Source organism: Hylobates moloch, unplaced genomic scaffold (assembly GCF_009828535.3).
Source record: "Hylobates moloch isolate HMO894 unplaced genomic scaffold, HMol_V3 SCAFFOLD_14, whole genome shotgun sequence".
NCBI classification, from domain to species: Eukaryota; Metazoa; Chordata; class Mammalia; order Primates; family Hylobatidae; genus Hylobates; species Hylobates moloch.
In genome coordinates this window covers 91921289-92065467 of record NW_026652289.1, presented here as the reverse complement: position 1 = coordinate 92065467, position 144179 = coordinate 91921289, and the positions used below count along the sequence as shown (strand labels likewise).

General features: G+C 41.0%; 1 protein-coding gene across 6 annotated transcripts; it reads right to left on the bottom strand.

Moving 5' to 3' along the window:
- Positions 1–80938: 80938 nt before the first annotated feature.
- Positions 80939–136200, bottom strand: SEMA6D (semaphorin 6D). Of its 6 annotated transcripts, none has more exons than XM_032174698.2 (19): positions 135429–136200; positions 95319–95481; positions 94806–94917; positions 94184–94244; positions 93999–94061; positions 93788–93889; positions 93473–93563; positions 92899–93018; positions 92107–92195; positions 91144–91361; positions 90906–91037; positions 90406–90561; positions 90143–90316; positions 89199–89339; positions 89026–89103; positions 88522–88583; positions 88104–88160; positions 86446–86613; positions 80939–84696 (listed from the first exon to the last, which is right to left on the bottom strand). In XM_032174698.2, the coding sequence occupies exons 2-19, from the start codon at positions 95425–95427 to the stop codon at positions 83408–83410; spliced, it is 3222 nt and encodes a 1073-aa protein (XP_032030589.1). In that variant the 5' UTR covers positions 95428–95481; positions 135429–136200; the 3' UTR covers positions 80939–83407. The 6 variants fall into 6 exon arrangements, with proteins under 6 accessions (XP_032030589.1, XP_032030587.1, XP_032030591.1 ...); XM_032174696.2 differs by having other exon boundaries at positions 88522–88622; positions 135429–136164; XM_032174700.2 differs by lacking the exon at positions 86446–86613.
- Between the last annotated feature and the right edge of the window lie 7979 nt (positions 136201–144179).

Here is a 144179-nt window from a genome sequence, read left to right as displayed (position 1 = left end):
TTAGGCCATGGCTTTAGACCCGTGGGACACCACTCCCACCTCCATTGAAGGCTGAACATGCAGTTTGTCTCACGGTTGCTACTGGGCCTGGGCACTAGGCACCCTAATACCACTGTCTTGGGGTCTACAGAAATTCATCACTCTGGCCACTGCCGCCAACCCTACCATCCAGACTTAACACTTAATGACGCCCACTTCTTTTTAGTTCTTAATTTAAAGTCTTGAGTAGTAAAATTTGATAGGCAAATTCTAGGTAACTTGTTCATGGCCTAGATGGAAAGGATATCAGGGAAGTAGACTGGGGCATTTTGAGCTTTCAATAGAGGAACTTGGGCTTTGACTCCAAAAGACACACCCTGTGGAAAATTCCCCTACATGGAGAGTTTAGGTTCTGAGTATAAAAATATTTACGAATGTCTTTGCAAGATAGCTTAGACATGTTTGGTGATATGTTCAAGGCAAAAGCACAGACTGAAATGAAAAAAAAATTAGAAACTGCAAGGAAAACAAAAGAAGGAAAGTAATGGTCCAACCGTGAAGCAAAGTCAAATGTAATTTGATTTTATAGAATTAATTGAGTATAATGGGAAAACACGCTTTTAGCTTTGATGCTAGAAAATTTTCCTACCAATGACTCAAGGATCCCAAGGTGAGACCTACAAAGAAGAGGTAATCCTGACATGCTGTTCAAATACAGGAATGAACAGCATTTGCATGATCATGATAATGTAAACAGGTTTTTATTTTTGTTTCCAATGTTTTCTTTTTTTCTTTTTTTGAGATGGAGTCTCGCTCTGTAGCCCAGGCTGGAGTGCAGTGGCGCGATTTCGGCTCACTGCAAGCTCCGCCTCCCGGGTTCACGCCATTCTCCTGCCTCAGCCTCCGGAGTAGCTGGGACTACAGGCGCCCGCTACCGCGCCCGGCTAATTTTTTGTATTTTTTTTTTTTTTTAGTAGAGACGGGGTTTCACAGTGTTAGCCAGGATGGTCTCGATCTCCTGACCTCGTGATCCATCCGCCTCGGCCTCCCAAAGTGCTGGGATTACAGGCATAAGCCACCGCGCCCGGCCCGTTTCCAATGTTTTCTATCAGTTTACACAAAGTACATTTGCTTGTGATTGCAGGACATAATGTAAACAACTTTCGTAATGCTAATGGATGGGTGACAGGGAGGCATGTAGAGGGTGGAAGGAGAAAAGGTAGAGGAAAACGTAGGATACAAATATATTCATCCTACATTTAAGCCTACATTTCCATAGAGTTGATTTTTTGTTTCGATTTGTTTTCTATTTTGGTGTTGGTACTGCCTGAATTTCAGTTTTAGAAGATATCAGCAAAGATCTGCAACAGAAAACTATATTTTCAAACTAAGCTCCTTATTTTGACAGAAGTTGTTGAGTTCGAAACTAATTATTGTCTGTAGATCAATGGATTGCATAAATGGCAAATCAACCTTGACAAGATGGAAGAAATACAATCATTAGTGAAGTCCTAACAATGCGGAAGAATTGACTGTGAATTTAGGTCAGTTTGTCTGCCTCGAAACACTTTTACTCTATACTATTTCATACTTGACGAGTCCTTACTGTGTGCTTGACATATTTTGTAATTGTTTTGTAGGCAATTTGGAATCGCCAGTATAAAAAAATGTATTTATTTAAGACATGTGAATGTGTAGAATATGGACAGCATAGTTAACTAGAAGTTTCAACATAGTACAGGAAACAAGGGCATAAGTATAGTAAGATTTTGGAATAGTACCAGTGGTTAGAATATGGGGGTTGAATGTGCAGGGAGGAGAAGAAGTCTGCTAAAGTATGAGAGTGCAGCAGCGCTGTGTTTCCAGAAGACAAGAAAATCTAGATCTGGAGTCAGTGTTTCACAGTTCCTTCACAGTAGGGACTTCAGATTTGGCAGGCAATGTAACGGGCCCAAGAAGGGGACCTCCTTATGCATACAGGGTGGTACCTGCCTTTTTTTTTTTTTTTTTTTTTTTTGAGATGGAGTCTCGCTCTGTCGCCCAGGCTAGAGTGCAGTGGCACGATCTCGGCTCACTGCAAGCTCCGCCTCCTGGGTTCAAGCCATTCTCCTGCCTCAGCCTCCCGAGTAGCTAGGACTACAGGTGCCTGCCACCACCCCCTGCCAATTTTTTATATTTTTAGTAGAGATGGGTTTTCACCGTGTTAGCCAGGGTGGTCTCGATCTCCTGACCTCATGATCCACCCGCCTCGGCCTCCCAAAGTGCTGGGATTACAGGCGTGAGCCACCGCGCCCGGCCGTACCTGCCTTTTTAATCATCAAAAACTCGACTTCCAACAGACTGGGTTTTGGGGTTGCTTCCTCATTTCCATGGATCATTCCTTGTGGCTGTAAGAAAGATACAGCAGCATAGGCATATTTTATTTCCTTGGAAGTTAGTAGATTTGTCCTCTTTTGTGGGGTGTCTTGTATATTCAACAGGGTGAGAGACTTAGGGAGAACTCTAGGTTTGCCTGGTAAGGAATTTACTCTTCTTGCCAACTACAAAGCACAAAAGAATCCAGTTTCTATAAGCTTCCCAGGAGACACATGCTATGAGTAAGATGCTTTCTAGTACTCCAAATTTTTCCTAATGCTTCCTCTTTACTTCAATGTTAGATTCATAATTCTTTTTTAAAATTATTATTATTATTATTATTTGAGACAGGGTCTTGCTCTGTTGTCCAGGCTGGAGCGCAGTGGCACAATCCCAGCTCACTGCAACCTCTGCCTCCTGGGTTCAAGTGACTGTCGTGCCTCAGCCTCCTGAGTAGTTGGGATTACAGGCGTGTGCCACCATGCCTGGCTAATTTTTATATTTTTAGTAGAGACAGGGTTTCTTCATGTTGGCCAGGCTAGTCTTGAACTCCTGGCCTCAAGTGATCTGCCTGCCTTGGCCTCCCAAAGTGCTGGGATTACAGGAGTGAGCCACTGTGCACGGCCATAGGTTCAGGATTCTTAACCATTTTTGTAAATATTTGAGAAGAAGCTCTGAAGACAAATACTAAGCTTGATGGATAGTTCCAGTGCCTCCAGCTTTAATCCTGTTGCATTCAGGTGAACACACATTCCCTTGGTCGTGAGTTAGGCAGCCATACCCAAAAACAGTCAGGCTAATTTCACACACTCACTCCTGGTCATAATTTTAGTCATCAAAAGACTGTCCTTTATGTTTTTCAAGATTCTTTCTGAAACCTTTGACGAATCATGCCTCTTAGTTTCTGTTGTTAATGTGGGATAGGTCAAAACATTTGCCCATTCTTATTTGTGAGAAAGGTCATGACTATTACTACTTCTCACCGTACCCTTGACCTCCACCCTATCTGGCCCTTTTTAATCATAGTGTTCATGACTTGCCAAGAACAGAGTTCTTGGGCTGTCTAAACGGAACTCTTGATCTTTCTCTTCACTGTTCCTTCATCTGTATTCTTCTGCTCATGAAGACATCTTCATCTTTCCAAATGCTGATGCTGGGAACTTGGAGCAATCCTTGATCTCTATTTTTTCATCACTCACTCTATACAATCTCTTCCAAGTTCTATAGATTTTATTTTGAGTCCATCCACTATCTAAGTTTATATTCCCTCGAGACTAAGCCACCTACATCTCTTTCCTAAACACCAAAAATAGCCTCACTAGTTTCTTGCTTTCTTTCTTGGACCTTGGAGTCTATTCTGCACATGATTGTTAGAGTAATCTTTTTTAGAAAAAACAAACAACAACCCACACAGTTGTCATCCTGTCACTGTTGAGCTTAAAATCTTTCAGTTGGCAGTCAGTATACTTAAAGTACAAATTTCTTGACATGGTTTGCAGTAGTTTTTGATATGGGCCTTGCCTCCATCTCCAACCTCATCTTGGCCTGTTCTCCTCCTGACCCCCAGCCCTTTGCTCATTATCAGCCTCCTTCCATTTAGTTGAATGTGGCCAAACTCTTTCTCACTTTGAGGCCACCACACACCTAAAAAGTTCTTTCTCTTGGTCTTCACCCGGATTACTCCTTCCTGCCTTTCAAATCTTCCTTTCATTACCACTTCCTTAAAAACGCTCCCTGTGATTTCCAAGGTATATAAGATCCTCTGGTCATACTACTTGCACCATAGAATTTATCACAATTTGAACTGACAAGTTATTGTATGTGCATGTATGTGTATTTGTCTAACATCTATCTTCCCAGTCAAGCATGTGTTCCATACAAGAGGGGACTTTATCTCATTCATTTTTCTATTCCCAACAGAATACCTAGCATGTGGCAACTGCAAAAAAAATCGTTGAGTGTTTGAGTGAATGGAGCTTAGCCCACTGAGGGCCAATTACTGTATCATTAGAGTCCTCAAACATGTGGTCCTGAGTTTTGAGTACTCAACTGAGGAGCCACATAAAAATTTGAGGTTCGATTTGACATTAGTGAGGATGAGGGCAAACCCTGCTACAAACATGCAGAAAAGAAGGGACATGGGCCAATGGGATTGGGGAAAGGCAGAAGTAAGAAAGGATAAAGCAGAGGCCAGGCTAGACTTGGATTTGTCACATCTGTGAACAGCTGCTTGCCTTTAGAGCTGTGTTCTTCTATAAAACTATAGCGTGAGTCACGTATATGACTTTATATTTTCTAACAGCCACATTATACAACAAAAAAACTAATGAAATTGATTTTAATAAATTATTTTAATTTATTCAATATTATAAACGATTACTATTTCAACATGTAATCAATGTAGAAAATTAACCAGATATTTTACATTCTTTTTTCATATAAGTCTTTGAGATCTGCTCTTACTTTATACCCACAGCCCATCTCAGTTTAGATCAGCCATATGTCAAGCACTCAATAATCACAATTGGCAGGCTGATGACTACCATAATGGACAGAGCAGGCTGATAGGTTCTTTCTTATATTAGTCTACTTGGTTGCTATGACAAAATACCATAGACTGGGTGGCTTAAGCAACAGACAATTGTTCTCACAGTTATGGAGGCTGGGTAGCACATGATGAGGGTACCAGTATGGGTGAATTCTTGGTAGGGGCCCGCCTCCTGACGTGCAGACTGCCCCGTCTAGTTGTGACCTGGCATGGCAGAAAGAGAGAGAGAACTCTGGTGCCTTCCTCTTCTTATAAGGACATTAATCCCATCATGGGGGCCCCATCCTTGTGACCTCATCTAAACCTAATTACTTCCAACTACCTTCACATTCAGGATTAGGGCTTCAACATAGGAATTTGGACATTTGGTCCATAACTTCTGAAAGGTTTATTGGCACTGACCATGAGTTTGCCCTGATTTTCTCCTAGTGGGATATTATCATTCAGGTAGGATATGATTCCTTGAGTGGCAAATTCCAAGCAACTTTAATTCTCCTCCAGGCTGAGGGTGGTGTGTAAAGCTGACATGTAAAAGAGGAAGCTTTTGTGTGGCTCCAGATCAAAGAACTACAATGGAATGTTCAGGAGGCAGATTGTACTTAGAAGTTTAAACAATCGGAACTTTCAGGAAACAAATGAGATACTCTCTTGCACTTCTTGTCATTAGAAGAGCCAAGTAGCAGCTGATGTCCACTTGGGCCAGGATTCGATAATTCAATGAAGATTTCTATCAGACAATCCCTGAAGTCCCTTTGAATCATGAGGTTCTATAATTTAATTAAACTTGAAACTTTCCTCCAACAAAACATACTATTTTTCTTCCTTTTCTTGACCTTCATTTAGAAAGCATTTTATTTCCAGAGCAAACAAGTTTTCATCTATAGCTACACATACATAGAGAACTGGAGAACCTAGGCAACTACTCTCATAATTTTCGAGAAAAAATAGTGAAAACATTTGAGGCAAGGGATATCCTTTAACCACATGTTTTCAGATTGCAGTTTGTTAGTATGAACTAAACCTACATGAGTTTTTTCCCTCCATAGCATGTTAGACTCACTTATAATCTGTATAATGTATGTTAGAGATGGCAGCTTATTATAATTTTTATTACTACTTTTTTTTTTTTTTAGAGACATGGTCTCACTCTGTTGCCCAGGCTGCAGTGCAGTGGCACAAACAGCTCACTGCAGCCTCAAACTCCTGGGCTCAAGCAATCCTCCCACCTCAGCCTCCTGAGTAGTTAGGACTGCAGGCCCTCGCCACCACACCCAGCTAAGCAGCTTGTTTTTAAAATGAAATTACAGTTACATAATTGTATATGAAATTATACAATATTCACAAATAGACCAATTTTCTATACTGCATAACGCAGTCAACCTGGTAAATACTGACTTACTATACCAACTTCTCATATTGCTAAATCTGTGCATTTTACTTCCTGTTTGTTGCTAGGAATGGCTTTGTGAGGTCTAAGCCTGTTTGATGCTAAGCTCTTGCCTTCCTAATTCTGAGAAGATAGAACTCAGTCTAGCTAGACAAATAGGAATTCTCCTGCTTTTAACCCGGGAGACAAAATATTAACTTTTTTTTGAAAATAGAAGAATACAAAGAAGTTGATGATATGAACAAGAGTGAATTTTGCAGTCGTAAGCACTCCATATTTTTAATTGCTTTTTTAAAGGACTAAGGGTCAAAGTTGTTTCTAGAAATCTGCAAATTTTCTTTTTTCTTTTTTTTTTTTTTGAGACAGAGTTTTGCTCTGTCGCCCAGGCTGGAGTGCAGTGGCCCAATCTCAGCTCACTGCAAGCTTCACTTCCCGTGTTCACGCCATTGTCCTGCCTCAGCCTCCCGAGTAGCTGGGACTATAGGCACCCGCCACCACTCCTTGCTAATTTTTTGTATTTTTTAGTAGAGACGGGGTTTCACTGTGTTAGCCAGGATGGTCTCGATCTCCTGACCTCGTGATCCACCTGCCTTGGCCTCCCAAAGTGCTGGGATTATAGGCCTGAGCCACCGCGCCCGGCCAAATTTTCTATATTTTTTTGTGATTATTTTCAGTGTGCAAGTGTTTCCTGTAATTGTATAGAGTCTGTTATTAACTCTATCAACTCAGATACATTCACCATGTGTTCCTCAATCCTTATGCCCTGACTCCTGCCCCATATACACACACTGCCCGCCCCCCCCCCCCACATACAGGTGTGTCCTCCCGTGTGCACACATATTCACATATACAAAAATATGCAGCAATAGGAGTGTACTCTGTTAATTCAGAAAATTTGCTCTCTCTGTTCTCAGGTGAGGTAACAGAATGCCTTTGGTTCTTTTTATATCTTCCTAGGTTCTTTGTATCATATCAGTTACCAGAGTCCTCTAAGACTAAGTTCAAAACCTTTAGCTCTATGCCCAAAGAGTAGTTTACAGCCGTGGAAGAATCTATCCTTGTCTTATTTAGAAAGGATTTCTCTCAGATGAAAATGGAAGGCTCTTTCTTTCTTTAACTTTATTGTTTAATACACTCACTCATGCATGCAAGCATTGATTCATCCAGTAAATGTTATTTCTGCATACCTACTTTATGCCAGCCTATGAGAGTAAACCCCATTCTGTGTCCTTACTTAGCTCACAAAGAAGCAAGGGATACATTCATCAAAACACTAACTTCACGACAACATGACCAATTAGGTAGTGGACAAGTGTGCGTGGTGTCAGGGGTGGGCGTGCTGAGGAGGGAGTGACGAGCTCTGCCTGACTCCCAGAAGAGATGGTATTTGAGCCAGGCCTTCAGGAATGCTGTGCACTTCTAGAACTTGGCAGAGGGTGAGGGGCTGCAGCCTAGGAGAGGGAACAAAGCAGGAAAGCACAGAGCATGTGTGGGGAGCGACAGGTGGCATGAAGTGACAGGAGTTGAACTCGAGGTTGCAAAAGCCAAGAGTGGGCAGGTTGTGAGGAGCATAAGGGCTGGGTCTGTCCTGAGAATTTGCCTACTTCTTTCTTGACCTTCAGAATATTTTTAAATTCTAAGTATAAATATGTAGATTAGAAAGTCTTCTGCAATGTTGGATTAGAAAATATGAGAAACAATCAGGATACATTTTGGTGGTGGTGGCCACAATAATGACGACCTCTTCCTCCTCCTCTTCCTCCTCCTCATCTTCCTCCTCCTCTTCCTCCTCTTCCTCCTTCTCTTTCCTCCTCTTCTTCTTCCCCTACTCCTTCTTCTTCTCCTCAATTATCTTCCTCCTCCTTGTCCTCCCTCTCCTGTTATAAAATAGTAGGAATGCATGATTTTGTAATAATTTTGCAAACAATAGTGCATAGAATGCTTGGACATGGGGAAATTTGGGTGCCACTCTGTACTAGTTTTCCATTCAGAAACAAGATGCAGTTATCTCATACACATAAAATGTTAATGAGCTGAGGCTCTGTGCCCACTGTGAACTACCCATGGCCTGGATCTGCTGTGGAGAACTCTGGAGATTGCTGGGTAGAATGTCAGAATTCAAGTGAACTCAAAGCCCTATTGTGACCAAATGACTCTTGGTATGAATAGGGATGTTCACACTCAGGCCTGTGACCACAGACAAAGTAGCCAGCCCACCATCCCTAGATGATTTTCCAGGCTTTGCACCCAGTGTGGCCATAGGCTTGTTTTCTCCTGGACTGAGCCTGAAGATCCTACGAGCAAGTAGGAAAACCTAATGTGAAAATATGTGCCTTGCATAGGTTGTGATGTTCAAAAAGTTACCACAATGGAAAATGACTAATTAACGTTGTTGATTCTGGAGAGCCATTACTTCGATCCTATGAGCCAAGACCATGTTAGTTTGCCAGGCAGGTTAGGCTAATCAGAGTTGGCCAGGATATTTTGTGCATGCAGACACAGCCTGGATCCCCACAATAAATAGTTTCTTGGCCTGATTTTTGATAAGCACTCCTTGTACATAGGGTTACTTCTGAACCTCCATTGTTGACCTAAGGAGCCCACTACTCTAGCCTCTAAAGGACCAGTGCAGCAGGCATCCAGCCTTGCAAGCTCACAGCCATAAACATTTTTCTGAGCTCACATAAGCCCATCCCAGAAACACCTTCATGCATTTCATAAAAGGACATAAAGAATCAATGAGTTGAATTTTGGCAAACCTAAGCTTCTTATACTTTAACTATTTTCTCTAAACTCTGTCTCAGCTTTCTTCATTCATCTATGACAATTCTTCATCTATCATCAGATTTCTCATTATTGATCCCCACTCCACCCCTACCACTCAGACAAGTTGGTTACTTTCTCTGTCTTTGCTCAGCCAACTTCTTTTTTCTTACCTAAATTTGTCTCCATTTAGCTCTTGTGGCTCTGGCTTATTTTTTGTATTCTCCATAACTCTTTCCCCAGTAACCTCTAGAAAACACAAATATCTTCCCTTTTTTAATTTGCATTTTAGTAAATATTTATTGAATGTATATTTTATGTCATTATTGTGTGCTGTGAAGAATATAAGGGCAAGTTAGGATATTTATCCTCAAAGAGCTTACATTTTAAAGAAAAAAACTAGTTAGATAGACAAGTATACCCTGAGGAAAAGGTGACTAACAGTGACTAGAGGGATGAGACCACAAAAGAAATTGCATTTGAACAGAGCTTTAGTGAATGTGAGTTATCTTTGATTTCTGGTTGTGTTTAGCACTTGCTGTATCTTGTACTATGGCATGTAATCACACCTAATGTGACCATCCTTTAAAACATACAATTTATTTCATGCCCAATTTTGTCAACTGTGGGTGGGATTGGTCTCCCTGGCAGAGAGTAAACTCCTTTAGTGCAAGCTCTGTCATCTTTTTTTCTTGTATTCCTCAGGCATACGTCCTGTGCTCCATTAGTCCTAGCTGGATCGTGGACATATTACCGTCATTACAAATATCAATAGTTTGTGATTACTTCAAACAATCTGAAGTTGAAGGACCCCAGATATCCTTTAAAACAGGATATGTTGTACAGAATTATAATAGTCAATGTGAATGCATTTCAAAATACTGCTGTCCTTCTTAAAGCTACTGTACCACTTGAGTCTGCCTAATGCCTGCAAAGGATCCTTTATAGAGGCCTCATTAGAAACATTGAGATCTTGGAACCTAAATTTAGAACTAAAGTAATCTGATGTTGATGGCCACATATCAACCTCTTCTAGAGCACAGTTAACTCTGCCATATGGTCTAGTGTAATCAAAGGGGAGGAGCCTTCACACCAAGCCAGTAGGGCCCACCTGGGAAATGTTGGCCTTTCATTTCTTTTTCCCCATGAACTTGGTATTTAAATAATACTTGTACTGTTACCTGGTGGAGGTTCATGGCCTCAGGAAACTTTGGCTCTTGAGTGATGATTTTCCCCAGGAGTTTTTACAGCCAATCTTCTTCCTTGTTGGAATTGCTGGGAAGTAGGGATCACCATTTGTGAGCAACCCAAAACATGAGGCAGTGACTTCACATTTGGGGTGTCAGAGTTGCCCATTAGTTTGCTGCTGGAAGCAGTATTCTTCTCAGGTGATTCCGTTCCTTTGTCACCTCCCTCAAACTTTAGAAGTCAGCAAAGCCAGAATATTGGTTTATCAGACATCAACATATGTTTATTCCTCCTGCCTCTCCCCCTTACCCAAGAAGACAGAATCGAGGGCTAGCCACTTGAATGTCTCTGTGTGGCATTGCTTTCAAGATTTCAGCTATCACTGTCATGCAGCAGTACCTTTTGGATCAGGAAAGCCTCGCTGTCTAAGGACCTGATTTTCTGGACTGCTAGCTTGTGTTCAAGGATGTTAGTTTCCCAAGCATGGCACTTAGCAGTTTTAGGAAACACTGATACAACTGTAGCAATTTTCCCCAATTTGTTCCTGACAAAGAAGTCTCTTCAAAATTGAGTTGGCTTCTTTTCTTTTATTCGAAAATGCTGGTAAACACAATTAGCTTCATTAACCTCAGTTTCTGTTTCATAACCGAAAATTAGCCTACAATCACTGGTTTGCTGGAAAGCACAGTTGTAATTAGTCTTTAACTGACTGATATGAAAAATCTGTCTCTTCTGTAATTTCTCTGACATCTCAGTGAATATGAAAACATGTCTGAACTCTCCCACATTGGCACTGGGGACAGGAGTAAAAATAAATCAGGGATTTAAATCAAGGATCTCAAGCTGAGACATGAAAACCGATATTCTTGTACGTAGAAATTGGAGACAAGGGGGCATTTGTTGGGGAGGTGATAAGCAGAAGGTAGAAACTATGAAGTCTATTCTCAGCACCATTTCTAACATGTCCAAAGGAGGTTACTGGGACACTGACATCTACAGGCAAAGTTAAATGATTGTCTGTAAAAATGGACTGGGAAAAAAGTACTTGCTCTCTTGGCACAGGTGAAAAATCACTATCTCAGCCCTTGAAATCAATTTTGTTGACGAGCTTTAACAACAATGCCTTTTTTGTGAGCAAGATAAGAAAGTCACATTTCCTGAGCAATCTTGACACTTGCGTTGTTCTCAGGCTAGCACTTAAAGATGGGACTTTTAGTTCTTGTGACCAGAAAAGCTGAGATCATGAGTTTAATCAAGAAACTCTGTGGTCATCGTTCCTCCAGTGGCTGGTACCCTGAGAGAAAATGTCCAGTGCAGGAAAGATGAGGATGTTCATTTTCTTTAGCTCAACTGATAATCTGCTAAGACAAAGGGAAGGTAATGTGAAGTAGTTCAACTAGGTGTTTGGGTCTGAGTTTAACAGAATGTGGCCTGGGGAACCAGGCTGTGACTGGCATCCATTTGGTGAAGTTCATAAATCTGGGTTAGTCACGAGTAGTCTTAGTCCATTCAGGCTGCTATAATAGAATATCATAGACTGGGGAGCTTATAAACAACATACATTCATTTCTCACAGTATTGGAGGCTGGGAAGTCTAAGATCAAGGCAGATTTGGTGTCTAGGGAGGGCCTGCTTCTTAGTTCCTGGATGGCAGTCTCCTTGCTCAGTCCTTGCTCTAATGTGGTGGAAGGGGTGAGGGAGCTCTCCGGGATCCCTTTTATAAGAGCGCTAACCCCAGTCATGAGGGCCCTGCCTTCTTGCTCCAACCACCTTTACAAAGGCCCCACCTCCTACTACTGTCACCTTGGGCTTAGGATTTCAACCCGTGAATTTTGAGGAGATGCAAGCATTCAACCTATAGCACTGAGGTGGCTAATTAAGCATATACACTGAAGTGTGCCCTTTCATACCGTTTGCTCTTAGAATGGCATAATAGAGATGAATATCTCAAGTATTAGAGTCCTTAACACAGACATAATTCCTTTCTTTGCCACTTCACCCCCCCACACACACACTGCTTTGTTCTAACTCTCACTAAAAGATTTTAATTTCCAAGTTGTTTATCTATAGACTTGGATGGTGCCCCCCGGCATGCACCCCCTCAAGTCCTCTGAACTGCCTCCCTGTCAGTGTGGACTCTGGTTCGAGGGCTGTGAAATTGAGTCAAGTTGTTCTGTCTCGGTGCCCAAACTGCAAATGAGAAATCTTATAATTCAAATTGAAGTTCTCCTGTGTCACTCCCTGCACCTCTTATCAAGCCTCATAATAGTGAAATAAAATAGTCACTAAATCGGAAAATAATCCACGGCAGTAAAGTAGCTTTTATTAGGCACCGAAGGCATTGCGTACAAATAAAATAATGAGAGAAGAAATTAATATTATTTCCTCTGTGCTTGTTGGAGAGAGTGGTGTGTGACACTTGACTGACTATCACATCTTTCTTATTCTCTTCAGCATTGTTTATATCAGAGGCTCTGTCTATGCAATAGCTAGGTTGGGAATAGCCATGCAGTGGGGCAAGATAACTGGATCTTATTATTTAGAGTCCCCTGATAGAAGTGTCTGATTTCTATTTTAAGAGAATTCTGTTTTAAGAATTCCCAGGAATATGCCATTTAGGAACAACTGTATTCCAAAGAATGACACTGAGCCTCTTACTTGGAGAAACATGTTTGTGCTTAGTTGTCCCCACTGTACTCCACTTTCTCTGGCCTTACAGCCATAGGCTTTCTCCATTTTATTTTCTGTTCACTTCAAACAAGCATTGCCTATCCTACACGGAGAAGAAAGAGTTTGGGGGTGGTTATTCTGACAAGACATCCAGGGATAGAGAAGCTGTTTTCCCCTGGCATTCATTTCTTGTGTGTTTCTTTTGAGTAATTAAACACAGAAAGGTCACCTAGCATCCTGGCAATAACAGGAAATGGAAGGGGGGAACATAAAGCAAGCAATCAATATGAGGAAGTCAACACTGTGTTTTTGTTTTTCTTCCAGTTTCTTTTAAAAGGGATTAGCTGTTTATCGATTATTCATATGCCACCTACTTCCCCAAAGATTTTTGAGGCAGTCCAACTTGATAGCACCTCAGTAACACCTGCAAGTTCCTAGATTTAATTTCTTGGCAGAACAACAACAAGCTGATACAAAAATCTGATTTGAGTGCTTCTAAATTTCAGTGAAATAAAAAATTTGTCTCAGCTAAAAAACCTGTATTCACTGGTTCCAGTTCTCTGTTCCACCATCCAATCATGTTATTTTCATTTCAAGAAAGTATTTCCTTTCTTGCCGTGCTCGGATGCATGTGTTAAAGCAGCAGCAATTATAAGATTTGACTCTTTCAATTTCTTGCACCTTATTGGCCCAGCCCAGTGAGGAGTGCAATCTGTATCTCCATAGCCCTGGCATTTAGGGGGCCCAGTGTCAGAACGAACCCTCTTTCAATAGAGCAGCTTATCTAGAGAATGACCACTCTCTGGATCAGTTCTTCTCCTTGATATCATGATAGGAGTCATTTTGAAATTCTGAACTCTTTTCATTAAACTGGGTTGTTGCCATTCTGTGAAAATACCTTCAGCTTTCTCACTCCATGGTATTATTGATGCTATTCCTTTGGCCTGGACCTCTATTTAAACTCCCTGATACAATCCTCCTCATTCTTCATGGCTTTGCTGAAAGATGCTTGTCTCATCAAGCCTTGGGTATCGGTTATCAATTGTCACAATAAAGCTGCATAACAAATAACCGAGTTTTAGTAACATACAGCAATGAACTTTTTTTTTTTTTTTTTGCCTACAAGGTAACTGCGTGGTTCTTATGGTCTCAGTTGGTTTCACGCGTGGATCTGAAGACAGCTGTGTGATGGCAGGAAGGTCTCCTGATCTTGGCTTGGCTCTGTCACATGCAAGGGGTTGGTTGGCTGTGAGGTGGCCTAGGATGGCCTTAGCTGGGACCACTATGCTTTCTTTTACATGACCTCTCATCCTCTAGCAGGTTAACTTAGGATTGGTCTCATGGTGGAGACAGGTTTGTGAAAGAAGGGGGAAATGGCAAGGCCATTTCCTTGAGGCTTAGGCTGACAGCTGGCACACCACCACTTCTGCTGCATTCTGTGGCCCAGAGCAAGTCACAAGGCCCACTCAAGGCTTAGGGAACTTGACCCTATCCCCCTATGGGAGAAACTGTAAAGTTACGTCACAAAGGGTGTGGAGAAAAGAATAAAAACTTGGAAAAATTTTTGCAATCATTGTACCACAACTTTCATGATTACCTGTCTGGAGTAGTTTCCCATTGTGCTTTATTTTTACTTTTTTGAAAGAAATTTAAAAATAGGATATCATTTGGGCACTTGTTTTATCTCCATCTATGACTCCTTTAAAATCAGAGGCTGTGATTCATTTATTGTTTGGTCCTCAAGTTGCTTAATGCAGTAAAACAGGCATATGTCAGATTCGAAACATTCTAAAAATAAGGCAAAATAGAAAACATAAGCACATAGAATTTTAAATCTGGAGTAACTTCAAAAGTTTATCTAGTGCATTACCCTGTGTTGCAGTAAGTAAGCCACCCAAAATGAAAGGACAACAAAAAAAAATTACCTCAAAATGCAAAGAAGGTCCTTCCCTAATCAATGCTGATTGCAAAGCAAACACTATTCATGCACCCTAACACTCAAACTTTAATTTTTAAATTTCGTAGCAGACAGAGAAAAGCCATTTTCCTCCCTTCATCTTAGCCTTCACTGTCTGCCTTCCTCTTCTCACTGTGATTCAGCTACACACTTCATCGGTGACAATGACATCTGCTCAGCGTTCAAAGATTGGAACAGTGCCTGAGCACCAAGAATAGTGCTTTGCTCAGTAACTGCTTGTTGAGAACAGAGATACAGGAGGGAATTCCTTCCACCTTAGTGACTCGTGATCCTGTCTAATGAAGGATTTTCCTGGAGGGCCACCACGTGATCCTGCAGAGTATTTTGGCTTCTCTGATGTCTTTTCTTATCTCCCTTCCATCCATGGCTCCCCAAGGAGTCAGTGCACCTCAGAACTTCAGAGCAGGCTGAGGCCCCATCTGCTCAGCAGCTTCCATCCAGCCTTTTGGCCAGAGCTATATTTTAAGACAACAAAGCCAGTCCAGTCTAAGGAGCGAATTCTGCTCTGAAACAGGAAGGGAAGATTGGGTTCTGTATTGATTTATTCATGTTGAGAGCTCTCCACTTTACTGAATGAAATTCAATTAATATTTTAGGTTTTTTAATGAAACTTGTTCTCACAGTGGCTTTTCTTGTCACCATTTATTTGAGTCCTGCATTTCTAGAACTTTTGTAATCAGTATATGCCCACATGGTTCTCCAGATTTGGTTTAATTCCCCTGTCAAATCACCGAGAAAGAAGAAGCTGATTTTTTTTTTTTCACTTGGAAAACAGTTTTTAAGGAAAGACATATTTAGCCTATAATCCTGTGCCTTTTATTTTTAGTTATAGTCTAGTATGTTCTTAACCTCAGATTATAATACAATATGTCTTTCAGATTCATCCTGATTCATTTTCTTTGAACCATTCATTTATCATGCTACGACGATGGCTTTGTGACTTTAGGACAATCTGATCTCTAGTTCCTTGTAGTCATTTAACCTCAATTTCCACTGTTTCCCTATCAACAGAGGTAGTCTAACTGATAGCCCTGCCAGCCTTCTTGCTTCTCAGGATGGTCAACTCTTCTTTATGACTGTCAAGATTCTGTCTTTCCTGAATTTGAGCCTTCCTTGAAAGTCTTTTTTATCAGAAGGGCATAGCTTTCTATTTTGCCTTTACAAAAAGGAAAAAAAAATCTCTCTCTACAAAATCATTTATTTTCTACTCCGTAGTCAGAGTCTATTTGAAAATTCATGAAGTACTCTCTGAAGAGTGGCTAGAAATGGGTACAAGACCTGCAGATTTATAGCCTGCTTCAGCAAGACAGATTGGGTTTCACATAATCCTTTTGAATAAAAGAGATCAAACCCCAACTCTACTTCAGGCAAAACGGAGAGGGACAGTTGGATGCAGGGACCTGATCATCATCAGGTATCTGCCCCTCCCAGATAAATGTAAATACATAGAATAGGCTGAACTCAGTACAGATGAAGCAGGAAGAAGCTTTATTCTTCTTCATCACTCTCTTGCAAACCCACTCTGTTGACAGTTATCCCCTCTGGTCAAATCTTCTGCAGGATCCAGAGCTTTTGCAATTCCTTTCAGGTAATAAAATGTCCAGCTCAGCCTAATAACAAAACCCTAAACTTTCATCCAAATTAAAATGTTTCCCCATCTCCAGCTGAAACGTGTAGAAAAGCAGGGAGGGCATGCAGTTCTTTTTGTCTTCCTCTTCCCCCTCCTCCCCCTTGACAGGACTGAGCCCAAGGTGTAAAGAGTGTAACAGGAAAAAGTGCGCCATGCCCTTGGTACCTGGGGTTTGTATTTTCTGAGTGTGGCCAATGCGAACGTACTGGTTCTTTTGCTTGTAGGACATGTCTGTGGTTTCCTCAGGTACTTTTCCCATCAGGCCTCTGACTGCAACTCCCCGAAGTGCTGTCTCCCACTGGACATTGACAGCACCCCATCAACACAAGGCTTTCAGGAGTCCAGGCCGCACAGTCCACTCCTGAGCAGAGACAGGAAGTGGGGCAAGGAGTTGGTGGAGCCAGAGGCACATGGCATGTGGTCTAACCCTTTCCTCACTTTCAGACCATGCTCCTGGAACCCAACCTCCTGCCCAGTGTCCCCGAACCTGCTTCTAAGGCTTGAGCAAGCCTCTCCCTTTGTCCCTCCTCCCAAAGGCAGATTGCTTCTGGTGTTCATTCTCCTGATCCAGCAGGTGGCTGTTTGTGGGCATGGAATGGAGCTTGGACATGCAGTGGTGGTAGCTACAAGTGTGCCTACAAGGCTATCATAATGAGGGATGGAATCGGGTCAGGGAGGAGAGGAGAAGAACTACATGACCCTTCTTCATGGCCAAGAGACCAAAAATGAAGAGCTTGGGCTCTCTGCACATCACTTTCTAGTATAGGATTCAGTGATGACTGAAGATTCTAAATGCAAACCTAGACTTCAAGATACTGATGAAGGCATGTTTGTCAAGATAAGGGGATGGAACCCATTTTACTTATGTTAATTAGCTTGATGTATAAATGTTTTTTTTTTATTTTTTATTTTTATAGAGATGAGATCTCACCATATTGCCCAGGCTGGTCTTGAACTCCTGGGCTCAGGCAATCTTCCTGCCTTGGCCTCCCAAAGTGCTGGGATTACAGGCATGAGCCACTGTGTCAGGCCCAATTTTTAATGTTTAGAGTTATGTACTGTGGGCCTCAAGGCCTCAAAATTGTTAGGGGCACGTAGCATACAGAGCCTGTCTGTTGGGTTATGTCGCCCTACAGTATTTATCTGTATAGTTCCTGCAAGATGACCTAGTCTGGCTCCTTTCTCTAGAGTCCTTATCTGGCCCACAAGAAATATTCATTTGCCCACCTTTGGTGGAGACACATCCATCTCCTATGCAGGCCTCTTCTCTCTTTCTTCTGCCCCCTTAGGCTGATGGAGCCACAGTTTCTTGCATTCAGATTTTTTTTAGGTGTAGATTAGGTGCTATCCTCTTTGTCTCTCAAATTCCAGAGGACATATATCAAACTTTCTGAGTGGGTCCTTTCAAGTCCTTCTCTCTTGGCTGAAAAAGAGGGGGATGGACCTCTGTCCTCAGAGGGGAGGTTATGAAGGAATATATGGCACATAAACTGTCTCTCAAAATATCTGCACTAGCACTTTTATAGCTTCATTGAAGCATAATCGATGTAGAAAACAACTGCACATACTTAAGATGTATAATTTGATGGATTTATCTTATACAAACACGCATGACTGAAACTACAATCATGATAATGACATATCCATCACCCCAAAGGTCTTCTCATGCCACTCTGTGCTCCTTGCCTCCCTGACCCCCGTCCTCAGGCAACCACTGATCTGCTTCCTCACTTTATGTTTCCTAGATTTTTGTGTAAATGGAATCAGTCTGGTTTGGTTTTCTGTTTTCAGGGGGTGGGAGGGTTGGCTTGTCTTCTTTCATTTAAAATAATTATTTTGAGATTCATCCAGGTTATTGTGTGTTTGGAAAGTTTGTCCCTTTCTACTGCTGAGTAGTATTCCATTGCATGGGTGTACCATACTTACATTTAGGTTGCTTCCAGGATGGGGTTATTACATCAAAAGCTGCTATCAGAATTCACATACAAGTCTTTGTGTGAACATATGCTTTCATTTCTTCTGGATAAACACCTAGAGATGGAATGGTTGGGTTGTATGATGCCTATACAGTTAACATCTTAAGAAATTGCTGAACTGTTTTCCAAAGTGGTCGCGCTGTTTCATATCCCTTCCAGTGTTTAGGAGTCCCAGATGCTGCACATCCTCACCAGCACTTTAACTTGAGCTGCTCTAGTGGGTGTGTAGTCGTGGCTCATTGAGGCACTACAACTTTTGGAACCCTCAATGCATTATTCGCCTTCTTCCCTATACAACTTATATTTAGCAAAGCGTTTTTTAAATCTCCTGAGCTGAGGAGCTCAATAAAATGGGGTTGGAGGAGGGTCTCTGACATCTGTTTTATTAAAATTGAGCCTCGGGGTCTCCAGTGAAACTTAGAGAAATAGGGCAAGTAACCCCTCACATCCTACTGACCTTGCTGAGAATGTACAATGTAATACACTGGGGTGGGCATATGGATTCATTTACCCATACTAGCTGATAAGGTTTGGCTCTGTGTCTCCACCCAAACCTCATCTGGAATTGTAATCCCCATAATTCCCATGTGTCGAGGGAGGGACGTGATGGGAACTAATTGGATTATGGAGGTGGTTTCCCTCATGCTGTTCTTGTGATAGTGAGTTCTCACGAGATCTGATGGTTTTATGTGTTTGACAGTTCCTCCTTTACATGTTCTCTTTCTCTTGCTTGCTGCCATGTAAGACATGCCTGCTTCGCCTTCTGCCATGATTGTAAGCCTCCTGGGGCCTCCCCAGCCACATGGAACTCTAAGTCAATTAAACCTCGTTCCTTTTTAAATTACCCAGTCTCAGGTAGTTCCTTATAGCAGTGTGAAAATGAACTAATACATCAGCTTTCTCTGCCAACCTGGAACCCTGATTATCACCAGCAATTATTCTCATTTTCCCAGATTCTCCAACAAGAAGAGGCTTTATTCCCTTAGCTCTAATCTGAAAACATTCAAGGCAGGACTGTGATTGCCCTTGTTTAGGTCACATTCCCATCCTCAATGTCTTAGCTTGGTTCTCCCCCAAAGCAGATTACGATATAAGGGTATGAATGCAGGTCGTTAATTTGGGAGCATTGTCCCAGGAAGCACTGTGAAGCAGTGGAGCAGTGAGGCAGGAAGAGGATCAGTACAGAATTTGGTAACAACATTGGCATACACAGCTCAACCATGCTGAGGACCCTCTGAGTTTGTGAGAAGCACATCTCAGAATTGCCCCCAGTGGAGGGTGTGGACACTGGGCTATTAAGCCATCATCTTCCATTCTCGCTGGTTGGACGTTCCTTCCAGGGACGCTACCTCTCAAGCATTCTGCTGCCTGAGCACTCTGGCTGGACTTGTTCTCCAGCCAGACTCTTGCTTAGGCAGGGCTACAGTGGGCAGTCAGCGTGAAGGGCAACTCTCTGCAGGAGTCTTTGGGGTAGACTGAGCAGTTGCAGGTGGGCTACCATTAGCGCTGCTACATCTGGATATCCCAGTAATGTGACTTCCAACCTAAGCTAGGACCGGGAGGGGGAAAGAGACCAGGGAAATGCATTTCACAGAAGAATGTGTAGGAGTTGTTCTGGGTACATTCATTGGCATCTGCCAGGAGTTTTACAGGAACAACTTATGGTGGTAAATTGCTGACTAAAATCTTTGCAAGTTTGTTTCAAAATGTTTTAAAATGAAATCTTAAAAAGTAGCCTTAATGTAACTTTTTACTCCGTAATTATTTATTCCTGGTACTCTCCCAGAGATCTCACCGAATAATAGAGACTCTTCCATTTTTTCATTGTTTGCCTTTATCCTTTGGGGAAAACTTTCACCCTTCAGATAGTGAAAAAACTTATTGAGCAACTGCTGTGTGGCTGGCTCTTGTATCAGGTACTAAGAATGCTAAGACGAATGCCCTCAGGCTGTGGAGGTAACTTCTGTGTGTCTTCCCACCAGTAGGATCAGAAGACCGAGGTTCTGGAATAAGAATGTCAGATGAGGCTTTCCCTCTTTCTTCTTACTTCCTCTGATTCCAGAGTGTTTTGAGCACAGCATGTTCATCTCTTTACAGAGTAAGAACAGCTTCTTGTCTTTAGGGTGCAATTTTAAAGAGAAATGTCGCTACTTTTTCGCTGCCAATTTTGAACACCAGACTATGGTTTCTCCAAATTTGATGCTTTATCACATTCCAGGTAGTATAATCTTTATATTATCAACATGTGCACTCCCTTGCTTTTTCTAGCTGTGCCTTTTCTTTCTTCCTGGAATTTATATTTCTGTCCCCCATCTGCCAGCCTTTCCCATAAACTCTCAGGCACAGAATTTATTTCAATTTTCTGTAATCTCACTTTCTAACACCAATAAATAATCCGCCTATCTCTGTGAGGCCCTGCTGACCTTTTGCTTCTTATCAACTTGATATATTTTTACTTTTTGTCTTTCGTTTTTACATATTTTCGCTTTGGTTCTCTGATCTGGCCTCCTTTCCCCCAGTTTTGCATCCTGGCTATCTGATAGTGGCTTCTCAGCCCCTACCTTGTCCTTCTTTTCCTTTGCAGGGATCTCCAGCTGCAAGCTCTTTCACTACCCGCTGACGTGTCCTCTGTGCTCCTGCTTTTCTCATCAGGGCTGCTGTCTGCTTAGTGGCTTGGGTTGCAGCTTCTCTTGGACCCTGGTTCGTTGGCCTGCTGTGCCCTTCTCCTCTTGCTTCCCTGGCCTGTACTCACTGAATTCCCTTCTTTTATCTGACTGTTCCAAATGGGGAATTTGCAGAAATTGGAAAGCATCTTTATCCAGCCAGCACCACCATTAGTGCCCATCATCCACTTATTGCAATGGAACAGTGGAAGTTCACAAGAGAGTTGATTTTGTTGGGTGATACTGTGCTGATGATGCCTTAAGGCCTCTCTTCTGGCACAGCGTCCCCCTCTGCTCCAGTGGACCCTCCCTCCTCTAGTGGCTGCTGTGAACCTATTGTGCTGTGCTAATAGATTTGTTTAATATTTTATTTTGACAGTTCCAAATTACAGAGAAGTTGCAAGAAGAGTACAAAAACCTCCCATATGCTCTTCTTCCTTAGTCTTCCCTGGCCTCCATGACCCTGACATTTTTGAAGATTGTAGTCTAGTCATTTTGCTGAATGTTCTTCAATTTAAGTTTTCCAAAGTTTCCTCATGATTAGACATCAATGATATATTTTATGGAGGGAATACCATGAATGCTGTGTTCTTTGCAATGCATTCTCTCAAGTGGCACACAATGTCTGTCATGTTACTGATGGTGTTAACATTGATCACTTGTTTGAAATGGTGCCTGCCAGATTTCTTCACTGTGAAATTATTCTTTGTTATTAATAAATATAATATGGGTTGTACTTTGACACAATATAAAATTCCATTCCTCATTTAGCTTTTACCCATGATTCTTTGTTTTTTTTTCTATTTCCCAGCCAAGGTTTTCTATTGTTTTTTAAGTTCTGGGGTATGTGTGCAGGATGTGCGGGTTTGTTACATGCGTAAACATTTGCCACGGTGGCTTCTTGCACCTATCAACCCATCACCTAAGTATTAAGCCCAGCATGCATTAGCTATTTTTCCTGATGTTCTCCCTTTCCCCGCCCCTTCCCAACAGGCCCCAGTGTGTGTTGTTCCCCTCCCTATGTCCATGTGTTCTCATTGTTCAGGCCCCACTTATGAGTGAGAACATGAAGTGTTTGGTTTCCTTTCCTGCATTAGTTTGCTGAGGATAATGGCTTCCAGCTCCATCCATGTCCCTGAAAAGGACATGATATTGTTTCTTTTTATGGCTGCTTAATATTCCATGGTGTGTATGCACCACATTTTCTTTATCCAGTCTATCATTGATGGGCATTTGGGTTGATTCTATGTCTTTGCTATTGTGAAGAGTGCTGCAGTGAACATACATGCTCATGAATCTTTATAATAGAATAATTTATATTCCTTTGGGTATATGCCTAGTAATGTGATTGCTGGGTCAAATGGTATTTCTGCTCCTAGGTCTTTGAGGAATCACCAGACTGTCTTCCACAATGGTTGAACTAATTTATGTTCCCACCAATAGTGTAAAGGCATTTCTGTCTCTCCACAGCCTCGCCAGCATTTGTGATTTCTTGACTTTTTAATAATCACCATTCTGACTGGTGTGAGATGGTATCTCACTGTGGTTTTGATTTGCATTTCTCTAATTATCAGTGATGTTGAGCTTTTTTCATATGTTTGTGGGCTGTACAAATGTCTTCCTTGGAGAAGTGTCTGCTGATGTCCTTTGCCCACTTTTTAATGGGGTTGTTTGATTTTTTTCTTGTAAATTTTTTAAGTTCTTTGTAAACTCTAAATATTAGACCTTTGTCAGATGGATAAGTTGCAAAAATTTTCTCCCATTCTGTAGGTTGTCTGTTTGTTCTGATGATAGTTTCTTTTGCTCTGCAGAAGCTGTTTAGTTTAATTAGACCCCATTTGTCAATTTTTGCTTTTGTTGCCATTGTTTTTGATGCTGTTTTCATGGAATCTTTGCCTGTACCTATGTCCTGAACAGTATTGCCTAGATTTTCTTCTAAGGTTTTTATAGTTCTGAGTTTTACGTTTAAGTCTTTAATCCATCTTGAGTTAATGTTTCTATAAGGTATAAGGAATTGGTCCAGTTTCAATTTTCTGCATATTGTTAGACAGTTCTCTCAGCACCATTTGCTAAATAGGGAATGTTTTCCCCATTGCTTGTTTTTGTCAGGTTTGTCAAAGAGCAGATGGTTATAGATGTGAGGGCTTATTTCTGAGTTGTCCTGTTCCATTTGTCTATATGTCTGTTTCTGTACCAATACCATGCTGTTTTGGTTACTGTAGCCTTGTGGTGTAGTTTCAAGTCATTAACCACGTGTTTTTGCACCCATCAATATGTTTCCTGTCCAAATTAATGATTATTGTGATGGTTGCTAAATGGTTGTTTTCCAATACTGTCATTCCTTCTACATTTATTAGCTGGCTTCCCGTCATAAGGAAGAATTTTCCCTTTTCACTGATGAATTTATTCTTTCCTTTATTTATATCAGTCTAGACTCTTGGCTTTCTAGTTAATTCAATGGGTTATAAACAATTCTTATTATTTATTTTGATGCTCAAGTTGCCCAAGTTTGGCCAATAAAAGACCCTATGTATGTGAACTCTGGGCATTTCCTCATCATTCTTTGACCATTTCCTTACTTTCTGTCCCAAAAAGGTGTTCCAGAGTCACTTCCAGACACACCCTGTTCTTCCCCTGACACCAGAGGATCAGTCGTGTGTGTGTGTGTATGCATGTGTGTGTGTGTGTGTGTGTCTATGTAGATAATATTCATTCTATACTTTTCAACTACATTGAAAATTATGAATTTTCACTGCTACTTCCAATTCCAATCCAATACCACGGGGTCTATTTTAGCTTTTCTCCTTTTCATATTTGTACTTCTCTTCCTTGACAGTGAGAAAGCTGTAACCCAGTGCTCCCAATACCTCAGTCTCCCAGTATGTAATCAATCTCTTGACCCCACCCGGCTGCCCTCCTCCTTGCTTACAAGCCCAACCCCTACTTGAGCCTGCTTACTTCAGATCACCCACATACTTGGGTCTGCCTTAATGGCTTTTTGGTACAGGAAGGAAGGAAACCAATTTACATTTTTAAAGAAGAGAAGAGGAAGAGAAAGCAAAAAAGTAATGCTTAGGAGATTTTTTCCAAACCACATTTGTTATTTCCATCTCTTTTTGAGTTTACACAATTACTTCTGTATCATAAAGTTATTCTAGATAATTAAAATGTATATCTTTGACTATTCTGCTCTGATATTTTAATTTTTTGTACAGTATATGGACTGTTCATACAAGTAGTCACTACTCAATTATCTTTGGATGTGAATAGAAATATCAGATACACATTTTAGTGCTTTGAAGAAAATAAATTCTGTTTTGATCAAAACGGGTTAGGTTAGACTTTACAAACATCCCTGAAATCTCAGTGTCTTAACCCAGTGGAGCTTATTTTTTGTTCATGCTATATTATTGCCCAAAGCAGGTGAATAGATGGGGTTCTCAAAGGCCTGGGCTTATGGAGGCTTCATTCTAGATGTGTTCCCATGATGACTATAGTTGTAGAAAGAGACGGTCACTAATTGTATGCCAGCTTTTAAAGTTTCTACTAGGAAGTAAAAGACATTATTTGTGCTGATATTTCATTGGCCAAGGCAAGTCACATGACCACACTTCCCGGGAAGTGGAAAAGTATATTCCTACCATGTGTCTTGAAGAGGAAGCTCTGAAGTAGTTGGAGAAGAGTACTGACTCTCAGAGTGCTTTGGCAAGGGACACCAAGGCTCTGAATTTGGCTCTCACTTTTAGTACTAGTCTTATCTTGTAACATTTCTATTTCTTTCTCTGCAAGACAGGAAAAGCTAGCTCATGAGATTATAAAGAAAAAATAGTACAAGTGTTTCATATAATGCAAAATACTATAGGAAGATGAGAGCATCATGACTCATTTCTAATAGTCATGTCACCAAATGGCAGATAAACTTCCTGGGAGCTGTGTTCATTTCCCCAGTGGATTCCATATTCCAAGTGGTGATAAAGATAATCTTTTCCAGTTATAATAGTAATAGATGCTCAATGTTGATAATTTTCCCAATACAAAAGTATATATATAAATAAGAAAATACAAAGATCCATTATCCTAAAATAGAACAATATTTACCTTTTGATATACATACTTGGCAGTTGTTTTCTATGTATAATTTAAGTAGCTGAAATTATATGTAATATTTTTCTAAATTTTTACTTAACCTTCAACTTTTAATGTTTTCTCATATAATTGCAAATTCTTTTTAATATTATTTTTAAAGGCCACATAATATTTTATAACCAATTAATCATTTACCTGTCATTGGCCACTTAGGTTGTTTCCATATACATGATATTCATGATTGTTTTACTCTGCTTACAATGAGAGAAGAATGCCTTGCGTCTACACTGTACCAGTCCTGGACCTCAGATTCATTTCTTTCCTTCCTCCGCTCTTCTCTACATTATAGTACTCAGGGTCAGTTGGCTTCTGGCTGAATTCACCTAGTGGAAGACACTAACAGGAAAATTGCAGAATGGGGAAAGGAGGAAGTCCAAAAGTCCGTTTCTCCCCTCCCACTCTGCCGTGGATGGTTTCTTTGGCAGTAGCTATGCCTCCCTCTTGGTTACATCCCTCACCAGACAGGCCCTTCGTGGTTCTAGAACCCCACCTCCCAATAAAATCCAAACCTTTGGCTCCAGTAACACCCCCTGCTATTTTGTCCCTCTAGCCTAGGCATGATAGTGGCTTCCTGCTGTTGCTAATCTCTGGGTTTCTCATCATCTTCTGGTTGGTGCTCAGCTCCTTTATCACTTGGGTTATCACCTCCCTGCATTAAATTCTGTCTGTTGGAAATGCTTGAAGAAGTTGATGTTTTCCTGGCTAGACTCTTATTTATTCTCACATTGGTCCGCTGTAGCTTCTATCAGCATTTTCTTTCTCCTCAAGCCAACATGAGCTTGCCTTTATCAGAGAAACTTAGTTCAAGAAACAGAACCCCATTAAAACTTTTCAAATAGAAATGTAAAAAAGATGCAGTCATTAAAAAGATAAAAGAGCAGCACGCATTACCAATAGGCAAGAAGTACAACTAGGAATCATGAGAGAGTTAGACTAGAAAGTTCCTCCCCTTCATCTTTTCCCTCTGCAGAAGAGAGTAAATATGACAGAAAGCAGTACCCTCAGCCCCAGTCCTACGTAACTTCTCAAACCAAGTGGCCAAGATGAGCTACCTAGATCTCCATTTTCCTGTTATCAAGCTCTGCTTGTTTCAGGTGTCTAAGCTTCACGTAATCAGCTGTAAACAGGAGTGGGGTGTGGATGAGGTCCAGACTCTGCAGCTTGCTGAGCTGGAGAGGGTGGGGCAGCTTCTCTGAGAAAGAGCACGTGGGTGGGGGCACCTTGATGAGCAGGTCCCCTACAAGCCTATTATTTAGGGATCCTAAAAATATATGGACTCCTTGTTTCTAAAAATTTGACACACTAGTATGAAAGAAATGTCTTAATATAGGACACATAAAACTGTGGGATACATTATAAAACAACAACAACAACAACAGCTTTTTAGTTCATGGCTGATCAGATAGTAGACTTAGGAAAACCACTGGGGCCTGAAATGAAGAAAAGTTTCCTCTATGAACGGAGGGAAGTGGGGAAACGGGATCAAGGGATGAATATCAAGTATTGGCACTGGGGAAGTTTTATTATACAGTTGTTCCTTGGTATTCCATGAAGGATTCATTCCTTGTGGATACCAAAATGCCCCATACTCAAGTCCCTTATATAAAATGGCACAGTATTTGTGTAACCTATGCACATCCTCCCATACACTTTAAATCATCTCTAGATTACCTATAATACCTAATACAATGTAAATGCTATGAAACTAGTTCTTGTACTATTTTTAAATTTGCGTTATTTTATATTTTGTATCGTTAATTTTAATTGTTTTTTAAAATACTTGTAATCTGTGGATTGTAGAATCTGCAGGCAGATGCTGAACCCATGAATACAGAGGGACAACTATGTAAGCTCGTTAGTGAGTATAAGTGGATTCATTTTATTATGATGATTTAAACTAAGTTAAATATAAATATATGTGTATATATATATGCACATATAGTATATTTCATGAAATAACTTTAATATATTTAAACTGGAAATGCTTCTACATCTGTCTATAATTGGTCAAAGCTTAGTTTTGAAAGAATACACGTTTTTCAAAATGTGTTCCCTGCTCCCTATTTCTGTTATTGCTGCTACAGAGAACCATATGCAGCTGTAAATCTCCAGGCCTTCCCCACTCTAGCATGAAAATTCATTGCAGAATGATTGCTATGAAATGCCTCTTTTTCTTTACTACCATGGTAGGAGATTACTATAAATTATCTTTTTGATGAAAAGAAATTAATGTGTGAGACTCTTCCTTATTACTCAAAGGTGTTTAAGCCCATGGTCCGTCCTTGTGGCTTAACATCAGCATGTACATCGCCACAGCAGGGGTGGATGATACATATCCACTTACCTTCTCACTGGCGTTTGTGGTTTAATGTTCAATTCCCACTCCGGGGGAACTTACTAGTAGAAGATACATCCACGGGTCCCAAGGCTTCCCGAGTCGTTCCCTGTCGGTCCTTACTCTGCTCCCTTTGTCTATACTGTCAGTGTCTATCCTCTTGCCCCAGCCTATGAGGTCCTCCAGTTTCCCATACAGTTTCCTTTTAGCATTTTCAGGTGATAGTTGCCTCTTCATCATATCAATAATTGGAATATCAGCAGACCCTCTACTCTTAAACTCATTTACCAGGACAGTGGGTTCATCATTTTCAGCGTTGAATTTTTTGGCTTTCACATCACTCTGATCTGCACTTCTGTGTATATGAACCAGAGCTGGAAGTCAGATCTGGCTCTGAGGTCAGTCATGGTCACTGTTGCTCCAATTTGGGTGGCCAAGTGTCTCTCAAAACATGGCATCTTTCTAGTGTTCCTGGGAACAACCTTTCCCTAAGGGTTTATCTTTGGCCACATGTTTTCATGTGGCATTTGCAGTGGTGTTCTGGAGGGGCTCATAATAGCTAATGAGAGCCCATTGTCAAATATTCAGGAATTTTGTGACCCAATTTTTAAATTACAGTTTAAAATCAGTCATGGTGGGAGTATGCACACCATGGAAATTAACAAATACTATAAATCAGGGCTTCCCCTGCCCAGTCTGAAATCAGTTTACCAGCACACCACTGCATTTGGATAACTAAAATAAAAATAATACAAATAAAGAGATATTTTTGAAAACACAGGTAATCTGGCAATTTTTATTATTGAGAACACTTTTTAAATGTTTTTATTTTAAGATTCAGCCGAAAAACCACTCAAAGAGGTAAGTGAAGATTGCCTGGAGGAAATGAAAAAATGCTACATATAAAATAAAAAGGTTGATAAACTAGCCTTTGTCAAAACTAAAAACTTCTCATTAAAAAGTACTGTTAAGAAAATAAACAGGTAAGCCACAGACTGGAGAACATAGTAGTACTTTATCTAGAATGTGTAAAGATATCTATAAATAACCAAAGCATAAAAAGATAACAGCTCAATAATGAAATGGAAAAAATATTTGCATAGAGATTTCTCAAAACAAAATATGCAAATGGCCAATAATCACATGGAAATAGGATCAACATCATCATAAGGGAAATAAAATTAAGCCTGTCATTGTGTTAGTCCATTTTGTGTTGCTGTAAAAGAATATCTGAGGCTAGCCAGGTAATTCATAAAGAAAAGGGGTTTATTTTGGCTCACAGTTCTGCAGACTGTACAAGAAGCATGGTGCCGGCCTCTGCTTCGAGTGAGGTCTCAGGAAGCTTACAATCATGGTGGATGGTGAAGGTGGTGCAGGTGTATCACGTGGTGAGAGAGAGAGCAAGAGAGAGAGGGAGGAGGAGATGCCAAACTCTCTTAACCAGCCAGCTCTCACGTTAGCTAATAGAGTTAGAACTCATTCTTTACTGCAAGTAGGGCACCAAGCCATTCATGAGGGATCTGCCCCCATGACCAAGACACCTCCACTAAGCCTCACCTGCAACACCAGGGATCATATTTCAACATGAAATTTGGAGGGGACAAACATCCAAACTACATCAACAACAAAATGTCATTTCACATCTACTAGAATGGCTAACAACAAAGAAGGCATCAAGGATGTGGAACAACCAGAGCTCTCACATCGTGCTGGTAGAAATGAAAAACGTTGTGAGTACTTTGGAAAACTGTTTGGTAGTTCCTTTTAATGTCAAACATACATCTACTCTTTGATCTTGCAATTCTACTCCTACCCAAGGCAAATGAAAACATATCTACAAAAAGACTTGTGTAAAAATATTTATAGCAGCTTTTAATCACAATAGTTCCAAACTGGAAACTCCCCAAATGTCCATCAACAGTAGGATGAATATACACATTGTGTTACATGTATATAATGGACTAGGACTCAGCAATAAAAATGAACAAATCATTGAGGCATACACCAACATGAATGAATGTTAAAAACCTGTTAGGCAAAGGGATCAGACACCAAAGACTACATACAGCATGCTCCTGTTTATATGAAGTTCAGCAACAGACCGAACTAATCTTTGAAATGAGAACAGTGGTGAGTTTTCAGGGGATGGATTTGGTTAGGAGTAACTGGAAAGGACATAAGGCCACTTTCTGGGATGATGGAGATATTCTATGTCTTGATTAGGGTAACGGTTTCACGGGTGAATACATTTTTCTAAGCTCATTATCTATACGTAAATTTAATTCAGTAAGAATAAATTTTAAAAATAGAAATAAGTGCCGCCCCCGCCCCCCCCCGCCAAAAAATAGCAACTTAAAGAAGCAAAATGAAGTATTTAATCAAGTCTCAGGACAATGAGGAAGTAACATTTTATGTGGTTTAATGATAATATCATACAGAGTGTTAGACTGTAAGACAAAAAAACAGATAGCAGAAAGCAACAACCTTGTACTATTATACATTTAGCATGATATTATGTTCAAGCTCTCCACCAATCATTTTATTTTATATTAATGATTCCCCAGGAGAAGTAGTTTCACTTCTGGCTTTTTAAAAGTAGTTTGGCCTGTTTACTCATATTAGTAGAAACAATAAATTCAATAAATCATCACAGCCTCCCACGCTCCTTGGCTGGCATAAAGCTGCTGACTGACGGTGTAGCCGCCAGGCTCTGTAGGACCTGCACTGCCAGGCTTGCTAATTGCTACACAGCCAGGCAGATTTGAAGAGAAGATGATAGGAGAGGAGGCAGGGAGATGAGGAAGTGTGCCAGGAATTACGGAAGACGGTAGGGGCAGCCGAATCAGCATTTCTGAAACTAGGTGTGCTTTGTCTACCCGGGTGTGCACATGGGCACCACTGTACTCACAGAACAACCTGGTTTCTGTGTTTCTCGTCAATATGAGCAGTGTCCGTGGCCATTTGACACAGTTTTTCCAAGTCCCAGACTCCTGGGTTAGCTTTGGCTTAATTGTTAAAGTAAGATAGCTTCAGCTCATTCCTCATTTTGATGACCACACTTTAACTGTTTTGGGGGACATTTCTGAGAATTCCTAGATGGTGTCCAGGTGTCACCTGACAGCATTCTCCCAACCTGGCTCCCTCTCTCAGTCCTCTCTGGCCTCTGCGTCCCTGTGACCCGCAGTGTGAGCACAGTGTACCCAAAGCAGCCTTGTCACCAGGTGGATCCTAAACTTAATGGCTCTTCAAGGTCTTTTAAAGGCGTGAGGAAAGCTGGAGAGTGATTGTAGCATTTGTTGTCTTAGTCGGTTCTGGCTGCTGTAAGAAAAATACCATAAACTGAGGGGCTTATAAGCAACAGATGTTTACCTTTCACAATCCTGGAGGCCGGAACATTCAAGATCAAGGCGGATTTGGTGTCTGGGGAGGACCCACTTCCTAGTTCATAGACGGCCATCTTCTTGCTGAGACCTCACATGGTGGAAGGGGTAAGGGAGCTTTCTGGGGTCTGTTTTATGAGGGCACTAACTCTATTCATCAGGGCTCTGCCCCGTGATTTAATCACCTCCCCAAAGGTACCACCTCCCAATACCACCCCAGCAGGGTTGGGATTTCAACACGTGAATTTGGGGGAACACACATTCAAACCACAGCAGTTGTGCAACGTCACAGTTGCTGAGCTCTCAGTATTATTGGCAGATCCCCATCATCCTGTCCTGAGAGCTCCTTCCTTGGGCCCTGGCTTCCTCATCTTATTGCTGGGCCCTATGCTTTCCTTACTGAATCTCCTTTCCACTCTTCTCTTCCCCACCCTGTTACTGAGACTGGAACAGAGGAAATGAGAACCTCATTTCACATGACAGCAAGCTCTTGTCATTATTATTGCCTTACTGTGCACAGTAATTTAGATTCTCTTGTCTTGAGAACCCCATTCCTGGCCACGCCCTTGCCTCTCTAACGGGGAATCCTTTAAATAAAAGTGTCCTGCCCTCACTCTTAATCTTTGCACACATAGATACCCTACTCATTATACTCAAAAAGCCGCCTTCAGTTTCATAAAATAGTATTTTTGGCTTCCTTTAATTCATTTTTTATGAACTTTGACTTTGTTTTCCTGTTACAGGGGATAGTTAAGTTAGATGTTTGTGGAAGTTCAGCATTCTATAGAACATAGTTTAACCTACAATAAGAAAAAAAGGAGAGTACACAGTTCCGAGCCATCCTGTCTTCATTTCCTTCTTGCCTGGCTGTGTAGCCACTTTTTATTTTATTTTTTTTATTTTTCAGATGTTACTTTAATGTTTCTCTATTATGGGCATTGAGGTTGGGTAAGCATGGGTCTGCCTCTGTCACTGCTTCCTCCAGGCCAGCAAGGCCCATGCAGTCGAACTGAGCTAACAGACAGCAGTTCTGGCCACAAAGATGACCCCACTCAGCAGCCAGCCCATGATGAGCCCGCACATTCATATTCAACACTTTACCGCTGGCTGCTTGCTTTTACACCAGCTCTCCTATCTGATCCCACGTGAGAAGGCTGGTGGAGGAATCAAAGTTCTCCGTACCGCTAAGTTTAGCCTTATCCAGTGTTTCCTGACAACTGTTTTTTGAACCCTGGTCTCCCCCAAAAATAGGCTTTGCCAATTTTTTCATATCAAATAAGAAAACTCCAAGGCTCCTTGCTCTTAGCTCTGGCCTCCACTGCCTTGGTTTTATAATGTAGCAAACCCTTCTTCCACAAGACACCTGACCCCTGGGTGAAGCTGTTTTCAAGGAACAGGGTCACACATGGCTGCCCGGCCTGGCAGGCCTGCAGGCTTGCTGGCTAAGGCCAACTATAAACAAACCTGGATTAGCATTTTAAAACAGGTTTTACCAAAAGGATAACTATTTGTCATAGAAGAAAACACTACTGATGGGAGCACACTGAGACTGCCTTTACACATTCTCCCATGCCTGTCCTACTTTCCTGGGGCAGTATTACAATATTTACCATAAAGCTGAGCATGAGCGTGGGGCCTGTGAAGTTCTGAGTTTACTGGCCTACCGTCTTTCTTCCACTGCAAGGGATTAAGAAACTGGAGCTGAAAATGAAAATGTTCACTCACATTTTCTACACCAGCACACCAGAGGAGACAGCAATAGCTTCTTCCTTTTTTTTTTTTTTTTTTTTTTTTTAACAAATAGCACAAAGAATTGCAGCTAGCCAGCTCAGCTTGGGCCAACTTTAAAAGCCCACCACCAGATACCCACCAAGATAAGCAGCCCCCTCACGGAGGTGATCCACCATCATCTCTGAGAGATAACTAGGAAAAAAAGGAGAGATGCTTTTACAAAAATAACATAATTTGGCTCCTGGAGAAAAGGAAGGGCAAAATGCAGGTGGTGTTCCTTCTTCTCCCCTTGGTGGCTTCCCCAGGTAGAAGCGTTAATAGGCTTAGGGCTTATTAAGGTGAAATCAAAAGGAGAGACAGACAGAGAAACTGTATTAACAATGGTGCTAGAGACTCTGAGGGTTTCCAGCAGGCTCATTTGTTTCAAGGAAGAAGATTTAGGGAGGGGTGGATCCCCCTCTGTCTTCATTTAGCTTCAAATGGAAGAAGAAAAGCGGGAAGTATACAGCTAATGTAGAAGGTATGATCCAAAATGATGAAAACAATTCCACCTTTTCTTGCATAAACATTTATTGAATGCGTATTACGTGGCCAGCACTGTGATTGATATGGGTGATATTAATGAGATTCAATCATTAAGCTTATCTTTGTGAAAGAAGCCCTTCCACTTGCTGAACTGCTGAGACAGCCTCTGATGATTCGAATGGATCAGATGCTAGCCACAGTTCAAATGTCCTGTTGTGGACCATTTCTGAGCCTCTGTAATGGAGTTCTGCAGTGATTTCAGAATCAAGCTAACCCACTCTAATTTTGGAAGCATTTATCTTAGCCTTTTCCCCTCCCAGTTTCTACATCGAATTGTTTGCAACACACTGATATCACTTATGTGAAACGCTAACCAAATTTCTTTCCCACATTCGACCTCAGTTTCTCCATATGTGTTGTTATAAAATCATCTGGTTGTGAGTCATTCAGTCTCTTGGCAGATGCTCAGTGCACTTGAAGCTAGTACGTGCTTGTTTGAAGTCCTTATGGTTCAGTCCTCCCTGTCTGTCAGTCAAGTGTATCTGCTTAGTATTGCTCTATGTTATGTCTATAAACACGCCTGTTGAAAAAAGAATCTCCCGAAATACCAAGCTGATAGGATCTTTTCCAGCTATTGGGCATTGTTTTCTGTTTAATGAATAAAAAGTTTTCAGAAATGTGCATTTTAATTTAAGTCCAGGACAGACTGCTGTCAGAAAGATCTGCTGGAATGCTTTCCTTTGAAAAAGAAGCTGGCAATGTAATACAACAAGCAGCTGTAGGTGGCCACATTATCTGCATTGTCTTTTTCAAGTCTAGCCATGGGGTGTGTGTGTGTGTGTGTGTGTGTGTGTGTGTGTGTGTGTGTTTGGGTTGAAAAGTTGGAATGGAAATGAAATGAGGTATTTTTGCAGAAATTAAGCAATTACTATTTGCTGATGTAATGTCAATTCATAAGTGACCTCTGAACAACAACAAAGCACATCACTCGAAAATTTAAAAATAATCACTTCACTGAGCAAGCAGATGTATTTGTTTAGGTGAAGCATCCAAGAGTTACCTGACCCCTCCAGCTCACCCATACTGCAAAAGATGGGGCCCCTTGTACCCATCAGCCCGAGGAAGGACTCTGAAACCTCTATCGCCTATAGCCCGTGGGTTCTGACAGCAAAGTGAATCACTTCCGGGGAAGACAATGACTTGTTTACTTTTCACTGAATTGAGAAAATTGAAGATATTTCATAATAGGATCTGGGAAAATTTACCAGATGTTTCATTGCACTATGTTCTTCTGTCAGGTCCACAAGATATAATGCTGAGAAAGGCTAATAAATCAAGGTGGGTATGAAAAGCTTAGGGATAAAAATTCATAAAAACTTGAACTGCGGGAGGACACTTTTTCTCTAGCTGCTAAAATATGAAATTTCTTGACTTTTTTGGTGCTTCACAGACAAACTAATATAAACTATACTTCTCATTTTTACTCATTTCTCCCTGCTTTCCTTCTCTTCCTTTCTGCTCCAATTTAGCCAATAAAACGTCCAAATACAGAATAGAAAAATATGTCTTCTAATTTACTTTAAAATGATGACTAGATGAATACGTAACCACTGCTTTGAATGGAAGACTTCAACTGGAAGACTTTTTCATATGACCCAGGAAAAGGCACAAAGAAACAAACCTCGTGATGCTCTAAAATAACAAATTCATTTGGCCAATACCATGCACAGAATGGAAAGCTTTTGCCTCATTTTTCTTCTCCCCACCTTCAGATTTTCAAAGTGTTTTATAAAAGCAAGTGCTAATAAACCGTGGCATTAACTAGAGATCACTGATGCAGACTTTATTCTGGTCATCTGTTACTTACTTCGGGCCACTGTCTGTGCCATAGGAACTACAATCCCAGTTGTCTTAGTTATCTGTTGTTGCATAACAAATCATCCCAAAACAAGAAATACATATGATCTTACACTTGCTTTCTGTGGGTCAGGAATTTGGAAGCAGCATAACTGGAAGGTCTGGCTCAGGATCTCTTGTGAGGCTGCAGTCAGATGCTGACAAGGGCCATAGCAAATGACGCTTGACTGGGGCTGGAGGATCTGACTCCAAGATGGTGCACTCACATGGCTGTTGGCAGGAGGCCTCAATTCCTTACAGAGTGGTCCATAGGCTGCCCAAGAGTCCTCATGCCATGGCAGCTGGCTTCTCCCAAAATGAGTGCTTCAAGTGAGAGAGTGAAAGAGAACTAGCAGGAATCCACAATGAGCTTTATTACCTAGTCTTTAAAGTCATACACTGTCATGTCTGCTTTGTTCTGTTTGTTAGAAACACGTCATGAGGTCAGCCCACATTCAAGCAGAGGAGAATTAGTCTCCAACTCTTAAAGGGAAGAATATCAAAGAATTTGTGGACATATCTTAAAATTATTCCACGGGTTGAATAGAATTTTTAGTTGGTGCAGTTGACAGTGAGATCTCAATCAATACCAGACATTGAAGAAAAAGAAGAAGAAGAAAAGAAAGAAAAAGAAAAAGGAAAGCACAGCTTTGTTCAGACCACTCCTTATCCTGCCTCATGAACTTCCATCTCGAGTCCCATCCGCAGACCTTACTTCATTCTGACAGTGCTCATGGCTTTCACTAACTTCTCCCTAACTCCAGCTGTTGATCTGTCATGAGTAAATCTCAACAACATTCCAACCTGTTAGGAAAAAAAAAAAAAAAAAAACAATAAGGCAGAGGCTCAGGTACCCCAGAAGTCTGGAGTCATAAGAAAACTAAAAATCTGTGAGTTCAGAGGACAGGGGCAAAGTGTACATGGAAAGAGGAGGGAAATTCTCCACAGGTGGGACTCTTCCATCTGATGCATCCCGGAGTTCTGAGAGGTGTTGCTAAGGCCTCCCAGAGGTTTCTCTTGGCTCCTCCTAATGCCAGGGTAGGCAGCTCAGCTCTCCTATGTGTGTCCAGCCTAGCGGATTTCTCCCTGGTCACTCCCCCGCAGCTCCACTGGGCTTCCTGGGCCCAATGCTTGCAGCCTCTATTCAGAAGTAATCATGGTACTAAATCACTCTCTGCCCATTATCATCCAGAGTCTGTCCATAGACAGCTTTATCTCCCACCAGGAAGTCTGTTCTGATCAGCCTTTCACCGGCTTCCTTTCATGCTTACAAAGGGCAAGAAAAGTGGCTTCAGGGACTACCAGCTCACAGGGCACAGTCAGTGGTAATGGTCTTATCACTCGGCTACCTGCTCCTCCTTCCCAAAGGGAGCACCAGTTAGTGTATCTGAGTCAGAGAGTCTGGCTGAACCATCCTATTACTGTTTTATATAAAGCACTTACAGAATTCCTCGAGGGGAGAGGAGTCTCCAAGGGGAACTTGTCTCATTAAACTGCTGCCTGCTTTCCAAGCAGCCAGAGAGGCTCTGAGCAGGGAGATGAGACCTTTGGGGTCACGCTAATGCAGTAACCTCTGGGCACAGGGACAGCATAATGGGGGAATCATTTCAGAGGAGAAAATGGGAAATGAGCTTTTCTCCTTTGCCCCATTTAATGGGGTTAAAGAAGAAACAATGACATTTTTATAGTTGTAAAAATGTGTCCAGTATAGATGCTTCTAGGTTCCTGTACCTAAAAACTCTTTATGATTTGTTCTATTCTTTCTTTTTTTTCTCTGGAAAATTCTCCTCTATCTCTGCTGTATATTATTCTTTACTTAGCCCTAGATAGATTTTTAAAAAATGGCTTCTGAAGATGTGGTCTTTTAAAAGCTTGGAGAAGAAAGACCAAAAATTTCTTTAAAAGGCCTCTGGCCACAATGTCTTTCATCTTTGATTTATAGGAACCATTCAAAGGAACTCTCTGGAAAATAGCTTTTGGTTTTTGCTAAGAAAGCACCACAGAAAACAAGCCAGCTCCCAGGTTGACAGGATGCTCTCTGCAGAGGACTTGGGGATTGCATTTGCAAAGGCTTCCAGAGCAGGCTGGTGAATCTGGAGATGATGGATTCTGGATGCCAGATCATTAGGGAGTTCACTCTACTGGCAGGGTTCACTTTCAGAAACAGGAGATGTAAACCTTCAGCACAGTGGGTGGTATGTCGGGGTATGACTTCTGAATACCATCCTGCCCCACAATGGGGCTGGCAGTTTCTACTTCTCCCCTATCCAAGCTGCTTAGCCCAGAGAGGAAGAGCTCAGTTTGCCTCCTTCTTAGATGGGGATTTTAAACAAGTGTTTACACATTTACACTAGGTGGACTGAGTCAGGGGCAGAGCGAGCTGGTAAAGGTAGTGTGTGTCACGCACCTGTGGCACACCGCCTTCCCATATTAGAGAACATGTGGATATCTACAGTTAACCTCAGACAGGGCAAGCTGCACTTGGCAAAACTGCTCTACTGACCGTCCTTTCCCTGGATAGATTCTTCCTTTGGTGACAGTGCATGCAGCCCCGGTCATTAGAGCTGTAAGCAAATATTCTGATCCTCCTTCTTTAGGACTTTTGGTAGAACTATTTTTTTCCCCACCTTCTTTGAAATAAGGTGTGGCCATCTGACTATCTGACTTGCTTTGCTCACTAAAATGTGGGAAGAAATGATTATGTCACTTCTGTGTTGAAGCTTTAAGAGTTATTACATAATTCACACTTCTTTTACCTGCCAAGGTGACTGGCGATGGTTTTGGTGATTGCTGCTGCCAAAGGGAGGATGCCTTGGATTAGAGGCCCTGCCAACCTTTGATGGACATGTAGGAGAGTGAGAAATAAGCTCCTACTGTTATAAGCCACTAAAATAATTGGCTTGTTTGTTACTGCAGCACAGCTTGTTCTGTTTTTCCTGATTCCCACAATCCCCTTTGGGAAGACAGGGACTATTAGCTGCCAGTGGAAGTGCATTTCATGGAGATAATCTATGTTTGTAGGGACATCTCTCCAGATGAGGGTTTGAAAAGGTCTCATCTCCAGTCCAGGGAACTGTGGATTATCTAGGCCACAGGAAAGAACCAAGTTTTATACAAATTTAGCTTTATATTGATTGTGCCAGGGAGGGATAGGGAATTAACCACTTTTTTCAATTGCTTTATTAAAATATATGATTAGATGAATCTGTGTTTCTTCCTAGGTTTTTATGCAATATGTAACCTCTACAATATAGTATATATGCTATTCCCCCTCTTTATCTGAATACATTTTATCCCTTGAATCGGATTGGGGTAGAAAATCATGAGCTAGTCATACTTAAACAGTAAGAAATCTGGAAGCATTCTTGTCTAGAGCATAATTATTTTATTAATGAACACTTACATCTATCATCTGCAGAAAAGACTTTGAAATAGATCTACTTTAGGACCAATAAAAATAAACGATGTGTTATAGACAGTGGCTTATCACAATTTTGTTTTGATGGGCAGTGGGAAGTATTGTGTGTGAACAGTCTGTATAGTAAGGTTCGGTATACATGAACTATGATTATGATAACTTTACAAACAGAGAAAACTCTTGGATATGTATGGAACTGTTAGCCTGAGTTCCCCAGAACAGAGCTTAAGGAAGAGTTTGAATGCTAATGCTTCCTTGGGAGATACAAGTCCAGGGCATAAAGAGTTAGTCAAGGGAAGTTGACACAGTAAGTCAAAGTGGTAGTTTCTGAGCCAGCCATAGCTACACACACACACACACACACACACACACACACACACACACACACACAGAGCCACTTTTTTGGAGGGCTCTGGAGGTAGCAGGAGGAGCCACTGCACCTCAGAACTACCTGTCAGCAGGAGGATAGGAGCAGAGTTTTCCTGTTGGCTTCTTTCTGCCTCCTACCTCTTAGTGGTCAGGAGTCTCACTGAGGTAATTCCACCCTCCTCCCCTCTATTGGCAGCCTGTGTTACTCAGCCTGTCTGGGAGAAGGCTAATCCCCAGCTCCATGGCTGGTTTCATTTACTTCCCCAAAATAAAGAGGTCCCAGGCTTTCATGGATCGAGTAAGGTCTGTATAGGATGCTTGAGCTGCTGCCAGTGGTGATAGGAAATGGGAAGACAACAGCCACGGATCTCCACTGAGCAAAATCCAAGACCTAGGGACAAGTAGGGCACAGTGATCTGGGGAAGTATTAATACATAATCTGAATCCAACAAAGGTATTTGGTTTCGAATTGTGAGAGGTATATGTCTATGTGGAGGAGATAATTGCAGTCTTTGAAATTTTGTTGTATATGGGCAATTAAGTGCTTGTAATTATAGATGGATGTCAATCTGTTTTGGAGAGCTATAGAGCTTTTCAGAAAAAAAAGAGCTTGAATAAATCTTAAGTTTAAGACCAAGAGATTACAGGCTGTGTCAAAACTGCTATACCTTGAATATCTAGATTGTTGGAAGTCATGAGGCCCCGTTAGCCTGCTGAAAACTTTGAGAGGGTTTGAGATTTGCATTAATTCTACAAGAGAGTGATCAGTAAGTTCTTTATGGCAACCTTCTCAAAGCCAAAGTACTAGAGATGATACTCCTTACATTGCAACAAGTAGGGTTGTCAGCATTCATGCATACACAAACACGCAAACAAAACCAAGCTATTAGGTTACTGATCACTGAAATAGCTGCAATAGTAGACTATGCATACTTGGTCCCAGAAATCATCCAAATATCCAAGCTGTGGGTATCATATACACCAATAAGTCAGACTTATTGGAATGCTTTCCAAGATGTGAGATGATCTGGGAATAAAGGGAGGTATGGTCCAGTATGTTTGGCAATCCTACCTGCAATGCCTAATCTTGGAACACTTCAGCAGCATCCAAGGCTCCAAGGTGTATCACTGTAAAGAAGCCTGCTTACTGCAGCATTTCCCAAACTTAGGTCATGGGAAACCATTCCTTTTTCTATAACAATTATCCCCCTTCCTTTGAAAACTTCCTGTGCACAATTCTTAAGAAACACTGAGGCAAACTCCAGACCGTGTTGAAAGGCAGTGTGATGTGGTAGGAATTCAGGCAGCTGAGAGCCTAAACAGGGTACTCTGGGCCTGCTTTGATGTTAACTCTTGGTCACTTAAAAATCAAGTCATACAACCACACTCTGCCTCAGTTTCCTTCCAAATACAAATAGTATGTTATGACGCTGCCAGAAGGACCAGATGAAGAAGTAAATGTGAAAGCATTTCGAAAAGTTGAAAGGAAGAGCAAGTGAAGTCTCCACTCTTCAAATGAACAATGTGGTCTATGATTGATTCAGTGAGCACTTTCGTTTTTACAAATGAATCCTGCACTGATCTGAGCAGGTTTTATCTTTTTCAACAGACGCTGACATAGTTTTATGAATGCAAACAGCCAAGGAGAGCAGATGTTGAGTGGTTGCCAGAGTGAAATGAGGAAGCCCTGCTGCCAGCTTCCCACCAAAAAGCAGGTGCTTAGACCATTTTATTTAAAACCAGTTCTTTGAATGCACTATGTGCCGAATAAATATCACTAAAATATGTGTGTGGCTTTTCTGCTTTGGAGACAGGAAATGGATAATTGAGTTTAGGGTCCACTCTGTCCACATGTATCCTTCCTGCATATGCGCATCTTTTTCTGCATGTTCCCTCTGGGTAAAAATGGAGAGAACAATATGAATCTTACAGTCCTAGAACACCCAACAGAACATAAAGAGACTTTAGGGTTCATCTCTGCCCTCTCTCCACTTGACAGAGAAGTCAACTGTGACCTAAGAGCCACATCAACTGACCCCTGGTCAAAATGACCCTTGAGAGTGGAGCTGAACTCAGTTCCCTTCAGTGCCAAGGCACACTCTTTCTACTAGTCTATGCTGCCTCTGGTTCCTCCTCCCCAGTGATCTACAGATGCTACTACTAGAAACCCACTAGCCCTTTAAATACAAATTAACCACAGACAAATATTAATAGGATTACACAAAACCTCCAAAGGGCAGCTGTGGAGCAAAGCAGTCTGCTTGCCAGTTAAAACAGCTTTTCTACAAGGGGGTTCTGTGGAATCACAGACTGAAGAAAGACGAGCTAAATTAGGTTGGGTTCCTTAGAAGCAGAGCCTGACACAGCAGAGGGCAGTGGGAGAAGCATAGCAAAGATCTGGCCTTGGGTGAGGCCTTGTCTTAATTTGATCCATGGGAGGAAAGTTCTGGAGCCCACACCACACAGAACAGCTATCCCCTTATAGGAGATTGGCCTTTATAGCCCATGTCCCTTAGGCATTGGCTGTGGGCCTTGAGGGAATAATGCTGGGAAGATGTCTCCTGTCCTCTGAGGGCAGTCATCTGGAGAAGGGGGAAGCTGTGAGCCATTAGCACATACCCCTCACAGCAGGTAAAGTCAACTCACCAGCCAGTTAAAGGGATTTTAACAGACCCCAAGCACCCAAGTGTCTACCCCAGGCACAGAGTATGGGTGCAAAGGAAGAAAAAGCTTTAGCAGTAGAGACAGCAAATGTCAGGCCTCTTATTCTCTTAAAAATGGGTGTTTGCTCAGACCCATCAGGGCTGGACAGAATGGGCAACGACGTGAAACCATCAGAGGAACGTGTTTGCACTTATCACTTTCTGTGGTCATGGTCAGAGAGCTGTGTCCTTCTCAGCTTCACATTTCTTTTAGGGTTTCTCTTGCATTTCAACTGTAATGATAAGCAAAGACATCCAGGAGAAAGGCAGGTGTGATGACATCTGATGACTTGGCAGTCATCCTTGACCCCAAGCTGTTCAGAGAAGTCATCCAGAACTCTCCCATTCTGCAGAGGGGGAGGCTGATGTTGCCTAAAACTCATGGAGTGAAAATAGGAGTGGTGCTCTTACCTAGATAAATTGGAGAGTATTTCCCCCATCCCCCTTCTCAGTTCTCTTTGGTATGTGAACGTGCGTTCCAGACCATGTGAGTCAGTAGAGATGGGAATGTTAATTGATTTGTACAAACATGTGTAAACAGTACTCTTAAAAACAAACTCACTCTTCTTATACTGTGAAGAAAATATGAATTCCTCACATTGGAGAGACTGGGACATGAAGCCCAACCTCTCACATTGAGTTTTATCGTTTGGAAAGGGCTTAGGAATATCCTTGTCCAATTTCCTCATATTAAAATGGAGGACCCTGAGGCCCAGAGAAATGGGAATGATTTGACTAAATGCACAGAGCTAATTAGTGGCAGAAACTATAAGTATTGATTAAAAAAATAAAAACAAAGAAAAACACCTATGAGGCTTCTATTAGGTGCCTAGATGGAGTGCAATTTCTGAAGCAAAGTCATAAAACACAGTGTGGTTTCTAGCTTATGTGCTTGGATCACTGGCACTGGGGACAGTGTTAAAGCTCATACTGGGAGTCAAGTATACCAAGGTGAGCAGGAGCAACAGTGCATGGTGACCTCCCCCTCCCAAAGCATGTCTTCAGAGGGTATGGTGTGGGGGCAGGGGGTATTAGGAGGAGATACTGGGAGGCAGATGTCATGAGATTGGCCTGGGAGAATTTGGGGAAGTCTTTATAGACGAGGATGTTTATGTTGGAAGTTAGAAGATGGATCAAATTTTGAAATTCAGGGAAGGGAGGAAGAAAGATGAGGAGGGCACTGCTGGAATGAAGGTAGAGAGATAGGAAAGAGAGGCATTTCTCAGGGCAAGGCACAAATGGATGTGAGTAGCTGTCCAGGAGAGCTGGAACAGACTCTGGAAGAGAAATGGTGTGTGAGCCCTGGGTCTGGAAATCAAGCTGTGAATGAGGACATAGGAGACAAAGGGATGAAGATTAAGCTCCCAAAGCAAATTATATCAGTGGCCAGTGACTGGAAAAGCAATGATTATAGCCTTTTAACTACGAAATCTCTCTCTGGTCCCCCTTTCAGTCCCGATGCTTAAAATTCACTGTTTAGGATGTATTCCTTTGGGTATTGAAGATGATTTTGACTTAAATATGCCCTATTAAAATGTAATGCCTCTGAGTGAGTTAAGTATGTATAATCCATCAGGTAATGCCTTCAGGAAATTTGTTGACAACTAAATGACAACTAGGTGAAAACAAGATCTGTGGAAAAAGAAAACAGAAAAGGCAGCTGGGAGGGCAGGGAGTTGGGTGCTGAGGAGGCGGAAGGTGCTGAGAGGGGAGGCTTCCACAGGGGGCTTGTGGCTGGCCCTGCCTGTGGATGGTATGTGCAGGCCAGATATGGGGTCAAAAGGAACTTTATCTGGAAGCTGATAGGTGGTGTTCAAGCCCCCAGTTTCGAAGGGAAACACAACATGTTTTAGACAGGGAATTGTCCCTTCAGCCAGCAGTCTCCAGCAGCTAGGATCACACATTTGAATTTGGTTTGAAAGGGAGAAAGAGGGAGTGCTGGCTCAAGTGAGACTCTAGTTTCTCTTCTGCTTATGGGGAAATATAATGGATATGACTCCAAACTGGGATACTCTTAGTCGCTGCTAGGGACCTGCTTCTGCATGTGGCATGCCTACAGACTGGTGCAGGTTTAACATGAAACTTGTTTTAATCATCTCCAGGATATGCACTGCATTTATCTCCAAATTTTGATATATTGTCTGCCCATTCTATAATAACAAAAAGAGCTACTAAGTGACAGAGAAAAGCCTTGAAGCTGTTTCTGTTATTAAACCTTGAGGACTATCTGCCTGTCGTGGGCAGCCTCTGAGCTGACCCAGGATTCATACCCTTGTTAGCATCCTCTCCCACATGGAATAGGGCTGACTTCTGTAACCAAAAGGACACAGCAGAAAGGATGGAGTGCAATTTCTGAAGCAAAGTCATAAAAGACAGTGTGTTTCCTAGCTTGTGTGCTTGGATCACTGGCCCTGGGGACAGCCAGTTGCCATGGCATGAGGACTGAGGCAGCCTATGGGTAAGCCAGTGTGGCGAAGGCCTAAGATCTCCTACCAACAGCCTTGTGAGTGAATCGTATTGGAAGTGGATGATTCAGCTCCATCGGGCCTTCAAATGACAGCCCTCCCAGCAGGTATCTTGACACGAGATAAAGACCCTTTGCCACTTCCAAACTTCTGACTCCCCAGCACTATGCATAAGAAATATTTATTGTTTTTTGCCTCTAAGTTTTGGGGCATTGTTTTACATGGGACAGACACCTAGTACACTATACAATGAAGTCTGGGATAAAATGTGAGACAGCACTAAAAACCAATATACGGTACTCTAAACTATAGGAAGGATATGCATTTCTGTTTGTTTTTTTGAGACAGAGTCTCACTTGATTGTCCAGGCTGGAGTGCAGTGGTGCAATCACATCTCACTGCAACCTCTGCCTCCTGGGTTCAAGCAATTCTCATGCCTCAGCCTCCTGGGTCGCTGGGATTACAGGTGTGCACCACCACACCCAGCTAATTTTTGTGTTGTTTTGTAGAGACGGGTTTCATCATGTTGGCCAGGCTGGTCTTGAATTCCTGGCTCAAGTGATCTGCCCGCCTCGGCCTCCCAAAGCGCTGGGCTTACAGGTGTGAGCCATGACGCCTGGCTGGACATGCATTTCTCTAAACATGTCACGATCCTAAAAGGTTTGTTCAATAATCTAGGGGCCTGGATGGGCCATTAGAATAGTGAGGAAATGTATCAATATGGATTAATTCCTCATCAACATGATAGGTAGATACAAAGGAAAAAGCGCTCAGACCTACGCAAGGGTCTATTATGAAAGGGAGATTACAAGAAATATGCTCAGATGACAGAGAAAGGAAAGCAATAATCACACAGAGGGTCTTTGAGATTTGGGTGGCATTACTGTGAACTTCACTGACTTCTTGCATTCTCGGAAGGTGGAATTACTGAAAACAGGAGGATGACTTACTCCTGGGGAGGTGTAGCCAATTCAGTGAGAGAATCATCAAGATAGCACATTCCGACTAAAGCCATGAACTTGGCCAATTCACTCGTCCTCCCTTTCTAGGTGATATTCCAGCTGGCTTCAGTGGAGACAGCTTCATTCAAAGATTGTCATTAAACAGAAAAGAACCCATGTAGAACGTATGCATTGATTCTTGTGGTGGAAATTCAGGGAAGAAACATATGCAGAGGCACATAGTCAACATGTTCCTTCTCCTAAATGTACTGATAGCAGCCACTTTTTCAGCTGGGAACTAACCCCTCCCATTTCATGTGGCTCCAGTTGTGATTACCAATCTCTTTCTCCTACTTTTCCAGCCAGAAGTACATAAGCCAAATCCCACCAATCAAAACAACCATTTGCCTAGTCAGACGATACCTTCAGGAATGGGCATGTGACAAAATCTGGGCCAAGCAGAGTCTTCCTTGGCATTTCTCTATCAGTGCTCTGAGAAAAGATGCTTTTTTCTTAACTGCATTGCTAAGCAGTAGAATACGAGTCTTGGGTGAAGAGCAGCCATCATGGCTATCACTTGTAAAGAGCTTAAGAAACAGTGGAGATCTCAGATGTGTCTAAAGCTACATTGCCTTAGGACTTTTCAGTGCTATGAGCAAATGCATGCCCCTTTACACTTAGTTAGTTTGAGTAGGGTATCTAACATAGGTACAAATCAATTTATTATCATAGAAAGCAGAAGCGTTCACAAAATAGTGCCCTAGAGCCTTAGAAAAATGAAAGATGGCATGGGCTTTCTGAAGTTCAAAATCTCAAACAGAAAAGAAATACGAATATTAAAGAAAAGACGGGGTAAGACCACTTAAAAAGTTGAAAACTGAGCTGGAAGAGCATAGAAAAGAAATGGAAGAGAGAATAGAACTATTGCAAAGAGGAAGGCCACATAAACAGAAACTAGAAAAAAAATTGGATATAAGCATTGTCAGAGGTATTGCTTACACACTTGATGAAATTATCTTAAATAATAATAAAAATTTAATTTTAATTTTGAATTTAAAAAATAAACTAATAGCAACAAAATGATAAATATGGAAGGCAGACACATATATGTGATATATATGACTTATCTTATATATGCTACTCCTTATAAAAACCCTATGAAAGTAGGTCTCCATCTCATAGGTGAGGAAAACAAGGCACAAGGAGGTTCAGTAACTTATCCAAGATCACACTGAGGTAAAGCGGCAGAGCTGAGATTTGAAACCAATGGTCTGGCTTCGGGGTCCATATTCTAACCTTCTATGTTATACTGCCTCTCCTATGTGATACAAAACAAATGGAGTCTTAAAATATTCAAATATAGAGCCGGGCGCGGTGGCTCACGCCTGTAATTCCAGCACTTTGGGAGGCCGAGGAGGGCGGATCACGAGGTCAGGAGATTGAGACCATGCTGGCCAACATGGTGAAACCCCGTCTCTACTAAAAATACAAAAATTAGCTGGGTATGGTGGTGGGCACCTGTAATTCCAGCTACTCCAGAGGCTGAGGCAGGAGAATTGCTTGAACCTGGGAGGCAGATGTTGCAGTGAGCCAAGATTGCGCCACTGCACTCCAGCCTGGGCGACAGAGAGAGACTCCGTCTCAAAAAAAAAAAAAAAAAAAAAAAAAAAAAAAATTCAAATATACAATCAAAGAAATGCTTATGGAGATATTAGTAGTAATAATCAGATATTATGTGGCACTTATTGTCAGGCAATGCAAAACACTGTGTCAGCAAAAAACCGATATGACATTTTCTATATCCAAATAACTCACGCTATAAGGCAAGACTCTAATGGCATTTAAGCAAATCATAACTATAAGAAAAAAAAATCTAAGTGACAGCATTCAATGATAAACTACAACTGACAACTCAGGGGAAAATCCATATGAAAAATAATTTGGATTTTTAATTTCTATGTCTACTTTAATTTACACTTTGGCTTTAAACATATTCATGTATTATATGAAAATTACATTTTATTTTGAATGCTTTGGTTCATTACTGCCAGTAGAAAACAAATTATGTTAAAATCTCAATTATAAAAACATAATATGTGATTTTTCTAAAGTACAAAAAATAAATACATAATACTTGGTAAATTATGTATGTCTTCATTTTATTACTTAAACATTGAAATACATCAGTAGGATTAAAAATAATTATATTCGCTTCTCTACAATATTTCTCAACTTTTAACCATATTAAAAAAACTATCATTTTACACATACACGTGTTTTTCAATTTTGTAATTATAAAGGTATATTTGTCAAGGTAGGAGGATAAAGTGTATTTCATTTAACAGTTAGCATTTATAACATTTAAATGTTTAGGCAGAGGGAAAGTGAGTTTTCATTTTACGGTTGCTACAACCTCACAAATATTAAAGCCAGACCGCATAGCATAGAACCAATAATAATCATGAGATGGAGAGAGAGCTGTGTGTTAATTCCCTTATAATTTATTGCAAGGATCAATAGTCACTGTCTAAAGTCAAAATAGGGATTTAGTTTATTTTATTTATTTATTTTTTTTTTTGGCAAGACATAGTCTTTCTGTGTCATCTGAGATCAAGTGATTCTCCTGCCTCAGCCCTGCAGGTAGCTGGGATTACAGGCATGTGCCACCATGCACAGCTAATTTTTGTATTTTTAGTAGAGACAGGTTTCATCATGTTGTTCAGGCTGGTCTTGAACTCCTGACCTCAGGTGATCCGCCCACCTCCGCCTCCCAAAGTGCTGGGATTACAGGCATGAGCCACAGCACTCAGCCAGAATAGAGAACTTAAAAAAAAATTATTCTCAGTCTCTTAATGCTGTCCATAATCTTCTCTTTCAAACTGTAGGCATCTTTTAGAAACTTAAAACTCTTTTATGTGAAGACCAATGTACTTTATCTTACTTTATTTGCTTATAAATTATTAACATTTAGATAAATGAAGCTGAATATATTTTAATAAAAGTAGTTTGCACGGTAACTTCATTTTTTGTGAAATTTGCTTCCCGACCTCCTTCCTTCTATCTGTGTATAGATAGCCAGAATCATGGTCCCTAAAGTTTCCTAAAGCCTCTGTGAGAGGCTCCTTAGCTGGGGTGCCTCCCCATGATTTCCTTACTTTGCTCTTTGTACTCTTTATTGCGTGATTTTTTTTTCCATCAGCAGCTATCATTTTTACAAATATATAAAAATGAGTGTGTCTATCTGAGAAAACAAAGAAAATCATATTAGCTTCACTTACCAGGGGCGAGTGATTATTTGGCAGTTTGTTTAATTGAGGTTTCTTGGCTTGATGGTTATCAGCCAATGTCATCCCGTTTAGGTTCCACTTGAGGTGATTTGCAGCGTCCTTACTCATTTGCATAGCACCATATGCTGCCCTGACGGAATCTTTGCACAGTAAGAAATAATTCCTCTTGACAGGATAACCACTATTACAGCAGGTAGGCCAAACTGGGGGAAGATAGTAATCAAATTAAGGAAACAGTAAGTAGGCAATTACGTGTACCCACCACCAAATGCTGGCACTAATCTGTTCAGGATGTCTGTAGAGCATTTGGCTGGGAACGGCTGGAGGGCCACTTAGAATGTTACTGCAGTGTGAATGTGGGACCTCCTGAATGAACTGATTCAAAAACTGTTTAGGACTTACTGATGGCATGAAGTCCTGGGTTTTGCCATATTTTGAAAAATGCACATTTCAGTCCATGCCTCAAAACCCGAAGGTATAGCCCCAGGATCAAGAATGCAACTACAAATAGGCTTTCCTATTTAGCCTGATGGCCTCATGCATTAGTTTAATAGCCAAATTTTTAAATTGTAGTGTCAAAAGTTAATGTTTAATTATCTGACGGAAAATACAGCTGCAGAGTCTGGAATGTAGTGCTCAGATGACCCTCCCTACCCTCTGACCTGCCACCTCCTCTGTCTCCCTTCTTTGCTGTCAATGAGCAACCCATTTCAATAAGTTGCAAAGGAAGGATGTGATTTTACAAAGTGTCTCATAGAGAGATCTGCTGAAGTGAGCTGGCCACCAGGCACCAAGAATCTCTTCACATTCTGAAACCTCACCCTTTCCTTGATCGGCAGGAAGCAGTTGACTTCTAGATGCCCTAGAAAATTGCTGCTTTTTTTCTCCTCCCTAATGTGTGATCTTGAACAGAGCAAAGATACCCGGCTCTTACCCTCCTCAAGTCAAGCTGAAATGTCTGAGATGAAAAAGTCACTCTGGAAATGACGGGATGTGAGAGGGCAGAGTTCTATTGGACAGCTCCTCTGGGAATGAGCACAGCTTTGTTCTTAAGGAGGTCGAAGGATCCCAAAGGATGCCACTGAGGCAGGAATGCTTTTTAACATCTCCTAAAGTCCAAAGAAAAAACACTCAAAGTGTAATTGTGGAGTCTGATAGCTTTTTTATAACCTGGGTCTTTAGGAACAGTCAAAGTTTACCTGCTGGAGCATTTTGCAAAACAAATCAATTATCTCATTTATTAAAAATTAAGAACCCATAAGCTTCTAATACAGGACTGAAAAAGCAGGGAAACAGTGTGGCAGGGAAGGCTTGCAAGATTGGGGGAAAAAAACACAACATACATTTCTGATTTTAAATCTACCACAAAGTTTAGGTGTTGTCACGCTGTTCTGCATGGCGTTAGCATAATCAAGTTTGCTTACTTTTAGTTTATGAGCTGAAGACTGCAATTAAGCTGGATTTGCACTCTGTTTCTTCTAAACCACAGGCTCCAGCCCTGAACGCAGGAGAGTTGCTAAAGAAGTTGCTCACAAAGGCTAGAGAGAGCAGGCTACTGATTTCCTTCAAAATGGAATAGGAAACAGAAAACGTGGTGAAGTAGAGCTTTTTCTTACTGAACTTCCCATTCCTAGATTCTGAGTGGGTTTCTCCACCCAAGAAGCCTCCCCAGATAGAACAGTCTTGCTCCTCCTCCCTGTACTATAACTTCAAGAACAACCATCTATCAATATTTCACAGACGTTCAGCTAAATCCACTGATGGGATCATCATGGCCATACATCAGTCACAGGCTTTCAAACTTGTCTGTGCATTGGAATCACCTGAGGAGTTTTTTTTGTTTCTTTTTAGAGATAGAGTCTCACTCTGTCACCCACACTGAAGTGTAGCGGTGCAGTCACAGCTCACTGTAACCTTGAACTCCTGGACTTAAGCAATTCTCTTGCCTCATCCTCCCAAGTAGCTAGGACTGCAGGCATGCACCATCATGCCTGATTAATTTTCTTTTCTTTTTTTTTTTTTGGTAGATAAGTGGTATCACTATGATGCCCAAGCTGGTTTTCAATTCCTGGCCTCAAGTGGTCCTCCTACCTGGGCCTCCCAAAGTGCTGGGATTATTTTTACAGGCATGAGCCACCACTCCTGGCTCACCTGAGGAGTTTTAGAAATCACTGATGTCTTGGTCCCACCCAAAAAAAATTCTGATGTAATTGATGTGGGGTGCATCGTAGACACTGACGTTTTTAAATTCCCAAAGTGATTCTCATGTACAGTCAAATTTGAAACCACTTCTAAAGCCGCTGGTTCTTAAAGTGTGGTCCTCGGACTACAGCACCAGCATCAACTGGGAGCTTGTTAGAAAGGCAGACTTTCTGGCCCCACCCCAAGCAGACTGATTCAGAAACCCTGGGGATGAGCCCAGTAATCTGTGTTGTAACAAGCCCTCCGGGTGATTCTGATGCATGCTAATATTTGAGAGCAATTGCCTTACATAAAGCTTTGAGAACCCACGTGTATTGACACCATTCGTGCAGCTGCTGTTGATGTCTCAAAATGGTGTCTTTCTCAGGAAGCAGCAAGATATGATGGAAAGACTATGGGCTTTGGAGTCAGGCCAGACCTGAGTTTGAATCCCAGCCCCATCATTTACGAGCTGTGTGAGCTTAAACAAACACATAATTTAACCTGGATGAGCTTCAGTCTCCTCAGTTCTGAAACCGTGGAAATTTTATCTAACCCATAATGTTGTTGTGAAAATTAAATGGGATAATAGCATCTAAAATGGACTTGTAAAGTACTGTAAATCAGATCTTACCTCCCTGTCCTTCCTCCCTTCTATTCCAAATTTTAACAAGCAATAGAAAGAAGTAATGGGATATTGACATGAGTTGGGCATATTCACTTTCTTGTCAGTTCCTAAATATTCTTTTCTATCCTCTTCTGATAGCATCGTTTCTTCGCACTTGAATCAGCAACATGACATAGGACTTTGGCATCAGGTGAGTCCCATGAGCCAGGCACAGGACCAGGCTCTGACTACTGGGCCACTGAAAGAGAGTCCAGTTGTGGTCTCATCACAAGGACAAAAAGTAAGGTCAGGATACTCAAACCTGGCAAATTCTTCTCCAGAGTCCACTGAGTGAATGTATTCTCAGAGGCATGTCAAACTTTTAGAAGTAGTTTTCTACTTAATTCAGACAAATTGCTTACTTTATTCCAATAATTCCCCTGCTCTGACCTGTTTATAGACTTTGTATTTTAACATCAAGGATTCAGTTTCTCTCCACTGCTTAAGGAAAAGACATCTCACAAGTCCTCTCCAGGACAAGTGTGTCAGTGTAGCATAATACCTAACCGCAGTACCAATAATTAGCATCTGACTAGATCATTACTGCTTAAACCCATAGCCTGTTTAACTCCAGTCTCACAGCAACTCAAGGACGGAGGCATAACTATCATCCCCATTTTACAGATGAGAAGGCTGGAGCTCAGAGAGGTTAAGTGACTTGCCCAAGGTCACACAACTAGTAACTAGTGGAGCTGTCTCCCTGACCCCTCCCCAAGTCTTATATCCTAACTGCCATAATAATGATAATGAACGGCCGGGCGTGGTGGCTCACGCTTGTAATCCCAGCACTTTGGGAGGCCGAGGTGGGCGGATCACGAGGTCAGGAGATCGAGACCACGGTGAAACCCCGTCTCTACTAAAAATACAAAAAATTAGCCGGGCGTGGTGGCGGGCGCCTGTAGTCGCAGCTACTCGGAGAGGCTGAGGCAGGAGAATGGCGTGAACCCGGGAGGCGGAGCTTGCAGTGAGCCGAGATTGCGCCACTGCACTCCAGCCTGGGTGACAGAGCGAGACTCTGTCTCAAAAAAAAAAAAAATAAATAAATAATAATAATAATAATAATGATAATGAACAACAGTAACAATATAAAAATACAGAGCACCTGAGAGATGGAAAGAATTGACTACTAGAAGACATGCACAAGTCTGATTCATGCATAAACAGCTGGATTCAGAACAACTATTATTATTAACAATTCTCCCCTCTCAACCTACTGCTCCCTCTACTATTACTCCCCTGCCCTCACGGACTTCAGCCTTGTTTGTCCCTGGAATAATGAGATGGATTTCCCGAGAATACCGAACCATGTTTTCCAATATTAAAAACATTTCCTTAAAAAGGGAGAGAGTAACCTGCAGTGAAATGACCAAGTGTCCATGCTTGTTGTAGAATGAGCAGCAGCAAAGTTATCAGGGAGAGATGCAGACTCTCAGGACTTGCTCCAGACCTCCTGAATCAGAGTCCAGCATTGAACAAGCCCCCTAGGTGACTGGTCCACACAGTCTGCAGTTCCTAACCAGCTCCCAGGTGAGCCCAACACTGTTGGTCTGTGGATTCTGCTTCAGCAGCAGGGTTCTAGAACGGGTATATCTTCCACTCCTCTGCCAACATACTAGGCTTCAGGTCTCAGTGCTGTGGCAGAGCCCATTAAGTTGATCATATCCTATAGTCTATGCTGACTCCTCCTGCCAGCACCTTCCACCTGAGGGAAGGTGGGAGAGCAGGAGAGGCTCTTTGAATCCCCCTAGGCACCTGCCCTGCAGAGGTACCTGTGATTTAGGGCTTCAGAAGGGGTGCACTAAGCTTCACAGTGGAAGTCTCTCAGCCTGCCTGCATGTGGCAGTGGGAAAAGATATCTATGAAGCTGGTTCTAGGTGTCTCTCTGTGAAACTGTCAGGGCAGGGAATAACTGGGATAAGCTATGTCTCCAGTAGATCTTATGTCCTTCCAGAGGGTGGCCCTAGAGCTGCATCAGGTAAATATGGCATATTTTATAGAAGGTTGCATAGGATATCTGTCTGGGCATAACTGGCCTCTCCATGTTGATTCTGACATGCCCATTTCCTCTTTGTACACATAAGCCATGCTGCAATTCCCTGTCAACCTGGCCTGTGTCCCAGGGATCTGCCCACGCTTGTCTGTTCCATGTCAGCTTCCCCCAGCAGCTCTGTTGTGTCTCCTGGTTCCTGGGCTCCTGGAATGGGATCCAGTGCCCTGTGTCTGAGTTTTGCTCTCCTGATCCTTTATCACCTAGATGTCAATCTAGGTGGCAAGCATCCTTTTTCTTGTTGCTTCCTTGACCCTGGAACCAAAAAGGCAATGCAGTTAGAGGCACTTGAAGGTCTTATGTCCTGAGAAGGATTTAATTCATTCAAACCAGAACTGTTAATCATTCTACTGGGACAGAATCTTTTTGTCCCTCATGGAGCTTTCCCAATTCAGGATAAAGCATCATCACCCATGTAGTTGCTCATGTTGAAATCCTAGGCAGAAGTCATTCCCGAATGCCGCCTTCCATCACAGCCACATCCAGTCCATCAGCAAAGCCTGTCAGCTCTTTTTCCAGAATATGTCTTACGTGTGCACACTGCACTTCCTGTTTATCAACACTGCTCTGATCCACCATCTCTAGGTTATAGCTGTCCCCAACTGGCCTCCCTACTACCAGTCTTGCCCTTCACAAAGAAGCCAGAGTGATCTTCTCAAAATCACTTCTCAGATTATCACTGTAATCTCTCCCCTTCCCCATTTAAAAACACTCAAAATCCAAACAGAACATCATGAAGTTTGACCTTTGTCTCCTTCTCTACCTCTATGTCTTCCTATTCATTCATTAAATGAATGAAAACTTCTCAACTCACTCACTCTACTCCAGCCCCACGGGCTCCTCCCATCCGTGGGCCTCCTTGTGGCCTCTTCTCTCCGTCTGAAACTCTCTTTCCAGGATCACGTGGCTAACTTTCTCTGCTGAAGCCTAATCTTTGAACAGACCTCAAAGATTTTGTCCAAAGAGAGGACCTCCTCTGACCACACTATCTGAAGCAAGTTGTCATACCAACCTCATATTATAATGTTCTCTAGGCCTATTGCTACTGGAATCATCTTGTTAATGTTTCTTTTTCTTTGCTCCTGTATATATCACCACCGGAATATGAGCTTTAGAGAGCAATTACCTTACCTTATCTATTTTGTTCATACATTATAGATCCCCCACAAATTGAAGAAAATGATGGCAGGAGATATGACGAGTGCCATCTTCATTTCTGTGTTAATTCCTTTATTTTTATTTATTTATTTTGAGAGGGAGTCTTGCTCTGTCATCCAGGCTGGAGTGCACCGGCGGGATCTCTGCACACTGCAACCTCTACCTCCTGGGTTCAAGCAATTCTCCTGCCCCAGCCTCCCGAGTAGCTGGGACTGCAGGCATGCATCACCATGCCTGGCTAATTTTTGTATTTTTAGTAGAGATGGGGTTTCACCATGTTGGTCAGGCTGGTTTCAAACTCCTGACCTCAGGTGATCCACCTACTTTAGCCTCCCAAAGTGCTGGGATTACAGGCATGAGCCACCATGCCCAGCCAATTCCTTTATTTTTATAATATTTATAATGCCAAAGAGAATTTTAAAAACTATGCAGCTGGGAGCAGTGGCTAGCACCTGTAATCCTAGCACTTTGGGAGGCTGAGGTGAGTGGATTACCTGAGGTCAGGAGTTTGAGACCAGCCTGGCCAACATGGAGAAACCCCATCTCTACTAAAAAAATACAAAAATTAGCTGGGCATGGTGGCACACGCCTGTAATCCCAGCTACTTGGGAGGCTGAGGCTGGAGGATCACTTGAACCTGGGAGGCAGAGGTTGCAGTGAGCTGAGATTGTGCCACTGCACTGCAGCCTGGGTGGCAGAGCGAGACTCCGTCTCAAACAAAACAAAACAAAACAAAAACCTAACTATGCTGGTTGGAAAATGCCATATAAACGGACTCATGCTTAGACCGTGCTTGGGTCAACCATAACTCCAGCATGCTGCGGCAGCAGGTGATGCTGTGGGGAGGAATCAGGGCTATCTGCTTCTACTCTTGCCATCGTAGTTCAAGGGGGAGAACCCAAACTGCCCACCTTACAGGTAATGAATGAGTCTGTGGTGTCATGTGAAAAAGAAATGAGGTTTAATCAATAAAATCACTGATTTGCCCAAGAAAAGGAAAAATTCTTCTCCTGGTTTCATTTTTTATTTGGGGATAGTTCACTCAAGATCAGAGCCAGTGTCCCATGTAGACAGAGTGACCCAGCTGGGAAGTCTACGTTCCTAACTTGAGAGCAAAAGCATTGGAGAATAGATTTCAAAACTATGCTATGGGTTGTCCAACTATGAAAGGATGACAAAAACAAACAAGACCACAACCTAAGAAATAAAGAGATGTTTCTTGCAGTGCCTTCCCTGCCTTCATCGTGAGTCCTCTTGCTCTGCCAGTCCCCTGTCGGCGTTCCCATAGGGTTCTGTTTTCCTTTCCCTCATCTACACTCATCTACATCCAAAGCTTTTAAGGACTATTCACGTATCGATTGCTGTCTTCAATTAAGATGGTTTTCCTGTGCTGCAAACTTTTATCTCCACTTGCCAGGTAGTTCTTTGTTTTGTTTTGTTTTAATTAGTAGCCTTATTGAGGCAACACTGACCTGAAATAAACATCATATATTTGAGGGATACTATTGGATACATGTGATATGTGTTTACAGCTGGAAAAGAATGACCATAATTGAGATAATGGACATAATCATTACGTCCGAGTTTCCTTGTGCTTCTTTGTCATTCCTTCTACTCCTCCTTCACTTCCCCAGGGAAACACTGATCTGTTTTCACTGTAGATTATTTTAATATTCTCAAATTATATAAAGGAAATGATTCAGTATGTACTCTTTGTTGTCTGGCTTCTTCCATTCAGCTTAATTATTTTGAGATTCATTCAATTTGTGGGTATCAATAACTCATTTTGTTTAATTTCTTAGTAGCATTTCACTTCGTGGATATACCACAGTGTGTTTATCCAGTCACCTGATGATGGACATTTAAGTCGTTCCCAGTTTATGGCTTTTACAAGCAAAGCTGCTATGAAGATTTGTGTACAAATATTTGATGATCCTATCCCTCTTAGATAAATACCTAGGTGTGAAATATTTAACTTTTAAATAAACTCTAAAATTGCCTTTCAAAATGGTTGCACCTAAATTACATTTCCACCAGTAGCATCTAAGAGTTACAGCTGCTTCCACATCCTTTCCAAAACTTGGTTAGACCAGTCTTCTTATTTTTAGCAATTCTAGTAGGCATACTTCCTTAATTCAGAGCATCATGACATCTTCCCTGAATCATTACAGCCTCTTGCCCTCTGCCCTCTTCCATACCTTGTCTGTATGCTATACTTTAAGATACTACTCAGGTCTGTGATATCTTTCCACATTTCTTGCTACCTAAAAAACTATCACCTTCCACAGAATTTGCCACTCTCTCTTCAGCACCACATCCATATTCCATAACAGACATACCTTGAAGGTGCTCCTATTCCTGTGCTTATCAGTTTAACTATCTCACTGCACAGTAATGGTTTTCTGCCTGTTTCCTACCGTAGATTGTTAGCTTGAGGTCAAGGGCTAGGTTTTATTCATCTTTTCACGCCCAATTCGTTTTACACTCAGCACAGAGCCTGACACAAAAAAAGTACTTATTGTTTCTGAAAGATGGAGTGAAAGAAACCCCTGAGTTTCCACTTCATGTGAACTTGATATTTGTAATTATTGCAAGACTCTTCAAGAAAATTGTAATGAGTTGAGGATATGCTGTATGTCCAATTTTATCTACACAACAAATAATTATCTTTTCCTGTTTTCATTTCCTTTTCAAAAGATGAATTAACTTTTCATCATGTTATCTGAGAAATTTACTTTCATAAAAGGGGTGGCTAAATTGGTTATTAATATTTTCTTATATATATGTGTATATATGTGTGTATACATACATACACACAAATACACACACACACATGCCCCACACACATTTACAGTTTTTCAATGTGTCCTCCTGTACATTGGAACATTTAGTCAATAAGACAGTCAATAAGATCTTTTATTTCTTTTACTAAAGAGACAGGGTCTCGCTCTGTCACTGAGACTCGAGTACAGTGGCACGATCAGAGCTCACTGCAGTCTTGACCACCTGGGCTCAAGCGATCCTCCCACCTGAATCCTCCCACCTCAACCTCTTCCCACCCACCTCAAGTAGCTAGGACTACAGACACACACCACCACACCTGTCTAATTTAATAAGATCGTTTTGACTTACTTTATTCTTTTCTCAGTGCTACAGTTGTTGTCTTTAAATAATACCTGTAAGTATTATAGATATTTTTTGTCTGAAAAATTCATCTTAAAAATGGGAAAGAAAAGAAAAAATTAAACACAGCATTGCCTTAAGTGCATTTTAATTCACAACAACCGTTATTAAAAGTTTTCACTTTATTAAGGGACAGTGAGTTATACCACAATTCAAAGTGAAGTTTAAAATAAGATGATCAAATAGCTTCTCTAATAATTTTTCCCCTTTATGAAACTACCATTTATAGTGAAATACGGTATTCGTATTTCTGAGAAATAAACCAGAAAAGGCCACTAGCAAGAGATGATTACACATGATGTTTCCATTAAGAATTTCCATTCCTTTCAAGTTTCAGATCTACAATTTAAGCACTTACAACCCAAGGGAAAAAAGAATTCTAGGTTTGCTCAGCCCTACTTTACAGCATGAAGCAGGACTCTTGTGTGGATGCCCCAGGGACCTCTACAAAAGCCTCGTAACTGGAGCTCACGAATACTTACTACCACTCCCTACTGGGACTGAAACACAAACTGTTTAAGTGAAGTAAGGTAGATGGAACAGAATAAAAGGGATTATTTTGCATCACTCTCTCTTAATGTTCATCTTTCCTTTTGGTAAGTCAAGTATCAATAGCTAGCTGATGTTTTACTTTAATGTTTTTTTCACTATGTGTCTGTGTGTGTGTGTGTGTGTGTGTGTGTGTGTGTGTGTGTATGTAGATACATATATATATCATGCCCATCTCAGGCTTTACCAGCCAGTAGGCACAAATTTTTAACACCTAAATCCATGAGCTTATATTTAACTGCATGCCCCATCCCACTCCAGGGTAATTGGACTTGTTATGCCTTATCTTTTTTTTTTTTTTTTTTAAACAGACAGGTTCTTGCTTTGTTGCCCAGACACGAGTGCAGTGGTACAATAATAGCTCACTGCAGCCTCAGCTCCTGGGCTCAAGTGATCTTCCCACTTTGGCCTTCCAAAGCTCTGGGATAATAGACAAGAGCCACTGTGACTGGCCTGCTTTTCAATTTTGGACTCAGTATTTCCTGGAGACTCTGAAGCCTTGCCCTGATGTTTCTAGAGAGAGACTGTTAGGATTCTAGAATATGGCTCCAGTCTCTACTACTGTTCCCTGAATCCTGCAGGAATTGAACATTAGCCGTTCTCCATGTCAATCAAACTGGAAGCCTACCTCAAGCCCTGATGCCAGAGATCCTAATCACCACTCTTGCAAAGTCAGAAGAAGAGGGAGGAAGGCAGGATTTCCTGCAGAAACTCAGCTTGAGCCTCAAAATGTCACAGCAATTAGCGATCCAGCTCTTTCTTTCTCTCTAGGTGGTGGATCTAAGCCTGTATCACTAGCCCATAGACAAGCAGTTTCTCAGAGTTCTGAGGGCGGAAATCTGCTTCCATCACTATAACAGTGACTTATCTGTTCACTACCTGAGGTTTAAAGCGGTGTGCCAGACATGCCTAGGGCAAAACTTTTGAAGTAAAAGGGGAAAAATGGCTTCACTTTTAGTTTGGAAAGGAAGGTAGGCTCCCAGAGCAAGGTTGCATGACTAGCTCTCAAGTATTTAGAGATATGTAATCCTTTCAAGGTATGTAAACATGCGTGCGCACATGCATACACACTGCCACTCTAGCTGGATGCAGCAGATTAGAGATGGTGGCAAGTTCTTTCACAGGCTTCTTATGGAGAGGTGGGGGCTATTTGCCCTCCCCATGAATCTGGGCTGGCCTGTGAGTGTTTCACCAATACAGTATAGTGCAAGTGAATCTATGTTAGACGTAAGCCTAGCCTTTAAGAGGACTGGTAGCCACTGCCTTGGCTTCTTTGAGCACTGTGCCTGACTAGTACCCTGTTTGAGAAACTTTGTGGAGAGGCTCTGAGCCTACATGGAGAGGAAGAGGACTGAGGCATGTGGAGTGAAGCCCGTAGACCCTCCAGCCCAGCCCAGTCACCACTTGAATACCAGGGACCCCAGTCAACTCCACATGATGCAAAGAAATCAGCCAATTCTTGACCCATATAAAATGATCCTTATTTTAACTTATCAAGTTTTGGAATACCCTATTATGCAACGTAGATTCCTGGAGCCCTAGTTAAGGACAAATATTATAGGGTCCTCCAGGCTGTGTTCAGAACTCCCATCCCCTTTTAAGAGCAGTTCCACTTCTCATCCCCCTGTCTAGACTATTTCCACTGGGCGCAGATCTCTGGGGACCTTGAGACCAACCAGCCTCATTAGATGAGTTTCAAGTTTTCCCCTACTAGATTCACTTACTACATGCAAGGGGGTACACTCAAAATAATGGAGCTCCATTCTCTGCCCAGGCAGGACACCCTGTTACATGTACTTTATTAGTTGCCATGATCGCTATTTTAAAGTTTTATAAAAGGTTAGGAGATGAGGTTTGATCAGGAGAAAAAAGTACATCTTTTCAAAGCTTTTCTTAGAATTTGAGAGGAAGGAATTATTCAAGGATGGGAAATGTATGAGTAATTATGTTACTTTAGTCTTCCTTATTTTTTCTTTGTAATCATGAAGTTTTCTCTTCCCCAAAGCTCACATCCTAAACCCTGTGCTGCACTTCAGAATAAATTCCAAAGTTCTCAATTATTAGTCTCTGTTAGAACTATTTTCTCCTCATTTTCTCTTTCTCTTTCCATGCTAAAATTAGCATTCCTACCAGAGCTCTGTAGTTAACTTAGTACACCGTTCCAGCTCTGAGTCAGATGCCAAGAACACCTTTTCTGTCTGGCTCCCAGCGTGCCTGCATTGATGTACTACGCTGAGGTGCTGAGGACATCAATATGATGTTCAGTGATGCATAGTTGTTTCTATTCTAAGGGATATATTTGACTGTTTATAGAGCAGCAAGAAACAGCCTAATGTTCACCTGCTGACAAAATGAATGTGGATAAGATGCTTCTAGATTTCTGGTATACATGCTTGTGAGCAGTGATCAGCTAAGTTTAGGTGTGGCTTATAGGAGGCAGGAACTCACTGAATCTCAGATTCTCAGATGACCTTTTCATCTGGGCAGAAAGGCAACTTTTCTTAGCTGGGCAAAAGTAAGAAGGCTTCAGGAGTTTGATGTGTCAAATTCACCATGACTCATTTATCAGAGTGGGGGGGGGATAATTTTTTTTTTTATCTTTTCATATCAAGTTGGAGGATATTAGCCAAAAGCCCAAAAAAGAAATCAAACTGGATGAAGAAGAATTGAATGCATTCATTAGGACTTGTTCCTAGTTACACAAAAACTAGGGTGGCTGTAGGATTTATTATACAGACGAGGACACTTTGAGAGTGCAAGGAAGCACTACTAACAATTACACCATGACAGCAGGTGTGTAGGCTTGGACGGCCCTAGGCAAACAGGTATGCATTTCCACCCTTGAAATAGCCCAACTCAAGTTGTCTTATGGCAATAAAGGAGATTCACCGGGCTGCTTTAGAAGAAATGCAGCGGTTAGGTGGGCTTTGAAACAACTCGACCAGTTTCTCTTAATGTCTCTATTCTGCCTTCTGGATGGTAGCTTTTTTATACATATAAATAAATATTTCCCTAGCAATCAGACTGAGAATATAGTAGTTTTATTTCAAGACTGGTTCTTCTTGTGGTCATAGGTGGATGCCAGTAACAGTTGGCATGTTTCCTTTTTCGCATTCAGCAACAGAAAGAACACCTCAATCCCAGCATTCTAAGCAAGAATTGCAAGGCTCAGACACCTCAATGCCCACTGCTATAACTGACAAGGAAGTGGAATGTCGTGTATGGCTTCAACCAACAAGGGTTGATTGGAGCTTTGAGTAAGTTCCGTTTCTTAACAAGTACTCAGGACAGTTTGGAGATGAGTGATTTTTTTTTTCCATGAAAATTCTGGGGAATGTTTTTTAAAAAAAGAGTGGGAATGAATACTGGATAGGTAAGCAGCAAACATCTGCTCTATTGGAAACAAACCTGAAATTTAATAAAGTAGCTTTCTTGGTGCCCTGAAAGTTAAAAGAGAGGGACTCTGATATCAGACTTTCTACATGTAAACCCAGGTTTTACCTTTAGTAACCACGTAAACTTTTACCAGTTTTTTACTCTAAGTCTCATTTCCTCAAACTGGAAAATGGGGATAATGCTAATAACTGCCTTACATGGTTGCTGTGAATTAAACGAGACAATGTATACAAAATGCTTATGACACTTATGACAGAGCCTGTCATATTGTGAGAGCTTAATACACGTTAGCCTCTATTACAATAGTCATTGAAGTGATTGTTTCGCAGGATGTTCATGAGAATGTGTAAGGAAATTCTAAGGTATCAGCAGTAAAGAAATTCATGTACTTAGTTGAGGGAGAAACAGTGAAGGCAGGAATAAGAGCTGAAGGAACTGGGGTGTGAGGGCGGCATCTGGGAGAGAAGAATGATCCCAAGTAAATAGATGAGTAGAGTCAGGGTTCAGCAAATTTAAAATATTCCCATCCAAGGCGAGTCTCTCACTTTAAAACATCACAGCAGACACTCTCAGGAGCCTTTTCTAATGTTTCATGGTCAAGAAATTCTCCCTTATATTCAAGATAAATCCCTGGTTGTCACATAAGCCCGTTTTATGTCTTCACCCAGGATAAAACATAGGTAAAGATTTTAGAGACATAGAGAGCTGAGATGGAGCTTTAGAGATGTTGCGGGGGAAAAGTGACAAGGCTTAGTGACATCCATTTCTTAGTGACAGGGAGAAAAGGGTAGAGTCAGATGCAGGCCCATGATAGTGGGCATGAAAGACGAGGGAGACAATGGTATCTGTGACAAAGAGGGAGAGGGGAGAGGTTGGTCTGCTAGATAAGGAGTTGGATTTATAAATATAAGGTGGTGGTATTACCAGGACTCTGGTAATAAAATCAAAATGGTGCCAGAATAGCAAAGAAGACATTTTCTCTTTTTCTCTTTCCTCTCCTAGATAAGCAGGAAGCTAAAAAAGAAAGGGCGGGGGGACAGAAAAAGATGTTGCAATGACAACTTTTAGCAACATGTACACATCAAAAATTGATTTAATCCAGTCCTACTTTCTGGTGTGAGTGTAGCAGTGGGCGTGGTAGTAACGGTTGGCTTTTCTTTGCCTTACAGGGGCTTTTATAACAAAAGTGGCCCTTTGCCCCAGTCATCTATCGAGTGAGTCTTCTGTCTTACAAATGCACAGTCTGAATCACTCACAACAACCACAGACGTGCAGCAATTTTTGCTTTCCTGTGTTTTCCTATAAATTTTCTGTGGGATTGCATTTGGGTAGACTCTTGAATTTAAAATGAAATTACATTTTCTCATGATTGGTTTCAATAAAAGATAAACTAGATTATCTACATTTTGGTTGTTTATTAATATAACTGAATTAAAGATAAGTTCTCCAACAACTAAATACATTTTAATTACAAAAAGTTATATGAGGTTTTATAAGTACTTAATTTAACTTGCTATATACACTTAGCACCAGGTAATCATTTTGCATTGAAAATAATGAGGAATAAGGATCCATTGTTGAAGTTTGTACTTTGATTTGGGAGGTGCAAATAGCTAGTTGTATCACTGATGGGAAATTGAAGTTCTAGAGAGAATAATGTCCCACTTAAAAGAGATAATATGAAAATAATTTGTTTGTTTCTTGTGATTTTGCTCTTCAAGTACACTTTGCTTGTGAGACCAATTATAGATTTTTCATACAGAACCATTATCTCCATCATCAAATTGATGGCAAATAACACGCTTTTTTTTTCAAATAGTAGTTTCTCAAAGGATAATTGCAACTGAATGAATGAATGAGTAAATAACTAAATGTACCTATTATACTGGAGAAAATCAATTCAGAGTCCTGAATTTGTTCATGAGAAGCATCAAAATAGTATGTGTATTGATGCAAAGTTATGGACATAGTAAAGTTGCATTTTGTGTTTTAAGCTATATCTGACCCTGATTTATTAATATGTTTAAGAATTTAATTCTTGCTTAACTACTTGACCTACTACTGTCCACTAGTCTCAATTATTTAACAGCTTAAACTGACACTTAATAAGTATGTAAATGGAAGGCACCCTAACATAATACAGGTATCTTCCTAAGTGCCAATTATATGCCTCAACATTCCCTTCAATTTGAATGTGTTAGTAAGAATCTAATTACACTGGTTTATAGCTGATGGAATTACAGAAGGAGAAGATTTCTCTCCTACATACTTATTAGACCTCAATAAGTGTTCCTTTGCAATCTGTTGCTATTCAATTACCAAGTAATAACTGTCTTAATGAATCTAATTGAAATGCTTATTTCAGACTCCTATCACACCAAAAAAAGAGGCTTCACTTGGAGTGCTGCCACTGGATGGGGCCTGACTTGTTTATCCAGAAAGAAGTGACTTCCCTGGGAAGAAGGTTGCATTTGTGAAAGCCTGTGCAGCATTTCAAGGACATTCATGTCCTCATCATTCAGGTTTCAGAAAACTGAAGCCCCTACTCAAAAATCTTACTAGTCAAGCCCATGCCTGTGTGCGCACTTATACAGTCATTCTGCCTGAATTTTTCCCTCACCATGAGAAGCTTTTGTTCAGCTTTCCTCAATGAAGACAAAATAATAATAATTAAAATATCAGTAGCTAATATCTGTAGGGTACTTACTAGTGCCAGTGCTGCCTAAACACTAGTTTAACCTTCACAAGTCCCCTAAGAGAGATACATATGTTTACTGACTCCATTTAACAGATTTGGAAACTGAGTATAGTTTAGTCTTTGGCAGAGGGCAAATTCATACACTGTATAGGTTAATAAGTGGCAGAGATCATGATACAACTGCAGGCCCACTGGCTTTGGAGCCTCCCACCCACCTGCAAAAACTATCACAAAAGCAAAGACATGAAATAAATGTTATTTTAGTTGATGCAACCTCTTGTTTCTTGGGAAACTGAAACTTTAAACTCACACGGCAAATATGAAACTAGCTCCAAGTCTCCTGAGCCCCAGTCCTGTGCACATCAACCTACACCATGCTGCCATGCTGCATTAAAAAAAAACAAACAAAAAAACAAAAAACAACAAACAAACAAAAAAACACTCATTGAGCTTGGTATTCTATGTAATACTCTCTGCATCCCCATTCTTTGGTAGCTTTTTTTTTGGATCCACAACTGGGACATAAAATGCATTCATCTCAAGGTCGTGATTGGAATTTGTTTGGAAGATATATTAGAGGACAGTTCACTGTGTTTATTTCATTTAAAGAAAAAATTTAAAGTTTTATTGGCCCAAACAAAAAAGTGATATTAATTCAAGATAATGGCAAATCACTTTGACAGGCACAATTTTTATGCAGATTCTGTGAAGCTCCCTCTTTTAAAACCACCCCTGGAGATCTGGGCATAGCCATGAACCTGCTCACACAGATGGGCTCAGCCCAGAGACTCCCTGAAAAGTGAAGTTCTCCTCAGCAGTATGTGACCCTTCTTGAGTTGCTTCCTCACTGTCAGGCTGAGGGATAGATGCCATGGTCCATCATTGGGACATCTGCAGCGTGAAGTTTCTTCCTCTCCAAAAATGATGATAATGTGGTCATTTCAGGGGTTTCAAGGATTTCTGGTGAACAATATCTCTACGGAATATACAAGGATTTTAGGTGCAGTCCAAATAAAGGATTTGACAAGAATAAAAACAACGCTTTATATAAATTACCTCGGTTTGCTAAAGAGTCACCTTATCACTTACACAGGTGTGGTGTTCATCTTTAACCATTGGTCCTTTTTCAGTAGCGTTTGGTTTCATTGCCCTATGTATGAATAGACAGAGTTGCTCAGGTCTGTTCCCGTCCCATTTTTCTCATTTGAAACTATGTTGTTTCCCTCCAAACACCTGTTGTGGTCAGTGCTAATTCCAGGGGCTTAATTTCCCCTTTGCATTCATCCAGAAACAGTTTGTTGTTGTTTCCCCAGAAAGGGTCTCACTCTGTCACCAGGCTAGAGTGCAGTAACACGATGGTAGCTCACTGATAATCTCGAACTCCTGGGTTCAAGTGATTCTCTTGCCTCAGCCTCCCATCCAAGTAGCTGAGACTACAAGTGTGAACCACTACACCAGCTAATTAAAAAAAATTTTTTTTTTTTTTTTTCTGAGACAGAGACTCGTTCTGTTGCCCAGGCTGGAGTGCAGTGGTGCGATCTCAGCTCACTGCAAGCTCCGCCTCCCAGGTTCACGCCATTCTCCTGCCTCAGCCTCCCGAGTAGCTGGGACTACCGGTGCCCACCACCACGCCGGCTCATTTTTTTGTATTTTTAGCAGAGACGGGGTTTCATCATGTTAACGAGGATGGTCTCGATCTCGTAACCTCTTGATCTGCCCGTCTCGGTCTCCCAAAGTGCTGGGATTACAGGCATGAGCCACTGTGCCCGGTATTTTTGAAAATTTTTTTGTAGAAACAGGGTCTTGACGTGCTGCCCAGGCTGGTCATGAACTCCTTGCCCCAAGTGATCCTCCTGCCTTAGCCTCCCAAAGTGTTGGGATTACAGGCATGAGTCACGGTGCCAGTCTTCTAAGAAGCAGTTTTTAAAGAGCAACAGGTCCTTGTAGTTATCTAGTTAACACAGTGTCAAAATTATGAGCCTGCCAACAGGCCATAATTTCTTTTATATGGAGAGAAAACAATATGATAGAAGGGAGTTATTTAGCCTCTTGAGGAAGCCCTGAGTTCACCCAGCCAGACGACCTGATAGTTTTGAGTGCCATTAATTTGCTGAGCTCTGGGCAAGGTTCCTTCCCTCCCCTTAGGACTTGCAGCCTGGAGAACTACAGCTTATTATTGTTGGAAAACTCCCGGGAATGCCCTTACAATGATGTACACGGGAAATTTGAAGTGGGGAACAGAGAATACACAATGGTGAAATGACAGTTTAACTTAATCCTGTCTTTTCTAAACAGAGAAAGCTCAGAACAAGGGTTTATACAAACAACCAGCAGGCAGGGACCAGCTCTATGCAGAAAGAGTAGTTTACGGAACAAAAAATGGACAATAATTTTTATGTCCAAAATTGATAGTTTTGAAAATGACTAAGGATTATAAGAACTTGAAATCTTTTATATTGAAATTTTAAAATATTTTAAATGTGAAATTGTGAAATGTGATATTTTAAAGGTGAAATTGTATACTTTCAAGCAGTAAATTTAACAGAGAATGTGAACCTTCTTCTGAAACAGAATAGATTGTAAAGTGTTTACGGAATATACACTACATATGGTATTCCTATTTAATTTTTTTCAAAATAGTGAGTTGTTTGGTTTTAAATTTTTACAGGGTTATTTATTAAATGTATTTTTTATTTATGTATTTATTATTAAATTATGAGTAGTTTTACTTTGTTGTTTCTTTAAGGCACGGGTCTTTGAAGAGTTTGCATTGCTCTGTGAGTTACCAGAGGACTGCAATCTTTAATCCAATTCAGACCAGGCTTGCATGTGCTCAGGCCTGTTGCTCCTTATCAGAGGCCCACAAGGAGCTCTCAGTACAGCTGCAGCCTTGGAGAATTTCCCTGTCTCCTCCTGTTCTGTCTCTCTCCTCCTCCTCCTGCTTCTCTTCCCTGCCTCTCCCCCACCCCTATACAGACACACACACACACACACACACACACACACACACACACACACACACACAGAGACTACTCCTTGGCTCTTTAACTTTCCTTTTAAGGCATCAAAATCAATTTTGGGACTCTCTTTGGTACAAAGAGTTGATATGGATTTGATATGGATAGAGTTGACTGATCTCTACTCTGGGTTTGAAGATGCTGATGCAAATGGAAAGGAAATAATCCCAGGCTATTGTGACAGATGACATGATGTAGAAGGAAGAGCACAGGACTGAAGGTGGAGAATCACTTGTTTATGCAACACATATTTCCTGAACGTCAAATACGAGGATAAAGCCATGAAGGAAATAGAGCCCTGTTTCTGCAGAACACACGTTCTGGTTGGAGAAGACAAGTAGCGAATATACCAACAAATAAGAGAGTATTTGATGATGATGAGTGTTTTATGAAGGGGATAAAGAGTGACTGCAGCGCTCAGAAGGAAGCCATTATTTTAAGTAGGGAAGGTCTTCTGTAAGAAGGTGCTATTTAAATTGAGACATTAAAGGTGTGCAACTTTGGATAAATTGGAAACAAGAAGGGAAGTGCATTCTATGGGATCTACTAAGAGCAGAGAGTGACGACCAACTCCAGACCCCAAAGCAAAAGGAGAGTGAGGCTACTGGTACTTGGAGGCAGAGAAAGCCATGTGGAGAGGGCGGCCCGACTGAGCCAAAACCTTCAGTCTGTTGGTCTTGAGCTATTTGAGGGTCTGTTATGTGCAGGATTAGGCTCGGCACTATCGAGGATCACAAAAGTGTGTGAGTTATGGAGGCTTCCAGCAATAGGCTTACAGTCAAGAATGGGAAACAACACATATGCACGTAATTTGATTGAAATGCAGGAAGTCTTAAGGATCATAGGAGGAGTTCAGATAAAGACTAGAAAGTTCTCAGGTGCCAGATTGCTTCCAGCCAACAGATCAGAGGAACTGTCATAGAGGAGGTGGCTGTGTGTGCCCTGGACCTCAAAGGAGAGAGATGATATTCAGATGTGTAGCAGTGATGGGCAGAAGCACATTTTAAGTGGAGGGAATGAAACAGGATAAGCAAATGGCTGGTGATTAAAAAACTCTGGTTGCGTGTGCAGAAAAGAGAAATCTTAGTTTGAGTGGAGCCTCTGCCACATGAAAGGGATTTAGAGTTTGCTGTTTCTGTGAATCTGTCCGTCTTCACCCTCATGCTGTTCTCCTTTCCTTTTTTAACCTATATCTTTTCTCTCTTTGTTTTGTTGACTTTCTCTTTTTTGTTTTCCGTTGTCCTTTTTTATGAGTGGAGCATTTCAGTGCAAGGGCAAATGGGAGTGGAGTGGGGTTCTGTGGAATGTCAGAAATGCATGCTTAACCTAGATTTCCCAAGCTCTCACTCAGTCTTATCCCAGGGATCACTTGACATGATGGGAAATGATGAGAAAAAAATAAACAATGTGATCCCAGAGCAAAGCTTATTTACTTTATCCGTTTAACCCAGTTCTACTGCTTCTCTCTCCATTTCCCAAGAACCAGGGGCAGAAAACATGAGAAAGCAGAAGAGAGACAGATTTTAGAGAACGTGAGTTTGTCGTTTGTCCTTCTAAGATGAGAGGCCATGTCTGCCACCACCAGTTTCAGGGAACAACTGATTCATTTCACAGCCCCACCAATGTATACAACCTGGCTTGTTCTCGAGCCAGGTGCTTTCTCATTGGTGACAGAGCAGCAGTACTTTCCAGCATGCTGTACAATTACCCAGACTGGAGGCCCTTCCTCTGCATGCACTAGCCCCACTTAAGAAAAGATACATAAACTCTCCTGGCCTATGCTGTGTTTTTGGTTTTTGTTTCTTTATTCATCATCAAAGCCCAGTTAAAGTGGAAAACTTAAGCTCAATGCATTTCCACAGATTTCTCTAAGTGCTCTCATGAGGCTCAACAGTACACACTCAATAAATGCACATTGAATAAATGAATAGTTGCAAAAGGGTATCTGGGTTAAAGAATCATGATAATTATGATACAAAATGTACTCGAGTTGCCATTCATTATTTTATCTTTGTCTTTCCAGTAAGCCTTGACCCCATTGTGGAGAGAAACAATACTTTGATTATTTTTAAGTTTCCAGCTACTAGAAGACTATATATGGTCCATAATAGGCCCTGAATGCATACTTGTTTGAAGGAATAAATAACTAAATCACTGAATAAACAATCCTGTCTTCTAAGCCAATTTAGGGAAATGATGGGAAATAGTAAGCCCCTTCTCAACATGAAAGCCATGTTGGGAAGGGCCTTGTATAGAAGACTCAGGATGGTGCATTTTATTATTTATTCTTTTTGCTATAGGGGATGACTGAAGCATTTTGAGTAATCAGTGAATGATTTAGTGGTCAAGGCTGTTTTATAAAGATTATTCTGATGGTTATGTAGAAGATGGATTGCTGTGGTGATAAATCTGATGTATGTCTAAGCTTTTGTTGTTTTCAAAAAGTAACAATGAAAACTTCAATGAACAAGGGGCTTTAAGTTCAACAATAGGTATGGTTGCCTTAATTCTATTGCTTACTGATGGGAACAAAATGTACTTTACCCAGCTTACATGGTCTAAAGGTGTTGTACAGTTTTAGAAGACAACATGTCCTCATGAGACTAGTATAAGTTAAATGTGCTCAATTATTTGTCATTTCTGTAAAGTACGAAGTCTCAAAGATCTTCCATGTCCTTAATCGCAAAAAACAAGACAATCTTCAAACTAGGAAAGAGAAATGTTCCCATTCTCATTTATTAAACATCCCTCTGACAAAGAAACAATGCTCTTTAAAGTGCTGGTCCTAGAATTGTAAGCTTTTTGTAGCCACTCTAAGGTTTGAAAAGTTAAACTTGTAGAAGCAGATTGTTTTGTTTGTTTTTGGCCATCTGAATAGCTGGCATCTAATGGTCACACATGCTATTTTAGTTAACCACTTGGGATTTTCTTAGTCAGAGCCAACTGAAATATGTTGGGCTGTAGCAGAGAATAACTCAAATCCATCTACCCATGATTTTTTGCACCTGTAAAACCATTCGAACACCTCTTTGTTAATATATCATCATAAATATTGATTACTCACTGTGATATACAGCTATACATTTTTTACAGCTCCTCTATCAAGCATTGGAGTCTATTTCCCCTACTTTCTGATCTGGACTGGCTTTGTGACTTGCTTTGACCAAAAAGAGGTGGCAGATGTGATTTTGTGTGATTTCCAAGCCTCTTGTTAATGAGGCCTGGGAGCATCCTCTCTCATTCTCTTAGAATACTGCATTTTGAAAGAAGTCTAGGCAGCCTCTTTGAGGTTAAGAGATCACAGGAAGACAGTGAAAGAGACCATTTGACAATAGAGATCCATCTGTCCCAGATGTCCTAGCCAAGACCCAAGGTATATGAGGCTATCGGGGACAACCAACCTCACAGACAAATCTACTAACTGACTGACTGTGAATGCATAAGTAAGCCTAGTCAACACTCTGTGGAAGAGAGGTAGGCTCTCCCAAATGAGCCCTGCCAAACTGTCTTACAGAACTGTAAGGAAATAAATGGTTATTGTTGTCAGCCATCAAATGTGAAGGTATTGTGGTAGACAGAATCCTAAAGATGGCCCTTCTAAGATTCCCATTGCCTGGTTACTCAATCAAATACTAATCTAGGTACGGCTGTGAAGGGATTTTTCAAATATAATTAAAGCCCCAAGTCCGTTGACCTTCCAATATGATCCTTATGTGATCTTATAAGATATTTAAATGAGCACTTAAGAGCAGCAAGTTTTCTCTGGCTGGTAGCAGAATAAAAACTCATAGGGATATGAAGAATAAGAAGGATTTGAGGCCAGGCATGGTGGCTCATGCCTGTAATCCTAGCACTTTGGGAGGCCGAGATGGGTGGATCACTTCAGGTCAGGAGTTCAAGACCAGCCTGGCCAACATGGTGAAACCCAGTTTCTACTAAAAATACAAAAAATTAGCTGGGTGAGATAGCACGTGCCTGTAATCCCAGCTACTCAGAAGGCTGGAGCACGAGAACTGCTTGAACCCGGGGGACGGAGGTTGCAGTGAGCAGAGATTACAGAGATCGCTCCTCTGCACTCCAGCCTGGGCGACAGAGTGAGACTCCTTCTCAAAAATAAAGAAGGATTTGATATGGCCTTACTGTCTTAAAGATGTAGAGGGCCATATGACAAGAAGTAAAACAACCTCTAGATGATAAGAGCAGCCCCTGCTGACTGCCAGCAAGAAAACTGGGACCTCAGTCCTACAGCCATAGGAAACTGAATTCTACCAACAGTCTGAGACAGGTGTGAGCAGATTCTTCTCCAGAGCCTCCAGATAAGAGCACAGTTCAGTTAACACCTTGATTATAGATTCGTGCAACCCCGAGTGGGGAACCCTGTCCAGCTGGCCCCCGTTTCTGACCTACAGAACTGTGAACTAATAAATGAGTGTTATAAGTCTCCAAGTTTGTGCTAATGCATTATGTAGCAATATGAAACAAAAACAAGAGTTTATTTCATAACAATCGATGACAAATATACACATGAAGATTTTTACAATACATAGAAAAGACATAGCATGGAGCAGAAGATTTCAACTCTCTAAATCAAAATCTTTTGGAGACCACTTTTAAAATACCAATGCCTGGGCCCACCCTAGAGATGCTAATTTAATTGTTTAATTATTCTGGGGTGTAGTCCAGGCCTTGGTGGTTTTAAAAACCTCTCCAGATGATTCTAATGTACAGCCAGGCTTGAAAAGCACCAATATAAACAAATTATATAGGACAGATAAATAGATAAGAGAGAGGGGGAGATTTTCACCCCATCTTCCCTCCTAATCCATCCACTGTGAGATGACCATCTCGAACCTGTTGGTTACTCTATCTGTTGGGTGCTTTTGACTAGAAGAAGCAATACCTGACCAACAATGGGACAAGAAGAACATTTGCCAGGCGCAGTGGTTCATGCCTGTAATCCCAGTACTTTGGGAGGCTGAGGACTGTGGATCACCTGAGGCCAGGAATTTGAGACCAGCCTGGCCAACATGGTGAAATCCCATCTCTACTAAAAATACAAAAATTAGCTGGGCATGGTGGTGCGAGCCTGTAATCCCAGCTACTTGGGAGGCAGAGGCAGGAGAATCGCTTGAACCTGGGAGATGGAGGTCGCAGTGAGTCGAGACCGCACCACTTCACTGCAGCCTGGGCAAAAGAGCGAGACTCCGTCTCAAAACAAATTAAACAAAATAAAAACATTCATGTCTCCTGTAACAGGAAATCCAAACCTGAGGGTCTTCAAAGTTGGTTAGGTTAGCAGCTCTACACAGCCATTAAGGACTTGAGGTCTCTCGATCTCTTTACTATGCCATCTTCAGCATGTGAACCTTTCCCCCAGCCTGCTTTCATGGTACCAAGATGGCAGCTGCTGATCCATGCACCATCTATTGCTTCCACTACCGGAAAGAAGACTTTTCTTCATGTTTTCCCTTTTTCTTAGAAAAGACAACCTTCCTCAAAGCCCTCCCACACTTTTGCTCAGATTCTACCGGCCAGAATTGAGTCACGTGTCTATGCTCTCGCTGAAGGAGAGACTGGAAAAGAAGTATTTTGCATTTTCAGACTCTGTAGGTGGAGGTGACCACTCCCAGCAAGTTAGAAGTAGGTGTAGGTGGGTGGATGGTTAGTAGGTAGACAGCCAAATACTCTGATCCTCCACACATCTCTTTATCCTGATATAAAGACACAGTATTTGTGTGTCTATATAGATATAGATATGGATATGTACTCAGGAATGGGATTATATTATAAATGCTCTTTACTATGGTCATCCTCCCTGTCACATTCTGTTATTGTTGTTATTACCATTTTGACTTCCCGCACTTTATTCAGTAACATACGTTAACACTTGGTGTTTATGCCTTAATAATTTCCTCAATGCTTATATAAATCATAGAATATACATATACTTATAGAATGGAAGTGTGTCATTATTTATTTACCAAAAGAATATTATGCAGTATATTATGACAATCCTTTTAAGTATGTAGAAACACTTAGGTACCTAGCTTACTAGTCTTTAAATGTTATCACTGCTTCCCAGCTCCTCCCACTTTTCCTTCCTATTCAACTTTCCTTTCTATCTCCTTCAACTTTTATCAGAGTCCAGCTAAGCATGAGTACAGAGCTTCCTAGCCTCCCTCATACTTTGTTGTTTGGGATGTCAGGGTAATGTAGTTATGAAGCAGAATGTTCTCTACGTTCCCTTCTGTCTTTCAACTAGTTGCTTGCTCTTAGAGAAGTTTTCAGGGTCTTCTGACACTCCCGTTTAGTTTCTAAGATCTTTCATTCTCTTTCTGCTTTCCCAGTGAAAGCCTGTAATTAATCTGTCCCTCCTAAGCTTCTGGAAGCTACCTTCTCTCCTGAGGGAAATATAAGACCTCAGAGTGATATTTTACATTTCCAAACATGCCACATTCCCCATGCCTTTTGCCACTCACATGGTGGAAGGATCCTAATTATAGGGCTGAAGGGGAATTCATTCTTTCTAGACTCCCTGCCTTCCTTTTCAGTGTTTATTCTGACACTGAAGGGAGTTTTTTCACAAAGCTCTAAAACTCAACCATTCTGCCAAGAATTTTAGTTGTGTTGTTTTTACGAACTGTGACTTTTCCTGTTATGTTTTAATCAGATGTGAACAAAACCAAATAGTTGTTAGACACGTTTATACAGGGATTATCTTATAGATTTCTGTCAAACATAGTCAACCTGAATCTTTCTTGTATGTCTTCTAAATAACTGCATAAATATACTGGTGTTCAAATAAACATGAGAGGAAGAGAAGCAAAAGATAAGATCACTGGCAAAGACATAAAAGATTCAAAGGGAAAAACTGCAAAATATTGTAGCTCTTGGCCACCATCAATTCTGGCACAGGGCAGTAACTTTGTTAGGCTAGAGCCTGACATGATTCTCACCAAATGTGTATAAGGCCCAGTGTAGCAGGGGTCTCAAAATGTAACCAATGTGTTTTCAGTGTTCCCAGGGTACACATTTTAGATACTGGAGATTTAGAAATTGTTCAACTCGGGAGATTTCATATGTACAGTAAAAGCATTCTAACTCCAGAGCTATCTCCTAATTCCCTGGCAGTGGGTGACTAATCTAAAACCAAGAGATACACGTCTGTTACAGGAAAAGGGTCCTGATCCAGACCCCAAGACAGGGTTCTTGGATCTCTTGCAAGAAAGAATTCAGGGCAAATCCACAGTGCAAAGCAAAAGCAAGTTTATTAAGAAGGTAAAGTTGTGAAAGAACAGCTACTCCACAGAAAGAGTAGGGTGCTTCCAAAAGTAGGAGAAACACATCCACCCTAGGTACAATGCTTGTGTGTGTATGTGTGTGTGTGTGTATATATATACATCATATATATATATGATGAAAAAAGATTATGGGGAGATGTGCTCTGCTACAAAGGTTTGTGATAAGGGGTTAATTTTCTTAAGAATCAATATTATTATCTTTCAAGCAAAATTAGGAACGCTTTTGTTCTCAAGATAACAGGATTTTAGGACAATCCCAAGTCTGAGTCTGTTTAGTAAACATTATCAATCTGTTCCCTTAACTGTAAACATCTAGAGGCTAGGAATGCCTAACTTTCTGGGAATGCAGCTCAGCAAGTCCCAGCCTCATTTTCCTAGCCCTCACTCAAAATGGGGTCGCTGTGGTTCGAACGCCTCTGACATGTCCAGTTATGCAATAACTTAATTTTTTTCAACAATGGGGGTAATTTTCTCTATGGCGGCTTTATGCCTTTTGATTCCTAGGCTCATTTTAAGGAAACAAGATCTTCCTATTGAATGGTCTTGGTATTGACATTCTTGATGTAAGTTGGAACCGTGGAAACCCTAATGAAATAGTGTGACATACAACCAGGCCATTAAATGCCAATTCCATTTTGGCTGGCTAGCCTGGTTGAGATTACCCCAAAACATCTTCCCTCTCCTTAAGGTAGTCCATAGCTACAACAGAAGGAGGAACAGAATTACTTCTCCTAAAAGAGAACTTGTTAAATTGAGAAAATTTACTTTTTAAAAAGTAGGGGGAGGGGAAGAATGGCAGGGAACTTTGCAAAAGGGGTGTGGTTTTCCTGACATCCTTAACTGGCATGCTGTCACAGACGAGAGGATTTTGCTCTACTAATTATTTCATATTTTCCCAAGTTGTCATTACCATAATAATGTCATTGTCCTCAAAGCTACCTGCTCTCTATTCATCTTCTTCCTTGCTTTCTGTTATTCTTGAATCTAGGAAAGAAAAGACAAAGGAGAAAATGGGGTTTTCCAGCTTTTTGTGTGGTTGCCCTTTGAGACACAGAGAAGGCCCAGGCTGCCACAGCATCTCCATTCTGAGTTCCTGCTCTGGATGCTAGCCATGTACTCACACCATGCTCTGCCATTGCCTGGCTATTCCGCCTGGGTCCTAGTTCTGTCCCGAGTTCTGTCTTTTGGTATTTTTATAATTTCCACATTTCATCAGTTTATTCCCAGTATCTCCAGCAAAAAAAAAAAAAAAAAAAAGAAACATTTTATTTAGACACTCTAGGAACCAAAGAACATCAAGGTCGATCATAATCATAGATACCTTCCTTGCAGTGAAATCCAACATTCTGGGAGTTTGTTTTCAGTGGTAAATAAAGATTTAATCTTTTCTTGGGACTAGATAACTAAACAAAGTCAGGGGCTGTTTCCAGGATTTTTTTTTTTCCTTTTTAAAACAAACTTAGAATAGAAATGTACAGAGAATTTTCAAAAATGTATGTTTGAAAGAAGCATGTTTCAAAACATGTCAGTTTTAACGATTCTAAGCAGTTTTTAATATTTTTGTACTTTTTTCTAGACTCATATATATGTATATATATTTAAAATAATTTGAACTCTATTGCTTTCTTCCATTTTAGTGTTTTGCTCTTTTCTCTCATTTATGATATTCATGTAAATTAAGCAAACCACATGATGTCAATCATTTCTACCTCTATGAAGTGTGGGTTCCATAGGTAGTTGGAAATAATAGCTTACTAAGTCCTGAAAAGCTGATGGAATTTTTCAGGGTGAAGTCTTAACTGGGCAGCCAGAAGAGGCTATCATCAAATCAGATCGAATCGTAAGAATTGATCTCAAATTTATGAGTCACTCCAGTAACATGCAGACCAACAAAACTCCAAATTGCCTGACTCTGTCTCTGAACCTGAGATGTCATTGAACTTTGAAGCCTAATTCATATCCCAAATGCTCTCTAAAACTCTCTAAACTTTCACATTTGCAAATGTACCCCAAGGGTTCCATTTCTTTCTTATACTTTCCAAAGCTGTCTCCCAAACCCATGGAATGCTCATTTGAGAATGGTTAAAGAATGCTATAATCCTCTTATCTGAAAACCTGATTTGCAAATGCTAAGAAGGTGTATATGCTTTTACTATGCTTATTAGCATTAAGAGTTGCAAATGTCTGGTAAGGCCCTGCCAGCTGACTTAGGATAAGATGCTGGGGCAATCACCAAATTTGTTTCTTCAACAGATTTTTTTGTGTGCTTACTCTAATGCCTCACAGAAGGCTAGGCAGATCAAATGATCAGAAAAGTTTAAGATAGTCTATCTTTAAGATAGTCCGACTCCTAAAGATCTCCCAACCATAGGGAGCAGTGGAAAAATCGTAACTGTATTTAACTCCCAATACACAACCACAGCTCAATATGAAGAAATTCCAAAGTAAAAAATAAACACATTCTCCCCAGAGACTTTCTGCCAGTCCACAGGTGTAGATCTGGCAAGATGCCCAGAAACTTAGATGGGTAAAATTTGGACACATCAGGTTAGTTCCTTGTAATATCTCTGAATGCATCCTTTTGGTTGCTTTCAGCCTACACCTTGTCAATTCAGCCATGGATTCTTTTTTCAAATAATTGATTTGGCATGTTCATTATGAAGGCTCAGCATGTGACTGATGTCACTGAATGTTCCATTTTTCATTGGAAGTTTGGCACGTATTCCTGGATACTGTAATTATTCTACCTTTTTTTGTTTCTCCTCATTATACATGAAGTGCTGGAGAGAGGCCATCCTTACTGACTGAACACTGATATTCCCTTTTCAATCCTCTCACAGAGGGTGTTAGCTTGTGTGTCCGGCATGAGTGTGAGAATATGTGAATTAGCCCTGATTTTTGAATTGACTGTCATTCATATGTCCACAGTTGTCACACTCACACTAATCTTAATTTCTGTACCTTGAAAATGGGAATGACAATCTTATCCCTTTCAAAAAGAAAAAAAAAGACATGTTGGGGATTAACTGAATAGGGCTCAAAAGCACCAGGAAAATGTAAGAGAAGTCTGTCCACATAAGCCAAGCGCTGATGCTTTCTTAGCGGTCAATGGATGTGCTTATTACAGTTTCGAAATCAGAAAACAGACCTCAAACTAGATCTATGATTGATCGGGTGATCAATTGTGAGTTCAACTCTCTGTGAAGCCCCAGGGTAGATACACAAAATGTACAAGGCATGTCTTATCTTTTAATCAGATTTAAATACCTCATGAAATTGCTGTATTCAGAGCCACAGCCTGCCCTCTTACAGTGGTGCCAGAGCAGGGGTGGCCTTGTAGATGGCTTTGCCCAGTGTAGTTAAGCCTTCACAAATACTGGCCACATTTCAAGGACTCAGTAACCACATATGCTAAGCTACTAGGTTGGACAGCACAGATTTAGAACTGGATCAGCATGCAACATTCCACTGCATAGGGCTGCTTGAAACTGACAGATCTTCCTTCTTACCACTGCTCTAACTAATTTGAAGTCAATCTTTACAGCGGCATTGGGTAGGTCCATCTCACACTAATGAAGAACTCTCACAAGTAACAGTGCATATATAATGCTGTATTTTCATACTTTCCTTTACCCAAACTCTGTATATGAGGCTAAGTGTACTCAAGTGCATGTTAAAATGAGATTTATCAACCAGTAATCAATACCTAATTTTTAAAAAGAATTATATTATGAGACAGGGGCTAAAAATATGCTGGTTTTCTTTATATATGAATTCTTGTTGATTCACCATTTGAATGACCAAGACATTACCTCCCCCTCCAGCTTTGCACCCTCCATATCCCCAAGAATTAAAGATTAATTTTATCATAGGTCCATTCCTCTTTATGATATCACATCTATTTGATTAAAAAAATGCAACACTGGCAGAGATTTAAGTGTTTCACATGTTATATATACAAAAAGTGTAAGCATCAAATATGTTAATAGATCCAAGGTAAATGGCTTGAAGTGCACTGTTTATCATAACTTGCTTGTTAATCTCACATATACCCTATATCTAACAGGGAGCAGGCCTCATGCATCCATAAACATACTACCAACCAAGCTATTGAACTTGTAATAGTTAAACATAGCATTCATAAAATAATCGAATTGCAGAGTTGACAGAGACCATAGAACTGTCAGAGAGATGGATGTCAAATCATCTCTTTACCAAAGTCAGGAGAGGTGGAGTGCCCCTTAATCACTAGATGAGTGATACAGTGAGGATTAGAACTCAGCTCCCTGGACCTGGACCTAGGGTTGCTTTGGACACTTTGTTCTTTGCCCTTCTCTGACAAGGAGATGAGAGAGACCAGCTGGGAGAAGATGAGAAAGTTGAACTCTCTCTGATAACAGGAAGGTGAGTCCTCCTGGTGCCAGACCAGCACCTGGGCCATCATGCCACTACCGGACAGAAGAAGAGATGCCCTTTCTTCTTAGCCTGTATCAGCATTTCAAGTGTTCCATCTGGCTTCAAAATTGCCCCTTCCCAGGGTAACCAAGGGCTTAGTCGATGGAATTTCTGGAACCAGAGCACAGTGCCTTGTCCTGGTTAGTTTCTTGTATTTGTCCCACTACTCTCTGGTTTTATGTGCTCCCTTTGAAAAAAATCCCAAGTTCCCTTACCCTACTTCTCTCAAATGGGATCTGAGCATTTATCTCGAGGATTCATAGATGTGATTTTAGGGGACTGTAAATGTCCTGGAAAGGAAAGGGAAATGCGCCTTTCATTCCACAGCATTTATTAAATTATCAACAATGTCTATGATGGAATAAGGCTAAGAACTTCTATAAGGGAGAAAAGGTGCATTTTTTAGAAGAGAAAAAAATCGCTGAACTCAGAAAAACTAGTAAATAGGCAGTAGGCATAATAAATACCAATTTAATGGAAACAGGCAATGCAAATGAATGATAATGCAATGCTAAAGAAGCCTAGGAAGAGGCTGTGTGTGGTGGCTCATGCCTATAATCCCAGCACTTTGGAAGGCTGAGGTGGGCGGACCACCTGAGGTTAGGAGTTCGAGACCAACCTGGCCAACATGGTGAAACCCTTTCTCTACTAAAAATACAAAAATTAGCTGGGCATGGTGGTGAGTGCCTGTGCCTGTAATCCCTGCCACTCAGGAGGCTGAGGCAGGAGAATCGCTTGAACCTGGGATACGGAGGTTGAAGGGAGCTGAGATCGTGCCACTGCACTTCAGCCTGGGTGACAGAGCGAGACAAGGTTGAAGATGCATTTCCCTTGTGTCTTCTTTCATCCATCTGTTCGAAATCTGAGTTACAAATTGACTTCTGCAAGTCAGTGAGATGGGAGACACCTTCCACCCTCTTCTCCAGCACTATAATGGTGTGCACTTACACAGACTTCCTCCCAACGATAGGGTAGTTTGGAAGGCCAAGGTCAGGTTCTGTGGCTGGTGGCACCACCTGTGGTGCTGGGAGCTATGAAATGGGGCAAATAGGCCATCCACTGGTCTTCTTCTCTCACAAAAAGATTCCTGCAAATTTTTCATGTCTCTGGAGTGTTGCATGCCATGATAGGAATAAACAAGGACTTCTGATACCACTAAATTGAGACTGAAATGCAGCACCCCTAATTAGATGACGCTATCAAGGAGAATAAGACTCGAGACAGGAATATGGCCATTCTGCTGTTCAGCAAAGATGCTGCTGAGGCTCCTTGAGAAAACATGACATGGGAGCTGCAGATGGGCTTTGGCCAGGAGTAGCAGCTAGAACCGAGGGCAGGGATTGCTACAACCACCCCATTGTCTCTCTCAGAAGTGGCTTGCCACTGTCAACATCCACGAGAAGCAATGACAGCAGCCACCAACTCATTACGTGCTGAGAGCGAGCCATGGAATCATATTGTTACCTTCCACTTCAATGTTTAGGGAAGAGAGCTCCCAATTTATTCTATTCGTTTAAAACAAGGGAACTGAGAAACTCCTTATACCAAATAGCAGGAAATGTTCACGGGAACCCTGTTTGCCCGTTATAATTTTGAACTGAAATTACGTGAAAAATTTCATGCAGGAAAACAAATCATGAATTTTAAAAATGTCTGTTGATCTAGATACATCTATGGACAATGTGGACCACTACTGTTTGCCTAAAGCATTTGACCGTTGACACAGTACAGTTCAACTGGTTTTCTGAACAGTTTCTCATTTTTTTCAGGGGCTCTGACCTTCAGTATCAGCCTTCCAAGGAGAGAATGGTAGTGTAACCATGACTGGAGAGCAACTGTTCCAGGTAAGAATATTTTGGCGGATTTTAAAAGCAACTCTTACTGGTGTTGATTGACTTAAAAATATTTTAAAAATATAATATGTTATAAACCTCTTCAATATCAAGAGGCAGGATATAATGATTTGTATATTTTATTTTGACTTTACATGCGGTGTTAAAAACCCAAAGTACATATTATTTACACATCCACAATACAAGTTTACAAGGTATCTATACATGTTAAAGTACTCTATAAAACAGTATAGAGCCACTTCACTTGAGGGTTACTTTTTATGCCGTACCATTAAAAAAGATACAATCTGCGTTTACCTTTGCACAAATGGATAAAGCACTTAAAAATTAAATTAACAGGATACAGACTAGATTTAATGTTAGAAATTTCAACATAAATACTGATTGAACTCACATTACAAACTACAAGGAAGCACAATGTTACAAAATGTTATCTGGGGTCACATAGAGTTACTGTTCTGTTTTACACACGCTGGGATTAATATTGGTAAGGTGAATTCATACACGTTTGTTGTTGGTGGACTGAGTAGTGTTTATCATCGGTTGGTTTAATTTATTATTAATCTGTAATATTTTAGTTGCAAAGCTGAAGCGTTTCAATAACAGAAATTTTAGCTTTAGCGCTTCCAGAGATCACTGGAAATCATGTTCTTTACAAAACAATGTTCTTTAAAAAAAAGAATAACTGTATCAGTATTTCACATTCTGTATAAAAATGATCTGGTCTTCTGCAACCTGTCCTCCCCCAAGTAATAGGTACCAACAGTATTGTCAAAAGAAATCCAGTTGAACTCCTTTGCCTGACTACAGCAGGGGCATTCCTCTGCCTTGGTACTTTCTAGATTTGGTTCACTAAACAAGTATGTGGTGTGCAGCATATTAACTGAAACAGTCAGCAGGGTTGCGCATCATCAGCCGTAAGTGGTTTCTGCCAAACTACGTATAAATGACGCTCTATAGTTTCTGCAGGTGTCACATTACCCAGGAAACCTCATTTGAGTTCACATTATCACTGTTGTTTCATCCTTAGGAAAGCAGGAGTGGAATGTTTATCATGGCAAAGAATGTAATGCTGCTATGAAGTTGGATTATGTAACAAATAATTGTTCTAGGTTGTTTCTGTGATTTTTTGAAAAGAGTCTTTTTAGGTGCTGGTTGAAAAACATTTACAACTGGCACTCAGTAAATAATGTGCTATACTGAAAACACTTGACAGATTTTAGTACTTCTATCATTCTCATGAATAAGGCACAAAATGCACAGATTCAGGTAAACTCACATGTGGTATTTACAGTATATTGTCATTACCTGCATGACTTAGGAGAAAATTCTCACATAACACAACACAGACAACATGATTGCACCACTGTTTGTTAGGTTTTTACAGACACCACTGTTTGGTTTCTGTTAAGCCAATTACAATTCCTTTCATATGTCTTTTTTTGTCTTCTATTTTTTTTTTGTTGTTTGATTTTTTTGTTTTTTGTTTCTTACCTTGGGAGGTAGGAAGAGTTAAAGGAGGATAAATTTTACTATATGGGGGAAAAAACGAACACAATAAAAATAAAACCTTATTAGTGTGTCCAAGGTTAAATAGAGTGACTCAGGCTTTGATTCACAGTGGACAGGAAAATTTTACTACTGAATACTGGAAAATAAATCAAGGATACCTCTTAATATCTTGATCTCCTTAAGCTGGCAAGACTGGAATACATGTTTTAATGAATAGCAGCACAAAATCACTTGCAACTCTTACATTCTGGCATTGGGTACCACATAAGTAAAGTTCATCATGTTGATGGTCAAAGGAGCCTCAATTCTATTCCTCTTTCAAAGCTGAACCCAATGGACTCCTGTGGGAAATAGTATTGTCTCTCGTTCGGTCATGCTTAATGTAAACAACTCCATAGCACGAAAAGATGCAATGGGCACCTAAACAAATCCTAGTGGGTACAGAACACACACACACACACACACACACACACACACGCACGCACGCGCGTGCACGCAACAAGTTTGTTGGTGGCATGAAAAAAATGCCACACATGAAAAAAAATGCTACAGCTTGGATCAAAGATTGAATTTTTAGCAAACTGCTTGGTAATCTACAAGTTCATTTCTTTGAGACATTACCATCTTTTTTTTGACATTTGTGCAAGAGGCAAGGTGAATGCATACAAATTAAAATGTTCACATTTAATGGGAAGACCACACATAATGTCAGTCTACATTGAACCCATTTTCAAGTATTTGTTCACAGATTCTTCTGAGTACTGTTATCAGCTCTTTATACTGGTAAGGTAGCCCCTGTGAGCTACACATCTCTTTAGCTTCAAACAAAAGAAATGGAATGACCAGCACCTTCCTTTGTTTTCAGGCAAGTACACAGAAGCCTTGCTGCAGTAGCTACATGTGGCAAGTTCTGATGTTGCCAAAGTTAGAAACAGTTTCTTTGGCCACTTGGTTCTCTTAAAACACAAGCGAGTCTCTTGTTTTAAGGTACCTTTACAACATCATCCTCTCAACAACACGGACAGGATAAAGCCACATGGGAATAGCACACTTGAGGCCTAGTACGTGTATTTGTTCAGTGGTCTCACAGACGGGGTTTGAGGAACAAAGGAAGGCTTTGGTGGCACGTCAGGTTTTAAGGACGGTGTCCTCTTTAGTCCCGTCCTAGGAAGAGTGCCATTACTGGTGTAGCTGCTCTGTCTGGAGAGGGAAGGCTGCAGGTGAACACTCACTGGTGTTCCCTGAATATAGTCCACCTTCGCCCCAGTGGGGGTGGGCATATATCCTCCACGGTTCATACTAGGCTGTCTGGATAACAAAACACCATTTGGTGAGTTTAAGTTTTTAGGCATAGCAGATATAGAGTGCCTCTGGGAGGAATTTTTGTGATAACCCCTTTGTCTTTCCAGAGAAGTCATTGGGACTCCAGGAGTGGTGGGGACATCCACTCGCTTGGTTGGGCTATTTCTGGGGAGAGTTGAAGGAGGGGAGTATAGCGATGCCTCCCGGTTAGGGACTTTAGGTGGGACCTCAGACATCGATGCCATGGGATCCAGCATTAAGTTCTGGTGTGCCATTTGGATGTCTCCCATGATGGCTTTGGGGTTACTATTTGGGTCATTCAGATGCTTCAGGAGATCATTGAGGGTATTTCTGGAATCAACAGAACGCCGGTGATCTCTCTTACTGGATGACTTTGTGAGAGGGTGATCAATGTTTTGAAGCTTCTTTTCAGCTTTGTGAGCATTGGAGTTTGAGAAAGACGTGTTGTAGTCATGGGTAGCATTTGGAAGAACAATGGCACTGGGGATATGCCCATGACTTAATGGGGAATGAGGTGGCGGACTAGAGGGAAAAAACTGAGGGGTTTCTTTCCTTGAAGCCCCATGGCCATGGGCCTTTTCTGAGTGGCTCTTCATGGCCTGCAGGGTCTTCTGGTGAAGCACGGGTGTAGACTCAGGAGTGGGGAGAGCAGCCAGCTCTGGCGGTTGCCCTCGATGGTCCATTACCATGGATTTAGTATCTCCATTGGGTGGTAGCTCTTTCCGACTGGTTAGCAGGTTACTATACAGTTTAGGAGAATCAATATTCTGTTGGTATTCCTTGACAGGGCTGTCAAAGAGACCATTCAGTTTGGCAAAACTTCCACTGGAGTCTGTGCATGACTGGGCGGACTCTGCATCTTTATGGATCTTTCTGTTTTTCCGAACAAACATGTCTCGATAGCAGTATACTGCCACACCTGCAATGAATGCCCCCAAAACAAAAGCAGCAAAGACACAGGTGATGAGGACATTCATGTGGACCATCTGGTTGGACTCTCCAGACTGGACTTCCCATCGTACACCTGCAATAGACACATGGGACAGTGTGAATGAGGTGCTTTTTAAAAATAATAATAAACAGCAAATGGCTTTCAGTGAGCCAACACGACCTTCACATAGTTCATATGCTTAGCTTGGAGGGTCAAGTAGACTCCAAAATTCCTTGTATATTTTGTCTTTAATCAAACTAGGATCCCCAGAGACATACAGGATTGCTGCAAATGCCAGGATCACTCTAATCTCCCACTGATCTGTATTCTTCTGTTCTTTTCCTCCAATCCCTCGTAAAGTTGTTATACGTTAGAAATGTAAGAGTTTCTATCTAAAAAATAATTAGAAGTCCATATTTTCTAAATAGCTAACTTTAAACTCATAGGTTTTGTCTCATAATTTTCTCTTAATTCAGGATTAAAAGGTAGCTGCTAGGATATAGGAAAATGTAATAATTAGCATAAACATATATTATGCTAAAATAATTATTCCAATACAATTATACTAACTTTAATAAGAACATATAATTTGTTCACAAACCAAAAATATCTGCTTGATCACTGTTAGCTATAAATAGAGACTTTCATGTTTGCTTGGATTTTTTTTTTCATTCCATCTTGGGGTGAAGCACTCCTGAATGACCGACTATGTGAGAAATCCAGACAGTCTAAAGAAACATACTATGTATTAGTTAAGTAAACTGTCAAATTATCTGAAGATATTTGAAAATATTTAAATTAGACCTAGAAGAAGAAGGGCAAATTAGTTTATAATTATTGAAATTAAACTCAACCTTTTAATGCAACCACAGACATCTAACAATTAATAAAAAAAAGTTAGTTTAAGAGGTATTCAAGTCTGTTACATGCTATAAACACAGCTATCCCAGAGTAAGGTAAGTCAGAGTGATTTTGAAGATTCTGTTGCTTTAAGTTAGTACTAAGGCCTTTGAACATTAGTTGTTTTTAATTAATGTTTAATTAATGTTATGGAATTCAGTGGCACTGTGAAAGACTGAGAAAGAAAAGTAGAAAAAAATGGTATTACTAAAGAAAGCAAAGCAGAAAGAAGAATGATTATAAAATTGTTTACAACGAAAACATATAAAATGAAAATCAACCGATATAAATCATAAATGACAATGCACTGCCGTAAAAACTGATTGGAAACCTGATACCATAGTTTAGTAAGTACTAAAGAATAGATTTTTTTCTTAGAGTAATATATTTAATAAGCTAACTCAACAGGCAGCCATTTTATAACTGCTCCTATTACGGGCTGAAAATGATAGTTATGGACAAGCACTCTGTTATGTTTTATTGCTTGCGGCATTCAAGCAACTTAGCATCTCACATATCCTTTTCAGATTGCATTTTGAATTGAAGCTAAACAAGAGTCTGGGAAAGGCTCCTAGACAAAACATCTGATATCAGGATATTTGCAATTAATGAGTTTTGTTTTTTGATGTTGCGGCGGTGACCCTCGAAATTCCCTGAAATCCAGCAGGCTCTCTGCTTCTTCAAACAGAAATCAACACAGATTAGATTGTCTGAGTGGCTGCTTCACCAGCCTTTTCTCCAACAGCTTTCCACCTCTTTTATCTTTTAAGGAATGCACTCAGATATAACCACAGAAAGCCAGAGAGACTGTGGCAAGGGGTGGTGGAGGTACAACCGCAGAAGCTCCAGTGAGGCTCACCTCTGGAGAACCACATACTCCTCAGTGACATTAAGGATCAGGTTTCCATGCAGTTAGAGATGAGGTCCCTGCTGAGGCCTTACCCTTTGGGATACCCGATAAAGGATCAGTAAAATCAGAAGTGTTTGGATCATCTTGAACTACAAATTTCCGAGAGCTTGTCAGTTTAGGTCTCCACGTATCAATCACTTTAGGTGTGATTTCTGGGATACTTGCCATTGTGGTAACAGAAGATGAAGATACCTCCATGTCTGTGGTGGCAAACAGATTTTTATTAATATGGATAGTGTCAAGATTTTTTTTGATTGGTCTGTTGCATTTTTAAATAAAGTTTGAGTAAATTTTATGAGAAAGTTTGCTCTAGGATTTTGTAAAAACACGCCTGAGGAAGCTACATCAAATTCCTTCCTTTCAAGGGAAGAATGAAAACTAAAAATTAACAGTAAAGATATATTAAGCAGATTTCAAAATTAAAGATACTCGAAAGGCTCTTAGGAAAGCCCCTGTGGTTACTAATGACACTCATGAAAAAGGTAATATAATTCCCAGGGCAGATTAGTTGCTGTTTCTTCCTTCTCTTGTGAGACATCATTTCATTTCTTTTTATGCATTTTTAAAAGCACTTTCACAGAAGGTTAGAAAATCTATAGGCTTTACTGGGGAAGAAGCTACGATGGAACGTTGTTGGAAAATATCTGGTTGAGTCTGTGAAAATACTTGATTTTGGATGTGATAAACCACCTCTGCCTACAAGGCTGTTACCAGGGGCTCCTGTCCATTTGTAGGTTATTCACTATACTGAGGCTCTGCCACCCAAAGTAAAACAACGAAGGAGGGGACAGACTTTGCTTGTACTCTCTCCAAAACTGCTGGGGAGTTTCTTCCGAAGAGTTAGCAGAACCTAATGCAAAGGCAACGGCATTTACAAACTGAATGAGGATATTCTGATACATAAGATCTACCATCTTTTTCTCCCCCTGAGGAAAGGAATTGCTGGTGAGTTTTAGAAGCAGCAATAGGACCGGGAGTAACTTAACCTTTTAGCATGTCTAGTACTGATTTCCTCCAAATAGATTTTCCCTCAAAATGTAAGCCTACGCTTTTAAGCTAAAACCTCAGAGACCACAATTCTGACTGGTGCAACAGTTAACAGAAGGAGGCTCCAAACAGGTACAGAGAGGCTTGGAGAGCCCACTGAACATCTTAATACATCAAAAATCAGCCTCACTCCACTGAAGCCTTTTCCACACCACTGAGACCACAACATTCAAAGATTCCCAGGATTAGCGCAAACCATTCAAAGATCTCTAAAACTTATAAATACACATTTATGGGAAATGTGTATTTGTTTACTAGGTCATAGGAAAGGTGAGGAGAGATGGGGAAAATAATGAAATTCCGCCATCCATTAAATACAGATGACCAGAAGAAACATTCACAATGCAAAGAGGTGAGAAAGAAGAAAGCTTGGGTGGGCGTGCGTGCAGCTGGAATGCAGTCTATGTTAGCCCATTTGAATTTTCTTAAAGGATGTGGCTTGGTCAATGATGAAGTGTTAACATGCTATACAAGGGTGAAGTGCTCAGTAAGAAAAGTCTTTTGGTACCATCAGTGGGAATATGAGTCAAAGCGGAAAAATGAAGGGCTGCCAAACTGCGCAAAAGGAGGGGAGAAGGGGCTGAAAATGCTGAACTGAAGGAAAGAAAAGGTTGTTAATTCAAAAAAATTAAAAAAAACTAACCAGATGTTGGACCGCCAAATATTTTGTAATCTGGTGTAGTTGAAGTAGGCAAAATTTCTAAAAGAATTAAAGGAACAAGTAATCAGTGAAAAGTAACCAAAAGAAAGCAAAAATCTATGAATTCCAATTAACTAAAAAAGTAAAAAAAAAAAAAAAGACTATAAATTAAAAAGATTAACCTACTGGTTAGACTACCTCTCTCTAGATTTCCTACAAAATTGTAAATGGTGAAGGAAAAAAAAGTAAGCCTCTTTTCTAATGTATCCCCATGACCGAACAGCTCAGCTTTTGCGAAGTTTAAGTTAAATGCTAGGTGGTATGTGTCCTGAGTCATTAAAAAGACTGATTGTAAAATAACGTCCACGTGCAAATGTGGTCAAAAAGAAGCTCCAGGTGGGAATGGAAGATTCTGTCTTACCATGGCAGTCCCCTAGATGAGCTGTGTTGCCGAATTCTGTGTCTTGCTCATATTCTTCAGCACTGTGGTTATGGAAAGCAAAGAAGTCTTCGGTTAACAGCCTTCATAGGAACACAAGTGACAACCAGAGCAGAACCAAGAACACAGACTGATTAGTAAGAATGGGCAGAGAGAACAAAAAAAAAAGCAACATTTTAACATAACTTGCTAAAATGATTATTTCTGTTAAAAACTGGTGAACTAGAATGTTTAAGAGAACAGAAGAGAATCGGTTTTTTCTCCCCATCCATTTCCCTTAAGTATTATTATTAGGTCTACCATTTCCCTTAAGTATTATTATTCCCTTCCTTCTCACATCTCCTGGTTTTCGTTTTCCTGTTTCTCCCATAACAAAAAAAAAAAAAGAAAAGAAAAGTAGTATCATTGGCAGTTTTCTACAATTTCTAGCTTTAGAGACCCTGGAGAAGACAGTTCACCCTAGCTCATGTGACAAAGTATACTTACAGCATCCCTGGGGTCACTCTATCACAGGATCCCTGGCTTAACCAGCCACAGTACGGGTCACGAGATGCAATACAAGACCTGCATAAAACCAAACAGAATGTAACTTGGATTTTCTCATCATCAAAGGTTTCGATGCTGCAAGACCCAGGGTAAGTAGAGAAACACGAGCTTACTTTTTACATGATCCATAACGCTCACAGCGACTGAGGGGGATGCGGATAACGCAGCTAGAGAACGCCACATATAAAGCGTGGTGATCTTTATCCAACTGTAATGAGATGACCTTTTTGTCTTCCTCATTCTCAGCATTGCACCTATTTTTGTGGGATACATTTTGAAGCCATATGTTTAGTCAGTCAAGTGTGGTTTGCTTTAGCAATTACTGAGAGCTGGGAAATCGTAAGGAATATTCTTGGTAACAAACCAGGCAAGTACATAGTTTGGGAAATAATTATGTGATTCATCTACTTCTCTGCTTGGTTGGTTAAATTTCAGGCTGGACAAAGGGTTTTTAAAGATTGCTTTCCTGTTATGATGATAGAAGTGAATTGCATTTGCAAAGGCCACGTTTGACTATAGAAATAAAAAGGATCGTGCTTTAATGCATATAAATTTTCCTGTGTTAGATGGTTCTGGTTCTCTCCTTAGTCCCCTTTGCTCCATTTCTCTCTTCTGTTTCTTGTTTGTTTTTTTTTTAAATGGTCTAAATATTCTCTTACATATTAAAGATAGGAAGGAAACGCTTAACTAGTACTACATTCTGTGTATGTGTGTGTATATTTGTGTGTGTGTGTATGCAAGCTCACAACTGTCTGCTGCATGTAGCATCTTGGAATATATCTGCAAGATAAGAGAGGTGCTGTTGAAATGTTCTCATATTCTACAGGTGAAAAACAAGGGCTGAATTATTTTTAAACTCATCAACTGTTCACCCTCCTTGCCCTAGAAGGCTCAGGAAAAAAACAAACCCAAGATTTATTTCAACGAGAAAAAAACCACAAAACACTATTATGCCAAACCACTGCTAATTTAGAGGGCCAAAAGGACATGACTAGATGAAATACACGCCGAAAATTTTTGAGCAGTGCTGAAGGGCGTTCTCGTAACATATACCTACTTCGCATGGTTGTAGGCTTCAATCTCTTCCAGTAATACGCTGCCGTTCAAAGAGAAAGGACTAGTCTTTGCCAGAACTTTAAGTACCACGCCAGCTTCAGAGCCAACGAAGATGACTGTGTAGTTCTGGTAGGGTCCAGCTGAATGGTCCACTGCGATGGCTGTCAGTCTGTACCTACGAGAGGAGGCGGCACAGATCAGAAGGGGAGGCCAACAGGCAGAGAAAACGTTGAATAGGAAGGAGTGCTTCCCACACAATCTCACCTGACCCGAGTCTTTGTGAACCAAGGCTCGTCGGCAATGGGTGGAACGGCAGAGTCCATCAGGGGATGAGATTTGATGAATGACAGAGTTTCATCCGGGAAATCGATGGAGGTTTTATAAGCTTCAGCAAGGCCGTGTTTTGCACAACAGCCAGGCCTGAAAGGAAAACAGCGTTCTTTTATGCTCTCGGCTGCCCCTGCCACACCATGTACTGTATCTAAGGAATAAGTGTATATTCTCAGAGAAGAGGTCAAGGGAGGAAGGAGAGTGAGTGAAACTAAAGGAGCAACGCTATGCCCCTGAATTCAATGGGTTCTCCATTCACACTCATGGGCTTGCAGGTCACAAGGCTACGTCTGCTGGCTCTGTCTGAGATGCTGCAGAGAGAGGGACCCGTTCCTGGTGTGGGAGCTTGGCCAACCTGCTCCCTGAGGAGGGATGCTTCCAATGACCGGAGGGTTTTGTTCAAGACAAAACCCTTTTCTACTTTTTTTATTTACCTTGGCTTTGGGACTTTGTCTTCGGGAACTGCTGTCCAAACAGAATCTGGAGTTTTCTGTTCCTTAAACCGTCCTTTGAATACTTTTTCAATGTCATCCATGCTAAATGCACAGACAGCAGAACCAGGGATGCTGCAAAGGAAGAAAATCATCAGGAAGAGGCTGGCGACATGGAGCCTGTCTTGGTTGTGACAGGCACGTAGAGAATATCTTTGCAGTGCCGGGGTTCTGCTCTCACCTGTTGAGCTGCGTGGTAAACACGCCGACCACAGTGGGGATGCCATTGATTTGTATTATGTCTGTAATAGACTGCAGAACATCAAAGTAGAAAAACGAATCTCCAGGGACAGAACAGTTCAGCCGAGCCTTCAGAAATGAAGTCCAGTGTTTCTCCAGGACCCGCTGGGAGCCACCCATGTCGTTTTTACATATGCGGGCCACGCGGGAATACACAGCCTGCCCAACGGACAGAAGCAAAGCAATGGGGTTATGAGCATGGAAGGGAATGGAAACAAAATGATACTGTTTAAGGGAGGGACAAAAAATGCTAAAAATACATCTGGTTCAAAAGAATCTAGCAGTCTTCTCTCTAGGGGTCTGTTTAGTAAGAAGGTAAACTAGATTCACCTGTGGGGGAAAAAAGAGCCACTTTCCTGTTTTGCTAAACACGCTCCCCAAGAAGTGAGTTGTCTATCTGCCTTGCTGAATGAAAACCATCCCTGCACTTGGTCTCCAACTTTGCTTCCTGTATTGTTAATGAAACGTGTCATCTTTCAACTTGGCATAGAAGGGGTTGCAATACTTTAAAATCACATGGGCTTTCACTGAAACACTAAAAATTGAATAGGATCGCTACTTTCTATCCTGTCTTTTGACACTGAGAAAGAATAGACTATCAATGGTTTTCTAAAGAGTGAAAAAAGCATCCGTAGCTCAAGGGTACCTGTAGAACACTCTCTGTGGCTGCAGGAAAAAAAGGAAACCTTCTCAAAACTCAAGGCTGCTGTTCCCACTCAGGTTATTGTTCAGATGTTTTCCAGCAATTATTCTCATGACAATCAACCCACCTCTCTGCAGTTGGCCCTATGTATACTGAATTGAGAGCTGGAAAACACGCCAAGGGAGCATCCTTAACTCTATCACAGTGGTCTCAATTTCATGCAGTACAAGTCCACAATTCAAGCCAAACGCATATACTTGCCTTGCCTAAATTATTATGTTCGACAGCGATTTCTCGAAAGAAGAAATAGACATAGTTTCCGTATTCTATGGCATGAAGAAAGTGTGGCTCTGAAAGAAAAATTAAAAACAAACTGATTCCTAAGGGATAATTCAATTAGCATAAGACCCCGACTGCAAAGCATGACTGACAGATGTTGCACAGTTACATGCAAGCCAACAAGAACGCCAATCTGCCAATGACTTTGAGGAGTCCCAATATGGGTGTGTTCAAGCTTCAGGGAACCCGTCATCTCTAGAGTCAGCTAATGGACTGTAAAAAGACCTACAGGGAACTGAACTACAGCAACGGTCTTTGTTTCAACAGATTTATTCATTAACCTATTTAACTAGGGAAGAAAACCTCTTACACTGAAAATAAAAAATTTTGATTTCTAGACTCTGAAGAACAAAATGGCTCTCATACGGACTAATCGATTCTCACTGTTAACTTTCCAAGATGGGTAGATGGCAAGTAGTACTATGTGCATTTAGAAAGTTAGACAAATTGGCATACACGGAGATGAAATCTCCCCCCCCCCCCTTTTTTTTTGAGGTCACCTAGGATGAACACCTGGATGAACTCACTCTCCTGACATGGTTACTAGCCTCCTCATTCCCTGTCAATGCTCCTGTTCACAATCAAAGCAGTGTGTACTTATTCTAAATAAACAATATAAAGTCATGCGCTGAACCTCTTGATGGCCGTGGCTGCTGTCCCCACTTGGGCCATCCACTATCCTGGTGACCCCACGACACTGCTCTTCAAAGGTACCTTTTATCCATTTGGAATCATATTTTATTGTGCGAAGGGCAGATCCATCACCCATGCTTCGATAAATAACGGCATCACTGGCCAAGAAGTCAGCCACTGTGGCAGAATACAGCTTCCCATCTGAAACCAAAGTTATAATTTTGGTAAGATAACCATAATTATACTGCAGTGTGTTAGCTTTGGTAGCGTGTTATGCCCTTTGGAGTGCTCTCACCGGTATTACCATTATCTATACAAATAGGGCTATACCTGATGCTCACCATCAACGTGTGACAGGTCAGCCATGATATTATCTAATTTTACAGATGAGGGATCTAGGCATCAAAAAGTTAAGCAACTTATCTGGGGTCACTGGCCTAGTTAACAACAGGGTGTCATGATACTTACAGTGCGCACTGAAATATCCTTGCCCTTAATTTCTTTTTTTTTTTGAAAATTTGTGCATAGATTTTAGCCTTTCGAACACTTAGATCAAGGTGGGTATCCAAGTTATTAACTTTTACTCTTCCATTAAATTCCTTTTTCGCCTTCAATGTCATTAATCATTTATATTCATTACGCTGAAGGATCTTACCAGCAAAGAGGGCAACATTGGTTTGTCTGGCATCAAATGGGCATCTTGCCAGGCCACTAATTTCTTCCCCATCATATTCTAAGGTACTCAACTACAAAAGAAAAACAAATAGCCAGTGTCATATCTATTCAATGTGCCTGTTTGAAGGCAATACTGTTTTATTCGTATTAAAATTCCATTTGAAGAGTTCTGTCTTTATTCTTTCATAGCACTAGAGATAAATTACTGGAAAGCAGAAAGGTTTCAACTCTAACAGCATACCAGTGAAGGGAGAAAAGTTGATCAAAACAAGCATATCACATAAAATATACTTACCCTGTAGTATCTACACATGGGATTGAATGCATTGGTACCACAAACAAAAACCATCTCATCGTTTCTTGGAACAAATACTTTGATAAAGTTGTGGCATTCATCCTAAAGAAAGTAGTAGTTACATTAATATCAGACATTCAAACATGCTGGCACTGTGGTATCAAGCCCACAGAAAGACTAAGTCTAGCAGACATTTGTCTGTTTAACTCACTTTATGCTTGCCTTTCATAGCACAGTTTTCTCGATCCTGTTGTCTTGATCGCCATGTCAGTTTCTGCATTAATCAAGCAAAACCAAAGTTCAGTTTTTAACTGGGAACATTTTTGGGGGAGGCAGTGGGAAAATTAATCAGGTTCAGAGGGAATGTAAATACATTTGCCAACTACAGTTGCTCACCTTGCTTGGTGTTACTTCTGTTTTGGGCATTTCATTTAAGTTTACTGTATAAACTTGATCCCTGTTGGAAATAAGGCAGGAAAACATATCATGTGAATACATAAAAATGTTAAGCTGCTTCTTATTTGATTTTTACAGATCTGCCTTTATTGTGTTTTAGAGATCATCCGGATTTTCTCTGTCTCAAACAAAGTCAACAAAGAGTACTTTTTCATTAGTGAAATGCTTTTATATATCACTGTAGTCAGAGAGCAAAGAAAGCTCTTCTCTCCAGGCATGGGTCAAACTGCTACTTGGTATTAGCATAGACATATTTCTAATATTTGCTTGAATAATTCTAAGTTAAAAACGCATAAAGAAAGGGTTTTTTTCCCCCCTGTTGCTTTAGGAAAAAAGAATGGTGTATGATTTCTTGATGGCAGTAATAAAATAGTACCGCTGAAAGCCTGAGCTCTGTATTTTGTTCCTGCTACACAACACTGACTCTTCTCAGTGAATATTTCTGGCTACTTGCAATTTTTGATCACAATCACATATTAGTTTTTCATGAACTAGACACATTAATGCAAGCACCACAAGAGAAAAGAATTTTAATCTAATAAACCAATGAGAGGAAAATTACCTGCCAGCAATATAAAGTGTGTCTCGAATTTTCAACATCAGCTGAAAGTCCAGCCTGTGCTGCGATTCATTGCCTGAAGGGCGTCCTCTAAAAACCGGATATTGCCTTGAATCTGCAAGTAAAAATGGGCTAAACCATCATTCAGGATTATGGAGCTGAGGGATCAATAAACAGCATTGATTAGCTGTACATACTTGTTGTAGAAGGGTTTTAACTAAATTCCTCTCTTAAGGTCTTGAATATAAATGAATAAAAGGCAGTGAATGTCAGCAAATGGTCTTTTTCTTTTAACTCAAAATATATAACCTATATACGGGTTGCTGTAGAAAAGCACCCAACAAAACTGCCCCATTTTCTCCAAACACTAGGAAGTGATTACTGATAAACTCAGATGCAAATTCAAGGTTAAGACATAAAAAATCTCTGCCTCTTTCTGAAAACGAACATGCTTAGAGAATGAAAAACAGAAAAGCTTCCTTCTCAGAATAGAAGACTGTTCTTGAGACGACTTACAGTGATAGTCGACAGTATTAAGGGGTTCATCATCTTCAGGAAAGCTGACTGCCCTCAACTGGGAAACCATCAGCAGCAGTATGTAGGCACAAAGCAGGAAGACCCTCATGGTGGGCCAAGGTGAAGTCAGGGTAGCCCCTGCTCAGAAATGCCACTGAGCTACCTGGAAAACAGAAGCAGTTTGGAAAGATCTCCATGCTGCAATGAAGCGGTTTTCTTGTTTGTAATCAGCTCAGTTTTCACCATCAGCTCCCTCCAAAGCCCCTCTCCCACCAGGAATGCTGGCAGTGGTAGATCAGGTATTGCCAAAAACACGGGCAAAAGATGGCAGCATGCCAGGCCTGATTAAGGCATCTGGTTGAGCACAATGAAGTTTTCAGCAAATTCACAAGAATTTTGGAGGTAATCGTATGCCATCACAGCAGTCACCAGAACCATGAGCAGAAATGCTAGCTGCTGACTTGGCCAGAAGATGGGCAAAATTGGGATCCGAATTTTAATTAAATTCCAATCCTCTTCCCTTCCGCCAGTCCTGAAATATACCTAATACGGCTTGTCTCCGCCCCGCATAAAATGCTCAAGCTGCCTCAAAAATAGCCAGAGGGCTGATGATCCTGTCATAATTTCTCCTTAGCTCTTTGCTTATGGTGTTGCCAAATTCCCAGCATTACCCAAGCATTAGCCCTAAATTCTTAAGTCGAGTATTTCCCTATGCTTACTAAGACCAACATGGAGACAATGACATGAATGACCCTGAATCAGGGTGAAAGGGAATTAAAAGAAATACAATGATTTCATGATAACCAATCAAGCAAAGCAAGGCAGGGATGAAGTGGCACAGCTGACACCAGGCCACCAGGGAAGTCTACGTTTTTACATAAAACCATTTGGACACAAACCAATACCCTAAGTACACCGGTCCTTTTAGCTTTATTGAACTTCAGAGCTGTGGGGGTCCTTAGGGACCATCTAGTCCAACCCCCTCATTTTTCAGATGAAAATCCAAGGGCCAAAATAATTAAAGGACTCACTGAATTGTGTGGAGCTAGTTAAGGCAAGATTGGAGTCCAGACTCACATAATCTGGGTCCCTGTCCAGGCTCTTTTCACCAAATGGAAAGGAGAATATAAATGACTGGATTTTTCTCCTTCAAAAATACAGCATTACAAAAAACTCTTGGGGAAATGGATATATTCATCATTTTTATTGAAGTGATGTTTCATAGGTGTTAAATTTAATCAAATTGTACATTAAATACGTGCAGTTTATTACATATCAATACCTCAATAAAGCTATCAAAACACAGCATTAATTGCATTATAGTAACAGTAAAAAATTTAAAAGATCTTTAGTTATTGGCTTATTAAAAAGATAAATTAGGGCCCTGTTGGGTCAATGAGACAGATATTTTTGTGAAGCTGTAAGTGTTCTACTTTGCAACAATAACATCCCTCCCTCAACCAAAACTGTCACTTCTAGCTACGGTTCTGAACAACAAAACATTCAGCTTTATCCTCAGTCTTACATATCTAAGAACTTTAGGAGAGATCATGAGAGTCACTGCAAATTCCAGGGGAGTCCAACCACTAAACCAGGTGTTTACTGTACCTTTTTTATGGACTTCAGGTGAAGCACACAGATATGCATGTTATCCAATGCTCTAAATATTTCTCTAACTAAAGTACAAGTCAAGTATATGTGAGTTTTAAAGTCCCAGTTTTTCAAAAAGAGAATAATGTATTGCAGCAGTTTTTTTCGTGGATGATCAATCCAGCAGTAAGTTAACATGTTTAAACTGCCTTACAAAAAGCAGGTGGAATGGAAACTGTGGTGGCATCATTTTGTACTAAAGTTAAAAGAGTATGGACTTTGGAGTCAGTATGACTTTGTCATGGATGAAATTATACCACATATTAGCTAATTGGCCTGGGAACGTTCTTTCAGTCTCTTTGAGCATTAGTTTCTTTATTTGTAAAATATGGATAATAGCACCTTCTCAGAGTGAAAAGGAAGCAAATGCCTGGCACATAGGAAATTCTGGGAAAAGTTAGGCAGCTCTACCCATTTCCTGCTGGAGAATCCTGGGTATGACCAGATTGACTTTAAGAGTCTCATCAGGGCCTGGGGAAAAGATATCCTAAAATATTAAGGTTATTTGGCCAGTTATTTTTCATAACTAGTTACTTTAAAGCACTAAAGGACTACTTATAGAATAAATTTTACAAATTGTGCCTATGTATTGGACCTGGAAAATAAAGTAACATAACAAAACAAAACAAAAAAGCAATCACCAACAATCCCACTATCCTACCTTGACAACCACAATGACTTGGTTCTAGTTTTTCACTACATCTACATGGTTTCCGTTGTGCTGACAAGATGGTTTCTCGTTTACCCCTTCTTCTGAAGCAATGTCTTCCTGTCTTGCTTTTCCGTACTATTCTGATCACTTATAAAGACCTTCTAAAGTTGAAGTAGTATAAAAGTATAAAATGTTGCCCTAAGAACTAGATTCTGCTTTGACACCAGTCCCAAACATCATCCTCTAGATAGAAAATCACCGAATCTTTCTGCTGGATATCAGGAAAAATAATTAGAAATACCAATTAATCCCAAAGAAGTGTAGAAACATCTGCATTAAAACAAAAAGATCGTTCTGTGTCTCTTTCTCCTCCATGACAGGTAACTGAATGGTTCACATCAGGTAAGCAGAATATCCATGTCCCAGACAGCAGGGCGGGGAGGAGCCCTCACCAGGAAGAGTGTCTCTCAGCTGTGATCCCAGCACTGGGGCTGAGGATGGAATCACTGCTGACTCACCAGCAAGCACCAAGCTGCTGGCTGAGCTATCATTTCCTATAACTCATTCATCTGACACTGCAGAAAGCAATTTCTCCCGATGCCCCACCCCCTACCACTCTAATCCTCCCAAAATAAAGCCCTACCACTAACTGCTTCCTGTCTCTGCATAAAGCTGTATTTTTGAAAAAAAAAAAAAATTATATTCAGACTTGCCATAGTAGTTATAAATGGAGGCATTTAATGTAATACATATTTCAAAGGCTGGGTAGGGGAGGGAAGAATCTGGAAATACCTGAAAGCAGTGTACCAGGAAAGGGATGTCTTTGCATGTAAACCCCTCAGACTACTTAGCTCTGACTTTATATAAGAAGATATATCAGGAGTCCAGGGGTCAGTGAAATCATGATACTAGTTATGCTGAAAAAGGGCAGGCCAAGTAGCAGGATGAAATGTTGGAAAAAAACATAGATCTTGCGATTAGAAAAATCTGAGTTCAAACTTGCTTGTGCCATTTACTTCCTGGCTCTTGGGCCCTGTTTAAATTAACTTTATCTCTTTAAGCCTCAGTTTCATCAAATTTAAAATGGGAATAATTATCTTTATTACCTCAAAGGCTCTGTTTAGGATTAAATGAGATAATCAGTATGAGGCATCTAACACGGAGCCTGTTCCGCAGTAAATCTTTAGTAAATTTTAACGAATATCATCGTGTCTATTCTGGTTACGTCTTGTCTGGCAAAAAGGTGGAAAAAAAAAGCAATGTTCATTCCTTCATCTTGTACAATTATTTGCTAAACTGTTTATGTATACCGTCCTAACAATGACAGGGGCATTCTTAGAGGATAAGACACACCTTCACAGATATACAGGCCTCCAAAAAAGAGGAAATCATCTTCCTCACATGCAAGCTTAGGGTAAAGAACATGCCTACATGAAGTTATTCCTGTTTGTGACACAGTCAGAGAGCAAGGATGCCTGACTAGCTATGTTTATTCAGTTTTTGGTATTTTATATGAACTTCTCCCATACATTCCTAATGTTAAATACTAAATATGATGAGGAAAGCTCTTAATGGGAGTTCAGAGCTGCCAGAACAACCAAGGCATGAGTGACAAGATACTTGGGAGAAGGGAGGTACATGGAGCTTAGCCCCACACTCAGCATTTGATTTTACCTTATGGAGACTTGATGATTTTATATAATATTTATACTTCTATATATTATTATACATAATATGTTGTTATATTTATATTATAATATATTGTTATATTTTTATAATTTTATATTTGCTAATTTCATAGAGCTTAAGGCTCTATAAAAATGAGAGTATAGCTATAAAGAAAAGTCAAATTTCTGGCAGTCACAAGTTTAGGTCCCACCAAGAAGGAAGAGTACCAGTAAATAACCAAAGGCTATCATTTGGACCTGTGACAAGCTACACTCTAGAAGAGCAGAAAAATGTGAGGTAAACCATGTTTTACAAAAATTGCAATCCAATCCAATAAGCTAAGTCCCACACTGAATGGATATAATTTCCCCTTCTAGCTGCTTGCCAGAAAAGATAAGATTACACTTCTTTAGAAAAAGATAACATCATCCGGAGACTACAATTATTTACATACATTGCCCAACATTCAAGTAGAAATTACCAGAAATTCCAAAAACTGCAGCTGAGAGAGAAAAAAAAAACACAATAGAAATAGGCCCACAGGTAACCCAGATATTAGAGTTACCAAACATATGTTTTGAAAATAACTGTGCTTTTTTTGTGCAAGAAAAAAAGATGACAAGATGGAGAATTTCACCAGAGAACTGGAATCTATAAAAAAGAATTAAATAAAAATTCAACAACAAGGCTGGGCGCGGTGGCTCATGCCTGTAATACTTTGGGAGGCCGAGGCGGGGGGATCATGAGGTCAGGAGTTCGAGACCAGCCTGACCAACATGGTGAAACCCTGTCTCTACTAAAAATACAACAATTAGCCAGGCATGGTGGTGCACACCTGTAATCCCAGCTACTCAGGAGGCTGAGGCAGGAGAATCGCTTGAACCTGGGAGGCAGAGGTTGCAGCGAACCAAGATTGCACCACTGAACTCCAGCCTAGGCAACAAAGCAAGACTCCATCTCAAAAAAAAAAAAAAAAAATCAACAACAAAAAAGCACAATAAATAACACATCTTCTTAATAGATGTGTTTAGCAACATAATTGTTAGAGGTAAAGAGATTAGTGAGTAAGAAGACAAACAAATAGAAATTATCAGACAGAAATATGGAGAGCAAAAAGTTTGAAAGAAACAGACAAGAGAGAAAGAGACACAGAATTTTGTGAAAGAATTAACATACTGGAGTCCCTGAGACTGCAGAGAGAGGAATGGACAAAAGCAATATTTGACAAGATAATGGCTGCACACATTTTCAAAACTGATATGATTATAAGCCACACATTCAAGAAATTCTAAGAAGTTCTAAATACAAGGAAATAAAGTTAGACACATCATAGTAAAAATGCTGAAACAAGGAAAATTTTTAAAAATATTACACACTAAGATATATTACCTTCCAAAAAGCAAGAAAAATACGGACAACTGACTTATCAGTAGAAACAATGGAAGCCAGCAGACCATAGAATGACATTTTTAAGTTGCTGAAAGAAAATAAATTTCCAGTCTAGAATTCTACAACCTGTAAAAATATTCTTCAAAAATGAAGGCAAAATAAGGATGTTTTAGACAAAAAACTCAGTTTGTTCCAGATGCAAACTAAAAGAAATATTGAAAGGAGAATTCTTTAGGCAGGGGAATTTATAGGGAAGGTTAATGCAAATTTTTAAACTTTAAAATAAAATTTATTTTGTATTTTTAGTAGAGGTGAGGTCTCACCATGTCGCCTAGGCTGGTCTCAAACTTCTGGCTTCAAGTGATTCTCTCACCTGGGCCTCCCAACGTGCTGGGATTATAGGCATGAGCCATCATATCTGGCCACAAGTTCTTGTTATGGTTATAGCAAAGTAGCCAAATTTGAAATTAATAAATCCCAGATAGAGAAAGTGGTACATAGTCTTTGTCTCCCTGAAAACTAGATAGTTCAAAGGAAATTAGAATGTAGAAATGGGGTAGACTTACTTTATCAGTAGCCCAAAGAACCCAGAGAGATACCACGTTGATTTGAAAGCTATCCTCTAGCTCTCATCCCAAGATGCCACTATACAAAGAGTATCTGCTTAGACTCTCCTACTCCACCTGCCTCAGAATCTGAATGTGGAGTTGGTTCCTTTTAGTTTCCCGATGACTCTTCCAGACCTTGGGCCTCCATGATCTTACAAAAAGTCTTTGGTCGAAGTCCTGCCCCTCCTCCTCTCTTTTACCTGATAGTTTCCCAGTCATTTTCTCTAGCTTTACAAAGACTTTACTAGCCTCAGCCCGTGGTTCCACATGAGGATTTCAGCCTCAAAATCATAAAGCAAAGCATTGTGTGCTCTGATGCTAACCTCTTGTTCTTCCAGTTGCTCAAACTGCTCTACTTTCTCATCAGGACCTTTAGCCCACTAACTGTTCTCTTTTCTGCTAGTCATTAGTCTTCTCTGATCTTGACATACCTCTTTATCCATCTTAGGTTGTCAATGGTCAATCATGTCCATTATTCTGCCTGTGCTCCTGACTCCCCCATCCTCTGTGTCCTTGTCAGCTTTTCTTGCAAAGTCTTAACCTCGGATGAACTCTGCCACTCACCTTCTGCACCTTCTCCAGAGTAGCTGAGCACTAGTTGAGACAACCACACTCTAGGACAACTTGCTAGTAATGTAACAGAATTCTTTGTCATCAACTACAAATAGCATCAAAACCTCCATGGAGATCCTATGTTTCTCAATTAAATTAGACCACTTCCCAAATCCATAAATGTAAATGTAAACTTCCCACTTTCCTCAAGGCCCTGATCTGCCATGTCTCCACACTCTGCTACTTACATTCCTCCCTCCTGCCCCATAACTACTTCACATAGAATATGAAAGCCATAACATGGGAGCTTCCTCAGTTTTCTCCTTTCCCACTGCCAAATACATCATCTCTGTCCCATGTGCATTTTTTTTTTTTTTTTTTGACAGTGTCTTGTTCTGTTGCCCAGGGTGGAGTGCAGTGGTGCAACCTTGGCTCACTGCAACCTCCGCCTCCCAGGTTCAAGCAATTCTCCTGCCTCAGCCTCCAAAGTAGCTGGTATTACAGGCGTGCACCACCACGTCCAACTAATTTTTATATTTTTAGTAGAGGTGGGGTTTCATCATGTTGGTCAGGCTAGTCTCAAACTCCTGACCTCAAGTGATCTGTCCACCTCGGCCTCCCTAAATGCTGGGATTACAGGCATGAGCCACTGTCCCTGGCCCCAGTGTAAAGCAATTGGATTGCTTTAAATCCAATCCCTTCACTCCTTTCTGGAATAAAAAGACATTGATTATATTTCTCTCTTTCTGGTATTTTCTGTAACTCTTAACCATTTAAGTACTGTCCATCAGCACTGAAATTTGTCCATGTCTCTCTCATCACACACACAAAAGGAAAATACCTCCTGTAGCCCTGATCCCACTCAAACTATCACCTGGGTCTTCACTGCTCTTCAGTGGCACTGAAACAAATTTTGCTCTACGCTATAATTTCCTCACCTCCTGCTCATTCTTCTACTTTCTGTGTTCTAGTTCCTCTGTCAGTAGAGACTGACGACCTACAAGTACTTAAAGGCAATGGACATTTTCCAGTCCTATTTCATTTGACTGCTCAGTAGCTTTAGACTCAGTTGACAGTTCACAGCTTTTCCAAACACTGCCTTTCCTTGCTTTTCCTCATACCACATTCTTCTGATGGTTTACCCACCTCTCTGTCTGCCTGTTTGTCTCCCATTAGTTTTCTAGATACAACAAGAATGATCTTTTCAGAATATAAACCTAATCACGGCATCTCATAATCCTCCAGTAACCTTCTATTACTCCCCCAGGATGGAGCCCAAATCTTTTAAATGTGGCCTTCAAGGCTTTTCAGGTTCTGAGTCCTGTCCCCCTCTCACAAGGAGTCCTGTCTCACCTTGGGCCTCTATCCCTCTTTTCTTGTGCTTCTACCACCCTGCCTCTGTTTTTGGCCCTGGAATATGTCATGTCATGCCACCCACCAAGCCTTGCTTCTCCTTTCCCTCTATGACGGCCCTTTCTGCCTCCCATCCTTGGTCTAGTTAAGTCCCCCTAATTTTTCAGAAACTAGGGAAGATTTTTTTTCAGTCCCTTGGGTCAAGTATATCTCACAGTTGTCAATCCCTAAGACAACTGTGAATCAACTGTGAATAAAGGAATAAGCAGAAGAATGAACCACGTGTCCTGAATCACCACATCCCTGCTGAATCTCTTACCGCAAGGTTAGCATTTTGGACTCCAGTTTAATTTAGATTGATTTAATACCACTAAACAAACAACAGAAGGCAGCAGACCCAGGGGGTATGGGCCCCCAGGGCTTCCACTTCCCAAGAGCATGGACTCTTTCAGCAGAGAATGCTATAACTAAAGGAAGAAGAGGGGGTGGAACTAGACCTGTGGCACAAAGAGCACCATTCACTCTGTAGTCTATGACATTTCAGGGGCACTGCTCACACTGTAGTCAATGAGAACGATGGCACCTGGCGTCACAGGAATTATCCATTTACCAACTATGGGTCATGAGAGCCCCAAGAGACTAAACAAAAAAGGAGCCGTGGGTTTAGGTAAGCTGAGAGAGCAAAGAGAAGCAAGTTGATTGCTATAGCTTGGAGCCTATCAAGACAAGGAGGGTTGTAATTGAAGATCAATTATAAAAGGGAGATTTAGGTTTTATATATAAAAGGGAGGTTAAGGTTTAGGTTTATATTCATGTGCCTAGATTCTAGGCAGTGTGTTCTGGGCAGGGCTTTAGATCTTAATGATCACCGTCAGTATTTAATCAGAATGGTATGACAGCTTGGCTGACGCCACAAGCTTTGGAATATAAGGTAATATCCACTGAATTGCAGGCCTTCTTTCACCTTCCATGTGTGGTAAGAAGACTAGATTATTAATCATCACTATATACACAGATTCTAGGAGACCCTGAAGTAGAGGTGGGGCAGGCTACTCTGGGCCCTTCTGAAAAGCATGGGTGCTCCTTGCCTCCAGGCTCACCAAGTAACTCTTGGCTGATGTGGTGTTTTAAAGGAGCAGAGGCTTTTTCATTTAAGGAATCGCTACTGCTACCCCACCCTCTACCTCATGCACGCAGGTTCTGTGTGCAGGTGCCACATCTGAACAAATAAATACATCCTCTCTCACTGTGGGCCATGAGGAGATTGCTGAAAGGCCCCGACTCTGAGACCCTTCCTCCTTCTAGGAATGTGGGTTCCCAGGTTAGAGGAAGAGGCTTCTAGCACTGTTATGTTACTGACACTTAATAATTAACCATCTAAAACTCTGCCCCATGGCATGTGGAGGAAATGACGAAGCAGCTCTGTGACTCACCTTCCATGCAGCTGAAGCCCTGTTGATACATCAGAATCTGTGAAATGTGCATTCCGAAGGAGCAAGCAAGGGCCTGATGGGAGCAGTGGAGACTCACACCATGAGGAACAAACCAGGGATGATTCTTCTCCCACCGACACTGGCAGCAAGAGAGGAAAGAGGCCAGGAACCAGGAGATCTGGGGTCACAGACTGGCTAGCTAGGTGGCCAGAGACAAGTCACTTCACCAATCTGGACAGATTTTACGCAATACAAGGGGGCTGCTAAATTAAAACTGTAGAAACCTGTTTTTTCTCTAAGAATCCATGTTCTCCTCCTGATGGCTAGAGGGATTCCTACTTCCCTATCTAGTGGGATAAACATCCTGGTGTAATTCCCACTGCTCCAGGCTCTTTCTCCTCAACATCCAAGCATTTCAAGTTATTATCATCATAAATAAACAGCCATTCCCCTGACCTTGAGGCTGCCTCTCCTTTCTCTCTCTCCCACTTCCTTTCTCAGCCAGGCTTCTTTGAAGAGAAGCCTGAGTCCATATTCTCCATTTTCTCACTTTTCATTATATTTGTAGCCCACTCTAGCCTAACTTTAATGACTATGCATCAACCACCTAATTGCCAAATCCAAGGCAATCCTCATTTTAAATCTTCCTTCATCTCCTTGAGGCATTTAATCTCACTGGTCATTCCATCAGATCTTCAAACTCCACCTGTGACTCCCCTAGTTCTCTCCACCTATCTAGCTGCTCCTTTTCATCCTCTTCCCAAATTTGTCTTAGCATGCTTGCCCGTTGGATGTGGTTCTTCCTAGTTCCATCCCGGGTCTCTAGGGATGTGCTCACATGACACCTACCTTCTTCACTACCACCAATTCACTAATCCCAGATCACACGTCCAGCACACACCAGTTCCAATCTAGCTGTCCAACTCCCTGCTAGATATTTTGACCTTGGTAAAATATAGGCATTTTAAATTCAGTAGTCTAAAATTGAACTTAAGATACTTTGCCTTGACTTCTCCTCCTGCTGAATTTCCTGCAGAGCATAGGTTTAGAGCTCAGAGTACCTGGCTTCAAATGTAAGCACTACCATTTACAAGCCATGTGACTTTGGGCATGTTACTTAACTTTCAAACTTTCTTGTTTTCCTCCCTGCAGTGAGGATAATAATAGCACTAATATTATTACGATTATTGAATGAGATAACCCATATAAAGCATGTAGCCAAACCCCTTGTGCCTGACAAGAATCCAGTAATTAGGCCGGGTGTGGTGGCTCATGTCTGTAATCCCGGCAATCTGGGAGGCTGAGGTGGTCAGATCACTTGAGGTCAGGAGTTCAAGACCAGCCTGGCCAACATGGTGAAACCATAGTTCTACTAAAAATACAAAAATCATCTGGGCATGGTGGCGTGTGCCTGTAATCCCAGCTACTTGGGAGGCTGAGGCAGGAGAATTGCTTGAACCTGGGAGGTGGAGGTTGCAGTGAGCTGAGATTATGCCACTGCACTCCAGCCTGGGTGACAAGAATGAAACTCTATCTTCAAAAAAAAAAAAAAGAAAAAAAAAGATTTACAACTATTATTATTGTTATTGCTATTTTTCATATCCTTCTCAGGCACTTGTGTTTTAAGCCTAGGAGTCTTCCTAGACGGCCCCCTCTCCACCATCCTCTCCTTTGAACCTGTCAGTACATCCCATTGCTTCTATCTCTTCATTGGTCTAGAACTGACTCTTCATTGGTTTCTGTTCTCCTAGACTTCTAGTACATTCTCCATAACACCACCAGAATGATCTTTCTAAAACACAAATGCTATCATGTTACATCCCTGTCTAAAAGCACTTTAATGGTTCCCGAAGGCCTATGTGTAAAGTCTAAATTCATTTCCAAGATTTACAAGATCCTTCACAATTCCATTCTTGCTAGCTTCTCCATTTCACCTAATGATACTTCCCCACCTGGATCTCAAAGCAGTGTCTTCTGCACACGCTATTCTTTCTAAAATGTCCTTCCTGAAAACTGTCTATTCACCAGCTCAAAACTTACCTGGCCCTCTCCCCTTTCTCATTCTTCCCTCTTCAGCTACCCTGCTCTGCTCAGGACAGCTAGTCATACTATGATATTGTATAAATACTTCTATTGCAGAACTTATCACTCCACAGCAATGTTACTGATTTTCACATTTTCTCTATTGGGCTGTACTACTCAAAGGATCATCTCCCTCTTTACTGCCAGGATCAGGCACAGGGCCTGGCACCTGGCAGGTCCTCAGTAAATACTTAATGAATGGAGGAAGAAATAAAGAAAGAAGGTAGAACACTGACAGGACTCCATTGTGGCACACAGGCCACATCAAAATGAACAGCTCTCCACCACCAACCCGACAGCGAATCTTGAGTCTACCGTCATTCTCCTGCAGCGTTGGCACAACATCCTCATTAGCCTCCAGTTCATGAGCTTCAGGTGCTGCAAAACCAAGAGGTTCTCTATAAAAGGCAACAGATGCCTCTTTTCACACCTACCCATCATTAACAAACTGCCCACCAGAAACGGGCAACACAGGCCAAATAACTAAATGATTTCTGTCAACCTCCCTACCTCCACCACTGAAATTCCTGCTTACTTTGCAGCTTTCCCAGAACAAATGGAAGGAAAGCAGGGCTATTCCTGAGATTAGAGAGTGGATATATGGGACTGGCAGAGAAGAATCCTATGTGACTCTTCACTACCTAACAAACAAATATAAAATGAAAATCAGCTTGCCTAATGGCTGGGTTATGCCTGAAATTCTGCAATGGGAAATTCTTTTCTTTGGCCAATGGCCTTTTTTCCAGTTATAAATTAAGTAATGATAGAACATACCATAAGCCAGAAGCCAGTATGAAGACATTTGTAAGATCTGATCTCACCCAGCGTATCAGAACATGCTGGACTCTGACAGAAGAGAAGAAGGCGCAGGTGGCAGTAGATACTATGGGAGAGAAGAAAGGGGAGGCTGGAGCTATGGAAGTCTGGGTGATCCTTATTAATGCCTTGCTCTTAAAAGCAGTGTCTTCCTCAAAGTTGGGTCAACTTTATTTGAGTTATATTTTAGGTACATGATAAAGCTGTCGACTTAAGTTTTCTGAAAATTAAAAACCTCTTATGCAAGGTTTTCACTTTAAGTCTGGATTTTCTTAAAGCAAAGCACACCAATATCTGAATCAGTAATACTTTGGTTACATATTAATAATTCAAAAAAGAACTGAAATTAAAAAGAGTTGGACAGGAAGGGACAGAAAACAGGATCTAACCTGTCTTTGCCAATTCTAAGCAAACCTGGACAAGAATCCCAGGATCTGACCCGTGATCAGAACCACTGCTCTGGGGACCATAATTCTAGCGACAATTTGCCTACAAGTTTTTGCCTTTCTGCCCTAACTCCAATTGAATAACATTCATTTTAAAGCAAAATTGTCCTAGAAATAATCCTCATTAACAGTGAAAATAATACAAGAAACTAATGAGAATATGAGCCTGAGATGTAAGCAGAAAATCTGCTATCCGGTAAGATGACAAAATATATCAGCCTCTTAAGACATCAATATAATAACCTGCTTTGTGAAAGTATAATGCACAAGGAGCCTTCTACAGCAGGAGACTGTTGTGGCAGAAATGAACAATGGTGTCTCCTTTTTTCAGGGGAACCGAAGGGTTTTCAAGGCTAACTAATGACAAGAGAAATTAAAAGCCTTTTTTTTTGGTTCTCTCCTCCATACGCATATCCCAGCCAGACCGGGCTCCTCCCCTTCAGCCTCCAGGAAAAGGAGCCATTCTAGACAAAGGAAGGGCTCAAGGTTCCAAGGGATGACCCAGATGCCAAAGGACTCAGCCTGTCTGTGGAACACTGGCTTATTCTACCAGATGACCTGCTGAGGCTGCCATATGGCCTGCATGTGACATTCTATTCAGGATAACAGGGCCTGGGTCTATGCCTGGTTCTGCCCTTTGGGCTGGGATGACAGAAGTAGAGTATGTTTGTTCTGATGCTACTGACTTGTCTGATGCTACCACCGTGTAGCCATAGCTTTCAATGTACTCCATGGAGCCTTTTCAGGCTTTCAAAGAAATGAACAATACCCTGGCAAAGAAGGACTGAGGATGGGCTGCTGCTCCTATTCCTGTCTGATGAAGGTCAAGCAGATAAATTAAGGGACTTATGATCTAGGAGTGGTGAAGCCAGTGCAGAACCCAGATGTCACAACAGAGTTCAGTGATCTATGTTAGCAACACTGCCAACAACAACGGGATTTCACTCTATTTTAAAAGGCTCACGTCTTCAGGCTTGATATTCTGCAAAGTGCCTCATCAGAGGTTCTCAGGTGATGTCACGAGTTGGTGATGAGTTTACAGAAGGGTTAAAACTCTAACAACCCAGAGGAAGAGAAGTGAAATTTTAAAAGCCAAGAATTTTTAGTCCCAAGTCCTTTGGTTTTCGGTCACCAAAAATAAGGCCTTTGTATTAATATTTGCCTTCTGTATTTGAAAATACAGTAATAGTTGCCTGTCTCTAACAAATGTAGAGAAAGATTACTGATTGCTCAGAAGGATCTACAGCATTAACCTTATCAGGATTCTGTTAGTCAATCCTAACTTGTTTTTTAAAATCTACTTCCCGGGTGAAGGGGACATGGAACTCTCTGTACTATTATTACAACTTCTTGTGAGTTCATAATTATTTCAAAATAATTATTTTTAATGTATTTTGTCCTACTGATGGAAATGTGGCCCATGATAAGTTAGGTTCCATTTGATAGATCTGGACTAAAAATAGAGCTGTAACCAAGAATGAGAATAATAAACAGCCCAGGTGAATTTTATGTCCTGCGAAGCTCAGGGAGGGCCCAGGCTAAGCCTGAGTCAGTGCGCCTGTGCCTTACCTGCAGCCTTTTGTCTAGGCTCTGTATCTGATGGACTATGAAATTCTGAAACCTCTGGGTCCACAGAGGCAAAATGGGAGTTTAGGTCAATCCATGCAAGTTCTTAAAATCTCAGTTCCTAATTTTTACTAAATTGATCCAAGACCAAGAGGGTATTAAGCAAACTCAGCCCTTGCTGCTGTCAGGGACGGAGCCTGACAAGCGTTGAGCAGTGGAGTACAGGGTAGAGAACATGGCTCTGGAGCCAGGATGCCCAGGTAGGTGCCCCAGATTTGCTGCGCAACCAGAGATCTGACCTTGGGCGAGCTAGTTCACCACTTGGTCCCTCCATTACCCTGTACATTGCGGATAGGATCACAGTAGCAGCTACCTCATAGAGCTGCTGAGGACTGAAGGAGTTCTTGAAAGAGTTTACCAGAGATCCTGGCACATGGTAAGCGCCATAAAAATCACTATTAGACCAGGTGAGTACCAGGAAGCCTGTTCAAGGCTAAAGGTACAACCTTGAGGAAGGGTGTGTGGTTCTAACGCCAGAGATAATTACGCTTCAAACACTATTATATTACTCTTATCTACATTTATTCTCACCTTCCTTATGAATCACCTTGGGGGATGTTAATCTTATCCCAGACATTAAACACACCTGGAGATAATAGGGAGGTTAAAAAATCTGGATTCTACTCTTAACTCAGCCTCTAAGGATCTGACAGACCACGAGAAAGCCAACTTGCCTCTTCCAGCCTCGGTTTCCCAATCTATACAATGAGAACGCAGGTGATCTCCAAGGCCCCTTCCAAGTTGTGACATTTTATGATTTTGAGTTTGGTGCCTGGGTTGAAAAAGGTTCCTTACTCAAAGTAAAATTCCTCCCAATTCACACTTCTAAGTTTTTTGTTGTAGCATTGCCGTTGCCTAGGATACAAAGTGCATGTGCTCCCTCTGTACCCTGAGACAGGAGAGCGCTGCGATTGCTGCCTCTGATGTGTGACGCCGAACGACAAATGAGCTTTGTACTACAAACTGACTGATGCCTTGAACAGGGACCGAGCCTCCACTGGCACTTACGAATGTGGACTTGGCATTCTGATGGCGTCCCAGATGAAACGGCAGAGGGTGCATTTTCCCCCCCACAACCATGTGGCCTTGGGAAATACAGCCTTTAAGTGTCTCTTCGAGATTTCTTGGACCCAGGGGTGAGGTGCTCCCACAGGCTAGCAGATCATGTCCAATTTCTTTTTTAAATTGTACGATGTGCAGTTCACATACACTCAGGACCTCTGTCTAGGTTTCTTAGCCTCTCTCTGCATTCCCAATGTACTTTGCAGCTGGTATTTAATAAACTTCTGTGTGTGGGTGGGGATTGGGGTGCCTAGCTCTCATCGATATTCAGCCTAGACCAGGGTTTGGGGAAAGAGCTTTTCACTTAGTGTTTTATGCTCTTCAAAGCAAATATGTCTATCTACTCTAGTCCTTAAAGCTGCCCTTAGAGGCTTAGGGCAGAAGTTATTTTCTCCACTGAACTTCGTGTCAGCTTCAGGAGAACAGAAGTCATGTCTGTCTGTTCTCTACTTTATCTTTATTACCCACCATAGCATCTGGAACTCACTATCTACTTGGTAAATATTTGCTGAATTAGTAAACAGATGCTTTTCAAGTTCAGTTCTTTAACAAGGAGTTAAAGAACTGCCGGAGGTCATACTGCTGATAAGAGGCTTCTGGGTCATGTGTCTCCAGGTCCATTGTTCTATGACCTCCATGGCTAATCTCAGAGAGGCTCAAAATGGATTTGCATTGACAAAAATCAAAACTAGGTTCCACGGTGACATTCACATTGGTCTTACAGCTATGGGGCCAAGAGGGACCAGAGGACAGCATTTGGATGCCACTTCTCTGAACCCCCTATATTTCGGGCATGGTAAAGCACCCCCTCATTCCAGTGCAAACTCAGCTTCTCCTACTTTTCTGCCTTTGGATGTGCTGTCCCCATCACTACCTGGAATGCTCTTCTTGTCCCTTCCTCTTCATGACTGATTCCTCATGAGAAATCATTTCCCACCAGGATTTTCCTTCTTTTCCTTCTCCGGCCATGAAAATCTGGGCTCACTTTCATCAGAGCACATATCACGTGATAGTCTGTTTCCTTCTTTTCATAACTTACTCCCCCGCACTGTAGGTTTTTTTGAGTTCAGGAACTGTCTTTTATGTCCAGAAATAAACTCCCAAAAAAGTGGTTAGTCCACAGGGTTTTAATAGTTCTTGTTGAATGAATTTCTGTGTGCGACCCTGTGCCTTCTCAAGAAAAAAAATAAGTTGAAAAATCTCCACAGAGCCCTTTACCCACTGATGGTGAACTGCTAATGACAGGTCATCCACGATCACCAGTAATGAACACACACACACCAACATATTAAATTATGCATTAAATTATTAAATTAAGCATTAAATTATGCAGCAGTATTTCTGGTAGGCATTTGCCCTTACAGCTGCAGATGTGACCATAGTGAGATTTGGGCTTCCCTTGATTTTGAAATTGTTGGGAAGGACATATAGGACTTAGCAGTGTGCCAGTGATATTGTCTGGCCCATTTCCTAAATTGACCAATGCCTTGGACCTAGGGCCCCAAATTCTATTCTAATCACAGGAGGCATCCAGGGGAGGTATAAAGAAAAACGAATGTTACTTTCTTTAGACATGCAAACAGGCTAAACATTGGTGAAAAGATTGAGAGAAATTAGCCTAATTATCTTTGGAGGAAAAAGTGTGACTGGTTTTCCTTTTCCCCACCTATTCTCACTATAGAGACTTGCAGCTCTTTGACAAAAAAGAAAGGATTACAAAACCAGGAAACACAGAGGGTGTGGGGTCCTTTGTATGAAGGATACAGGGACAAGGCAGGATTACAACCAGAGTAAGAATGGCGTTCTAGCAGGACTGGGGGAAAGAACTGGAGGGACCTGTGGGTTTCTTCCTGAGGGGCTGCATCTATTCCAAGCTGGGTAGAGAGAGGCAGAGCCACCTCTTTCATGTCATATGTGCCGAAAGTCCCAGACACCCTTCAGATCAGTGGACATTCAACAAGTAGAAGCAGCCATTAACACAAACACAACCCCAGCCCAACAGGCCTGGCCTGGTTTATGAGGTGCTCTAATCACCAGTCCCCAGGCCCTAGGCTCTGTCTCAAGTGGGTCGGTTATACCTTCTGCTTGCTGTCTTTCAGCAGTATCCAAGCTGCCTAAGGGAGAAGAGGGAATGGAGGCCAGTGTGAAGGACAGGAGGGATCCCTCCCGTGCAGCAAGGCACTGCTGACTGCTCCCACCTCCCTCCTTACCTCACCTCTTCTGAGATGAGGGAAGGATGCATCTCTGCTGACTCCCTCTTTCACCATGGTTTTTTTTAAAGGGACAAGTGAGAAAATGTGAGTAAAAATACCTTAAAAATTGTAAAGGTGCTATACAAGTGTGAAGAAGTAGCATTATCATCACTGCTTTATTTAGTCGCAGTTTGCATCACCCTGGTATACTGACATCGCTTACGCTTTTGCTCAAATCAGTATTCACACGCTTATTTCCACGGCCGCAGTTCCTCTGTGAGTGGCCAGCTCAGCTGAGGCCTCCTGCCCTTGGCTCCTGTCGTTCTCTGAATCTGGAACACCTTCTGCAGCTCCTCCGACTGGCAAATTCCTAGTCATCCTTAGGACCCAGCGCCAGTCTGAGACCCTCTCCATCCCTCTCTCTGCTCTCCTCGCAGGACACTCTATCCATTTCTACTGTGGATTTGCCACAGTGGGTAGAATTGCTCATCTACCTACCTCCTGTCTTGCTCTTTAGACTGTGAGCTCATCGAAGGCAGGATCTATGGCTTATTAGTAGAAATAACTTCCCAGGCCCAAATAGAAAATATTTCACATGCCTGCTCTACTAAGAGAAGAGAGTTTGCTTGCTAACCTTCTTAATTCGTTTCGTTTTCTTTTTTTTTTTTTTTTGGACGGAGTTTCGTTCTTGTTGCCCAGGCTGGAGTGCGATGGCACGATCTCGGCTCACTGCAACCTTCACTTCCTGGGTTCAAGCAATTCTCCTGCCTCAGCCTTGAGTAGCTGGGATTACAGGCATGTGCCTTCATGCCCGGCTAATTTTGTATTTTTAGTAGAGACGGGGTTTCTCCATCTCGGTCAGGCTGGTCTTGAACTGCCGACCTCAGGTGATCTGCCCGCCTCGGCCTCCCAAAGTGTTGGGATTACAGGCGTGAGCCACCGTGCCTGGCCTTCTTATTTTGTTTTCATGGGACACACCTGGAATTAGGTGTAATACGTAGACGTCACAGACTGGAAAATTAGAGCTGATTATAACAAGCCAGGGTTGCATGCTAACAAAGCACCAGGCATTATGCTAAGCACCCCCTAGGAGGTTGGTGCTATTTTGCAGATGAGGAAATAAAGAAGTAATCTGCCTTTGGTCACAAAACTAAATAACGGGGCTTAAATCAGTTTGACTCCAATGTCTGTAGTCTTAATCCCTGCAGCAGAAAAAGGTAACACAGAAGAAAAGGAACAGAGAGGAGAAAGAGGAACTTAAGAATTTATTAAGATAAGGATACTGTCATAGTTTTTTAGCTTGATTTTATGATTGTTATTTTAAGACATGAACATCACTATTTCCCCCTTCTAGTCTAATAGTCTAGCAGGTAACCGTGTCAGAAAAATAAGTAAGTAAAGGTTTCTATGAGAAAGTCAAGTAATTGAGAAGATTCATGCAGGGAGCTAGCAAGGATCCTGCCTCCCTAAATCTTAAGTATCGGTTTCCACCTCTTTCTCCTATCTATCTTTGAAGTTAAGGGTCACCAGTGGTCAGAGACCTCTTCCCTATCATCCTAGACCTAACATCAAGCCTTTGTTTCCAGGCATGACAGGGCAGTGCTGCAGCAGGGACCTACCCCAAGGTCAGGGAAAAGAGTATATTGAGTACCTCCCTGCTCAGGTGCTCTTGCTTGGAAATAAACTGAGGGCTCACGGCTCGCTCCTCTGGCTCCTGGGCCCTTCAAAGTTAAAGAGAGGCTCCCTTTGAAACCCTTCTTTTAAGTATCTGGCTGACCAGGCAGAGTGGATATGAGGGAAAAGTACATCAGAAGTCAAGTCTCTATCTCTGGAAGGCTTGTCTATGTTTTTTTGTTTGTTTCGTTTTTTGAGACGGAGTCTTGCTGTGTCACCAGGCTGGAGTGCAGTGGCGCAATCTTGGCTCACTGCAACCTCCACCTCCCGGGTTCAAGTGATCCTACTGCCTCACCCTCCCGAGTAGCTGGGACTACAGGCGCCCACCACCATGCCCAGTTAATTTTTTGTATTTTTAGTAGAGATGGGGTTTCACCATGTTGGTCAGGATGGTCTCAATCTCTTGACCTGGTGATCTGCCCGCCACAGCCTCCCAAAGTTCTGGGATTACAGGCATGAGCCACCATGCCTGGCCACATTTTTTACTTTCTATTTTCAACTATCAACAAAAATACTGTAACCCAACCCGACAAAATGGCTGAAAAAGGAGTGGCAATGCATGAAACCCTCAGGAGTTCCTAGATGATGGCCATCCTCTCACCACACCGGAGGATAAGTACCCTCATATAAACCAATGGGAAAGCAGGCTCTACTTTATGAATATTTTGGCTTTACCACCCACTAGCTGTGTGATCTTGGAAAAGCTACTTCACTTCACATCTATTAAAAGTAGAAAATAATTGGACCTATCTAAAATGGTTGTTTCCAGGGTTGTAGACTTAATATACAGAAAACTTAAACTTACGCAAATAAGTACAATTAGTATTAGCTATTATTATGGTTATTGTGTTGATATTATTATTAGCATCATTATGCTTCCTCACCGCTGTGTCCCCTGCCTTGTCATATTCTAACCTTTTCTGAAGACCACTCAGATGATTTCAATATCTTCCTCTATGTTCCAAATTCCCTCTTGGAATATTCTTTGGAAGACTGGACCAAGAAACTGCAGTTCAAATAATTCCCCTTTTCCTGGTAATAGAGACACCTAAATCAACCACTCAGCAGTCAGGTGGGATTCTCATACATATGGCTGTCAACACATTAGAAGTTAAGCATCTTGCCAGTGTACACGGACCAAATATGCCTAATGTCATTATTCTTCTTGAGATGTATCACATGCTCAGACCCACCTCTAAAATCTATCTTAATAGGAAAGAGCAACTACACAGATGGTTAAAAGCCCTGAGACTTGACTGCTTGTGTGGGCGGGGGGTGGTGGAATACTACAGATTCCCCATAGTGCAAAAGTCAGTCCAAGAGGCACCTGGCCGAATTCTTTGTTGTGGAAAAGGTAGACTAGGTTAATGGAGAACCCATCCCTGGACTACTCTGGAAAGCAGAGGTGGAGGTTGGTGCTATAATATCTACTAGTCCACTGTGCTCCAACTATCTAGTTTTTCAGCTTCCCGAAGGGCTGAAAATTCTGTATGGCAGTTTACAAACACAATCTCTAAGTGTTTTTTATATTGTTTCCATTCAGAAGTGGGTGTATATATCCTCCCTGTGAATCTGGGCTACGAGTGTTTGAATAATAGAATGTGGTGATGTGATGCTGTGCCAGTTTGGGGCCCAGGACTTAATACATAGGCAGCTTCCACTTCCTATTTCTTGGACACTTTTTGGAACCCAGCTACTGAAGTTTGAAATAGCCTAAGCTGCTTGTGAAGACATCCTCATGAAGTGGCCCATAGGGAGAGGAACTAAGGCTATGGCTCTCAGCCCTAGCTGAGCCCTGAGCTGACAGGCAGCACCCACTGGCCTTCCATGAGAATGAGCACCTTAAAACTGCAGCCCCCCTCACCTACTAGAGCCACCCCAGTTGACACTACATAGAGTAGTGATTAGTCTTTGCTGAGCTCTGCCCACATGGTAGATTCAGGGGCTAAAGAAATGATTGTGGTAGTTTTAAGCACTAGGTTGTGGGATGGTGTCTTAGGCGGCTGGGTAAATGAACCCTTCCCTGGATCCCCTCAGCACTCTCTTTATCCTGAAATCCTGCTTCCTCTGCTCTTTCCTGTCAGTCCAGCTGAAGATTTAGCTGTCAGAGCTGGAAATATTCCAGAGAAACAGAGAGTCTTTGGTCAGAATACAGATGTTATGACAATTCCCTAGTAATAGTCTTCAGATTGCTTTTCTATGTGTCAAACAGTAGAAACTTGTCCCTAAAATGTCTTGTCCCAGTCTCTAAAAAATCAGGCTTCTTAGCACTATTTGCAATAGCAAAGACATGGAATGAACCCAAATGCCCATCAATGGTACACTGGATAAAGAAAATGTGGTACATATACACCATGGAATTCTATGCAGCCATACAAAGGAATGAGATCATGTCCTTTGCAGGCACATGGATGAAGCTGGAAGCCATCATCCTCAGCAAACTAACACAGGAACAGAAAACCAAACACCGCATGTTCTCACTCATTAGTGGGAGTTGAACATTGAGAACACATAGACACAGAGAGGGGAACAACACACACCAGGGCCTGTTTGGGGTAGGGGTTGAGGTGAGGGAACTTAGAGGACGGGCCAAGAGGTGCAGCAAAACACCATGGCACATGTATAACTATGGAACAAACCTGCACGTTCTGCACATGTAACCCTTTTTTTTTTTTTTTAAAGTTTATCAGGCTTCTTGATAGCAATACTAGAAATGCAAATTGTTACAAAGGAGACACAATTTTACACTGGTGAAATTAGCTTCCGTTTTTTTAAAGAATACTGGTAAAGTTGGGATGAAATCAATATATTGCACATGGCAGGGTAAATTAGTACAACTATTTTAGAAAATAATTTGGCAATGTGTAACACACATGCTCCTATATACACAACACACACTTAGAAAACTAACCTTTGACTTAGTAATTTTACTTCTGGTGATTTATCCTTAGCAAATAGTCTAAAGTAGGAAGGAAAAAAATGAAACTTATTTTATAATGGTGAACAAACTGGAAATAGCTTAAAATTGTAAACACAGAGAAGTCGTTAAAAGTATATTACACTAGCCTCATGAAATATGATGCAATCATTCAGATAATAATAATGAAAACCAGTAATCCTCAGCTTATGATGCAATACTAGGAAGGAAAAAAAAATCAGAATATAAGGTTGTATGTTCACTGATCACAACTTTATAAAACTGGAGATGCATATAGACAAATACTAGAAGGAAATAGATTTTTAAAAATTTAAGTTATTTTAGATTTTTCCCCTTTAAAAGTAATACTTTATTTTTTTTTAACATTTAAAAAAGGGAGGGTGGGAAGATGCTTCACTAAAAAACATTAAGTTACCTTCCATCCAAATAAACAGCTCATTTTCTTGGTGAAGACAGTTATTGTCTGTCTGTTGAATAAAACCAAGAACTAGTACTGGAGTCCTATAGGATATGATTTTTGAAATATGTAATTTATTCTAGAGGATAACTTCCTAGAGAACAAGTCCTTGATTATGTTTTGTTTTATCTGTACTGTGGATGTACCCTAAGAAATCACGAAGGTAATTAAGAGATTTCAGCTAAATTAGCATATTATAATTTTTTGCTCCCTTTTTCCTTCTTACCTCCTACTTTTTCCTTTCTACCTCCTACTTTTTCCTTCCTAAGCTTCTGAAATATAAAGTGCTAAAATAAAATTAGCAACAGCAATTCCTATTTTTAGAGTGAACTTTAATCTGATTTTCACAAAGATCCATGCCAATTCAAAATCACTGCTGTTCTCTTGGTGCTGGTATTACAGGGATTGTCTTTTGTATTAAAAGTTAAGAATTACAGTCACACAGGAGAAAGAAAACCTGGCTTAAACTTCTCAGTGGTCAAATCTACACCAGTAAAAGCAAACGAAAAACTGATTGCAATTGTGTACTTGAATATTTAAAGCCAAAACATGTGTACCCCAGTTGTTTAAATACTGGCATTTAAGATCTTCCTCAACTCTAAAACATGCACAGGGAAATGGAGAAGGAAGACCTGGCTTATTTAAATTCCAAAATCCCGCTTAAAGTCCTGTGTGTATGACAGCACGAAGTAAGGACATTTTCTGTGCCAGCCTTCTTGCTCTTTGCTGGAGTAATCACCCTACATCACCACAATCCGAATAAGCGACAAACTAAGCATTAAGTAAATTCCTATCTGAATATGTAGCAAAACAGTAAATCTGTGTTTTCATAAACAAATTTCTACAGATGACTTGTTTATATTTTACTTTGAAGATACATGGCTGCTTGGAACACTGAATCTATTTCAAAATTTGGTCACATTGAGCATTTTTCTCAGTCATAAGATAATCGTAGCAGATAAGGGTGATTCTGCAATTCTGCCTCTGTCAGGGCAACAAGGAGTCAGACTTATCTCTGTGGCTCTTTTCAAATTAGCCCACTCAATGCTAATACAAATGTAAACACATAAGTTAGCCAACCATTAGGGGCTTGGGAGCTAAAATGTAAACTCCCTCATTTCTTAGTAGGCTTCTAAGCTAAACAGCCTACTGCTACACAATAAAACAGACCAACAGACTCAAGTCAGAATGTTCTCCACCAAAATAAAATAAAAATAAATTGAATACAATTAAATTAAGCTAAGTCAATAAATAAACAAACCCCACAAACTGGATAACAAATTTTAAGAGGCCCAAAGATAGCTCTGGAAAGCAGAAAAGACAATCATTCCTTTTCTCTCCTTCTGTCTCTTACACACACCCTAAATCACTTGAGTTGTTTAAAAGAATCTGCATTAACACCTCCTGATTAGTGTCAAAGTAAAAATTGCTTAATAGTTAAGTGATGAAATGTGTAGAACTAAGCATCATAGGTTTGATCTTAATTGGCTTGATACTGTGACTTACACTGGAGTTGTTTGTGGGCTTTCACCATTATGGAAAAGCTCCCCATCTCTTCAGGCCGACAGCAGGCTTGTAAAGTGGAGAGACCAAATTAATGATGCAAACGTTTAGGCGGGTGATTAGGGACACTCTGAGCATCACATTCTCTTGTGATCTCAAATTCGCTCAAGTAAATGATGGCTTCAGGCAGAACTGAAGTTGTATCTAAAAATGATGATTGCAGAATCTCAGTTAATTTGGAGTTGTTTGTTTTCTCTGAAATGTCTTTTATCATTTCCATTTGTCAGTGACCTTAAGTGGATGAAAAACAAGTGTCTCTAAAGTCTGTGTCTGCCATTAAACAGCTATAACTTTTAATACAGACTTTGTAGCAATGCTTGCAGAGGTGCAAGCTGACTGAACTAGGAGAGATCTTGGTTCCCACACTGAATAAACACAGACTCACCGTGTTTAGTGGTACCTCTTTCTTGCATCTTGGAGAGTCTGGGTCACTGGAGAACAGATATTTGGGCCATGATGACTATACCGTAGTGCCTTCTCTAAAAGTTATTGTTGACATGTAAGACCGTAGGGCTGCCAATCACTTGGTACCACATTGTGGGGTCTGTTTTGATTGGTTAGTGCCCATGCCAGAGGGCTGGCAACATATTTTTATTATAATCTCCCAACACACAAAACTTCTTGGGCTGAAAATCAGAAAATCCTCAGGGATGTCAATATTTGTATATTAGAGTTTTAAGGTCTTGGCTATAGATTTTTTTTTAAGTGTGGCAAAAGTACAGGAGTGAGTAAAGTCTCTTCTGGGAAATTAGCATAAAATCTATAGAAAAAAAAGGACAGATCCAAATGAAATGAGCAGAATAATACCAGTGCTCAATCAATTTGATTTTATATTTTAAAAACCACCAAACTGCATGTAGGCCTTGGCTAGAAGTCAAAGATTTCAACTACACAGCTCAACTTTCTCTAGAAGAGTGCTAATTTCAATTTTTATTTTGGGCCCATAATTCCCATAATCCCCATAATTTCTAGTTTTCAAAGTAGAGTCACCACACATACAATTCAAACCCAGGCCTGGCATTATTTTACCTATGTCTTATTCTCCTGAGGTATCAAGATTACCAGCCATGTTCTTGGAGACCATGTGTAGTCTGCCTTAGTTTACAGCTGAAAAACCAAGGACCAGAAATTAGGTAGCTTCCTGAGTATGTGTCACAGTGGAAACTCAAGACCCAAAGTCTGTGGCTCTTTTCAACTCATGTCTGCTTACTCAGATCAATACAGAGTAAATGTCATTGGTGAAAAGGAGAAGTCAGGATCAGCTATGTGATTTGCAGGCCCCTGTGTAAATAAAAGTGTGGTTCTCCTTGTTCGAAAAAAATTAAGGATTTCAAGATGATGACAGCAGAACATTCCAAGCATGGGACCAAGTGCAGCTGCAGGTCACATACCCAGGAAACTGATGCTACATGCAGTTGTTCCATGATTTACTGGACTTTGATGCTTTGAAGGCAAAGGGGAAGAAAAGCTCTGTGAACACTGAAGATGCTCTAAAATTATCTGTTGCATGGATAAATGAATGAATGAATAAGTGAGTGAGTAAGATGCTTCTATACCTAGAGGCATCTTAAAAATTACTACTAAGACTGAGAGTCAGGTTGAGCTAATCCAGAAACTTACTATGAGTACTTAGTCCATCATTTATGTTCCAAAATTCATCATCTGAAAATACTTCACAACATGATAAAACTTCCCACCCCATCACAAACAAGTCTCCAGAATCAGGTTCAACAATGAGTGGCCATGTGTACATGTGGTGCTGCTTCTGTGTTCTGATGGGCTCAAGAAACGCCACATGCAGAATTGTTCTTATATTTTCTCTGTCTCTTTATGCTTTTAGAAGTAGCCATCTAAATACTTTTTTTGGGGGAGGAACCAATCCATGTATAAAATCCATAAGCCTTTCCCATATGAATATTTCATATATTGCCAAACATCCTTGATTTGAAAACAGTAAATATAAAAACCAAAACTACCATAACTTACTGAGTTTATGTCAGATACCATGCTAAGTGCCTTGCATGTATGTCCTCCTGAAGACCTAGTAACATCCCTATTTGGTAGAAATATTATCCTAACTTTCCAGTGAGGAAAACCAGGCTCTGAGGGGTTAAGTGGCAGACTCAGAATTTGAACCCCGGACTCTCTGGACTCACAGGGATGCACAGTTGGGAAGGAAAATTGCAGGCTGAATATAGAGAGAGGAGAGAAGCAAGGGTTATTGCTTTCCCTTAAGGAACAAGACTCGTATTCAATAAAGCCTGAGTGAAGTTTTACCTTGGTGAACAAAAATGCAACTAGAAAACACTGACAGTAGAAATGTCAAATATTGAAAATCTAGGTGGTTAATTTTTACAGCTTCTTGCAAAGGAACATCAGCTGTACAAAGAGAGGTAAAGGAGGAGCCTCCTCACCCGTATTTTATGATGTCTTGGGACTGATTTATTGTATTATTGTACCAGGAAAAGAGGTTAAACAGGACAGGGTGAAGGAGGACTCGGAGCCAGGCCAAGAGTTCCACTCACGCAGTCTGCAGTGTATTTCATTAAGTGATAAGAAAGATTAAAAAAAAAGTGAGTGGGTACCTGTCCTCAGTAGATACAGAATTTATCACATGTAACAGAAACACTACGAAACTTTAACTTTAGAGCTTTAAGGGTTAATGAGCTTTTTGAAGTAGGAACCATGAGAAAATGTGAATTTATAATCATGAAGTGTCTTACAGAGTTGAAGAGAATCGAGTTAGCGTCTGTGTCTCCACCTCTCAAGAGATAAAAGTGCCTTCATAATTATGGCTCGTGTTTACTATGATGTTTCAAAGTGTTAATCTGGCAGGGGTATCTTATTTCTCATTTAAAAGAAGCTACAGGAAAAAAAATATGGAAGTATAGTGAAAGCGAAGTCATTTTATGAATCCTGCCTACATTTTTGTAGCATTTTCTTGCAATGTCATATCTTTTATTTTTTTAATTGCCTAATCAAATGCAAATTCTGTTCCAAGTATGCAAAATTTTCAAATCATGCAGAAAAATATTGCTGGCCAAACACCAAACTTTGAATAGTTTGAGCACATTCACAAATGTGTTTAATGTACACTACGTGTAGGTAATATGTATAAATAACAATGTATAATTCTCTATAACAAAATGGTGATTTTGTTTATGTATCCACTGGTAAGCCAATCTCTCCCATTTGGGTCAACTGAGGTGGTCCCATGCCCCTGCCCAAGACTGCTTTAGGCTTCATACATGAGCAGGTGACATGATGTTATCCAATGAGAGCCCAGGGAAATCTTTTACTGGGAAAGGTTTCCTGGGAGAGTTTGTCTCTTGATCTGTTGGATTCTCACCTGGAATGTACCAGTCCTACTAGGAACATGAAAGGAGCTAGCAAAGGAGAAGGTTAACAGGTTGAGAATGGCAGAGAAGAAACATGGAAAACACCTGAGTCTTTGATTACTTTGTTTAGCCAAAGAATTAACCAACCTTGGAGCAACCACATTTCAGGACTTCTTATTGTGTGACTTAATAAGATCCTAATTGTTTAAGCAATTTTAAATGAGGTTTCCTCTTACTTGTAGTCCAAAGCATACTAACGATGGAAAACCCAACATGACTGAGCACCTTATTGTGTTCTAGGAACTGTGACGGTCAATTTCCATGCATTATATTTAACTGATTTCACATCTCTTTAAGAATATTTTCTCCATTTTACAGAAAAGGAAACTAGACTCAGAGGTCTAGTGATATACCCAATTTCTCAAATCTGTTAAGCAAACAGGATGGGTTTCCAACCTATGTCTGTCTCACGTTGAAGGCTATCATTTAAAATCTCTATAGGGGCACATGTCTATGTGTGGTGTATTATATTTTTATATATGTCTACATTTACATATACCTATGTATAGCGTGGACATATGTACATACTTACATATACATACATGTGTAGTGAAGGCAATATCTATGGTAGCATAATCATTTATCATATATTTTGAATCTTTGATGGAGTGTTAAAGACAGCAGGAATAATTGCGGAAAAAGGCAACAAAATAAATCAAATGGCAAGAACTGGGTAAAGTAATAATTACCAAATTTTTTTATGCATTGGAAGTTACTTATCTGCCTTCCCATGGATCAGATAATTCAAGCTCTGTTCTTGCAGCTAGCTGGGACATCACTTCAGATGACATCTGCATTAGACACTTATCAACCTGTACAAAGACCGTGCTCAATGAGGGCTACCATACACGCTCCCTTTTTCATAGAACACTTTGCCAATCTGTGAAGGCATTCTCTTTCTCTTTGACCTTGGATGCAGGCCTACAAATTTCTGAAGCACAAGCTGCAACAGCCACTACCAGTAAGTCAGGTTTGGCTCTCTACTTTGAAACTCATTTGCCCTCTCAGTTCTATGTGTTCAACCGGGGGCGGGGGGCGGGGGTGGCTCTTTGGGGATATAACTGAAAATTACTGGGAAATTGTGCAATGGTAAGGCATCAACCCCTGAGAGCTGAATGAGGTGCAATTACTGCTAACTGAAAATATTATCTATGTATTTCTGAAAATTGAGTCTCAAAACCATATTAGCAGCAATGAAGTTTAAGTGATCCCAAAAGAAAAGGGCAAAGTGTTGAAAAATGTAAATGGCAATAATAAATTTGAGAAGTTGGACTATCTATGTGTCTGTCTCTTTTTACAGGTAGCTACATGCACGTTCATGAAGTAGATTCGTATTTTCTAAAATCAGCATGGTATTTGATTGTACTGCTTAGGTAATTAAAATAGGAAGATAAACATAGCATTAAGGGATCTTACTACTAGAAAGAACTCTGGAGGTCATATAGACTCTCTCCCGCCCATCACCACCTCTCTTTGTTCTAAGGAGAAAACTAAGGCTAGCAAGGCCAGTCCTTGTCCACAGATAATCTGGTTGTCTAACAGTTCAGCTAGGCTGTGTTCTTCCAGACTCTCAGCTCTGTGTTCCTACTCCTTTTTCAAATTGCTCTGGCAGCCTTTTCAGTAATGAGCACACATTTTGAACTTTAAAATTACATTAAACCTTAGAGATTAGCTAAGTGTGTGGTGAAGAGAAGAGTGGGAGAGATGGGTAAGAGAGTGAGAGAGGGATCTCTGATAGCTTTCCACAGTTCTTTGGAAACCTAGCAGAACACAGGCTCCTGATTTTCTGATTGGCCTCTGTGGGTATCAGTCCTCACAGGCTGGAAATGGACTTGGCTATCAGTGGATGGAGTGGGGTGGTCTTACCTGACAAACCCCATCCAATCTGCCAAGGGGCAGTGCCAGAGCCAGAAAATGATGGCCCAACTGCCCCTGCCATCCTTCTTCAACTACCCTTTGCTGAACTAGTAGTTCCATTAAAACACATTCCTATAGACCTCCAAAGTGGTCCCTTGGCCCCCAAAATGCTCCTTGTTCCTTCAGTTATCCAGTGAAAGACAAATGGATTCAGGGATCTCTGTAAATCTAGTTAATCGGATAAATAATATACACCCTGAGAAGAAATAAATGAACGACTCTGTGTAGGATGCTTAGTATAAAACAGGACTTGAAGATCAGGAGGTCAATGTTTGTGCTGTTACTACTATGATGATTATATTTAAAAGTCCCCAATGGATTATTCTAAAAGCAACAGGGCTTTTCTTACCACTCACATTCTATGATTCTATTGTTTCCTTCACTGATTAAATCGAAGGGTTTATAGTGAGTAATTGAGATGGTGGACTTTGAAGTGACAGCCTTGGGTGTGAATTCTGACTCTGGCTGCACACTCCTAGCAAGGTACTTCACTGTGGGAGGCAGAATAATGTCCACACCCCTCAAAGATGTCCATGCCGTAATCCCTGGAATGGGTAAATATGCTGCCTTACATGGCGAGAGGGACTCTGCATTATAATTAAGTAATGGATATTAAAATAGGGAGATTATCCTGGATTATCTGAGTGGTCCCAAGCGAACCACAAGGGTCCTTTGAAGGTGTAAGAGAGAGGCAGAAGAGTCGGAGAGGGAGAAGTGACTATGGAAGAAGTCTCAGTCATAGGATTGCTGGCTTTGAAGATGGAGGAAAAGGGTCATGTGTGAAGAAATGAAGACAGCTTAAGAAGCTGGAAAAGGCAAGGACACATTCTCTCCTGGAGCCGCTATCTGGATTTCAGCTCAGGGAAACCCGTTTCAGACTTCTGACCTCCAGAACTAAAATAATACATCTGCGTGGCTTTAGGCCAATGCGCTTGTGGAAATTCGCTACAACAGCGATCGGAAACTAAGTGATGCTCCTTGAGCATCTGTGTCCTCATCTATAAAATGGGAGGTAAAAGTATGTGCCCCAAAAGGCTGATATGAGCATTAGATGCGAGAATGTAAACAAAACTTCAGTGCTTGGCACAGATTAAGAACTCAATAAATGTTTGCTGTCATTATGTTTATGATGTCACCACACGAGTATGAATTTATATATGGCTGATTATAATAAAGTGATTCCACAAAGTATATTTCATTGTATCATAATAATACTTTTCACTAGAGCAGCACCTATCTGGTTTTTATGAAGCACTTTTACCCATACTGTCTTATTTAATGCTCATTCTAATTGTGCAGAGTAAGGGATCCACAGGTGAGGAAACTGAGTCTCCAAGTGGGGAGTGCTTTCCTTAGGTAACTCAGAAGCTCATTCTGTTGGCCAGGGCTGGAGTACAGGGCATCTGCTTCCAAATGCAGTATGCTCCCAGCTTCATTGTGTGACTTATAGAAATACACACATATGGTACACAGAATCTTAATATGAAACAAAAATGATAAAGCCAAATGATGATGGGGGTTGCTCATTGCAACCCAAACCATTTCCCATAAGATCTCAGCCAGCGGAGCTTTCTGCTGGGCCTCCAGCTCTTCCAAGCATGGCTTGAGCACTCTCTCTAATGCATCTAGTCAATTGTGCGAAGCACAAGGGAAAAAATTCCATCCTGACCGCAGCAGGCAATCACCTTATGCCCTGAAGCATGAAGTTTGATTACCCTTATCTCAGTTTATCATTAAATCAAAAACTGTTGCTAGGAATACTGGCCCAGGACTTCATTTATGAAATGATATAGGCCAGTCAGCAGAAATAAGTGAGTGTCCTTTTTCTTTCATAATTTCTGCTCACTATAAAGATCCTTTGCAAACTGGGGGGGTTGAGGGGGAAGCCACTTTAGCTCTGAGCAGATTTTATTAGTTTCTTTAGTCTTTCATGAGCTAGCTGGGATGTCTTTGGCTCATAATCATTCTCTTTGTGCCACAGGCAAGAGGTCTTAGATCTCCTACTGAGTGGCCTGCTAACAGTAGCCCTGAGATCTAGCACCTTGCTTGGATGGGAATCTGCATTTTAGCAAGATGCCAGGCAATCTGTAGGCACACTGATGTTTGAGGAGCTCTGGCTACATTAGAGCACCATTTCTCAAAATGTGGTGAAGGGACAATGGGCACAAGTTACCTGAAGTGTTCCTTAAAAACACAGACTACCGGGCTTCATTCCAGATGCAGCAAAACAGACCCATTGATGTTGGAGCTCTGGGAATCTGCATTTTAACCCTACATGATTGTGATGAAATTTAAAGTTTGAAGACCACTGGTGGAGACTGAAGATGTGGATGATGACAGAGATGGCCTGGAGTGTGCTTAACTTTTTATGACATTATTCAGATTTTTAATAGCCCCGGGGCCACCAGCATAGAACATGTGCTAATTATCGACGTTTTGTCCTTCAACAGTACCGACAGTAGAAGCCAGATTGTTGACACCACAATTCTGAAACAGCTGACATCGGGGTTAGGGATCTTCAAAAAGGTGCCAAGGTCTAGGGTAAATCTCCAGCCCACTGAACCTCTCCTTCTAAATTCCCCTTTCCAGTTTGGCTGAATGTGTGGCAAGTATACTGAGTGGGAGTGCAGAGTAGCTGTTGTGGAACTGGCCTCAAGGTTCATATATCAGTTAAAGAAATAGGATAAAATCACATGTGAAAAGACAGCATAGTACAAGGGCTAAAAGCATAGGCTTTGGAGCCAGCCTGCATTTATTTTTATTTAACAGACACTGATATATTTATAGCACTCACTACATGCCAAGCACTATTATAAGTGCTGTTCAAATATTAATTCATCTGTGTCTCACAACACCCCTAGGAGGTGGGTACTACCATCATCATCCACCTTTTATAAGGTGAAAATGAGTCTCAGAGAGGTGAAGTAATTTGTTCAAGATTACACAGCTTATCAGTCACACTCCAAGACACAGCCCCCACCAAGTTGACTCCAAGAGTTCATGTTCTTACTCACACTGCCTATCATGGGTCCAAGTTCCCTGGTTCCACTAGTCACCAGCTGTTTGACCCTAGGAAAATGACTTCATCACCCATGACTCAGTTTCCTCGTGTACAAAATGAGAATATTCTTAATAATATTACTCATGTCAAAGAATGCTGATCAAATGATTTAATACATGTTCTTAAAAGTGTATCAGGCACATAGTAAGCACTCAATATATGTTGGCTCTTGGTTAGCTATTAGTCCTATACTCCCAGAGGTAGAGTGAGGATTAAATTAGATAACATATTTGAAGTGCTAGGCACTGTGCCATGGCACATGGTAAGCACACAGTAAGTGCTAGCTGTTATTATTAGTCTAGTTGAACCAGGCCAGTTTATTTTAGATCCCGTCTGTAGGCAAGTGTGCTCTGCGCAGGGGGAGGCAGCTTGCCCTTCACTTCGACAAGCAACTGGGTGGGAGCCAGACCAATTACTAAATTAAACAGGTTCTCTGCTTTATGTCACTCGAATATTCCTGAAAAGTTCCCAATATTGAATTTGTATATGCTTAATCCTTTTTCCCTATTGACCTATTTTATAATTTCTGATTGATCTTTAATTGGCAGTGATTCTTCAGACTTAAGATTCGTCTCTAAGACTATCTGTCACATAACTATTAACTTGTAATAGACTTAAATATACCATGGAAAATGGAACCACTGGAGCAATTCTTGGCAAAGCAATTGACTTGATCGTTCCCTAATGTAACTGTTTTCCTTTTATTTTTCCTTTATTATGTGTTTTAATAAGCATACTTATACTACACAGAACTTCTGGTCTTTCCTCTTATGAAGCTTATTACCTCCACTATTAAACTTAACCATGGATTGATTATACTTTATGTTAATCAAAGGGTTAATGATGGCTTGGAAACTCTAATGTCTAAACAGGTTATCTTGGGTGAGGGGGTTGAGTATGGCAGGTCGAAGGGGGAAGGTGAGGGAGGTGGGAAAGTGGGGGATTGGGGACTGTTAGTGGCAGATAAGTTTATCTGGAAGACTCAGGCCCCGGAAGGGGTGCTGATTCCCCCTGGGAACCTTAAAATGAGATTTTCCAAAAGGAAGTATTAAAAACGTTCCAAGTCATTTCCCTTTTCTTTATTAGGAAAAGGTTGTCATAGCTCCAACCTCATTCCTTTCAGTTTACCAGCCATGATAAGCTATATCCGCAATGTAATAAAAGTTAAACTCAATTAGTGCATTTATTAAAACACTTGCTGCATATCTACTATGTGTCACTCCCTCTGCTAACTTACAGTGATGAGCATGCAATATATCCTCAAAGAACCTGCAGTCTAAGCAGCACCTAGAGTCCAACTCATATGAGCATGGTTTCAGTATGTCTATCCTCTCTTCCACTTCCTATCTTCACATTCTCTTCTCTCTCCTCCAAAAATCCTCATATACATATGCGACGTATTCTTTATTTTAGAATCTACGTCTACAGCCTTTTCAAGCTTAAGAAAAAAGATGAAGCCAGTGAAGCCACAGCCTTCCAGTTTGGTTCTGCTAAACAACTCTATGAGAGGAACTCGGTGCTGGGTAATTTGAGGCAAATCATCTTACTCCTTGCAACGTTCATGTGTATCACTGAACCAGTTTGCAGCTGATGTGCGGGTTTTTAGTCCTGATCACGGAGCAATCTAGTGAATTGCCACAAGATTGATCCTATTCATTCTGATGGCTTAAGCTGTAGGGCCATCTGCTGAATGGCTAAGTATAGTAGACCAGAGACGCTCAATAAATATTTGTGGATTGCATGGCAAACTGCCTCTTCACACCTGAATTACAAGTCTGTCGTAGGTAAGGGCATAAATATGGACAACTGATCTAGACCCTCACCCCCACCCCACCCCTGGGCTTTTGCCTAAGCTGTTCTCTATGCCTGGAATTCCCTCCCTCTCAACACCTCCCCCACCACCCCTCACTGTCCACCTGTCCAAATCCTACCTAGTTCAAGAACCAGCTCAAATATCAGTGACTCCACAGAGCCTTCCCTGACCGCCCTAGCCAGAAATAACCTCTCACTCTTCTCAATTTCCCTAAGTCTGTGTATATCTTTTCTGGCACTTCAAACACACAGCGTTTCAGCTATTTGTACACCTTGTTTTTCCTACAGCACTCAGTAAGATCCCTGACCTCTGGAATTGTGTGATGCTCCTCTTTGAGCCCTCTCCTGCCCTGTACCCACTTGTACAGAGTAGACCCAGGGTAAAAGTTAGCTGAATGAACAAATGTTAGTGCCAGCAATGGCAAGAACAACTGCAACATTCTTTATTCCTTCTTCTGCCTCCTCTTCTCCCTCTGTAGCTTTTAAAAATATCTTTATTTGATCCACCAATTACCCAGAGGAGGCCTGAAGACTTACTGATAAATAAAGACAACTCTGTAGACCAAAAAAAGCTTGCAAAGACCCTTATACTAACAAGTGAGGCGTAGGCCAATGGAGAGGGGAATCTCGGTCCCTGCTTTGCTGACAGCCTGCTCCTGGGGAGTGGAAGTGTTATTTTCTCAAAGAGCTTCGTCTGCTCTGGTTCTTATGTGCCAGTTCCTCAGCTGAGTAGAAACTCCTGACGTTATTTTTAAGTACAGACTCCAATAATAGGCTAAGTAACTGCAGATCTTCCTGAGGCCTTATTATATATGCACTAACATATTGGGCTTTAAAAACCCATATTCCTTCCTGTAAATATATGTTGAGAACCTTACATTTCAGTATTATGTGTAGTGGTCATGCGTATTTCCCTTTTTGTTTCCTCTCATAGAGATCCTGAATAAAAAAAGAACAAAAAAAATGCTGATGCATGAGAGAGAATTTCTTAACAATGTATCTGATTGAAAGATTTTCCCTCCGTCATAACTAAGAAAAATGTATAGTACAATCTAATAGAGACTTTAACTTCAGTAATACACTTTCCATACTGGTGCCACTAATGCTTGAACAGCTGCAGCTCTCACTGTCTTTGCTGATGGGGCCCATAAATACTCCTGGGAAATGGGACAAAGATACGTAATGGATCTTCACCTGCCAAGATCAGGGAAATGAACGTCAATCGCACTCGGACGCAGAAGCACGTTTTGGTGGAGAGTGATGAATATTGCCATTTGTCCTATGCCACTGTAATCTTGGACAGGAAAGCCTAACATGGAGAAAAATGGTGGGAGAAGATACCATTCTAGGATGCTTGAAAAGAAGGGCGTGTAATAATTATATGGCCAATGGAAATAAAAAATGAAAGTAAAGTATAACAATGTGATTTAGATTAGAAAAAAGATGGTGATTTAGGAGCATATCCACCCTGTACATATCATTTCACTCAGTATGCAATTTTCCCCCCCAAACATGACTTTTCATTGAAAAGCAAATGTCAGAAATATTAGGAAATCAGAAAACTGCAGGGTGGTCTGTGTTCTTGGAAGCAATCCGGTGCAGTGGTGAAAAAGTGGGCTGAGATGTCGGGAAGCCTGAGTTCAAATCCTGCCCCTACCACCTTTCCATTGTGTAACCTCAGGAAAATGACAGCTTCTCAGCACCTCACTGTTTACCAATAAAGCAGCGATAATAACAGAATTCACCTTACAGAGCTGTCTGAGGGTTATAAGATATAATCAATATAAAGATCTTAGGGTGGTGCCTAGAATTTAGTAAGCTAACATTAAGTGTTAAGTATTGTGGTTGCTGCTGTTTTTTCCTCTTCTTCCTCTGCCTCCATCATCATCACCATCATCCTTCAGATGTTTTGTGGCTGATTTCACTAGTAAATGTTATGGAGAGAAGAAAGACTACATGCTAACTCACACCAAAACATGAGGCAGTCTCCCCTTGACACATTAATTTCCAAAAACTGGATTCCTAATTATGAAAGTTTAAACATCCAAACAAAAAAAGCTTGGCAACATAACCTACAGATGTAGCCAGCTAATTCATGTTATTCTTGCTTTAACAAGCAATGGCTACTATAACAGATATCTTATTGAGTAAAAAGAAGAAAACAAAACAAAAAAATGCGACAGAAGGTATTGGGCACTAGTAGACACGGACCCCATATTTAGGTACATCGCGTGTTCTTTGTGAAAAGGGATGTAGCAATAACATGCTCAGTTCACCAAAAAAGGTCTTTTTCTGTCTTCAGTCATTTGGGATCACAGGATGAAGGCGACTTCATTCCTTTCTTCCCCTTTTCAAGTAGACTTAAGTTCTGAAGGTGTAAGATGAGTGGTGGCTGAATGGCTCCTTCTAATTCTGTGATTCTGGTGGTTTGATCTTACAAGCTTCAAGAATCTTTCCTGTGGTGGTATAGTTGGGGCAAGCCTCCTTTTAAATGGAACACACGATTGCAAGGTGGCAAGGCCTTTCAGCAGGTGTGACCCCAGAACTGGATGAGGGGCCTGGGACAGGTTGCCAAACAATGGAAACTTCCCGTTCTGGGTGTTAACTTTAGTTACCACAGCCAGACAATACTGCCAGTGGTGTGGAAGAAAAAATTGCTGTAGCCAGCTGTGCTGTTCACAGTCGGATGGATTCCATGTAGCTCCAAATGGTGATAGAGCCAGCAGCCTGTTGTAGTCAAGGACAGGATGATGGATGATCTACATACTGTGTCCAAGCAGAGAGAATGGCAGAAGTTCACTTCAGGGTTGTTAAAATGCTAATCTGGGTGAGTTAACAAAAGCTTAATAGAAAAGGAAAGTTTGAGAAATAAGTACACCTCATGTGGTATCTGTGTGGACCACTGATTTGATCGCCCTTGGTTACATAAATGGTTGTTTTTCAAAGTAAGAACGTCTAGTAGTTTTCCTGTTGGGAGAAATGCAAGCAGCTTCAATTATCAGTGGCACTGCCAGTGTTGTCAGGGTGTGAGGAGGAAAACTCCACCTGACAATAGCCACCTCAACTAGAAAGTGTTATGGTATGTTTAAAATAGTTATGTGATTTTTATTCTCTCTGTGTGTCATGGGAATAAATCAGAACACTTTTCTTTTTTTCCCAATTGGAAGTTGGCAGCTGTTCACAAAATCAGCAGCAACCCAAGACACTAGCTTTGGTAGATATTAACACTAAGTCTCCATTCACATGAGCCACAGAAAGTGAGATCTCTCACTCTAAGGACAGATTCAATGCGTGAATTACGCTTAACAGTACATTGAATCATTCACTAGTGTTAAAGGCAGGTAGGCTGCACAACTGCAAATATCTGGTATGGATAATCTTGCTTTAAAATCTCTAGAATAAAATAATACACTTCTAAAGAAAGGAGCATATCTACATTTCTTGTCAAAAGGTTGGTTTTCCCATCCTTTATTTCCTTTTATTTTTGCTCTATTGAAAATACAGAGAAACATATCTGGCTCACTTGGTGTTGGAACACTGGCTAGCACAGCTCCTTCCAAATGATAAATATTCAATAAATACTGCCTAGTTGGCATACCCCAACTGCTTCTTGCTTCCTCTAGAAAGGCATCTAGAATATGTAGGCTTAAAGTCTATTAATTAAAATAAAAGACAATATTTTATCGTGCAATATGCCAAGGAAAGAGTTCACCTCCTATGGTTACACTACTAATGGTTAGGCATTCAGCCAGGCTCTTAACTCTGCATAAAATGCATCAAAAGGGTGAAAAATGACCCTATTTCAGATGCATTTTTCACTCTTTGTATCTTAGTGAAACTCACATGCAAGAACAATGACTAAGCTAATTACTAAGGTTTATTATGATGGAGCAGCAAGAAGTGAAGAACTTCTCCAGTTTCAATAAGTCTTTAGCAATTATGGCCATCTTTGTGAATCACGGCTGATTCCTGTTTACTTGCCTGTGGCCTTTCAAGCGATAGAAACCACGACATTGACGTAGGGGCCTGCTTACCCCAATCACAGTTACTCGACAGAGCCTTTCTGTGTATGCAGCAAGCAAGAGAACCGAAGTCTTCTGGATTTCTAAGTTGCCCTCACTCTAAGGACTAACGGATTTACATCACAGCCATCTTTCAATTCCATCAACCCATCAAACCAGGGGAGACATGACCAGATGGTGCTATTAGAGGGCACCAAAAGAAAAAAAGAGACAAAGAAGAGGAAGACGGCAAAATGCCCACAAATCTAAATCAAACTCAAGTTAACCAGCTGTTGGTGATGAAGAAGTCACAATATTTCTGGCATACTCTCCTGAGTCACAGAAATGTTCTAAAAAAAAAAAAAAAAAGAAAAGGGAAGTTATCGATATAGCATCCCTACTAGGAATAAGGCCAGGTAGGAATATTCTGTAGGATGCAGTAAGAAATAGTTGCTAGTTGTTAATGTAACAAAATGTGCCAGTGAAAAAAAACAGTCTGCTCAACAACACATTTTGGAAGCTTTAGGGTTATCTATTTAACTGTCTTTCTGGAAGTACATTCTAAGAGACCTAAACCAAACAAAGCACAGACAGTAACTATAAAAAACAAAACTCAGCTATGGCTGAGCTATGGTTTATTTATCTCTAGATGTTTAGGTTATGGTAATATAGACCCAAATCTCGGAGCTTATCTGGCATTTTCTATTTATCTAAGCCAGAGTAAATGTTTGTGTAATATCTGCCAGCTTGACAGAATATGCCTGTCACTCACTACATTAAACAGGACTATACACAACTTAATTTCCTGAGTTAGACACCTAAGAGGGTAAGGGGATTTACTTTTTAACAGCATGAGTAAACCAGTATCAAAACCTATTGTTTTAAGCCACCAAAGGAGAGTAAAATCCTTCCTTTGAGCGGTCTGAGATGAGATTTCTTAATACTACAAGGAAGAAACCTTGAACATTTTCTTCAAACAAGTATTTTTCCTATTCTAAGGGACAGAGATCAAACCAATTTAGAAAACTGTTAGACCTTTCCTTGGGACTTCAGCTTTGGAATAAGCAAAATAATCCACTTAATGGCCCCAAATATCAAGTAGGGGGAAGGGCAAATTTAAAAAGCACCCATAATTTTTACTACAGACTTAAAATTCTTAGTGGCCAGAAGTTTTGGGGAAAAATCGTCCTACTCATTGCCCTTTCACCCCAAGTAACAGGAAATACTACAGTTATTTTTAAAGGAAAGCCCCTGCTGTAGTGGCAGACACAAGGTCCAATGACTGTTGACGAAGTCTATATATCTATAGTAACGATATGCTGCGCCTTCCGTTTGAGATCATCCAGCTGACGGCGCTGAGGGCTCCGGATGTTGGAACATCAGTTACCGAATGGTCACCCCAGAACAGGGAGTACTGCCCTAAGTTCTTCAAACGCTGCGATTCATACCGAGACTTCAATCCCCTTCCACACCCCCAGCCCTGCCAGCTCCCTGACATTTCGCCTTTTAACAAGTTCAGGATTTAAACAATCACCTGACAGCAATGGTCCCAAGAGTGGATGGAGCACAAATTTTTCAAACCCAGTTCTCGTCCACACTTCCAAGTCCTTTGTGACCTTTCATTTCAATCCAAGAATTACACATGACAGAAGCAGCTTCGAGCCCTCCTAAATTACCCAAGGCAGGCGGCTGCTGTATCAGTTTCTGCAGACCAGGGAAAACACCGCCGCTGTCAAGACGGGAAATAAAAGTTTCCCTACCTTCCTCCTCATCATGTCCCTGCCAGCGACTGCCGGCGCGAGCGGCGGCTCCCTCCCGGCTGCAGGACGCCTCTCGCTGCCAGAGAAGGGGCTCATGCAAAATTGACTCTTCCTTATTTGTTTTCATCCATAATTGATGTGGAGATGAGAACGTAACACATCTCAGCACCGAGCTCTTGCCGCCTGGCGGAGACCCTGTCCAAGACGCTTCCGTAGAGCATTTCCAGCCGGGGAACAAAGCACGGAAAGTTGCTGGGTAGAGCGGCCGGGAGGAGACACCGGGCGCCGGGTGGGCGGTGGGCTGCTCCGGGCCCGGGAGTCCGCCCGCAGCGCGCTCTGCCAGTAAGAGAAGACGGACGGTGGGAAGTGGCCGCCCTCCGGGCCTGAGCCGGTGTCCGGGCCTGGGGGGCCGGGGATGGGGATGGCCAAGTCACCCGAGCTCCCGCCCCTCGCCGGCAGGCACTACCCGGGGGCTGACAGGTATCCTACGCCCGCGAGGGGCTGCTCCGGCCTCAACTGCGGCGCTGCGCCCCTTCTCCAGGACGCAGACTAATGCTCGCCCGCCAGCTCCTAGCCGGGCCCAGAGCTGCCAGACCTGGGGCGTCCCAGCGTCCGCTCTGGGGCCAACGGGCGGGAGGGGGCGGCTAAGCCCGCAGGCGGCTCCTTCGGCCTTGGCTCAGCTCTCTCAGGCTGGCTCCTGGAGACGCTGTGCCCGGCACAGAAGCAACCCCTGCCCTCCTCATCTATGTGCGGGGGACGCCGAGCTGGCTCTGCCTGGCAAGAAACTTTTACTTGGTGCCCCCTCCGCTTTTTTTCCAAGGGGGTGCACAGTGGAGGAGGGCCTCCAAGTCCACTTGCCCCTCCCCCTAAGCCGCCAGCTTTGCCAGTTTTGACGCGTCCGCCAAACCTCTCCAGCCCTTTGCGCGTCCCTTGCACGGCAGGCAGGGAGAGCAGCTTGGAAAATAAATCAACTGTCCAGTGGCAACACACACACACACACACACACACACACACACACACACACACACACACACCGATACGGGATCTCAGGTTCCGACCCCCACCGGGCGCCACAAGAACATTAGCAAATTGTTGAAAACGGTCTTACCTCATTGGGGGGAGGCTGGTAAGAAAAAAAGAAAAAAAAAAAAAGCTTGCCACGCGCAAGGATGAAAGAAAATCCATCAGGCGAGCCGGAGCCTGGCTCCCTTCACGCACTCGGCAGCTCCCGGCGCGGGTCCCACCCCCGGGCACGGACGGCAGGAGGCGCGGCCGGCCGGGCGCGCTCGCCCTCGCGGGTGAACCGTGGCCAGCGCCGCCTGGAGGCCCCCACCCTGGCGCCGCGGCCCTGCTGACCCCTCGGTGGCCTCCGCGTCCCTCCTCTCCGGCGCTCTGCTGCGCACCCTCCCTCTCCCCACCTCTGAGGAGCTTCTCCTTCTAGCAACTCCCAGTGCCTCAGTCATCCAGCTCGCGGTGGGTGCTGCAGCCTGCGAAGCAACCTTTTCGATTCCCTCCCTCTTTCCCTCTTTTTCCCTCTCGCTCACTTCTTTCAGAGCTTTCCTCCAGACACCCAGAGGACAAATCACTGCAGCCCAGGAGAGCTGCGGACGCAGTTGTTCCGTGAAGTTCTGCCTTAGTTTTCCAGTGTAAGATTTATTTTTTAAGCACATCTTTACAAACCCGCCCCCACATTACCCCCCGCCCCCCATTTCTCTTTATAACCACTAAGCAAAACAGCTGGGAAGAAAGCAATCAAACATTGCTTTATCTTTATAAAATACAGAAATTGCCTACTAAAAATCCCATTTCTACTTTGAATGAAAGCCATTCTGTACAGTATAATTTTGCAGGCTAATGAGCCGGTTTTACAGGCAAGTGTTTCGTGTAATATGTTGTGGGAGAAATGAAAATGTCCTTGAAGTGACATCATTTAAAATTGACTGTCACAAATGAAAAGAAAAAAAGAGTCACATATTCCAAAACAAGAGGATTTTAATTCAAACTTCATTTCCAAGAACGGGCTGTGTTTTATTAATTTCCAGTTGAATTATGGATCACTGAGGGCTCTAAATGGCTAGAATGAACCATGATGCCCCTGTTTAAAGAAAAAGAAAGAAGAGAACTTTTTCCGCCAAACTTTTAATTTTCATTTGAGTATGGTTAATTACCGTGAAAGAGAGAAGAGAGGGGCGCAGAAAGGGCTTCCTTTCCTCAATGGTTCCTGCTTTCTCCCAAACACAGTTACATGTTTACATTTAGGAAAAATACCCTGGTCCTCGTTGTTTCCGAAACTTCCAAGGACAGCCTTGAAAAGGAACTCAAAAAAGACACCCCAAGCAACTGCTGCAGGACTCATCCAGACAACTATTTCCTCCCTAGTTAACACTGTGTAACCCAAGGAAAGAAGGGGAGAGAAGGATGAGGAGTCTTTTAAAATATAGATTCTTTCCTGCTGTTCTTCCAATTAGAAGAAAAGAGTAGGGGGCGGAAAGAACACCTTTGGCAATACAGCTCTGTGATTTTTTTCCTGTTGTTATTAGGTCTTTTGTTGGCTGGCTAGTTGGTGTTTTCTGGTTGTGCTGGGCTCTGACATCATTGCAAGTTACTTGGCAGTCAGGGCCCTTCCCCAGCCAACTTCTGACCCAGAAAGCTGTGCCTGTTTCCTGGCGTGCAGTTATTCTGTATTTTCTCCATCAAGGGAGCAAGCCCCCGCTGCAGGCAGAGGATACTGTGCATTGCATAAAGATTGCAAGGGGGTGGCCATTGGCTTGATGAGGAGTCAAATCACCACCCACTTGGAGACAGAAAGCTCTTGAGTTGTCCTGCATCTGCAGTAGCAGCAAAGAGGAAAAAAAAAATTCAATTCTGGAGATTCCTAAATTCCTTGCTAAAATTCTACAATCGCCAGCTTTCCAGAGTGCCACCTGAAGAGTGCCATTTGCCCTAGACTGAGTTCCTAAATCCAGGAAAAAAGAAACTTTTAGATTGCAGAAGGATATGCTGGTAGGTCATTTCAAGCCATGGATTAGACATGTTTTCAGTCTGCATTATCAGTGAAGACCTCGGAGTCAATCCCTATATTTGGCCTGCTGGGGATGAGAGGTAGGGAAATAGGCTCTTCACTGTGGCATAGTAAGAATGGTATCCTTTACCTTTTGGTCAAGACCAAAATATTACTTTTAAGCATTTATCATTTCCCTGGTTCCAAGAATCTTGATAGGAAAACAACGCTCCTTTTATTTGGATTTTAGTGGAAAGAAGTCTAAGGAAAACTGCTAACTCTTTATGCAGCTACCATTGTTGTGGTTTATTAGCTTTTGGTCTCATCAGTTGGTTTTACACACTTTTAACCTTTTAACTTTGCTACTTCTCCAGCCCGACTCCCCCCTCTCCCTGGCTTATGCTTTAGATGCTAGCATTACCCAGAAACTTGCGGTTCACCACTGTGCCACACTGTTTCATGGTGTCTCTGCTTTCTGGGTACTCCATCCCCATATTGGTATGTAGTTTAATTTCTGCTTTTCTTGACTTCTAGCCAACAATTTGTTTAAATGTCAAAACTTGCCTCATCCCACTAGCCCCTAAAATGGGCATAAGTGCTTCTCTTCTGTGCTCCCCTAACCAGTTCACTATGTAATTAAGTAAATTGAAGGGAAATTACTGATTTAGCACGTCTTCCCCACTCACACTCCTTAACAGCAGGAATCTCTATTTACGTAGACAGTCCCAGTGCCTACTACAGTGCCTGGCATTTAATGGATGCCCAATAAATACTTGTTAAGCAGATCTAACAATGGAACCTACGACTTTCTTGAACTCCCTTATGTGCTAAACCAGAGAATACAGTCAGCTCTAGATTGGATGCTTCTCCATTTATTCATCCTGTGTCCCCAGGACTCAGCAAAGTACTGGCATGAGAATGTTTGTTAAATGAGTAAAAGAAGGAAGGTATAGATGAATGGAGATAATTGAGTGTTTTCACCAGAAGAAACTGTAAAGGGCTCAATGCTTCACATGGTTAGTGATTATGCTTAAACATTATCTACACACATTTCCCATCAGTGGAAAGCAGTCATTTTGTTTACAGTCTAGTCTGAAGCATAACGGTCATCTGAAAATTATAGAAAATCTGTGTGTGTAATTGTTAATAAAAGTTCATCAGTCATCAGAAAGTACAACTTCTTAACTGTTAGTTATTAAACAAAACATCAGTACTTAATATGCACCCAAACTCTGTTCTAAGCACTTTATAAATATCAACTTGCAACAATGCTACAAGGTAAGTACTATTATTATTATTTATCATTTTTATAGATGAGAAAACTGAAGCTTAGAGAGTTTAAGTGAATTGCCTGATGTCACAGAGTAGTAAGCAACTAGGAGTTGAATTCTACCCCTTACTTAGTTGTAATAGTAGTTAATAGTGAGGTCATAGTTAATAGCAACAGATGATAATGAAGTCTTTGGAATATCAGTCTGGATTGAAATCCTTCTCTCACTAGACTTGTGACTTGAGATAATTTATTTAGCCACATATGCTTCAGTCTTCTCATCTGGAAAACAGGGATGATGATAATAATATTCAAATTGATTTTATAAAAACGGAATGTGGTAATGCATGTAAAGTGTTTAGCATCTGACCTGGAACAAAGCAAGCACTGAATAAATATTAAACAATATTTTTATAGATTCTCTGAAGGCAGCAGAATCTTGGAATCCTGCAGAATTGAATTCGAAACTTAATCCAACCTCACATTAAATGTGAGATTAAGGGCAAAAGTCCGTGCTACACAATAGATTTGCAATAAATTTTTGTTCCATTCCATCTCTTTCATTTTCTTATCTATGTGTATACGTCTATTAATTCTGATACACACACCACTCACTATCCAGTTGATATGAAATAACATTTTGTATGAATTTTAATGAATAATAAAATTTAGGATGTAGAATTTCATGTTTCAAAATAAAAAGAGGTATTGAAATTTCAAAGGTTGCTGTGGCTTCTGTGATTACTTTAATTTGGAATGCACATATAGTATTCCTTGCGTTCACACATTATAGAAAGTGCTTTTGTGGCAAGGGATTGCTTTCAAAACTAATCTAAGCTCTCCATGACATGATAAATCATTAATAATATAGACCCAAATCTCGGCATCTGCATAGGCACAGCTAGCCTCCTTGTGTCAACAGTTTGCATATGAAAGTGACTCTGCCAAGATATTTCACTTTAATGAAAAATATTTATCACAGTAAATCTTAAGCCTCAAGATTTTACTGACATAATTCATTTCTATTATTATGTACTATGATTATGATAGTATACCACCACAGCAATGCTTATGTTTAGAATGATAAAAATGTGCTTTTTAAAGTCATTTTGATTATTCTACCTCAGCATGAATAATTTTTGCTCTACACTCTGAGGAAAGGGAATACACTGTGCATTTATGGAACTAATATATCAGTTACTTATCTAATTTTCCTAATGGCTCCGTAGGTGTCACTGTGTGGAAGGACACTGAGTGCCCAAGCCAAATAAGAATCAGGCTTTAAAAAAATATTGTTATTTCCATAAGAAAGAGGAACAGCAAACAGCCTTTAATAACAACTAGCTCTTTTGCAAACAGACAAGAGATATGAAGACTATCATTTTATCAAAGATCTTTTGAACAAACAGAAGCAAAACGAACTTTTTGAAGGGTGGGTCATACAAAAAGCTGGCAACTCAGTCAGTCACTAAATTGTGCTTATCTGTACTTTGAAAAGGAATACTTAGGATACTGGAATGCCAGCTTACATCCCAACAAAAAGGAAGCTGAGACTCCAAATTCCTGACAGACTTCTCTCTACAAATTTACAGTAGCCAAGCCTCTGACCTTGAAGAATTGGAGCTGAATAATACCTATTAAATGTTAGAATGTCTTAACCAAGGAGAAAGATAATGAAACTAATTAAAAGTGGTAGAAGTTAAAAGTTTACTTTTAAAAATATATACTTAAAACTTGTTTTTTAAAAACAAACCTCCCCACCTAATCTTATTATTATTATTTGCTTCTGCCAACCTTAAAACTGAAACCGACAAAGGGAGAAGGAACTGACTGGATACCTGTTTCATCCCAGATCATGGCCAGGTACAATAGTATTAATTCTCACCACAGCTCTTTGAGACAGACATCATTTTATGAACAAAGAAACCTAGGCTTGGTTAAAATAACTACCTTATTAGGGTTTTCTGCCCTAGTAGGTGGTAGCCTAGATTCTAATCCAGGTTTGTTTGCCCCTCAATCCTTATTTTTTTGCTAGTATACCATTCTATGAAAAATGATATAAGCACAAGTTTTAAAAACTATGTCTTGGATAACACAGGAAATAAATAAATAAATAAATAAAACCCCACAATTAGATATTCAAAGCTAGACTACAAGTAAATGTGTGCTTCAATGTCAAAATTTTTAATAATTTTTGCTTGTCACATAAAATCCAGTGTAAGGACATCTGCGACAGGATTCATAGCATAGTTTAAACCTCTGTATATTATATACATTCTATTATTCATATAACTGCTCTGAATCACTTGTAAATAATAATAAGACCTATTTCACACCATGCAGGTTTATATTAAAATAAACCCCTTTGGTTAAGCCATAAATGTTTCAATTAATGTTTAGGGCCATATGTTCACATCCTCCTCATCTTCCCCCAAATCTTAATCATTGAATGTTTTACACACAAAACCCCCTACATTATAGGTACAGAGAGCGGATTCATTGCCAGAAACCACTAGTGCCACCTACTGGTCAAGGAAAAGAGAATAGAATTCTGGGTAATTTCCATCTTTCCAAATAACAGGCACTAAATGAAAACAATCTTTTCTTTCCTGTTTGCCTTCTCAGATAGGATGTTTACTATTATGGACATTTTATTAACGTTGACTATATTGAAGTTATTAAAATTACACTGCTAATATGCAAGGGAGTGAAGGGTGGTGTGTGTTTGAGGGACACGAAGCAGCTGAGGTACTGGGATAAAAATCAAAAGCAAACACTGTTAGAGTTTGGCGTTAATAATAGGGGTTGTCTAAAGTCCAAAATGCCCTCTTAAGCTGTGGTGAAGTGGCAAGAAGTGCTCCCTCCACCAGTCCCAGTTACGGGGGGTTCACTTATGTCCTAGAAGGAGGCTCAAGAGAAACTTAGTTTGTTTAACTTTTGTTTGGTTCCACAAAGTGTACTGCTCAAGTTCTGGTTCCCAAACCCCTCTGGCCTTCGAACCTAATCAATTGCCAGTCAGCGAGTAAAAATAGTTCAGGCCTATACATTTTTACAACAAACTTTCTTATTAGTAGGTTGGCCCCAGCAACCAAGTTAGATTTAAACATTATCTGATTCATTTGACAATTGCTAGGGTATGTTCCTTGGTGGCTGTCTTCTAGAAGCTTGAATTGTGATATATGCTGAAAAGATCACTTCAAATTGATATTTTTAAGGAAAGCTTAAAACAGGAGCCTCACAGAATTTGTGTCGTCTGCCTTTGTGTTTCACTTACACAGCTAAAATGAAAACCTCTTTGGCTGAGAGCTTTTCTGGAAAATCCAAAAACGTCCAGAAGGACTGGTTAGACATTTTTAACAATATCACACACCCATTAAATTTGAATATTTTGGTTATAGTTGTATTCGATGGCTGGCTTTTCAAATCTTATTGCCACTGTATCATTGCACACATTGTGTGTGTGTTTGTGTGTGTGCGTGTGTGTGTATTTTTCCTCCAAGAGTTTCTGTTTAAGGCTTTATGAATTCTTTTGCTATAATAAAATCTTTGGAATTATGTTCATAAACTACCACGATATGTTCTGAATTTCTGGGTCATAATTATAAAATAAACAGATTCATTTCTCTCACAAATTTTAATTAAGAATTCCCGTTATGCAATTATTTGCTAATGAATAATACCCACTCAGTTCCAAGGCATACTATTAAATATGTTTACTCAAAAATTTGTTTTCTGAAGACAGTTTCCAAGGGTCGGTTTCTCATTTGTAAGCCATCAACCTCAGTAACTGTCATATTAAAATAAGAAGAAATGCTTGTCTCTTATATCATTGAGATAGGTGAGCATTCAGGAGACAAGGATAATTTATAATTGATGGAAATAATTTAATATAAAAAGCTAATCCATCAGCCAGTATTTTAGTTCCTCATAAATATCAAGCTACTGGATTCTGTGATTTATTTTGTTTAGATCTTTTGGTTAGGCTATCCAATTGCCCAGTCATTGGCTAGGCTTTTGCTTGTAAAAGGGGGCAGTAGAGGAACTTATTTGCCTGATGTTTATTTATTGTGCTTTGAGAAAACTACCCCAGTCTGGGCTACTGACTCCTTAAATATGATCTTGGTTCCCATGTAGTAAAGGAACAATCAATTTGCTTGCTTTTGACTTTTTTTTTTTTTTGCCAGTTTTTATGTTGAAGAAGAAAAAATATGAATAAACAAATAAGTAACCTATTTTTGATATCAAGTAAATGTGCAGCCTAGAGAAGGGGGATATTTCTAGAAATTGGAAACAAAGTTGGCCCTTTCAAGTTAAACCACTAGAAATATACAAGGGCTGACATTTCTGCAGATAGTCTAAGAGACAGTGAGTTCCAAGGGAAAAGGGGGCCTCCCAAATCAAACCAGGGCATTACAAAATCTAATCAAGGTGACAAGGATATATCCCCAGAATAAGACTGTAACTAAAGTGGAAGGGGGCA

Coding starts and splice junctions, on each gene's coding strand:
- SEMA6D (XM_032174696.2), bottom strand. CDS start 95,427: ATGAGGGTCTTCCTGCTTTGTGCCTACATACTGCTGCTGATGGTTTCC. Junction 90,317..90,405: donor TTCACAAAGACTCGGGTCAG/GTGAGATTGTGT, acceptor CTCCTCTCGTAG/GTACAGACTGACAGCCATCG. Junction 84,697..86,445: donor TTTATCGGGTATCCCAAAGG/GTAAGGCCTCAG, acceptor TGTCTATTGCAG/GTGTACGATGGGAAGTCCAG.